The sequence below is a fragment of the Bos indicus x Bos taurus genome, chromosome 10 (assembly GCF_003369695.1).
Source record: "Bos indicus x Bos taurus breed Angus x Brahman F1 hybrid chromosome 10, Bos_hybrid_MaternalHap_v2.0, whole genome shotgun sequence".
NCBI lineage: Eukaryota > Metazoa > Chordata > Mammalia > Artiodactyla > Bovidae > Bos > Bos indicus x Bos taurus.
In genome coordinates, this window is record NC_040085.1 from 51,544,967 (window position 1) to 51,670,944 (window position 125,978).

At 36.9% G+C, this 125,978-nt stretch overlaps 1 protein-coding gene across 15 annotated transcripts; it reads left to right on the forward strand.

Annotated features, from left to right (window-relative positions):
* The first annotated feature begins 35,176 nt into the window (after positions 1-35,176).
* FAM214A (family with sequence similarity 214 member A) lies at positions 35,177-120,607 on the forward strand. 15 transcript variants are annotated; one of them, XM_027553971.1, is made up of 14 exons: positions 35,177-35,283; positions 36,607-36,723; positions 82,973-83,026; positions 93,536-93,720; positions 94,593-94,795; positions 95,061-95,186; positions 95,973-97,818; positions 100,625-100,744; positions 103,758-103,837; positions 104,907-105,015; positions 108,155-108,313; positions 113,737-113,805; positions 116,047-116,246; positions 120,017-120,607. In XM_027553971.1, the coding sequence occupies exons 2-14, from the start codon at positions 36,708-36,710 to the stop codon at positions 120,168-120,170; spliced, it is 3,321 nt and encodes a 1,106-aa protein (XP_027409772.1). In that variant the 5' UTR covers positions 35,177-35,283; positions 36,607-36,707; the 3' UTR covers positions 120,171-120,607. The 15 variants fall into 15 exon arrangements, 12 of the variants coding, with proteins under 12 accessions (XP_027409772.1, XP_027409777.1, XP_027409779.1 ...); XM_027553972.1 differs by lacking the exon at positions 35,177-35,283 and adding an exon at positions 35,399-35,487; XR_003513118.1 differs by lacking the exon at positions 35,177-35,283 and adding an exon at positions 35,569-36,294 and having other exon boundaries at positions 113,737-113,900.
* Positions 120,608-125,978: the final 5,371 nt, after the last annotated feature.

The following is a 125,978-nucleotide window of genomic DNA, read 5'->3' on the forward strand; positions in this document are numbered from 1 at the left end:
CACAGCAAAATAAATAAATGAACATTAAAAAAAAAAAAAAAGAATTTAACTCTTGATGACTTTTAGCTACAACTGAAGTCAAATCTACCACTGTGGCAGATTGTATTCTCCAAAGATGCCTGCAATAATCCCATCCCACATGCTTGTCTTGCCTTGAGACCTTGAGCCAGATCATCAAAATGTCATGCACTTCAGCCTTGCTCTCTGGGCACAAACAAGCCCTATGCTGACACATGTGTAGGTGTGCCTTGCCAATGGCCCTCATCAACTGCCAGACACGTGGGTGATGATGCCTCCATCTGATTCCAACCTCCAGTTACCTATCACCTGGGCCTTCTTCCCAACTGAGGACCCAGAATCACAAAGCAAAGACACACTGTCCCCTCTCTGCCCTGTCAGAATCCCTAACTCACAGAATCCACGAGCCTAAGAAAATCTGCATCTGCAAATGCAACCAACCACAGATCAAAGTATTTGGAAAAAAAATTCCAGAAAGTTCCAAAAGCAAACTTGAATTTGTCCCATGCTGATAACTATTTTGTTGTTGTTGCTGTTTAGTTGCTTAGTTGTGTCTGACTCTTTTTGCGACCTCATGGACTGTGGCTCGCCAGGCTCCTCTGTCCATGGGATTTCCCAGGCAAGAATACTGGAGCGGGCTGCCATTTCCTTTATCCAGGGGATCTTCCTGACCCAGGGATCGAACCCTTGTCTCCTGCATTGCAGGCAGATTCTTTACCACTGAGCCACTGGGGAAGCCTGGTAACCATTTACATAGTATTTACATTGTATTTGGTATAATAAGTAATATAGAGATGATTTGAAGTATACAGAGGATATGTGTAGCTTATATATAAATACTATGCCATTTCGCGGGGCATCCCTGGTGGCCTAGGCAGTAAAGAATCTGCCTGCAATGCAGGAGGCTGGGATTTGATCCTTGGGTCAGGAAAATCCCCTGGAGAAAGAAAATGGCAACCTGCTCCAGTATTCTTTCTTGGAAAATTCCATGGACAGATGAACCTGGTGTGCTACAGTTCAATGGGGTCCCGAAGAATAGGAAGTGACTGAGCAATTAACACACACATGCATGTTATTTTATAGAAAAAACTTGAGCATCAGTGAATATTGACATCCTGGGGGATTCTGGGACAAATCCCCCCTTGGATTACAAGGAATGACTGTATTTTTGGTCCCTAAATTTCAGGGTAGGATGTTTGACAATAACAGTAACTAAACAACTCCCAAAGGATAAAATTTGTTCCTGCTGAGGAAATTCAAAAGAATGTGCTAAAGAAATTTTACTTTATGAGTCTTTAGGATTTGAGATTTATAATCCTAGCATCTTGGACCCATGTGTATTGAAGATTTTTGGACTGGTACTCAAATCACCAACATTTTGGCATTTGAATTTCCCCAAATCATATTTTATTTGTTTAATAAAAAACTTCCAGGGATTTCAGAAAACTAAAACTCTCAGCATGTTCAATTCAGTCTTGAAGCAGGGCTCAGAAAATCAAATGTCTTCAGGGGCCTGACTGGTTTTAAAAAAAAAAAAAATGAGTCAAGTAGAGATTCAGGAGCCTGGGGGAAACCAGAGAGTTCCAACAAAATTATTGGTTGTGACTTCTAGAAGAAAGTGACCTGTTTCCAACTTCCCTTCTTAAGTTTTAAAGTTTACCTATTGCAATGCCTGCCATATGCCTGATCTCTTTTACAATCTCCAAAGAACACTCGCAGAGCCCTGAGCCATCCCCAGAATCTGAATTCTTTGGATGTTGAAACATGGATTCAAAGGTTATTCTCAAATCAAACTCACTGAGACTGATAAATGTGCTGGTGCCAAAGGGCAGTCTTGATCAGACACCTCAGCACAAAATTAGCCTGAGAACTAGAAATGGATCATTTGCTTCATGGGATTCCATCCAGTTTCCAGAAATAAAATCCTTTTATCAATTCATAAATGTGGTTTGGGTCCCTGAGAATTCTAGACTCTGTGACTGACAGCTCACCTACACTATCCACACTTCTGGCATATACATTTATAGTAATCTGTGAACAAACAATTTCTTATTTCTTTGTTGTTTTTGGATACAGTTTCAGCACTACTTATAATAGCCAAGACATGGAAACAATCCAAATGTCCATTAACAGATAAATGGATTAAGAAGATATGGTATATATATTATCACTATATAATATTATTCAGCCATCAAAAAGAATGAAATAGTGCCATTTACAGCAACATGGATGGACTTAGAGATTATCACACTAAGTCAGAAAGAAAAAGACAAATACCACATGATATCATTTATACATGAAATCTAAAATTTGATACATATCAACATATACAAAACAAAAACAGGTTCACAATCTAGAAAACGACTTGTGGTTGCCAAGGTGTAAGGGAGGGCAGGAATGGGAGTTTGGGATTAGCAGAGGCAAATTATTACATATAGGATGGATAAACAACAAGCTTCTACTGTTTTTAGTACAGGGAAATATATTCAATATCCAGTGAAACCATAATGGAAAAGAATATAAAAAAAACTACATATATATATATATATATCTGAGTCACTTTGCTGTATAGCAGAAATGAACACAACATTGTAAATCAACTATATTTCAATAAAACCTACAAAAAAGTTTTGATTGATTATTATTTTAATAGCTATCTTTCCTTCTAGACCTGAAGCCTCTTTGGGGGAGCCTTTGCCCATCTTATTTACCCTTATATCTCTTGCACTCATAGCAGCTGGCACACACAAAATACAGAATAATACTTAGTCAGTGAATGAACAGTGTACCATTCATTTAGCCAATGAACATACATTAAATACCTACTGTGTCAGGTATTGATCTTGGATGTAGGAATAATAGTATTATGGTGAACAATACAGGCCCAACTCTGCTTTCATGGAACTTCGCATCTAGTGAGGGGAGAGTATTGGAGAAAAATACAAGTAAACAAATAAACTCAATAATTTCAGGTAGTGCTAATAACTATGAAGAAAACCGAACAGTGTCCTGTGAATGAGGGGAAAGTCAAGGGAAACCCTTAGAAAGACTGTTTTTTCAATGAGCTGTCTAATGAATGGGGAGAGGGGGGCACAGGGAGCCAGATGTTTATGTACAGGAAAGAACAGTGGAATGAATGTTCCAGGAGCAGAAATAGCTGGTGTAAAGGTCCTGAGGCAGAACTCATTTGACTTATTTATGGGATATGGTTCACTGAGAACACAGTGTAGCTAGGGCATAGTGAAGAGTGTCACATGGTAGGGGATCAAGTTGAGATGTTGGCAGGGGCAGAGCAGGGAGGACCTTGTAGGCCATAATAGAGACTGATTCCAGGGTTGCAGAACAGCAAGCTGTTAATAAGAATTAAAAGAATCGGTTGGCCCAGACTTGTTCTTCATGGACCTAAAATAACATGCTTCCCTGGTGGCTCAGACAGCAAAGAATCCGCCTGCAATGCAGGAACCCTGGGTACGATCCCTGGGTCGGGAAGGTCCCTGGAGGAGGGCATGGCAACCCACTCCAGTATTCTTGCCTGGGAAATCCCATGGGCAGAGAAGCCTGGTGGGCTACAGTCCATGGGGTCGCAAAGAGTCAGACACGACTGAGCGACTGAAACAACAGCAACACATCCAACAGGAACAGAAACGTCCTAGTCACAGCTGCAATCTCTCAGGTTGCAATCTCTCGCATCAGACCTCTGAACTTTAGGACACCTGACCTCACTGCTGCCTTTCTTTGGATCAGCTGCCAGCAATACAACTAACTGACTAGAAATTTGGCGTTATGAGCTCTTGTGGAGGCATAATTGACATTATTATTACAACAGTAAAGTACATCCTGAGTTGCTTTAGATGTAGTTTGAACGAATAAGGCTGAAATATCAGGAACTAGGCAACAAAACCATTTCAGGTTAGCAGACTGTGATGGTCCAAGAGCCCCTCCTCTTTCAAGCCAGAATTCCCAGCCTCTCTAATGAACAGCTCTCCCTCCCTCTCCCACATGCCTGGCGCTCTGCCTATTTGCAGCTGAAGGGAAGAATTAGGCAGCTGCTCCTTCTTCCAGACTCCCAGATCCTCATCTTATCTTCTGTGGCAGCAAACACTCCAGCCTCTGTGAACAAAACCTAGTAAGTGTCCAGAGAATAGGGAGGAGCAGAAAGAGGGAATGGGTGTAAAAAGATAAGAGATGGGGGATTGTGGTGGGAGTGATGAGGATAAAGAGACCATGCAAAGTGAAGGGATTTGTAGTCAGATGAGGTTAGAGTTATTTGGAATATTCAAAGGAGATAAAGAGGAAATTAGGGTCAGGGTAAAAGGGATTTGTATACATTTCATGTTAAAATGTCCATGTGTTGGGACTTCCCTGGTGGTCCAGTGGTTAAGACTCCACCTTTCAATGCAGGGAACTTGGGTTCAATTCCTGATCAGGGAAATAAGATTCCACATGCCAGGTGGCAGAGCCAAATGAAAAAAAAGTTAACGTGAAAAATAATCTGTAACTTGTCATTTTATAACAAGTACCTTGGTCCTTTATGAGAGACAGCTAAATTTGAGCTTTGGGGCAAAGTACCTCAAATACATGAAACATTTTATGTGAACTTCTCATTCAATAGTAACCGGTCTACTACGCAAAGGCCCATGGTTTCACAATGATAGATGACCAGCAAGAGCCATGCAGGTTAATAAGTACTGGGAGAGGAGCTCCAGGCCAGTTACCAGGCTAAATGTGAAGTTTCAGGATAATCAATCATGAGGTTTAAGAGCTAAAAGGGAATTTAGACATCCTCTAATCTAGAGGGGGCAAAACTGACCCTCTTGCCTGGGCATGTTTTGTACGTGAAGGGGTTCAGGCAGGGCCCTCTATCTCAGCTAGCCCAGCCCCCACCGCTCCTTAATGTTCACTCATAGCAGTCAGCCTCAGGAATTGTGGTACCTGGTTGGGCCCTGGAGGATTTGAGGTTGTGACCACTGGTCAACTAAGAAGCCTCATTTTACCAGGGAGGAAGGGAGAAGTCTCCCATCATGTTAGTGAAACAATTTGCTATCTGTGAACAATGGATATTATGGGGGTGAATGACCTAAGGGTTAAGGTAGGAGGCTAGAGAAGAATTTGTTCAGACCAATTAGAATACAAAAAAAAATGATACAATTCTAATTGGGGCTATATTCTTTCTTTCCTAAAGCAGTTTAACAGAAACTCTCTTCAGTCCCAACAATTTTGTGAGGCCAATTTTACAAATATAACTATTCCCACTTTACAGACTTTAAAATAGAGGCAAAGAAAAGTGCCTTAACACCCATGTCTTGATCCAGAATATCCTCCAAACCCAAGATCTGTTATGAAGTCAGACTGATAAGCAAGCTTCATACATCTTAGAAGCAGGAAAGATAGTGTCCTGCAGCTTAATAGCAATGACTGTCGAGTGTTTTGGTTCCTGGGAAGCCCAGGATTAACTTTCCAGCAAATTATAAAGGTAGAGAAGATCTCTCTTCTCCTGTTTCTCCCCTTTATTTAAATCTCAGGAATTTATTTATTTCTTTTTCTCAGTGCCTCTCTTTTCCAAAACAAATCTATTTCTAATTTTCTTAGTCCTTCACAGTTGTGGATTGTACTGATTCATTCGCTGATTACACTGGAGCGTGAATGCATTTCCATATCTGTGTTACTCTGGCCAGTTATATGCATTTGAAGACTTTATTGCAAAGAGATTTGCTTTGTTTAAAGGATTAAGCCTCAGGTAAGAAGTTTATTTTGGGTGAGGAGTGGGAATCAGGAAGAGGCCTTTACCATCAAGTCATTCTGAAAACGTTCTTGGTTCACATTTGAAACTGAAAGTCCCCTACCTCTCTTCCCTCCATTTTCTATTGAGAAGAGGCAGGTTGGGGCATGTACATGAGAGGAGAAGGTTCTGGAAGGGGTAAGCTGTTCTGCTTGTAGAGCTGCTGAACAGAACTAAGAGGGATTAGCCTTCCCTTCATTTTCTTCATTTTTCATTTTCTCCTATTGACTACTGTCCTAAATTAACAATCACAAGAATTTCCACAGGATAACTACACTCCATTAAAAAAAATTTTTTTTTTCAAATGTAGTTGATTTACATGGAGAAGGCGATGGCACCCCACTCCAGTACTCTTGCCTGGAAAATCCCATGGATGGAGGAGCCTGGTGGGCTGCAGTCCATGGGGTCGCAAAGAGTCGGACACGACTGAGCAACTTCACTTTCACTTTTCACTTTCATGCATTGGAGAAGGAAATGGCAACCCACTCCAGTGTTCTTATCTGGAGAATCCCAGGGATGGGGGAGCCTGGTGGGCTGCCGTCTATGGGGTCGCACAGAGTCGGACACGACTGGAGCGACTTAGCAGCAGCAGCAGTTGATTTACAATGTTGTGTTAATTTCTGCTGGACAGCAAAGAGATTCAGCTATATATTCATTTTTTATATTCTTTTCCATTATGGTTTATCATAGGATATTAAATATAGTTCTCTGTTCTATAAAGTAGGACCTAGTTGCTTATCCATTTCATGTGTAATTACTTACATCTGCTAACCTCAACCTCCCATCCCCTCCTTCCCTCAACGCCTTTCCCCTTGGCAACCAGAAGTCTGCTCTCCATGTCCATGAGTCTGTTTCTGTTTCATAGTTATGTTCATTTGTGTCTTTTATAAGATTCTACATATAAGTGATTTAATATGGGACTTGTCTTTGTCTTTCTGACTCCTTTCTTGAAGATTCAGAAAACATCCCTAAGCCTCCTCTGGTTCCACCCTCTGTTGATAAGGTTTCTGTAACAAAGAGCTAGTGTACTGATAAAACTAGGATTTTCCTGGCTTTTCAAAGCAAAACTGCTCTTAGGTATAAATGTCAATCCCGATCTCATATACACACTACTATGTATAAAATAGGTGAAGAATAAGAACCTGCTGTTCAGCACAGGAAATTCTATTCAGTACTCTGTAATGACTAATTTGACTCTTGATCAGCTTCATGATAAAGCAAAATCAGGAAAACCAAGAGAAAAAGAATCAAAAAACTGACTCGTTAGAAAAGACCCTGATGCTGGGAAAGATTGAAGGCAGGAGGAGAAGGGGACAACAGAGGATGAGATAGTTGGATGGCATCACTGACTCAATGGACATGAGTTTGAGCAAGCTCTGAGAGTTGATGATGGGCAGGGAAGCCTGGCGTGCTGCAGTCCATAGGGTCGCAGAGAGTCGGACACGACTAAGGACTGAACTGAATGGCCTGTATGGGAACAGAATCTAAAGAAAAGTAAGTGCATGCGTGCTCAGTCGAGTCCGACTCTTTGCAACTCCTTGGACTGTAGCCCACCAGGCTCCTCTGTCTGTAGAATTTTCTAGGCAAGAATACTGGAATGGGTTGCCATTTCCTATTCCACTAAAAAGGAATGGATATATGTATATGTATAACTGATTCACTTTGCTGTACGGCAGAAATGAACACAACATTGTAAAGTAACTATACTCTAAAAAAAATTCATTTAAAAAACTTCTCGCAGGGGCTCACATATGAAAGACAAATGAATTTAACAATATCTAGCAGACTTTTATGAAACTTCTCTATTTACTGAAACATTGTAAGATACTGTATACTCTATACCCAAATTTACTGATTTTTCAACCTTATTGCCACATTTGTTTTATCATTCTTTCTTTTCCTCTCCCTCACAAAACCTCACCACTATTTTACAGTGTTTTTTTTACTCATTTGAGAGCAAGTAGCAAATCTCATGGGCCTTCAGCATATATTTCCTAAGAACAAAGATATTCTTTTACATAAGTACAATATCATTAATAAGTTCCAGAATTTTAATACTGATAAACTAATTGAATCTAATCTATAGTCTATATTCCAGCTTTGTCAATTATCCAAATAATATTTCCTTTATCATATATGATCATATCATGTCTATAGTCTCCCTTAATGTGGAGTAGTTCTTTGGTCTGTCTGTGTCTTTCAAGGCACTGGCCTTTTTGAAGACTGTAGGGCAATTATGTTTTATGTTCTTCAACTGGTTTACCTAGTGTTTCCTCACTAGAATTAGGTTCAAATTATGCATCCCCAGTGGATCATTCCTGGGTGATTTTGTTCTCCCCAGACTATCCTATCTGGAGACACATGATATCTGTCAGCATGTATTAGGTGCTGTTAATTTCAACCACCCAGTCATTGTTTATTTCCTCACTATGTATTTATTGCTTATACCCTTCAGCCAAACAACAATCTTCGGAGACAATGAGACCATGCAAATGCTCTGCTTCTCGTTAAATTCTCCCCTACTTTTAGCATCCTTTCTTTTTCATGATGGTTACAAAATGGTAATTTCCCAATTACACCACACTGACTCTACATTTATTAAATGACATTTGTTGTAAGACAAAGTTTTCCTTTCTATGCCAATGTTTGTTTGTTTACAGCTTTAGTAATGTAATTCACATGCCATATATAATTTGCCCTTTTGAAGTATACAGTTCAGCAGGTTTTCCTTTTTTAAAAAATTGTGGTAAAATATATATAAAATTTACCATCTTAACCACTTTAAAGTTGTAGTCCAGTGGTATTAAATATATTCACATTGTTATGCAACAGTCACCATCATCCATCCCCATAACTCTTTCATCTTGTAAAACTGAAACCCTACACCCACTAAACAATAACACCCTTCTCCCCTCCCCTGAGCCCTTGGCAACTACCACTAATTCTCTCTGTCTTTATGACTTTATGATTTCATCTACTATAAGTACTCTCAGTGGAATCATATGGTATTTATTTTTCTATGACTATCAGAATGTCCTCAAAGTTCATCCGTGTAGTCTCATATTGGAGACTTTCTTTCGCTTTTAAGGCTGAATAACATTTTAGTGTGTCTGTGTTTGTGTGTGTGTGAATATAATTTATACATACCAAATTTTCCATATGTATTCACCCATTGATGGACACTGGATTGCTTTCAAGTTTTAGCTATGACTAATACTGCTATGAACATGAGGATACAAATATATTTTCCAAACCCTGCTTTCAGTTCTCTTGAGTATACACCCAGAAGTGGAATTCCTGAATCATATGATAAGTCTATTTTTAATTGTTTGAGGAACTGCCATATTGTTTTTCACACTGACTATTCCATTTCACATTCCCACCAACAGTACACAAAGTTTCAATTTTTCCACATCCCCATGAACACCTGTTGTTTTCTCTTTCTTTGATAGCAGCCATCCTAATGGGTATGAGGTGGTATCGCATTGTAGTTTTGATTTGCATTTCCCTACTTATTTGTGATGTTGGGCATCTTTTCATGTGCTTATTGGCCATTTGCAAGTCTTCTTTGGAGAAATGTCCATTCAGGTCTTTGCCCACTTTTGACTTGGGTTGTTTGGATGTTTGTTTTTTTTCTTGCTGAGTTTTAGGGGGTTTCTGTATATTTGGGATATTAATCCCTTACCAGATATGTGATTTACAAATATTGTCTCCTACTCTGTAGGTTGCCTTTTTATTCTGTGTGTAGTGTGTTTGGATACATAACATTTTTTAAATTTTCATAACATCAATTTGTCGGTTTTTCTTTTGTAACCTGTGCTTCTGGTGTCAAAGTCTTCCACATTCTGAATCTGGTGAGTGGGTAAATTAGTGTATACCACACTGTGCCGTTCTATGTGTGTGAGGCTTTTTTCCAGTTTCACCCTCCTGTGCTCCCCGATACTGTTCTGCCCACCCTGGGTCATCACTATCTGGGGACAAGATCTGTTTTCTTACTGGATGATGAACACCATGAGAGAAGGGCCTGGGTGTCTCTTACCACTTCGTCCTCAGCATCAACCAGCATAATGTGACAAATTAGGTGAACCACATTCACTATGTAAAGAAGTCCTCGTATCAACTTAAAAGAAAATACAAAATGTTATGTTTATCAGATTTCTACTTTGAACCAGACTTATGCTAACTGCATTATATTATTAATCGTAACAACACCAAATAAAATTTAACCATGACAAGCCACAAAGTTACTTCCTTTCTCCAAATACTCCACCTGTTCAGTCATACTCCCTCCACCCATGCTCCCTCTCCAGTCATACTCCTTCCATCTCTCCTCCACTTCCAATTCTTCATCCATTACTTTCCTGTCCTTAAGACATAGAGGATTTAAAAGCACAATAAGTCAACTCAATCTAACAAACTTATATAGAATATTACCCAGCAATAGCAGAACACACACTCTTATGTGTACACAGATACGTTACAGAGTAGAATACAGGTGAGGCCACAACTCAAGTCTCTATGGATTTAAAATTAAGATATCATACAAAGTATCTTCTTTGACTACAAATGGGATGAAGTTAGGAATAAGTAACAAAAGGAAAGCTGTTTATCTATTCATATGATAACGGACATTGGGTTTTTCCAGTATGGAATTACCATGATTAAAATTGCCATGAACTTTTGTGTACAAAGCTTTGCATGGACATATATTTTTGTCTTCCTTGGGTGTTTACCCAAGGGGAAGAAAAATGGCTTGTTGTGAGTGAAACTGAGCATCTTTCAAATGCCATTTTCTATCTTTTGTGATTGTCCATTCATTTTGCTAATTTTTTGTAGTGTTTTTAGTCTTATTTATTCTTAAAGTTCTTTGTCTTTGGGGAACATTAGGCCTTTCTTTTATATATGCTACAAATATTCTTTCCCAGCTTGTAATTTGTAATTTAATTTTTCTTAGGGTGATTCTATGTAAAATTTTAAAATTTTTATGTAGTCAAGTATATTTGTCTTTAATTGCATCTGGATTTTGAATCACAATTAGAAGTCTACCCTCTATGCATGTTACAGAGAAATTCACCCATGTTTTCTTCCAGTATTACTCTGGTTTCCCTTTTTATATTCAGATTCCGGATCCATTTAAAGTCTATTCTGTCTGTGGTGTAAAGAAAGTGGTACTGAAATATCAAAAGCCCATTTTTTTTTCTTTTTGGCCCCAGTGATTTGAAAAATCACCTTTATCATACATTATATGTCCACAGGTTGTTGCTGTTGTAGTTTAGTCCCTCAGAATGTCTGACTCTTTCGCGGATGACTCCATAGACTGTAGCTCACCAGGTTCTCTGTCCATAAGATTTCTTAGGCAAGAATATTGGAATGCGTTGCCATTTCTTTTTCCAGGGGATCTTCCCCATACAGGGATCAAACCCTTGTCTCCTGCACTGACAGGCAGATTCTTTACTACTGAGCCACCAGGGAAACCCATTTCTGTACATACTTGGTATTATTCTGGATTTACCAGCACCATGTTGTTTAAAGAATAGAGGCTTTTTTGTATTATCTGGCCAGACACGTCCCTTCTCTTTCCCCCACCACAGCAGAGCTCCCTGTTCGGATTTTCTGGTTATTGTCATGTGCTTATTTTTCTACATGGACTTTAATATCAACCAGTCTAACTCTAGGGGGAAAAATGTTTATTAGTAATTTTACTGGGATCATGTTTAATTTATGAGTTAACAGAGGGAAAACATACTTTGATGATGATTAGATATTCTAACCATGAGCAAGAGATATCTTTCCTTTTGTTTTCTTAAGTTTTCATTTGTTAAATAGGATATGTTTTAGGTAAGTATATTTAAAAATTGAACCAGAGATTACTTCCATGAGACATATTAAAAAGCAAGAAGTGTATCTTGCCTTCTTTCCAATAAAGGAAAGAAGCAATTTAAAAACAGTAGTAACACACTACTTGAGTAGCTTTAATTGTGTTCGGGAATTGTTAAGCATCTTGGTCTGCAGCATTCAGATTTCCTGGATGTCTCTTCCTTGGGTCTGCTCTGGGTCAATATGAAGTGCAGTCGCTCCTCAATATAAATAATAAGCCTAATCACTTTAAGTCTTTTTTGTTTATTTAAGGAGACTTTGGGGAATTCCCTGGTGATCCAGTGGTTAGGACTCTGTGCTTTCGCTGGCAAAGGCAGTGAAAAGTTTAGTCCTGGGTTAGGGAACTGAGATCCTGCAAGGCACGTGTCATGGCAGATGGATAAATAGATAAACAGACAGATGAATGAATCTTAGATAAATAGATAAACAGACAGATGAATGAATCTTGGATCCCTTTAAGAATCTGAAAGCCATGGACTCCATGTCTCCCAAAATACATAAGCTCAAAATTTTTTCATGTAGGAGGAGAGGGCAGAGATTCCATGAAGCTGATTCTTACATGCTAGTTTTGAACCCCTGCACTATGGATTATTGAAGGCAAAAGGAGAATGCAGCAGAGGATATGACATGATTAGATAGCATCACTGTCTCGATGGACATGAATTTGAGCAAACTCCAGGAAATAGTGGAGGATAGAGGAGCCTGGCGGGCTACAGTCCATGGCTTCACAAAGAGTTGGACAGGACTTAGCAACTGAACAACAACAACACTATGGATTATATATTACAGGCTTACAAACCTAGTGCTGCAGAGGCAATATCTATCTAGGTTTGGACATTTTACTCACTGATATTAATTTGTATTACTCATATTTTCCAGTTTCTCTTGAGGGATCTATCGTTTAACATAATTTGGATGTGAATAGATTTTAGTTTGGCAAAGCTCCACCAAGAAGATCGCAGTGTTGTCCCTGTGAAATTAAAAGAAGGAGACTTCTTCCCCTACCGGTGGTTAATCTAATTCCATACTAAGAATCTACACTTTAGATTCTAAAGGATTTGTACATTGAGAATACAGTGCTTGATGCTACACCCATACATATTCTGAGTGTTAAGGAAAATGGGGCTATGTCCAGGGAGCCCCCCATGACTAGTTTTAATTTCTTTCAGGTTTGGAAACCTCACTCTAGTGCTGACAGTTCTAGCATTCCAAGGCCAGAAGGCAAATAACAGAATTGGTGCTGTGGCCAGCATCCTTCAGATTCTCACAGATACTAAACCCAAATGCTATAGTAAGGTCAAAAGTAAGATACCCCTAGAATCCTGGGTCATGATGATCCTCTGAAGGCTAACCTGGGGACATTCCCTCTTGATATCACAGGATGCTACTGGGGAGATGAAGCTGGAGAGGGAGATATACAGGGACAGATGGTAAAAGGTCTTGCTTACCATCTGTTGCTGCTGCTGCTGCTAAGTCTCTTCAGTTGTGTCCGACTCTGTGAGACCCCATACACGGCAGCCCACCAGGCTCCTCTGTACCTGGGATTCTCCAGGCAAGAATACTGGAGTGGGTTGCCATTTCCTTCTCCAATGCATGAAAGTGAAAAGTGAAAGTGAAGTCGCTCAGTCGTGTCTGACTCTTCGCGACCCCATGGACTGTAGCCTACCAGGCTCCTCCATCCATGGGATTTTCCAGGCAAGAGTACTGGAGTGGGTTGCCATTTCCTTCTCCATCAGACAGTTTCAATTTTATTCTGAGACAAAGGGAACCACTTAAGGGGAATGACATGATCAGACCTGCTTAGCGGGTAATCACTCTGGGGGTTAGAAAGTGAAACTGGGGCTGGAGAGGACATCTGAGGCAAGAAGACTAGTCAGTCTTAGAGGAACATCAGGGGCCGTAAAAGACAGTGGCAGGCCAGAGGTAGGACTGGAAGGATTTGAAGGTCACATTGGAGGGCCCATCCAGGATGGCTGAGTGCACTTAACAAGGATGTGGGAGTGTTGTGGGCCTTGGAGATTGTACTCTGAGTTCCATTTTCCCTAGCCAAATGATCTCCCTCAAAGACATTTACCCATCTCATGCCTCACTGCAAAAGGAATAAAATATTCTTCAATCCTAGGTGCTATCTGTGTGAAGCCACAGACAAGAAAGAAGAGAGAGGAAAAAGGAAGCAGAAATGACAGAGGTGCTAGTATGGTAATTGCTACTGCTGCTAAGTCGCTTCAGTTGTGTCTGACTCTGTGCAACCCCATAGATGGCAGCCCACCAGGCTCCCCTGTCCCTAGGATTCTCCAGACAAGAACACTGGAGTGGGTTGGCATTTCCTTCTCCAATGTATGAAAGTAAAAAGTCAAAGTGAAGTCACTCAGTCGTGTCTGACTCTTAGCGACCTCATGGACTGCAGCCCACCAGGCTCCTCCATCCATGGGATTTTCCAGGCAAGAGTACTGGAGTGGGGTGCCATTGCCTTCTCCACTAGTATGGTAAGGTGGTCATCATATTGCAGTATTTAAATGTGTCAAATCAACACATTCTACACCTTAAGCTTATCCAATGTTATGTGTTAATTATATCTCAATAAAAAGTTAAACTAAACAAAACAGCATATGTTTTAATAGCTTGGAGGCCAACATTGTCACTGTGTTGAGTGATTTGTGAGACATTGCTTAACCCCCATTCTCATTGATCCAAGGCTGGGGCATGTTGTGTTAACAGTGCATTTGTGTGGTGTGCTTTTGCTTTCAAAATACTTCTATTTTCATTCTCCTCTTTACTCATCCAAGAATAACTTTCTTATTTTTTCCACTGGGTCAACTGGCAGTTTGTTTTGGACTAAATTAAAACCATTTTCCAAATGGTTTTGCCATGGTTTGAGTTTCCTGAAACACTACCACTTCTGCAGATTTGACCAACTTTATTTCACCTAGTGAGTAATAACGTTCACACAGTAAGTGCATGAACTACACAATCTTAAGCATGTAGTTTCTTTTTAACATTTGTGCACATCTAAATAACCACCATTGAGGGAAAACGATATAACATTTCCTGTACCCTATGAGATTGTTTTGTGCACTTTTCATTCTTTTCCTTGAAGGGTTAATCACTATTCTGACTTCTAAACACATCTTTTAGTTTTGCCTTTTCTTAAACGGTATATGGTTTCCCAGGTGGCGCTAGTGGTAAAGAACCCACCTGCCAATGCAGGAGACATAAGAGACATGGGTTTGATCCCTGGGTTGGCAAGATCCCCTGGAGGAGGGCAAGGCAACCCATGCCAGTAGCCTCACTTGGGGAATCGCATAGACAGAGGAGCCTGGTGGGCTACAGTCCATAGGCTGTCCAAGAGTTGGATGTGACTGAGCATAAACACACAAACTGTATATAAATTGAATCACACGCTAGAACTTTTTTGTGTCTGGCATCTTTCATGCAATACTGCACCTGAGATTTCTCTACCTTGTGTTGGAGCCTTTTTAAAAAAATTGATTTGTAGTTATATAATATAAAATATTATATAATTCCATTATATAAATTACCATAATTTATTTATCTGTTTGTGTGATGAGTATTTGTGTTGTTTCATCTTTTAGATATTATGAATAAAGCTGCTATGAATATAGTGTACAGATTAGAGGGCATATGAATGCATATGCATTCATTTCTCTGGAGGATTAAAAAATGGAATTGTTGTATCCTAAAGCCAATGTATATTTAATAGAAACGAACAAATGATTTTCCAAAGAGATTGCATTACTTTGCAGCTCCCACTGACAAAATATGAGATTTAGTCTTTGAAAACACTTGATATTGTCAGTGTTCTAAATCTTAGCCTTTCTGGGAAGGGAATAGTGGTCTCTCATTGGGGTTTTGTTTGTTTGTTTGTTTGTTTTTTAATCAGAATATAGTTGATTGATCAGGCTTCCCTGATAGCTCAGTTGGTAAAGAATCTGACTGCAATGCAGGAGACCCTGATTCAATTCCTGGGTTGGGAATATCCACTGCAGAAGGGATTGGTTACCCACTTCAGTATTCTTGGGTTTCCCTTGTGGCTCAGCTGGTGAAGAATCCGCCCACAGTGCTGGAGACCTGGGTTCCATCCCTGGGTTGGGAAGATCCCCTGGAGAAGGGAAAGGCTACCCACTCCAGTATTCTGGCCTGGAGAATTCCATGGACTGTATAGTCCATGGGGTTGCAAAGAGTCGGACACGACTGAGTGACTTTCACTCACTCACTTATAGTTGATTAACAATGTTATGTTAGTTCCAGGTGTTGTGTTAGTTTCAGGTATACAGCAAACTGATTCAATTATATGTATGCAAGTATCTATTCTTTCCCATTTAGATTTGTGCTATACAGTAGCTCTTTGTGGCCTATTTTAAATTTAACAGTGCATACATGTCAATCACAAACTTCCAATCTATTCCTCCCCACCACACTTCTCCCCTGGTAATCTCATTGTGGTTTTAATTTGCATTTCTCTGATGAGTCATATAAATTCCTGTTAAGTTTTATTTTTGTTTATCACCCAGTTAGATATCCTCATTTTCCAAGTTCCTATTCAAGTCTTTTACCCAATATTTTTATTGAATTCATTGCCTTTTTTCTTATTGCTTTATAGAAATCTTTTTTCTTTAAAGGTGGTTCTGAATCCTTTGTCAGATGTGTGTATTGCAAATATCTTCTATTTTGTGACTTGCAAGCAAATTTATTTATAAGCAAATGGAATTATGATATAATTAGAGCTATAATTTTAATCTTTTTAATTTTTTCTGGCCTTGAATCACTTTGGAAGTCTGCCTGTGAATCCCTAAAAATAATAATTTAAAATGTATAAATTAAACTACATAACAATTTAAAGGAATCCAATAATCTTGAAATACAGAGCATTTCTTAATTATAATGTTTGCTCCATTATTGGTGCATAAAAAGATCTAGTGGTAGCTCTAATGATTATCATAATTTCAAAGTAGTCATGGCTATAAATGATATCTTGAAATGTTTCAACTTTAATGGGATATGAAAATATCTATAATTTCTGTTGACAATTGTAGGTTCTACCATTACTATAGTTTGTTGCCTACCTTCATAAGTGAAAGAAATACTGCTGCTGCTGCTAAGTTGCTTCAGTCAAGTCCGACTCTGTGCAACCCCATAGACGGCAGCCCACCAGGCTCCGCCGTCCCTGGGATTCTCCAGGCAAGAACACTGGAGTGGGTTGCCATTTCCTTCTCCAATGCATGAAAGTAAAAAGTGAAAGTGAAGTCGCTCAGTTGTGTCCAACTCTTAGCGACCCGACAGTTAAATGTTAGCAAAAATTAAAATGTTCTTTTCTCATCAAGGTCACAAACTCAGTGAATTCTGAGGCACACACTCATTGTACCTCCCATATGAAGATTTCCTGTAATCAGGATACCCATGCTGATAGAATAGACTAGAAGAAGGGATAAGCTGGAGGCAGGGAGGCCATTTCTATAGTCCAGACAAGTTTAAATGGAGGCCATGGTAGTGGGGTCAAGGGCAGTGTCTAATATGGGGAAAGAGAATTTAGGTGTGTGTGTCTTGGAAGTTGGCGGGGAGATGGCTGAGGAAGCAGGAGAAAAGCCTGACTAGAGGAGTTCACTGAGGTTCAGAGCTTGGTTAAGAGGGGAGTTGGCAGTCCAAGCCACACTAGCTCTTAGCTGGACTGCAGTAATAGCCTACTAACTGGCTGGTAGTGTTTGTCCTTTCCCCTTACAGTCTCACTTCAAAAGAACAAAGTAGACTTTTAAAACAGAAATAAGATTACAAAATGTCTCAGTTCAAAGCCCTGCAATGACCAGTGTCCTTACAATAGTCCTTAGGGCCTCACATGGGCTGAGTGTCCATCCTCTCTCTGGCTTTATCTCCTCTGTCTCTCCCCTCTCTCTCTCCTCCCTCACCCTCCCCTACTCACTGTTTCAGACACAATTGCTCTTCTCAAACAAACAAGGCAATGTTTCTGCCCTGGGCATTTGGACTCTTTTTCAGTCAGGGACAGTCTTCCTTTAAGCAGCCACATGCTAACTCCCTTAACTCCTTCAAATCTTTGCTCAAAACTCAAGTCCTTTCTTCCTTAACCTCCTTCAAATCACACCAGTGAGGTTTACCGTGATAACTGGATTTGAAATAGCATCTCTGTAACTAAGAAGGACCCTATGGGGCCTTTCTGGGACAGATCCCTCCCCCATATCTCTGCTTTAGCTCCTCTCTGAAGTTCCTAAATGATAGTATCTGACACATATTTCCCGAGTTTTTTCAGATGCTAAAAGCACTACCCCATGGAAGAAATTAATTACTTGTGATCATGAGAATGTATCCCCCAGACCTATTGGACTACATTGCACCTACTCAGGACTGATAATGTTGACCTCTGTGACAACTCCTTGTTATCTCACCATCAACCAATCAGAATTGTGCATGAGTTGATTACACTCCCTGGGACCAGCCTCTCTCACCTTGCGTGTAAAAATGCTTTGCTGAAATCCTTTGGAGAGTTGAGGGTTTTGAACATGAGCCACCAGTTCTCTTTGTCTGGCACCATTACAATAAATGCTGCACATTCCTTCAGCATATGTCAGTAGATAGGCTTTCCTGCATGTGGGCTAGTGGACCCAAGTTTGGTTCAGTAATATTTCCTCAAATCCCACTTACTCTGATTTATTTTTTTCCTGCCTTTCACATATGATATCCCTTCTTCAATTTCTTGTCTGTATTCTCTCACTAGAATGTAAGCTCCATGAGGACTGGAATCTTTGTTTTGGTACTGTGGTCTAAAATATCAAGAACAGTGGTTGGTACGCAGCAGGTGTTCAATAGATATTGTAAGAACGAATATAGTATTCACTGTGGAGATGGTGATGCAGCTCCGAAAAAGGAAAGCCAGGAAGGAAGAAGACGCTTTCAGGGAACAAGGAGAATATTATTGATTTAATACATTAAAGAAGGATCCATGGGTTGCCCTGGTGGATACCTAGTTGGTTTGGAATTTGAGGGAAAGGATTACTGGTACAGAATTTTAGATTTGAAAGTTGATTAGCATGTGGGAGATAATTGAAGCTTGGGCTTGTTCAAAGAGTACCTGTTGCCTAATAACAGAAGGAAACTGAGAACTTTGGAGGAAAAGCAACTTTTAAAAAGTAGTTAGGGCCTTCACTGGTGGCACAGTTAGGAATCCGCCTGCTGATGCAGGGGACATGGGCTCCATCCCTGGTCCAGGAAGATTCCACATGCTGCGGAACAACAAAGCCCATGTGCTCCAGAGCCCAGGAGCCACAACTATTGAGCTTGCTTGCCCAGAGCCTGTGCTCCCCAGCAACAGAAGCCACCATAACGAGAAGTCCTAGCACCACAATAATGAGAGGCCCTCACTCGCCACAACTAGAGAAAGCCCATGCAAATGCAACAAAGACCTAGTTTAGGCAAAGAAAAAAAGAACAGAGAATCTCTTCTTACCCCGACTGTATCCAAATTTCTACATAAATAAAATTTGTAAAAAAAATAAGAAAACTCATCAAAAAAGATGTGGCAGCAAAACAAAAACACTAGAAAGAGCTATCAGAAAACATAAAGTAACTATTAAATTTAAAAGTGGAAAAGTACAGTAATCTAGGGAAATAGGCAGGACCAAATATATTTCAAAATTAGATTTTAAACATGTAATGAAGTTTTCCAATTTTGTAAAACAGCAGGGTTTGTGTCAAAATGTTTTGTTCTCTTTTTGTTTGTATTTTCTGTTTTCTAGCTGACACAAAAGTGCCAGACCACATTTCTGTGAATTTTTGACACTCAGAGGAGAAATGGTAATTATCTGCTTTAATTCTAAGTGATCTTGTATTAAAAATGTACTCAGTTGGAGGTTTAAATGTAAAATGCAAAGAGATTGATGTGAAAAGTTGCAAAATTCTAGCTTGTATTTTTGAAGAAAATATATCAAAATGCAAAGGAGTCACATTATATATTGCATTTAATTTAGAGAACTCACAGGGTCTTTGAACAAAAGAAAGTAGAGCTAGGTACGAGAGAGAGAGAGAAGAGAAATGATTTAAAGAGAGAAGAGAAATGATTTAAATAGTGTCGGCACTTCTATCTGCCATCCCCCTTCTAATAGCTTTTTCTGTGTATGCATGAGAAGCAAGGTTTGAAGAGGCAATGCCATTGGTTGGTATTAGTTTTCACATGCTCTTAGTGTAAGCATTTCACTGTATTAAGTGCAATTTCAGTGTTTCATATAAACTTTTGTAATCAACTCGTCAAATTCCATTTAAAAACCTTGTAGAGATTTTGATTGAGGCTATATTTAATTTTTGATTAGAATTCTTTGTGTGTATGTATATATTTGTTTTTCATTTTCATGTATGCATGTATTTTCATTTTTATTTTACAGGTAATTTGTAACAATTATAGAAAAATCAGAAAATACATACTGTAAACATAAAGAAGATAAGAATCACCTATATTGATTGAGAAATCTTATCTTTAAACACTGATTCTTCCTATCAGGAATATGGTCTGCTTTTTCAGTTATTTAAATCTTTTATTTCATTTTGTTTCATTGTTATTGTTTTCCCATGTAAGTCTTTAACATTTTTATTAGGTTTATTTCTAAGTGATGCAATGGTTTTGTTGCTATAATGAATGGATCCCTTTCCTCTAACATTATCTAATAAGTTAGTGTTAGAAGCTATTAATTTTTCAAATGTTGATCACATATTGGTACTAAATTTCCTTGTTTGTTCTACTAGTTTAACCATAACCTCTGAAATAGTTTTGTTTCAACCTTTCCATTTACTTGTATTTATGTCTTTCTTCCCTGATTTAGTGTGTTGACGAAAGCCTCAAATACAATGATAAATAGTTATGGTGGAAGTAGGTATTCTTATCTCATTCTTTCAAGGGGATGCTTGATTTGAATGTCTATTAGGATGATGCTTGCTCTAAGGTTGTGATAAATTCTCTATAAGGAAGTTTTCCCCTCCCATTAGCTCTCTAAAGCATTTTAATAGAAATAGTATTCAATTTTATCAAGTTCCTTTTTCAATGTCAGGTGATCATTTGGTTTCTATGTCTTTAATCAGTATGGTGATTTGTATTAATAGAGTTCATAATGTTGAAATAGTTGTGTATTTCTAGAATAAACTCTCTTGGTCTTAATGTGATAGTCCTTTAATATACTGTCATGTTCTGTGCTAATATTTGGGATATTTGTTTCTATGTACATAAGTGGCATTAGTTTCCTGTGGGTTTTGGGGAGAAAGCAGTACTTTCCATTTTGGTTATCAGGATTATGTTGGTCTCAGAATGAAATAGGAAGCTTTTTATTCCTTTCTTTGCCCTGGACTATTTACACAACAAAAGAATTACCTGTTCTTCAATCGTTTGGTAGAATTCTCTCAAACTCTTCTGGGTCTGTTATCTTTTTTTTTAAGAAGTAGATCTTTGACTAACTTTTCTATTTCTTAGATTAAGGCAATGGCACCCCACTCCAGTACTCTTGCCTGGAGAATCCCATGGACGGAGGAGCCTGGTGGGCTGCCGTCTATGGGGTTGCACAGAGTCGAACACGACTGAAGCGGCTTAGCAGCAGCAGCAGCAGCAGACTAGTCAGTTTCTCTACCTACTCTTGATTCCATATTATAAGCTTATATTTTCTGTAAGATTATCTACTTCACATTGATTTTATAATTAATTATATAAAATTATATAAATAAAGTTTGTGCTAATTAAATTATCTTCTATAGATGTGGTTATGTCATCTCTAATTTCCAGCATTGTCTGTGTTCTCTGCTTCGAGAGCTACAGACCTTTAGATTGCAACCTATTGAATTGAAGACAACAAGAGATAATTTCCATAGTGTTACTATAGCAACCAGACTAAGTCTTACAGCAATTAGAAGTTCAAGGGCTTAGGGATTTGAGTATCTTGAAAGGGAAACATAAAAAAGTTTGAATGGTAAAATATAACTAAGAGCATTTCAATCCCTTGATGCTCCAAGTGAAATAGAGTCCAAGAAACTCTGAAGAGCTTAACGGTGATCCCCTCAACCCTCTACTCTCACTGGACCATCTTATCTGCACTGAGAAAGACATTCACTCTTAATTTTAGTCAGTCTAAGAAATACAGCATTAAAATTTTTTGCTTGACTATTGAGTTACCAGCAGGATGCATCAATGTCAATTCTTTGACATTTCAATTTCACCAAGTATCTGATTCCATCTTCTCCATTTTTCTTCAATCTAGTTTAATGAATCACCTATATCTTTATTTTCAGCCTTGTTATCTTGGGCAATCCATGCCATTAATTTTCAGTTTATCTTTTACTTAGGACGAAGAAAAATGTTCAGCCTTTCTACTTCAAGACTCACTTTCATTTATAGGTGACACATTACCACTGTTGCAAGATGCTGGCATATAAATGTCATCATTTTATTCCCTTTGATTTCTACGAGCCTCGTCTTACTACTATATTTCTGGCTTTACGCAGGGGCCAGGTTCTAATTAATAGCTTGTAGTTTTGTTAATCCTGATTTCTGTGGTTTGCTCTGTTTCTAATACAGTAAATCTTAGAAAGCTCTGAACTAAAAGTTACCCAGATACAAATGTAGGGTATCCTTAAACTATTAACATAAGTATTAATCCTATAACTTTATCAATATATTTGGAAAACTATAAATATTTAAAACAGAAGGAAAAAAAATGTAGACCACAAGCTTCTGAGACATATTAAGTTTAGGTTTGTCCATATAGTACACAGACAAACCTCTGTCCATGGAATTCTCCAGACAAGAGTACTGGAGTGAATTGCCATTCCCTTCTCCAGGGGATCTTCCCAACCCAGGGATAGAACCCGGGTCTCCTGCATTGCAGGCAGATTCTTTACCATATGAGCCACCAGAGTACATATTAAGACCCAAAGAGTCTACATATTCCAGTCTAGACCATAGCATCATACAGACAGGGGTCACGTCAATCTGTTTACTACCAAATTCCTAATGCTAGTACATGTCTGGCACATAGTAGTTAATCAGTACATACAGTTGACTGAATAATCAATTGATGTGTATAAGGACCCTAATTCAATAACGTATCTTAACATTGTCATACATGATTAAAAATGACAATGTAAAATTATGTTAGATGCTTTCAAGTTTCAGGTATCAGAGATCTTCAGATCTTACATTTGTTATAGGGGTTTATTGGAAGGATTCATGGAACCATAAAATGAAGACCAAAAAAAAAAAAAATCTCAATAGGTATACAGCTGATTGACCATCATTTTGGACTGGTGGTACCTCTAGCAATCATGCTTTTTCAGAATTGGGTATCTGTTGCCCCCTTTCCCATTGTTCATCATTCAGGAGGCCTCTGTGTTTGCTCAGCTGCTACTAACTCTGCATGTCTGAGTGCATCGCTACCCTCCTACCACCACCGTCATAATGAATATGATTAGCCAACCACTAACCAATATAATAGGTCTAGTTCTCCAGCACTGAGCCACTTTGCAGGTCACTTGCCAACCTGTATAGGGTTGCCTTCAGGTGAGGTAATGATCCTAGGTTCAGTCATCTGTGGTGAAGGAGTAGAGTCACATGGTAAAAGAGGGGCCACTAGTGAGGCAGGTACCCTGAGGCACCTTGCATGACCTAGTACCACCTGTCTATTTAAAGCAGTCACCAGGGCCTGTTCTGTATCAACATCTAACAGTCCAAACAGCCATACAGTTTTATTTTATATTCATGTTGCCACATCTTCACTGTGCGGATTTCATTTACTAGTCAAGCCATTAATACCCAGTCATGTATCCTAGAATCATGATGGTGTATTCTGATGAATAGAAATGAACCATGATTTATTGAGAGAAAAATGTCATGTACATAGCACGCTGAAGAGAAATTCAATATATGGGAACTTATGAATAAGAGCTAGGGAGGGTTTTTTTTGGGGGGGGGCGCTTTTCATACATGACACTCCTATAAATCAGAAAACCTTGTTCTCAGAAAAACAATTTCTGTGAAATCTCTGCATGCTGACTTTTGCTGGTATACTTCATGAAATTATGGATAATGGTCTTTCTGGGATACAGCACAAATGATGTTGAATTCCCAAAACATGTGCCCATAGTAAATCTATCAGCTATTCTCAGAATTATGTCACATTGACCTGGTATAAAGTAGTGATCTGAGTCAAAGCACTGGCACTATGAATTTCCCAACTATGGGCTATTTTCTGAATAAACACTGAGTTCAGTTAGGCCCAGGCTACCACTGTCCATTTGTAAAAAGAGTTTCAAAATCGTTGCTTCTTGTCAGGATGACGTGATTGCTAAATCAAAAGAATATTTCTCAGTCCTTACCTTATTTAACTTCACAACAGCCAGCATTTCTGAACATCTTCTTCTATCTCATGATAGCTTCATCTCCTTCTATAGAGTAGCTGCCATTTGTACAGTGATGGTTTCTGAGTACTATACATCCAGATGAGACCCCATCCCCAAGTGTCAGGGCAGAAATTTCCTCTGCCTTCAAACTGTCGGTCTAGACATTAAAGGTCTTTCAAACACTATGTCTTGACTAAATACATTATACTCCTGTTTCCCACCCTTACCCTAGCCCTCAGAGGCCAATCTGATTTTTCCATGTGTTTCCTATCTATAAGTATATGGTGGTCTACCAACTATTCTGAATCGGGGTAGGATTGAATGGCAGAGGTGGGGTTGTCGCCCTCTTTCTTTGCCTACAACCAATCACCACTCAAATTCTACCAGTTCTATCAAATAGAATAGACCTAATAGACCTAATCGTCTCTCCAGTCTGGTCTCATCTACTGCATTCCCATTGCCATTGCCTTAGTTCAGGTTTGCGTGTTCTTGGGGTAGGAGCACTATAATAGCTTTTTTTGTCACCACCTTGATCTCCATCTTCCACTTTGTTGCTGAAACCATCTTTCTGAAACAATCTTATTACTGATTTATTAAAATCCTTTATAGTTTTCTGTAATCCACAAGATAAAACCCAAATTCATTGCTATGGCTGTATTGGTTTGCTAATGCCTCAATAATCTTGTGTCACAAACCACTCCAAACCTTAATGGCTTATAACAACAATTCATATTCATGGATATAGGGGTTGGCTGTGGTAGTTCTGCTCATCAAAACTGGGATGATCTGTGGATCACATGAGGTGGCTAAAGTTCCTTCCACTTGACTCTTCCAGGGACCAGCAGGTTAGCCTTGGTATCTGTTTTTCGTGGTAAAGACAGAGGCACAAGAACGCAAACAGCTAAGGCTGCTTAAGGTCTAACTAAAAACTATCATGTTACCCTCATTCTAATTGTCAAAGTCATGTGACTGAATCAGGATCTAGGAAATATATTTTGACCTATTACTGGGAGAGACTGTAAGTTACAAGGGAAAAGCATGAATACAGAGACGGATGAAGAACTGAAGCCAATGGGGAAAAAAGACGGGGGCTGTCTAATGTACCTATCACTTGCACTTAACTTCCTTGAATCTGACCTTCTAATATGACATCTTGAACAAAATATTTTCTATCATGCTTCAGTGACATGCTTGAATGACGTGCTTGAATGACATGCTAGGAACAGCTTCTCCCATCTCCACCCTACCCCATGTTGTTTTTCTGATGACCCCTTCATTCTCTAAAACATAGCTAACGTGTTGTTTCTCGTTCCTGAGTAACCCCTTCTCCTAGAAAGAAGCCATTTCCTTCTCTGTGCCACCTGTTTTCTTTATGCATGAACTTTTTTTCTATCAAATAAATTGCAATTACTTATTTACATTGCCACCTCCTTTTTTAGATTAATAAATCTTCTTGAGGTTAAGTATTTGCTTTTCTGTCTCTGTGTCTCTAGGGCCCAACAATGTATTTGGCATGCAAAGTTCAATGAATGCCGAATTGAATTAAAATTACATTAGACAGAAATGACATTTTGGAAATAAGACCAATTACATTGAGTTTCAAGTACAGAATTTTGCCTGTGCAATTTGGAATAAGAAGGCAGCTAATGTTCTGTTCTCTCTGAAGCATGGCAGTATGAAATTATTACGATATACACAGCAGGCAAAGAAAGGAATTACTTCTAGAATTCTTTTTATGCTGCACTGAGATTTTGGGTTCTGATAGAAGTAGCAGAAATCTGATTTTAAAAAATACTTTACAGATTGTTCTACCATGCTCTGTTACATGTGAACAATTTAGTTTCAATTATGAGTTTTCCCATTTGTGAAAAGGAGTTGGAGATTTTCTGCATTGTTTTTGTATAGTCTTACAAACCTTTTTTCTTTCTTAAAGCCTAATAACATAATAACCTAAGATTGCTTCTTTAAAACTTTTGAAGAATTAGACTCTGCTCAAGATTTTTTTTTCTGAAATATCTGATCACATACATTTTGAAACAAGAGGTCATTGCTGTTGTTTATATCTCTGTTCAAGTCAAATGGTATGGATTTTTTTTTTAACAATGAAAAGCACTATCATAGAATTCTCATTAAGATACCATGAACTGGTTTATTCTGATGAAAAGATTTAAAGGAACAGTAAGTTGATTTATAATAGACTTATACTAGCTCATGGAGAGAGTTTAATTGTGCATTGGAGTCCACCCATCACTGCTTCTGAAAATAGCTCACACTATTTGGGGGCAAGGTAGTTTTGTGTGATCCTTTAACAGGCATAAAGGGGAAAGTAATTTCTATGAAAACTCTACTAAATTCAATGTGTGTGTTTGGAAGGGTCATTCACTACTGCGTCTACTGTATCTAAGGTGTGCTCTCACCATTTTGTGGTATGTTCAAGTTTCATTAGGATGCATATAACTTTTTAAGTTTTGGCTGCACCCTGCCAACTTGCAGGATCTTATTTCCCTGACCAGGGATTGAGCTCGTGCCCTCAGCAGTGAAAGTGCTGAGTCCTAACCACTGAATCTCCAGGGAATCCCCACAGGATGCATAGAACTTTTGATAGGATAGAGTAAGCAGTAAGCTCCCTGAGCCCTAAATTTGACCTGCTAGAAGGCATCACTTGGTTGGGGAGCATAGCTGATTTTTAAATGCCTTTTGTATTATTGCTACTAAGCCACTAAGTCCTAGAGCAGTGTTGTCTAATAGAAGTACTATGTGAGCTATAGATGTAACTTTATATTTTTCAGTAGCCATATTTTAAAAAAAGTTTTTAAAGAAACCAAATCTATCTAAAGTAGGGTTATTTCAACACAGAATCAACATTTTTAGAGTATTAATATGTTTTGCATTCTTTTTATCATACTAAATCCTTGAAATCTGGTGTATATTTTAGGCTTACAGCACATTTCAATTTGAATGCTATATTTTCATTAGAAATAATTGATCTAATGCCTTGGTCACACTTTCCCTGTCCTACTCTGGCTCTTTCTTTTTCACACCACTACCCTGCGTGGTCCTCACTGATCTAGCAAACTTCTGCCCCCATGCCCAAGTTCAGACTGACTTCTTACAGCATCCCTCATCTCCTTCATCTGTTTTCTCACAAAGTCTGTATTTTTATTACAATAATCATCACATCACATTGTACTACAGCTTTTTAAAAATCTGTTGCATCCCAGTTGGAAGTAATCTCATTAAGAGCAGATTGTCATATTTATCTTTGTACCCTTGGTTCCTAGCAGGTGCTGAGCCTGAAAAAAAAGTCGATTGATTCATTTATGTGAAACGTGCAAGACAGGCAAATCCATTCAGACAGGAAGCCGACTTGTGGGTACCAGGGACTTGGAGGAGGGAAGATAAAGAGTGAGTGCTAAACAGTGGGTGAAGTGAAGTCACTCAGTCGTGTCCGACTCTTTTCGACCCCATGGACTGTAGCCTACCGGGCTCCTCTGACCATGGGATTTTCCAGGCAAGAATACTGGAGTGGGTTGCCATTTCCTTCTCCAGAGGATCTTCCCAACCCAGGGCTCGAACCCGGGTCTCCTGCAGTGTAGGCAGATGCTTTACCGTCTGAGCCACAAGAAACAGTGGGTACCAGGGTTTTTTTAGGGTGTTGGAAATGTTCTGGAACTAGACAATGATGATAGTTACACAATGCTGTGAATGAATGTTCTAAACGCCACTCACTAAACTGTGCACTTTAAAATGGTGAATTTTATGTTATGTGAATTTTGCTAGAATAAAAAAATATATATTTGTTGGGAAAAAAGAGAAATAATAGATCAATGTTTACATTTTCTACAATTTTCAGTTGGAAAAAGTAGATTCACATACTGAAGTTGTTCCAAACAGACTTTTCTAATAATGGAATGAATAACTAGTCATTCAATTTAAATTAATTGGGAAATTCAGTTTCTCAGTTTCACTAGTCACGTTACAAGTGCTCAACAGCCACATGTGACCAGTGGCCACTGTGTTGGCCAGAGCAATTCTAGAGAAAAATGATGGTCTCAGATCTTCAGTAATTACCTGAGGATTTGTGCCCAGCTGCTGTCCATCAACACAAGAAATAAAAAGGAATCAGAGGTCACAGTTCATCTCTACTCATAAAAAGATAAAAAGTATATAGTATGTGGTTTTATATCATAAATAAAACATGAGTTCAGAGAAAAGACAAATGGGTGTGTGTGAGTGTGAGCATTAGAAAGCATTGTGAGGTAAGACTTTGGGCCCTGGATGTCCACAAGGGTTTAGACAGGAATTGTTATTGTTGTTTAGTCACTAGAAGTTGTGTCCAACTCTTTCGCGACCTCATGGACTATAGCCTTCCAAGCTCCTTTGTCCACGGGATTGCCCAGGCAAGAATATTGGAGTGGGTTGCCATTTCCTTCTCCAGGCAATGATTGAACCCACATCTCCTGTATTGCAGGTGGCTTCTTTACTGCTGAGCCACCTGTGATGCCCAGAAAGAATTTAGGAAGGGACATTATGTGGGGAAAATGGCAAAAGTTTGGTGGTGAAGATACAGGGTTTACATGGAAAACGAAACTATATGGGACCAGTACTAGGTGGTGCTTAAGAACTTAAGCCCCATAATCACGCTCCTTCACTGTGAATCCTGGCTCTGAGATTTCCTAATTAATTGAACATGATCATGTTATTTAACTTGCCTTTTCCTGTTTATTTGATCATAAAATAGGGCTACAGTTAGAACTGGACATGGAACAACAGACTGGTTCCAAATACGAAAAGGAGTACGTCAAGGCTGTATATTGTCACCCTGCTTATTTAACTTATATGCAGAGCACATCATGAGAAACGCTGGGCTGGAGGAAGCACAAGCTGGAATCAAGATTGCTGGGAGAAATATCAATAACCTCAGACATGCAGATGACACCACCCTTATGGCAGAAAATGAAGAACTAAAGAGCCTCTTGATGAAAGTGAAAGAGGAGAGTGAAAAAGTTGGCTTAAAGCTCAACATTCAGAAAACTAATGGCAAACAAATCATGGCATCTGGTCCCATCACTTCATGGCAAATAGATGAGGAAACAGTGGAAACAGTGTCAGACTTTATTTTTCTGGGCTCCAAAATCACTGTAGATGGTGATTGCAGCCATGAAATTAAAAGACACATGCTGCTTGGAAGGAAAGTTATGACCAACCTAGACAGCATATTCAAAAGCAGAGACATTACTTTGCCAACAAAGGTCCATCTAGTCAAGGCTATGGTTTTTCCAGTAGTCATGTATGGATGTGAGAGTTGGACTATAAGGAAAACTGAGTGCCAAAGAATTGATGCTTTTGAACTGTGGTGTTGGAGAAGACTCTGAAGTCCCTTGGACTGCAAGGAGATCCAAGCAGTCCATCCTAAAGGAGATCAGTCCTGAGTGTTCATTGGAAGGACTGATGTTGAGGCTGAAACTCCAATACTTTGGCCACCTGATGTGAAGAACTGACTCATTTGCAAAGACCTTGATGCTGGGAAAGATTGAGGGCAGGAGGAGAAGGGGACGACAGAGGATGAGATGGTTGGATGGCATCACTGACTTGATGGACATGGGTTTGGGTGGACTCCGGGAGTTGGTGATGGACAGGGAGGCCTGGCGTGCTGCAGTTCATGGGGTCACAAAGAGTCAGACACGATTGAGCGACTGAACTGACTGATACTGAATAATACTTCATAGGGACTTTGTGAGGACTAATGAACTAATACCTATAAAGCATTCAGTGTAGTGCCTACTGCTTAAGTGCTCAAAATACATTAGCTGCTGTTATTAACTAAGTGTGACTATTTGCTCTTTGGAATTTACATAAAACAAGCCAGAGCCATTCTCTTTAGAACTTATCTCTTACAGCATTGAGCTTACGTTTACATAAACCAATTTATATTCCAAATATGAAACCATTCTCAATGTTACTGAGTCTCAGTTTCCCCATTTGAAAATTTTGGAATAATTTAACCTACTTTGTAAAGTTGTAATGGAAATTAAATGAGCCCATTTAGGAAGCAGGCTTCTTCTACCTATTAACTACAGCCTTGGGAAACATACTCACCTCAGAGCCCCAGTTTTCTAATCTAAATGATAATATCACCCTCTCAGGATCAAATTTATAATATATGTGAAGTGCTGAGCACAATTACTGTCACAAAATGTGCAATTATTTTTAACTTTTGAAAAAATCTTAAGTCTTGATGGCTCAGAGACCTCTAGCAGCTCAGCAAACCTTCAGATTAAAGGTTTCCATGACTTCAAGTTTAGAGGCTTTCATATCTCTAAGAAGTACAGTCACTTCTGCAGGCAGGAACCAGAAAGAGTCATTTTTCACTTCCTTATACCTGTGGTTAAAGAAGGTGGACAAACAGGAGTCTCAAAAAAGGACAAATCAGCCAACTCATTTAAAAGAAGGTGGAGAACTGTTTACATGAACGGATACCTTAGCAATGACTCTGTGATCCTTCTCCCTTAGGAAGAAATGAACTGTAATAAATATGAGTGAACAATTGAAAACAATTTAGAAATGGAAAAAATAGCTTGCCTTTCCTCTTGTTGCTTCAAGAACTAAAAGTACACAGTTTGATGTTTTTTCACTTACCTTAGAAGATGTATCTATACATTTTAATTAATTATACTAGTCTTTATTTCTACAATATGGTGAAACAGATCTACCAATCACCATATTTAAAACAGTCTATTTTCATGTGATGATTCTCAATCACTTATTCATGATCATAAAGTTGTTCTTTTGTGACACTGAAGAGATTTTCTTCACATTTTCAACTTATTTACTCTAATTTTTACATAATTAAAGATCCCCATGATTCCGTGACCATTCGGAACCTGAAAGCCTTAGAAAGCTTGCAATATCAGCAGTGCAACTTACAGGCCAAGAAAAAATTATGGCAAGATTCTTTGCTGGGGGCTTCCCTGGTGGCTTAGCGGTAAAGAATCCACCTGTCAATGCAAGAGATGTGGGTTCAATCTCAGGGTTGGGAAGATCCCCTGGAGAAGGAAATGGCAACCCACTCCAGTATTCTTGCCTGGGGAAATCCCAGGGACAGAGGAGCCTGGCAGGCTACAGTCCATTGGGTCACAAAAGGGTCGGACATGACTTAGCAACTAAACAATAAACTCTTCGCTGGAGTTCTATATTAGTTTCTTGGGCCACAGTAAATAAATACAACAAGATTGAATGACTTAACACAGCAGAGATTTATTCTCTCAGAGTTCTGAAGATGAAAAGGACAAAAGCAAGATACCTTCAGGCACATGCTCCCTCTGAAGTCTCGGAGAAGAATCCTTCCTTGCTTCTTACTGGATTCTGGTGGCTCGTGGCGATCTTCTGCATTCTTTGGCTTGCAGCTACATCATTTCAATCTCTGTTGCCTGGCCACAGGGCCATCTTCCTTGAGTATCCTGTCTTCAAATAACTCTCACTTTATAAAGACACTTAAAATTGGATTTAGGGCACACCTCACTCCAGCATGACTTCATCTTAACTTGATTACATCTGCAAAGACCCTAATTCCAATTAAGGTCACATTCACAGGTATCAGGGATAGGACATCAGCATATTATTTTGGAAGACACAACTCAACCCACAACAAGATCCTACTATTATAAGACAACACCAAAAGTACAATGAAAACATATCCTTCATGTATAAAGTTTGTGCCACCCACTGATTTCCCAGCTCTCTAGCTTTATCCCTAGGGAGTAAAATGCCAACTGGTATTACAAGTACAGTTTGTGGGCATGTACAAGAAAACTTTATCGTGAATACAAAAGTTAACATGTATTGAGGTCCTGCTCTGGGCCAGGTCCTTTACTTGGTGTTAGAGATATAAGAAGAAAAAGGTAACCAGTCCCTGCATTTGTGGAGCTCATTCTGTTAGCCTGGACTGGTTCCATGACCTTGGTAACAGTAACAGCTTTGCACTAATAAAGTGAGTAAACCAGTTATCCTCATCACTTTAGTCAGTAAAAGACCTCCATTAAATACATAGTTTTGTTATACTGTGCCCATTTCAGCAAAACCTATCAAAGTTGAAGGGATTACCTCCTTGCTGAAGATAAGCTAGCTTTTTTGAAGTTAATTACTCAAGTCTTTGCGACCCCATGGACTGTAGCCATCCAGGCTCCTCCATTCATGGAATTTTCCAGGCAAGAATACTGGAGTGGGTTGCCATTTCTTTGTCCAAGGGATCTTCCCGACCCAGGGATCGAACCCCGGTCTTTACTGTCTGAGCCACCTCAGAGTCTTCCTGGAATGCAGGAGACCTGGGTTCAGTCCCTGGGTGGGGAAGATCCCTTGGAGAAAGAAATGGCAATCCACTCCAGTATTCTTGCCTGGAAAATCCCATGGATGGAGGAGCCTGGCCGCCTACAGTCCCTGGGGTCGCAAAGAGTTGGACACAACTGAGTGACTTCACTTTTTTTTTTTTGCAACACTAAGGGGGAAAAAATGGAGAGTAAATCAGATAGAAAAGGGGGAAGGTTCCTGCCAGCTGTTTTGACTTGCTTCACCCACCTTCACCCCTCACCAAGCAGGAAACAGAGATGTTTGTTTTGCTTGGGTGCTCCAAGGTGCAAACACACTTTATCACCAACACTTAAGAGTTGCCATGGTAGGTAGGTCATTATTTCCAACCATTCTGCAAATGTTTTAAACAATTATAGAATTATTTTGGAATTATAAAGAGATTATTTACTGCCTGAGTCCAAATACCTCACTTTTATAGGTTAAGGGAGGCTGTAGAATGTGACCTGACCTAGACCATGCAACTGCAGTAGTCAATACTGTTAAGCTCCATGAGAGTAATGACCCTGTTTTTGGTGACTTTAGTGTTCTCAGAGACTAGCATATGCCTAGCAGATAGTGAGTGTTCTATAAAGGAGAGTTGAATGAATGAAAAAATAATTTGAAAAATAAATTAATGAGTCAAAAATATATTTCTTTAAAAATACTTTTTCCAGTGCCATAATTAATTCCAAGTTTTCAACAAATTTAAGATTCTCAATCAAAAGTTTCAAGGTAAAAAGATTCAAGTCTAACAAATGCTCAGACATTATCATTTATCCATGTGCTGTAAAACTTAATCGTTTAAAAGATAATTATTTTGTTTTCCAGATTATCCAATACTCTCAGCCTCCACTCCTTTTTTTCCTAGCCTTTATACCTCTTGCAAATTTGGCAGAGGAAGAGGAGCTGAATCACAGATCTTGCTGCCTGTTCACCCAGTAAGCCTTTACAATAGCTGTTAGCTAGTCCCAGCTGTTGTGCTAAATTTAGGATTTTGGATTATCTTTAACTGTCCTTTCTGTCTCCCATTACCAAGGTTAACTGAGAATTGATGTTAGAACAAATAAAACTTCAGTTCACACAAGAAACTACATAATATGGTATTCAATAATATCTAAGTCAAATCCACTGGGAGTTAACATTTGTAGCTATTACATTGATTAACAAACTGTTGGCATTTGTCAGAAGTTTCATCTTCAAGATGCTAGAACATGCATATTACCCTCTTGAATGCTCTGTCCAGTTTTGACTAGTTACAATCTTAGAGTTAGGGTTTTTAAATGCAGTTGCATACATAATTCTACTGTACATATGAAAACATCCAGAAAATATTATTTTTTCATAATAAAAATATATGCATTTGATTGATTTGAGGCAAAAAAAATGTAATCCCAATTGTAATTTACAAAAACTTCTGAGGTAGAAGTAAACAATCCTCACTGTAAAACTTCGGAAACCTCAGAAGAATACAAAGACTAATGGAAATCACCTTTAGACCCATCCTAGTACTTTCTTGTTGTGATTCTTTTTTTTTTAATGATAATTTAGTTTACTTCTGAATATTTTAAATATAATGAAAACAAATACAACAGTTTCGTTTTCAAAACTCTCTTGAGTTATCAACTATTAAAAGATAGGGGTTTGTAAAAAAAAACACACACACACAGTGGTTTATTGAATACTTACAACGTTTACACCTTCAATATTAATTCCACTTAATTTTAGAGGACAGAAGTGCACAAAACAAAAAGCTGTTGGAAACATCTTCAAAGTGGGAACCACATCAGATGGAACTGTGGCGCTAGACACTTACCCCCAAAATACATGATGGTGGTGGTGGTGTAGTCGCTAAGTCGTGTCCGGCTCTTTTGCTACCCCATGGACTGTAGCCCGCCAGGCTCCTCTGTTCATGGGATTTCCCAGGCAAGAATACTGGAGTGGATTGCTATTTCCTTCTCATCCCATTGTGATTCTTGTATGCAAAATTGTTTCTTTTTTAAAAAAAGAGTTTTTATACTGAAACCAAGAGGACTGTAAATTTTGTACTTTGTCTCTATTTTAAGCTCACAACCCCATATGTACTTTGTCTATAAACTGAGTAACTAATAGCTTCAGTCCTTGCTAGGGTTGCTTTTTTTAATTACAGCAGATCCTTGTCATCTGTTTGTGTTGAAATGATGACACAACATCGCAACATGAAATGTCATCATGTCACATTGTTATAGCACAACAACAAAATTACAGCTCCCCAACAATAACACGGTGTCAAAAGTGTCCTCTTGCCATGAGTCAGTGTTTCAGAGATTATAAAAATTATTTTTAGCACAGCAAGTGCCTCGGGAGCTTGGGTTCTGAATCCTACTAAAATCCCTAGTGATGTGAAAAAAAAAAATTTAGGGTGAGGAGGGCTGTTCTTAAACTCCCCAGTCCCTGAAGCGTATGGAGGCCCACGCTCTTGTCCCGGCCACAATTAGATCCAGCTTCCACTGTGCACTGCAAGCCACTCGGGGATGGGTCACAACTCTGCGCCAGTATCCCGTGTGGAGGAGGTGGAGGAGGAGACTATAATTATCCTCCACGTCTCGGGCAGGCCCTCGGATGACATCTCCTCGGTTACTCTGTGCTCTAATAGCGCAGCTCTGGTTCCTGGTCCCAGACGCGCTTCAGCCAGCTCGAGGGGCAGACAGGAGGCGAGCGCAGCCGATGCGCCTGGCGCCTCGCGGGCCTTCGGGGCTCCGCCAGCCCCTCGCAACCCGCCGCACCTGCAAGGAAACCCAGGCCCCCAGGCTAGCGCCCCTGGGCGCGCCGGGCGTTGTCATAACAACCGGGAGCCAGCTGCTGAGGCCGCCGGGGAGGAAGTGACGAGCGGTGGGTTGGCTGTTGTTGGGACACGTGACCCGGGCAGTGTTTTGACAGGGCAAACAGCAGAGAAAGAACTGGGCGAGCGAGGGGGCCGGGGAGCTGGGGCGCCAGAGCTAGAGACAGCGGGCGGGCGAGGAGCTGGCAGAGGCGCGGGGCGAGCGGGCTGGCCAGGTCGACAGGCGGCCAAAGCCCGAGGGCCGCGGGGCTCGGGTGCGAGTCAGGCAGAACGAGGGGCTGAGCGTCGGGAGCGGAGCGAGGCGGCGGCCAAGGCGGGGGTGGATGGCCACAGGGGCGCCGGGGAGCCGCGTCGGGCTTGTCGTCTCGGGCCCCCATGGTCCTCTAGCGCAGCCTCGGGGGCCGCTGCGCGCCACACTCCGCTTTTGCCGGCCCTGCGCCTCTCGGAGCCTCACGTCTGAGGTGGGAGTGTGATGTGAGCCGCTGGGCGAACGGCGGAGAGAGAAGTGCCAGGAGGAGGAGGTATTGGGACGGGAGGCGAGAGAGAGAGTTAGTCAGCAGAGGTCGGCCGAGGGAGCCATGAAAACAACTCTCCGGCTGAGAGAGGGGCCGGCGCGGCGCTGCGGACGGCGGGACTGAAGGAAATCCGGGGCCGCGGCGGGACGGAAGGGGCCCTCACCGGCAGGCTGCACCGAGCAGGGGCGATCGCCCGGCTGTAAACACCTTCCCGGGACGACCCTCAGGCCCGGCCTCTCAGGGCCAGGGGTGTTGCAGGGGCGACCCGGGGCAGCACAGTACAGTTCTTTTGGGACTGGGGGCTGGGCGCGAGGAGATGTCTCGCGTTTCTTTCTGACCCTCTCATTGTGTAAACTTGGCCGCGGTTGAGGCAGGAAGACTAGCCAGAGGGTAATTACACAGGTGAGGCCTTGCGGGGCGGGCAGAGCGTCGGCGAGGCGTTTGGGGTCTTGAAGAGTTTCCTGCGCCCAAGTCATCAGGTCCGAGCATATCTATACCAGTCACTGCGGAGGTGCCACTATTCCCAGAGGCGTTTTTTACAAAGGGGTTAGTTAGCTTGAGTTGCTTGATTTCCCCCCCTCCCCTCCCCCGCCTGTACATTCAAGTTATAAATAGATCTTCCTTTTGGTTTGGAGACGTGTCAAAGAAGGACACTTTGGCCTGGAGAGCACAGGGGCGGGGAAGAAGGGTGCTTGGTCCGGAGTCGATGGGGGAGGCGGTGTAGAGTTTTGCTTTTTTCAGACCTGCGGATGGTGCTGTCACCGCTCTTAGTGCCAGAAGAGGCCTGTTAGCAGTAGTTTTCTTGCAAGATCGAGTGTTAGGGCAGGACCAGATTAATTTTATTTTGACCTCTTTTAGCCTTTTGAAAACGAAACAGTAGCTGCAAAATCAGCGGCGAGCCTGTTGAAGAGAACCCACACGTGTATTTCACAGCACCTTGGGTGGATATCGACGTGAAAATGAAGCCAGACCGAGGTACATAATTTAAGTAGGATTTCTTTTTTCTTGTGCCCCATTTTAGAAAGGTTAACCTAATTCTGCGGCAGGATCAACTGAATTACATATGATTATTTCTGTTACAGATTTCCAGCTGGTAAGGTAGAGAAGGGCACGGGGAAGAGTTCGGAACTAGATGGGAGAAGACATTCTTCAAAAGTGTCTTCAGAATGTTAGTTTCAAGAGATACTAAAAGTGAAATTTTCAATAATAGCATTTTTATCTGGAGTCACAAAATTTGATACCATTTGAGAGTTACACATTTTTAGGTAAAGTCAGTCTAACTTCAGTTTTAAAAAAGTTTACAAGTTTCCTCAGTTTGAGAATTTGAACTTGATAAACAGAAAATTTAAGATTGTTTGAGTTAACAGATATTATTTGTCATTGCTGATTTTTATGCTTTAAGCAAACTCTCAAAGTTTGAACAAATCCCTGGAGTACTTTGCAGTATATCAGTATATGGACAGGGCTACTGAAATCCCTATAATAAGTACTGTAAATGTGCCATTTTCTTTCTAAACCTGTATTTTCAGGACTTCTGGGAATAATGTATACACTGTGTTTTTCAAGCACTTCAAAGGAATTGAAAAACCCATTTATCAGTCTGCTTTAGATTCATAGCAAGGACCAACTTTAGAAGACTTTAATACAGTGGTAGTTAGGAGTTTCAGTAATATGGGAATTTGGTTCTAAGGAATATTATAAGAAGAGGATTAATGTAATTGGTAAGGAGTTGGACTAGATGACAGAGTCCCTTCCAAATGTGAGACTTTTGGATTGGAAATGTTAATTTATCCTTATGAATTAGATGCTCATTTAAAAAAAAAGATATAGGAAATTCCCTGGTGATCCAGTGGGTCGGATTATGTGCTTGCACTGTAGGAGGCACAGGTTTGATCCTTAATAGGGAACTAAGATCCCACAGGCAGCACAGTGTGGCAGTAAATAAGTAAATAAATAAGACAGGAAAAAAAAAAACACATAATAATTTTTAAAAATAAAATTATTTGAAAAGATACGTGTTAAACTGGTTATTTTTTCCACATATTATTTTCAAAGTGGATTAGAAAGTCAAATTCTCTTTTCTACGCAAATATGTCTTTGGTGATATTTTCTTAAAATGCACTAGAAAGAAGTGGAGAAAGCCATACTTAATTTAGAGGTTTAAATTAGTTTTTAAGTGTTTCAGTGTTTGGTTGATTCTTAAAATCAGCTTTGTATGTTTTAAGTATTAGCAACTATATTGCTACTAATCAGGTTGCTTATGTAGATTGCCAAGTTTAGACTTTTAGATTACATTAGTGACTTTGGAAAGCTGGCACCAAGGTCAGTAATTGCATCTCAGAATAAACAAATAAAATCAAAGTCATTGTTTCAAAGTTACTTTAAATACGTACACAAAATCTCTATTTTAGCCAAAACTAGTACTAAGCATGATAAAATGTTATCTATTAATGTAGATTACTAGAAAAAGTAAATACATTTATGCATCAAGATTCCTAAAGAAGTGACTTTTTTTCTCATTAAAATTGTGTCTTTCTTTAACATTATGATGCAAAAATGAGGGAATCGAAAGTTTGGTACTGAGACTATATTTTATGAGTCTTTAGGCCCATGGCTTTCTTTTGACCATGATCTAGAGTAAGTAATATCTTTGACTTTGCAAATAGTACAGAAATACTGAAATAAACTTTTCAGAAAACATACTTACTACGTGCATTGTGGTTTTGTATTTTTCTCTTCTATTTCAGTTTTTAAAAATTGCTTGCATAACCCATTGAATTGATTTCTTGATCTGTAGTTGGCAAGGGACAGTTATGGGAGAGCTAGACAACAGTAATACTTCACTTTTTCTACATTGGTGTCTAAGAAACTAGTCTGTATGAGTTTGTTTTCTGGATGACTGAAACTTCACTCTTTAAATGCCAAAATATTTTCTGTTGTACTCATAATATGTGGACAAAGATTTTTTTTTTTTGCCTCTAATTTAAACCCCTTCAGCCTGTTTACTTTAATATCTGATTTTTGAATTCCCATGCTGTCAATTGTCTTTGTTGTCAATATGCTTATTCTTGCATTTAATATCTGTGGTTAAAAAACTAGATAACCATACTTAGCACTGAGTTCTCTAAAAAATGAGAGTAAATAGGGGAATCTTCAGATATTCATTCAGAAACTGAGAATGTATATGAATTCTAGTGTCGAAAGTCTGAGATATTTGCTGAGTGGGATACAAATGTGCGTCGGTTTCTAAATAAGTACAAAAAGAGTCTCTTATCCTACACAGTTGCATGTGGTAGTCGGTTGGATAATCTAAAAAGTTAAAGTGAGGAATCAGAAAAAAATAATGCCTTAATTATTTTGCCTGTCTTTTGATGTAGGCTAGAAGGCCCTTCTTTAGAAATGGGAGTGGCAGAGAATGGAGCCTGTTTAATCAGTTAGATGTGATCTTTCTTATGTAAACCACACCAAAAATGTAAACCTAAAGATTTCTACTTTTGATTTCTTTAAAGTGGAATAAGACTTTGTAAACAAATCAAAGGGTGGAATATTTTACATTTAAAAAATGTAAAATTCTTTTTTAATGTTTAGTACAATTTTATAGATATCTATGTATACCAAGAATTATAAAGATATTTGTGTAGTCAACAGGAGTGTGCTTTGGGGGAAGAAGGAATATATATTCATCAAAATTATGTTCATCAAAATATTCTATTTCCAAAGCAGTCAACACGGTTTTCACAGAAATAACCTTTTGTTTGCACTCAAATAAGTTCATTACTATTGAGTGGCATAAGCAAGTTTGGGACTAAACTCCAAATATTAGCCATTAGTTAAGCACACAACTCAACTAGCAGAAGTAGAAGTGCACAGGAAACTGGAAGTACTTTACTAGCTGCTAGTATCTGTCAGTTTACTTTATGGAGGAAATGGAAAGCACTGGACAATATGGCTAGTTGATTAAGTGAAAATAAGAGAATTTCTACTGTACTTTCAGATAACTAAGATGTTACTGTACAATGGCAATGTTTTACAGTAGTCAATAGAATTTTATTACAGTCTGAGGTAAATCTTTTTTTCTCTTTTTTCTTTTTTTAAGATTTTTAAGCAGTTATATAACATTACTTGCACAATGCTGCCAGAGATGAGTCTTTGATGTTATCATTGGCACAGGTTTTGGAATCAGACTTTTTCTATTTGTATCCTTGTTCCATTACTTCCTAGCTCTGTAATCTTCATTTAATTACTTAATTTCTGAGAGTTCAGGTTCCTTTTGCTAGAAAGAAATATGACACTGGTTGGCACATAGTAGTTTTTAAATACATGATAATTATGTTAAGATATTACAGATGCTTATATGTTCAGTTATAAAATATGTTCAAAAAAGGTAAAGAACTAGTCAAATGTGCAATAGCCTAGTAGTACCTTGTTTTGTTTCACATTCATAGCCTGAAACCTGCTAAGGCTCTAGCAGATTTAATAGGCTTTTAATGTATAGGTATCTGAGAATATATAAAAGCTACAAAAGAATGCTTGATATATGTGGAATTTATTTCTCTGTCTTTTGTTACTACAAGTATAAATATGTTAATTTCTATGTGTAGAGGGTGGCATGGGCGGACCAAGCTTCCTAGGAATACCTGTTTAAATGGTGTTAAATTCTGACTAGAGCTGGGCAGTTGGAGAGGTTAAATGATGTTATTTCACCTTGTACTCAAGGATGTTAAGTTTGGATCCGATCCTAGTTAGATATTGAATGTTCAGTGTTTCAAGAGATGTCTAAAGTATGGTTTTTGCACAGATGTAATTAAAGCACTTTACATTTTTAACATTTAATATTTATGTTATAAATATGTGGTATTTATAATTTTGTATATTTTGAATGCATGGTATGTTTTTTCCTATAAAAATGTATTTCAAAATAATATAAGCTTATGTTTTGATTTCAAAGCCCCAAAGGTTTCAGAATTCCTAAATTCATGGTATTGTATAACAGTTTAAGTAGAATCAAAATCTTTTTAATTTAAAAGATAAATGTCAATTTTGCTGTGCTTTATGCTTTGTTGGTCTTTTCTGGTGGCTCAGTGATAAACAATCCATTTGCAAGGCAGGAGCTACCAGAGATGCGGGTTTGATCCCTGGGTGGGGAAGATCCCCTGGAGGAGGGAATGGCAACCCACTCCAGTATTCTTGCCTGGAGAATCCCCCTGGACAGGGGGAGCCTGGCAGGCTACAGTCCATAGGGTCACAAAGAGTTGGACATGACTGAAGCGACTTAGTATGCATGCACACTTGCTTTGGTTAGAGTTTCTTCATCAGATATTTCCAAGAAAGTTGTCTGAACTTATCAACTGTTATGAAAGGTTAAGGCCTATAATATCTAGGTAATCATTAAAACTTTAATAATTTAAACATACTGTGTTTCAATTCATGAGTCATTCATTTATGAGTATTAAGTGAAAACTATTAATGCAAAACCTGTTGCACAAATAAAATACCAAGCAATTGATTTTTTTTTTTTGAGGTTTAAACTGAGAGGAAAGCTTAATTTTTTTCCCCCTCTGCTGTAAATTGAATATTTGTGTGCCCATAAAATCCACAGATTGAAATCCTTAGCTCCAGGATGATGGTACTAAGAGGTAGGGGCCTTTGGTAGATGATTAGGTCATGAGGGTGAAGACTTCTTGAATGGTGTTAGTGCCCTCATAAAAGAGACCCAGGAAAGTACCCTCACCACTTCCACCATTTTAGGTTATAATGAAAAGACAAATACCTAGTGAGAAAGCTGATCCTCACCAGGTACCCATATCTGCTAGTGCCTTGATCTTGGATGTTCCAGCCTCCATAACTGTGAGAAATAAATTTCTGCTGTTTATAAGTTACCTAGTTATGGTATTTTGTTATTGCAGACTAAATGGACTGAGACACCCCCTTTTTGATTATATTACAAATTTAGGGTTTAGCGTTAGTATTGCAGTGGCTTATGAACTTACCTAGAGTATATGCAAATCATTTTAATCTCAAACATTTCTTCCTGGGCAACTGAAATGGGGAAAGAAATGGTAAGGACTAGAAAAAAATAGCATGGGAGGTAGATGAGTTTCTAACTTGCTAATAGTTCATTGTTAGCCAATGTAAATCAAGTAACAGAAATGACAGAGGATAAGAAGTGTTGACTACATTAAATAGAACAGCCTTTTGCTAAATTCCCTCAGTGGAGGTAGTGGTGGTACTATTACTAGTAACAGCTAACTCTTCTACATACTGTGTGCCAGGCACTGATCCAAGTAGTTTATATAACTCATTTAAACATCACAGTTGTTCAAGAAACTAGGTGCTGTTGTTCATCTTTATTTCATAAATGAAATAGTCACAGTAACTTATCCAAGGTTACACAGCTAAGAAGAGAACTAGCCCAGATTCAAAGTAAGCTTGGGTTGTTGTTCAGTCATTCAGTTGTGTCCGACTCTCCGACCCCATAAACAGCAGCATGCCAGGCTTCCCTGTCCTTCACTATATCCCTGAGTTTGCTCAAACTCAGGTCCATTGAATCTGTGATACCATCCAACATCTTATCCTCTGTCATCCTCTTTTCCTGCCTTCAATCTTTTCAAGCATCAGGGTCTTTTCCAGAGACAGCTCTTCGCATCAAGTCGCCAAAGTATTGGAGCTTCAGCTTCAGCATCAGTCCTTACAATGAATATTCAGGGTTGATTTCCTTTAGGATTGATTGGTTTGATCTCCTTGCAGTCCAGGGGACTCTCAAGAGTCTTCTCCAAGCACCACAGTCGAAAACATCAATTCTTCAGCACTCAGCCTCCTTTATGGTCCAACTCTCACATCTATACATGACTACCAGGAAAACCATAGCTTTGACTAGATGGACCTTTGTTGGCAAAGTCATGTCTCTGCTTTTTAATATGCTGTCTAGATTGGTCATAACTTTTCTTCCAAGGAGCAAGCATCTTTTAATTTCATGGCTGCAGTCACTGTCTCCAGTGATTTTGGAGCCCAAGAAAATAAAGTCTGTCTCTGTTTCCATCTTCTTCCCCATCTATTTGCCATGAAGTGATGGGAACAGATGCCATGATCTTCATTTTTTGAATGTTGAGTTTTAAACCAGCTTTTTCACTCTCCTCTTTCACCTTCATCAAGAGGCTCTTTAGTTCCTCTTTGGTTTCTGCCATTAGAGTACTGTCATCTGCCTATCTGAGGTTATTGGTATTGACAAAACATGGTCCACTGGAGAAGGAAATGGCAAACCACTTCAGCATTCTTGCCTTCAGAACCCCATGAACAGTATGAAAAGGCAGGCTTGGGTACATGCTGTAAACCCTCTGGTAGGAATATGTTGTATTAAAATGTTATAAGATATGGGGGCCAAATTTGTTTAAAAACAGGCCCAAGGGAAATAAAAAAGAGATTTGCTAATTATTACGATCTTAGAAAACTATATATCTTATTTGTGCCTTACCTTTTTCATCTTTGCAATGGAAGAAGTAATAGTACCTTGCCTTTAGAGTTATTTGAGTAAATAAGTTAGTGTATATAATGTGCTTAGAACTATGGCTGGGACATAGTAAATATTCATGTGTGAACTGCTTTTCCTATAATTGGACATATTCTAATTAAGTCAGTTATTTAGGGAAGGCTGGGGAGGACAAAAGAAAGGGGCTAATTCAGCTGTATGTGTTTTATATACTCACTGTGATCTCAAGTCCGAAAATGACTACTGTTGGCCTTTCATCCACTGATGGGTCTTGACACATCAGTATCTGTCAGATAAGTGCTGGATTGATACAACTTCTGAGACTCAATTCTAAAGGGATTAACATAGAGGTTCCTTATGTTTTTGCCTGTCATCCTGTAAGAAAGATATGATTCAGTGGATAGAACACTGTCATTTCTTTGAAGGATGAGAAGAAAAGATAATTGGAAGCAGAATTGAGAAGCTAATGTGTACACAGGGAGAGTAACTCAAAAGCTGATTTCCTTTTCAAAAAGTGAAGAAACCTGTGGGGCCTGAACTTTCTGCACTGTGAACAAGTATAGGAAAAAAATTAGTTGTTAAATAAGGAATACTTACATTCATTTATTCTTTTGTCCTTCTCAACTTTGCATCTAATTACAGTAGTATTTTCCACTCAATTAAGGCTGAGGGTTTTAAAAATGGAGGGAATGTTTAACTTAGAAATTCCAACTGAATACTGACTTTTTTTAAATGAGAAAGCACAATCGCAGTACCAGGAAACAGTATTTCTTTCTCAGTAGGTAAACCAAAGTCAATTTGTCAATAGTTAATTCTGTCTTTCCTCAAATGGTTGAAAAAATCTGACGTTGATTATGTTAGACTTCCTTATTAAATCGAAACAGAATCAACTGGCTAAAAATTGCCAGTAGCTACTCAAAATATTAGCCATTAATCCATGTGTAATGCCAAAAACAGACCCAGCAATAACCTGAATTGAGATTTCACATATATTCCTTTTCATATAAAAGAAACTCATTCAGTAAAATTATAATAAGGCTTTTTGAATGTCTTATGTTTGTTCAACTTGCCCAGCCCCACTGGCCACCTTTTAGGTGTTCAGTGACCATTCACAGCCTTGTGTCCATTATTTCTTCTGCCTGAAAAACCTCCCCAGTCATCACGTGGGGAGCTCCTTGTCATTCTTTTGATCTTGGTTTAAATATCATTTTTCAGAGAGATATTCTCTGACTACACTATCTAAAGTGCTCAATTAAAGTTAGCAGCTATTATTATTTATTAAATTAGGGTCCTTGTTCTGTGTCTCCACAGTCTCTTTCGTAGCATTTACCATATTATGTGATTTTTTTTCTTTGTTTATTGTCTGTCTCCACGACTAGATTTTAAGTTCCATGAGGACAGGAACCTTGTCTCTTGTTCACAACTGGATTTCCATCACCTAGCTGATGGACTTATACATGGTGGGTGTGTAGGAGGTGCTTAAAAAAAATGAATCACTAGTTTATCTCAATATTTGTGAAGCAAATAGGAGTAGAAGCAGATGACTAGAAATCATTGATTGTTTTACTGACACCAACTGAAATTCTCTCATTTTAGGGATTTTCTTACATTATTGACAGGCTATTATCACAACATTGTACCTAATTTTAAAAAATAGATTTAAAATATATTTGCAAATAACTTAAAAGAAGATGATATTTTAAAATTGATTAAATCTCACTAAGTTGAAATAAAATTCTGTAAAATAACTAAGGTGTAGGCAAAAGCTGTTTGGTATAGGTAGTTCTAAGTTTATATAAATGTATATATGTATATACATTTACTTAACAAATAATCCACACAGAAGCATTTGTTGGTAGCTCTCCGCTCTCCAACCACCATACTGAATTTGTTCCTGTTGCTATTTCTTTGAAAGAGAGAGAGATTAAATTGATTGGATAACTTCAGATTTATGAGTACAAGTAGGATAAAGACTTAGGATTTAGAGTGTAGATTTGGGGCCTGTTCTCTCATTTACAGGTTCTGTGACTTGGGATCAATTTCCAAACCTGTTTTCCCATATGTAAAATGTACTAGGCTCCAAGTGTTGCTTCTGAGCTTCAGGTAAGATAATAACGTGTCAAAGAACTTTATAAGGTGTGAAATGCTATATATATTGACTGGTTTGCTGTATAGACAGGATGATCTGTACTCATGAGCAAAGAGCTAGGTGCTCTCAGGTGTATCTTAGGGGAGGTCATTCTGTCTAAAAATACCCATTTATGCAGTACCTGGTTTTTTACAGTTTTTAAAGTTTCCCCTTGTTATCCTGACTGAAATTAAACCAACAGGAGAACCACTTAGATTAATAAGTGTATATTTAATTATATATTTTTGAAGAATATTGAAATGATGGCTATCTTTTGTTATAAAATTGGCTCAAATGTGTCCTTTTTAGCAGCATAGAGTTAAGACCCTAAGGCTTTAGGATCAAACTTAGATAGAAATTCTAAATCTAGCACTTCAGCCAAATGACCTTGAGCAAATTACATAACCTGTCAGAACTTCAGTTCTTTTTGTTCAAATACCATTAGCTTTAACGGTTGTGGGAAAGGTGAACTGAGAACCCAAGGTTCAGCAACTAGCATGTGCCTGACATGGGACAGGGATTGATTAGTGTTTCATTTCCAAGGATAAGCAACTTGAATCAGCTGCACTGAGGAAATGAATGTTTCAGGGCTTTGTTGTGAAAGCTAATCATAAAAGGCATAAGAGACCAACAGATCTTTATTGTTTGTCACTCTGAACCTTGCATTCTGGAATATACAACTAGAGGAAATCCAAACCAGTATGGAACTACACATCTGTAATGTGCATGCAAGGGGAGAGGGAAAGTAGGTAAGTGGAGCACACCAACTATTTCTGGGTGATCATACACCATTGTGAGCATTTAGAGCAGCATTAAGGCAGAGAGATTGGGGTGGGGGTGGACACTAGAAGGAGGTTGATGAAAGTTATTAGAATGGCCAGATGGTGCCCCAAATTGCTTTTTTCTTTATTTTAGAACATTAGCTAGGATTGATTCAGTGTTTGGAGCATGGCCCTTTTGTTTCTGTGAGTCAGAATCTAGACTTGTTCCTGATGCTGCAAGAAATGGCCTAATATTATAGGTTAAGAAGCTTTTGGTAGGCTAGCCTGGGAATCTAGTCATAACTTATTATTTGTAATTATTTATTATGTACTATTACTTGTAAATAATATTTATTCAAAGTATGACCATTATTTGGACTTTAAAACTTATTCTCTTTGAGAGTACAACTCGTTTATAATTAGGAATTGACATTTTAAATTAATATGAAGTTTCCATTTTTTGTTTTCCTACTTATTAAGCTTATATATTCTGAATAGAATTAAAATTTTATAATAATAGCTGAAATCAGGCTATTTATAAAACTTTATCCTGACATTAGAGAATTCTTGTACATTTTAAAAACCAAATTAGCCATTTTCTTTTGTGAAGAAATATCATGGTTTTGTGAAAGGAAGTGATCCAGTGGGTCACTTCTACTTAAATTCATAATATTAAGAGAATGTGTAACTTCAGCACTCAATATTGGCAATTTTGATCTGTTTTTTTGAGGGGCTGCGCTAGCTTCTGGAATCTTATCTCTGGACCAAGGATCAAACCTTGGCCCTTGGCAGTGAAAATGTAAAGTTCTAACCACTAGACTGTCAAGAATTGCCAAGATTTTGACCTTAAACATAGCTTGAGGTTAAAGCTCTATATCATATTTGGTATATGTCACAAAATTTTGACATGCAAAAATTTTTTTGATGTACAGATTTTTTGATATATGAAAGAATTAGCCATAGGATTTCTTTGAACTTCCATACATTGCATGCTGTATTCACACCCACAAAAAAAGTTAGAATCCTAATTTTCATAGGTTATGAACATCTTAGCACTTTTGTTTTACCTCTCTTGACTGCTAGGTCAGTAGATAGGTAGGTAGACAGACAGACATAGGGCTTTTTTATTTTTTTGTTTTTATAAATTCAGAGTAAGTGGTGGACATCATGACACTTCAACCCTGTGTACTTCAGTATGAAACTGGCTAGTAGCAGCATGTGACAGCTGATTGTATACATTTCTTCTCTACTCAGTCGAGTTGGTTGCTTGCTATCAGCAAAGGTACCAGTATTTACACCATGGAAATTGGCACTGCTACAGACCAGGACTTTTTTTTTCCCTTTGCAGAACCAGTTGTTAAACATTTATCATCATACTACTGTGTGTATCTCCTAAAAATAAGCATTCTTGGGAGGGGATAATTATGTATATATATATAATGTATAATTATGGCTGATTCCAGTTGTATGTCAGAAACCAACACAACATTGTAAAGCAGTTTTCCTCCAATTAAAACATAAAAAAAAAATTCTCCTATGTACCTGTAATACAGTTACCATATCCAGGAAATCTATTAGCACAATGCTAATATCTAATTTACTGTTTATGTTCATATTTCTCTAGTAGTCCCAGTATTGTCTATAGTAATACTGCCTTTTAAGGAAGGAAGTTGCTTTCTGTTACAAAAAAGGAGTTAGACCCTGGTGTTGGACATTTAGAAAGCTTTTGGAGAATACCATAAGAATATATAAATGTACAAGTAAGTAAAAGTACTGGCTTTTGGGGAAAAAAAATAGGTCATGTAAATAGGACAGTTAATTAGGATTTTAGGGTATTTCCTTATTTTGTTTAACTTTTTTGGAAAAAAAATTACTTGGACTAAGTGGATTTAAGAGGAAAATGAGTATTGGTAAAATTCCAGGACTTCCCAGTTGAAAAAGAATTATATTTTAAATTATTTTTGCATTGGAAAGAATTCCACTTTTAATCCTGAAGCCTCATGCTACCTCTCTGACTTCATTTCTTGGTACTCTAAGGTTCCCTGTACCCTAGGCACATCGATTTTACTGTTATTCAGTCACTACAAACACATTGACATCATGGGGACTTGGCATTTGCTGTTTCCTTTTGGACTGTAAGTCTCAAGATTGTCTTTTACATCATTTGACTTTCTACGCAGTTGTCACTTCTTCAAAGTGAGGAAGTTGTCACTTCCTAGACCATCTTATCAAAAGAGTACAGGTCTTTTCTTGTCTCTTGACTCTGAATTACTCTTCATTGTACTTGTCACTACTTGACTTGATGTTTTATGTTTGTTTATTTGCTTTTTTTGTTTTTCTCTCAATAGGAATATAAACTTCACGAAGGCAGGGACTTAGTGGTGTTTAACCACTGCTGTGTTTGTCAGTGCATGGATTGATGTCTGGCATTTTGTAGCTAGTCAGTAAATATTTATCACTGAATGAATATCTGCATGCATTTTAATATGTTTGTGGTGTAGCATAAAACTTATTACTGGAAAAATTTTTGTATTATTTTTCTATGATTTGTTTGTTTCATAACTGTAAGAATTAATTCTACAGTGTCCAATTTTGTTTCTAAATTTATTCCCACTTCTCAAAGTTATTGGGTGGATCAAATGAGATAACTATAAACAAGCATAGTATAAGATGCTTGTATACAGTAAATAGTTAAAGTAATGTCTACTATCAGAGTTCATAGAGGGTGATTAATTTCGGGGCAAAGCCTGTCTTTTGGAAGAGATAGCAGCTGTATTGAGCCTTAAAACACAGTATGATTTGGATAGATGGAAATTTACAGAGACTAAAAAGGGGAAGACTGAAAGACACAAGGAGCAATAAAAATGATCCAGGGATAGCAGGTCGACTGATGTGAATTGGAGGGGTTACTTAGGAATGGGTGAGATTAGGGTTTTGAATGTCAAGGACTTTCAGCTTCATTCATTTGATAGCAGGGCACCATTTATTAGCTTTCTATGATTAAAAAGAACTTCTTGGGAGAATAATTTCAGTACATTTCTATTATTTCATTGTAAACCAGTACAGATACTGAATATCTGACAGTCTTAAAAAATCAGTTTTTTAGCTCTCAAAATTATATTATAACCTGGTATGATAAAAATTACCTAACACTCATCTCAACTGTTGACTGATTGTTTTCTCCTTTGTATGTTTTCCCTTCACCACCATTCTTTGTAATATATGAGGGATTAATAATTACTGCCTTTTATGAAAATTCTTGGGAATATTAATATGGTATACAATACTGGTTGTACCATGGCTCTTGTTTTATGATACACTTTGTTCAGAGTAGTAAACTGCATGGTTCATTTTAAAATAGCTGTGTGTTAGAACAAATAAGCGGAGAAAGCAATGGCACCCCACTCCAGTACTCTTGTCTGGAAAATCCCATGGACGGAGGAGCCTGGTGGGCTGCAGTCCATGAGGTTACTAAGAGTCGGACACGACTGAGTGACTTCAATTTCACTTTTCACTTTCACGCATTGGAGAAGGAAATGGCAACCCACTCCAGTGTTCTTGCCTGGAGAATCCCAGGGATGGGGGAGCCTGGTGGGCTGCCATCAATGGGGTCACACAGAGTCGGACACGACTGAAGTGACTTAGCAGCAGCAGAACAAATAAGAGGAAACAAGATGAAGTTTGAGATTACTTCTCTCATGGTAGAAGCTTAATGAATTCTGGAGGATTAGAAGCCCTTATACTTTCCAACCTCATGTGAGCTATAAGAGTGAGGAGGTCCCCTCAATACTGATAAGCTTTTCTATCTTTGTTAAGGAGAGAATGAACATATATCTTCTCCCCTATCCAACCCAATAAACATTTCACACCAAAGCTTTAAGAAAAAAATTTTGGCCATACAAGGGGTTTGTTCAACGGTGTATTGTGGCAGAAAGAACACAGCAGGAAATCTTAGATTCTGTCATTCATAACTCCTTTCTTAAAAATTGTTTCTCTGGGCATGTGTGTTCTTAAGTTAGTATACTCACTCTTTAGAAGTTGGAATAAGGAACATATCTATGCCTTTGAGGAATCTGCACTCAAATCTTGGTAATTATTTTGTTGATTGACTGCTGGTCCTGGAGACATATTTCTGTAGTCCAGCATATAACAACCCTCCTGTGCTTTTTCTTGTAGTTTATGTTGCAGAGTTCAGGTATCTGCTAGGGGACTCTGAATGACTAACAATGGAGGGAAAAAAAGTCATCAGGTTACATCATGGTGCAAATTAAATTCCATTCTAAAGAGCTCAGGACATGAAAATGGTTTTATGATTCTGAGATTACTCTCAAAGTTAAGCTGTTGCCAGAAATCAGAATTGAAAAGGTCCTTAGTGTGAGTCTCTTTCATTTTTTTTACAGCTGATAAAGCATAAGGCCCAAAGGAAAAAAAGTAACCTATCTAACTATAAAAGTAAAACAAATTACCTACTAACCAGTTGAGAATTTTTCTATACTATATTATTACCTCTGACAAGAGCACAATTGCCCCTAGATTCTGGCCCCATGATCATGATCATCATGATCATTCAGCCTTCCTCAAGGAACGTGGAAGAAACAAAGGCTAGGTGATTATATTTTAACATTCTTCTCCAAGTAGTGTGTACATACTTTTAAAAGAAAGTCAAATGGTAATAAATAGACTCAATGTGAAATAAATATTTAATCCTTGAAACTGGGATGCTAAAAAGAGAAAGGAATATAAAGAAATTAGAGATAATGTCTAAATTTTAAAAGTTAAGAAATAATGTGAAGCTTATTACTAAGAATTATAGAGGAAGAAGTCCATTTTTAGTTTTGTCATGTGAAAAATAAGGCTAGTAATAGTACCTAAATAAAGGACTGGCATAGTGGTTAAATGAGGTAATACATGTAAAGTGCTTGGAATAGTGTTTGACTCTGAAGAAATATTCAATAAATGTGATGTATTATTGTTAGTATATTAACATTTCTTGAACAAGTAAGAAAAGTACATGTTGTAAGTGCTCTGAAGGAAATACACAAAGGTTAAGAAGGTGACAACTTAGGGCAGGGAGAAGACCCCCTTGCTTGGGATGATTAGCTAAGGCCTCTCTGAGAAAGTGAGGCGAAGATAAGAAGGAGCCTGCTGTGTAATGAGTGAGGAGAACATTGCAGGCCAAAGAAGTGGTATGTTCAAAGGTCCTGAATTTAGAAAGAGCCTGGCATGCGCTAAGAAACAAAAGAAGACCAGGGCATGTACCACTGTTTGGGCATCCTTTACTTGCTCATTTTAGACTGTCTCCTTCACTAGAGTACTTATTCTCCAAGGGCAGGACAGCATCTGACTTCTTCCCTCACGCCTGTTATGGTCCTTGGCACAGGGCTGGCATTTGTTAGATAGTTGAGAAAACATTTCATCACTGTCAGTGCTTTGTGGGTGAAGACTTGATCTTTCCTTCAAACAAGATAGCTAGGATGTAGTGAGTTGCTTATGGTTACTTTTTTAAAGGATATTTGGAAAACCTGATGCACAGCTGTAAAGTATTCACATACCATAAAATATCGTAAATTTTATATTTTGACTCAGTGAGTTTCATGGAATAAAAAAATTACATTAAAAATTTAATTTGAATTAACTGTTTTATATATCTATTTTAACCATGAAGTTCACATTTTCTTGGGGGATGGGATGGGTTAAATGCTACCTGGGATGGTCCTGGTTTACGCCTGATGTCCCTGTGTTCAATCCTATTTCACAGTTTGTCTCTCCTTTTTTTATTGTTTTGTACAAAGAATTTTATGTTCACACTAGTGTTGTGCTGTCCTGCTGGTGCACTTAAATCTTGTTTTCTGTTAACTTCTGTTTTATTCTGTATTTAGCTAGCTTGCTGTGTTATGTAGGGTATTGTATTTAATATTTTATAATTTATGTGGACTCTTGTACTAAATCAAGGTATTGACTGGAATGCTTGCTTTGACTTAGTCAAAACACCTGGACTTTGTTTCAGAAAGTCTTGATTTCTAAAATGTTTCTACCAAACTGCACATGTTTTAGCAAAAAAAATTTTAGTCAAAGTCATCAGAATTCTTATGAACAGTGTCTTCTGTGGTAAATGTTAAATTAGTGATTGTACAGTGTATAGGTAAAATGACTTATTTTTAGAATTTACTGTTAAATATGGTAAAACTCTGGACAATTGGATTCCTTTCCCTCTCTTCTCCTGAATCATGTTCATTGGGCACCTGATACATGCCTGGCACTTACATGGTAGAAATAAAATGATGAGCAAGAACTAACATGAACTTTGCCCTCTGGAACCTATAGTTAAATGTAGTCTTTCCTCACTTTTTTTCCTGGAGGTTACCCTTTGCTGTTTTGGAAGAGGTGCAAAGGGCCAGTAGGGGAACTGGCCCAGAGGAAAAAAGTAGCAGATGGCCTGCACAGACTTGTAGATCTTTGACATTCCACTACTCTTTTCTATTTGTTGTTGTCTCAAATATTTTTGGTTTGAACATAGGGTTATGTGTGTATGTGTTGGTTGTTCTGTTTTTGTTTTTGAGAATAAGGAATGGAAATTTTTTCTCAGTAAGTGCAGGTTTCACTTGAGGTGCTTATTAGTTCATGATACTTTGTTGATTTTCCCCTCTAGGTGATGCAACTAAAACCTTTCTGGTCTAAAAGGTTAGAAGCTATTGAGGTAGTCAAAAAATAAGTACTTTGCACAAGGTTGCTAGGTAAAATAATTGTGTAAACTGAGATTGTATCTAAAATGGAAAGCTTTGAAAGGCTGACTACAACATTTGTGTGAATAAAAAGAAAATGCTCCCTCTACACAAAAGGGTAGATGCAGTAGTTACAGAATTCATGCATTCTGGTGGTAAATCTCTAGCAATTACTTCTTTCTCAGACTCGGTAAAACATATCAGCCTTTAATATGTGCTTCCAAAGTCCATATTGGTTGAACGTGATAAGGTAGAACCAAACACCTATTGGAGAGAATTAAGGTGGGGGGAGGGTCACTGAGAGGTAGTATCACATGGAGCAGTAGGTTAAAATTTTTTTTGACTGCTCACAATTACAAACAGTTGAAGTTGCTGCCCTGTAACAGCATTCCCTCCTCCCAAACAAAATTTGGTACTCAGTCTTGCTCATGAAGTGGTAACTGATCTTTTCTTTTTCCCATTTTATTTAAAAAGAAAATGATAGTCCCAGACCTTTAGATTAATTTCACAGCACATATAATCCTACAGATTATTTTAGCATTTAGAAGAACTTGAAAAACCTTGGTTAAAGTTCTGATTTTTCTTATGGTTACTGGGGGGAACATTAGAGGGATGGGATAGTTAGGAAGTTTGGGATGGACATATACACAATTCTATATTTAAAATGGATAGCCAGCAAAGTTGTACTGTGTAGCACGGGCAACTCTGCTCAATGTTATGTGGCAGCCTTGGATGAGAGGGGAGTTTGGGGAAGAATGGATACATGTATATGTATGGCTGAGTCCCTTTGCTATCTACCTGAAACTATCTCAACATCGTTGATTGTATTTCAAAGTAAAATAAAAAGTTAAAAAAATAAATAAAGTTCTGGTTTTGTCACCTGATCTGTTTAAGCTTAATTAAATTACCTAGCTTCTCTGAACTTCAGTTAGTTCAGTTCAGTCACTCAGTTGTGTCCGACTCTTTGCAACCCCATGGACTGCAGCACACCAGGCCTCCCTGTCCTTCACCGACTCCCAGAGTTTACTCAAACTCATGTCCAGTGAATCGGTGATGCCATCCAACCATCTCATCCTCTATCATCCCTTTCTCCTCCCACCTTCAATCTTTCCCAGCATCAGGGTCTTTTCATATGAGTCAGTTCTTCACATCAGGTGGCCAAAATATTGGAGTTTCAGCTTCAGCATCAGTCCTTCCAATGAATATTCAGGACTGATTTCCTTTAGGATGGACTGGTTGGATCTCCTTGCAGTCCAAGGGACTCTCAAGAGTCTTCTCCAACACCACAGTTCAAAAGCATCAATTCTTTGGCACTCAGCTTTCTTTATAGTCCAACTCTCACGTCCATACATGACTACTGGAAAAACCATAGCTTTGACTAGATGGACCTTTGTTGGCAAAGTAATGTCTCTGCTTTTGAATATGCTGTCTAGGTTGGTCTTAACTTTTCTTCCAAGAAGTAAGCGTCTTTTAATTTCATGGCTGCAGTCACCATCTGCAGTGATTTTGGAGCCCAAAAATATAAAGTCAGCCACTGTTTCCACTGTTTCCCCATCTATTTGCCATGAAGTGGTGGGACCGGATGCCATGATCTTAGTTTTCTGAATGTTGAGCTTTAAGCCAACTTTTTCACTCTCCTCTTTCACTTTCATCAAGAGGCTCTTTAGTTCTTCTTCACTTTCTGCCATAAGGGTGGTGTCATCTGCATATCTGAGGTTATTGATATTTCTCCTGGCAATCTTGATTCCAGCTTGTGCTTCATCCAGCCCAGTGTTTCTCATGATGTACTCTGCATATAAGTTAAATAAGCAGGGTGGTTGAGTTTCAGTTTCCTCATTGGTTAAAATTGAGATAATGTATTCATTTTAGAAGTTTGTTGTAATGATATAACCTGAGGAAAGTAGTTGTACCAGTCCCTTAAACACATAATCAATGGCTATTTTTATTCTCTCTAGTTTGTTAGCTTAGGAAAGTGAAAGTGATAATAATGGTGAATCCTATTCAGAGGAAAATTAATTCAGTTTTAGATATATTAGAGTTTGCATTCAAACAGATAGCCAAAAGAGTTCAGTCACATCATTTGGAAACAAGAGTGTATGAAATAGTCTGAAATTAACAAATTTTAAAAAAATGCAAGTAAACAGTATTAAAGCTTTGAGGACTTAACAAGTGAGTCTTAAAGCTGCATGAGGTTTTCTTGTGTCGCTGAGAGTCGGACACGACTGAGCGACTTCACTTTCACTTTTCACTTTCATGCACTGGAGAGGGAAATGGCAACCCACTCCAGTGTTCTTGTCTGCAGAATCCCAGGGACGGGGGAGCCTGGTGGGCTGCCAGACGTCTATGGGGTCGCACAGAGTCGGACACGACTGAAGCGACTTAGCAGCAGCAAACTGTTTTACTTTACTAGATTTTGTTAATATTCTTCAAAAATTTTAAATGCAGGACCTGTCATTTGTATGACTATTGGCATAACTCAAATTTATGGCTAGTGATAGCTAGCTGTAGCGGGGTGGTGATGATGGTTGGGGGAGACAAACAGGACTTGGAATTAGACCTCTGTTAGATGATTCTGTTTCTTCATTCTTATTTCACAGTGTTGTGATTGTCAAAGGGTCGAGTAAATGTAAGATACATTATCTCCATGGAAATACTTTTACTAAAATATCATTTTATCAGGATAAAAAATTCTTGTTTCTGGACTTTTAAGACTGAATCAAACATACCCTTCTTTATAATAGTGAAAGATTGACAACATCCCAGACCATGTCTTTAAAGAAATATGGGTCTAAGTAAAGGGGAATCCATGTGTATCCTGGCATGTATTTTATTTAAGAATGATGATAGTATTTTTATTAAGACCCAAGTAGTATAGGATATTAAAAATTAACTCTTATTCCTGGTCTTGATACTTATTAAATGTATCTAGTGTGTAGATAAGATATTATTAGAGTGTTTGTCCAGTAGCTTAGATTATAAATAACCCCTGTTCTTGCTCATTTTAAACAATGTAGTATGAATGATGCCAAAAAACAGGCTAGAACATTTTCTTCTCTCCAAGATCTTAGATTTTGTAAACAAGGCTCTGCTCCTAAAACTAATCTAGGTCATCATAACCCCAAATCTTTTGAAAGATGACAATCTCAATTAAGCCTATTAGGTTCTTTTTATTTATTTATTTTTTCTCTAATTTTATTTTATTTTTAAACTTTACATAATTGTATTAGTTTTGCCAAATATCAAAATGAATCCGCCACAGGTATACATGTGTTCCCCATCCCGAACCCTCCTCCCTCCTCCCTCCCCATACCATCCCTCTGGGCCGTCCCAGTGCACCAGCCCCAAGCATCCAGCATCATGCATCGAACCTGGACTGGCAACTCGTTTCCTACATGATATTTTACATGTTTCATTGCCATTCTCCCAAATCTTCCCACCCTCTCCCTCTCCCACAGAGTCCATAAGACTGTTCTATACATCAGTGTCTCTTTTGCTGTCTCGTACACAGGGTTATTGTTACCATCTTTCTAAATTCCATATATATGCGTTAGTATACTGTATTTATGTTTTTCCTTCTGGCTTACTTCACTCTGTATAATAGGCTCCAGTTTCATCCACCTCATTAGAACTGATTCAAATGTATTCTTTTTAATGGCTGAGTAATACTCCATTGTGTATATGTACCACAGCTTTCTTATCCATTCATCTGCTGATGGACATCTAGGTTGCTTCCATGTCTTGGCTATTATAAACAGTGCTGCGATGAACATTGGGGTACACGTGTCTCTTTCCCTTCTGGTTTCCTCAGTGTGTATGCCCAGCAGTGGGATTGCTGGATCATAAGGCAGTTCTGTTTCCAGTTTTTTAAGGAATCTCCACACTGTTCTCCATAGTGGCTGTACTAGTTTGCATTCCCACCAACAGTGTAAGAGGGTTCCCTTTTCTCCACACCCTCTCCAGCATTTATTATTTGTAGACTTTTGGATCGCAGCCATTCTGACTGGTGTGAAATGGTACCTCATAGTGGTTTTGATTTGCATTTCTCTGATAATGAGTGATGTTGAGCATCTTTTCATGTGTTTGTTAGCCATCTGTATGTCTTTTTTGGAGAAATGTCTATTTAGTTCTTTGGCCCATTTTTTGATTGGGTCGTTTATTTTTCTGGAGTTGAGCTGTAGGAGTTGCTTGTATATTTTTGAGATTAGCAAGGTGAAAAGACAGCCTTCAGAATGGGAGAAAATAATAGCAAATGAAGCAACCGACAAACAACTAATCTCAAAAATATACAAGCAACTCCTACAGCTCAACTTTAAGTTCTTTTTAATACTGCAAATTTATGAAGTGTTTTAGGTCTTAAAAACACAATATGTTTGGATTGTATAGTCACTTGGCTTATTTGTACCATGCGATAATGAATACAAATCACTGGATAATCATTTCAGCAATAATGATCACTGGAAATCTCCATGTGAGTGGAAATTAATGTAGCCTTTTATGGCTTAATTTATCCAATACTGACCTAACAGCATAATTTTTGAATAAATATGGATTTAATGAGAAAAGTCATAAATTTTCTTAATTCCTTAAATTGTAAAATTTAGTTTTATTTAGTCTTTCTTGCAAAGTTAGTGAGTTAGTGAACTGTGAAATGTGTTGTTAAAGTGACATTATTTAACAAACTAAAAATGTCAGTGTCATAAAAATCTTTCTGTGATAGTCAAGATTTAAATTTTATCCCTATTGATATTAATATGGGATACTACTAATGTATTATCCTTTTATTTGTTGGTGTGTGTGTATGTATGAATGTACATTTGCTGTTTAGCAACATATTTATAGAACTGATGTTTGCAAAAGAAAAGAGGAAACTTAAATTGCTTGAGAGCCTGGCGTGCTGCAGTCCATGGGGTTGCAAAGAGTCAGACACGACTCAGTGACTGAACTGAACTGAACTGAGAGCCAAGTATTGGGCTAGATGGCTCATAACTCTAGAGAAATTATTACTGCCACTTTACAGATGAAGAAATAGACTCAGATAGCTTAAATCATTTGACAGTACAGCTTCTTAAGAGGAAAGAACTTGAACCCTAGACACGCTAGCTCTTCTCCATTATGTCTTGCTGCTTTAAGGGATCTTTTCAGTAATTAGGTTGTATTTTGTGCAAACATGTTTACACTGTTAACCCCTAGAAGACTGACTACCAGTGATGACAATATCCTATTTGTGCTGTTTTTCAAAATTATTGTATCTTGTCCCATTTGATCCTTACAACATACCAACATTGCAGTCAAAAGAAGAAGAAAAAAAAAATATTTCTGATTTAGAAATGAATAATTTCAGAGAAGTATTTAAGGTGGAGTTTAGTCTAGAACCCAGATCCGTAGTTCCTGGTTCAATGTTCTTTTCTACCTCCTTTACTTTCTCTGAATCAGGTATGTGATCTGTGATTATGAAGTAGTGAAGTTCACAGATTGAACCTTTTATTGTGTCCTTAATGTAACTATAGCCTGGCTCCCTGTTTAGCAGTCAAATCCTGTTTTTCTGTCTTGTAAGTAACATCAATGACAGTTCTGAGGTGTAATGGGGCTGTAGTGGTGGTTATTGAATGAGTAATAAATAGAAAAATGTTAGCTTGAGATTTTTGTATTTCAAGTTTATTCTTATATGATGCCATATTTGTCTTATGGAAATATAATTATGAAAGGAATTGTTAAAAGCACACAGATTTAGGAATACCTGTTTCCTGGCTTTGCCCACTTAGTTTTGCCTACTTGAGCAGGTTATAAAGCAGTTTTCTCATCTGTGAGAATAGTAACTATCAGAGGAGATGGGCATGTAAAGAAATTAGCACTATGCCTGGTCTATGGGCCTACATATATAGTGATGGTGGTGGTGGTTTAGTCGCCAAGTTGTGTCCGACTCTTGTGATATATATAGTAGCTATGTAATTACCTTTGAAGGGTTCTTTTTTCTTCTAGCAATTTATCTTTTTTGTTTAAAAACTATCCAAGCTAGCATGGTTATCTCTTAAAGAGAGATATCTTAAAAGATATCTTAAAAGATAAGGTATCTTAAAAAGCTTCCTCGATGGCTCAGTGGGTAAAGAATCTGCCTGCAATACAGGAGACACATGAGACGCAGGTTCAATTCCTAGGTCAGGAATATCCCCTGGAGGAGGAAATGGTAACCCACTCTAGTATTCTTGCCTGAAAAATCCCATAGACAGAGGAGACTGGCGGGTTACAGTCCTTGGGGTCACAAAGAGTAGGACAGGACTGAGTGACTAAGCACGGCATCTTAAAAGTAGATAGTTCGATTGTTTCTGCTAACAGAGGACTCGGATTATGTGAAACAGTTAATATTTCAAATTTTTCCATTCTGTATTTGGAATATGTAGCTTAAAAAAACTCATGGGAGATCTGCTTCCTACTTATTTCCTTAGATTAGTATAATATAGATAATTTACACTTCTTGAACTGGCCCATTTGGAGAACACAATTATGACCATACTGGGCAAAAAGGGTTTCTTTTCCTGGTTGAGGGTTGAGAATTGAGAACCTGAGACTAGTACTTAGTATAGCATTTTATTGATATATTATTCAGATTTTTAACTTGTTGACTGTTGAGATTATTTATAGCATTGTGTACCACAATGAACCAGGGGAAAAAGCAACCATTCTTCAGAATTATATAAAGTGCCATTTTGAAATTTATTTATCATTTTGAAAACTGGTAGCAGAGGAAGCATTTTGCTAAATAAATCTCTTGGTTGCATTTTACTTTTTAAGGTGGCATGTCTCTTCCAGTTCATTTTATTCACTTGTAATTACATGCTTCTGATTAAATTTAGTATTTTTAATAAGTTCTCTTTGAATATGTTAATAGTTTTAGATTATAGAAACTGGCTATTATTAGCCTTTAATTAAAAATTTTAAGAATTTTAACTGAAAGGAAGTATTCTAAAACAGTTTAGAGATCATATATTCTTTTTTTCAAAGATATAGGAAGAAGTTAATTTTGAATTATGCAATTATTTATCCAAAATTTTTTTTAAATCTATTTTCTTTGGTTCTAGTTGTATGACTTGAATAAATGTTTGGAATTGATATTCTTATTTAAACTTGCTCTATTTAACTTTGCATGGTTATGAAATCAAATAAAGTAGTATATGGAATATAAATCAGTCATGGTGCTAGGTAAGCAATAATGTAGATAGTTGTAGTATCTCCCTTCAAAGCACTTACAGTGTGGTGGAGGAGAATGTCCAACCAGTCATTTTGCAAATAATTATTTAACATTTTGTGAGCTAAGGACTAAGAAAAAAGTATAGAGAGACGGAGACCAGGTTCAGAAAGCTGCCCTGGGGAAGAGAAATTTAAGGGAGACTTATCAGTGGAAGGGATTGTGGGAGACCACTCCAAGCAAATGAGGAATAGAATTTGCAAAGGCTCTTAAGTTTTGAAGAACCTTAAGAGCCCTTAGTAACCAAAAAAAGCAGTCTGACTAGCAAAGAGCACCTTTTAGCCTTCACAGTAGTCCTGTGAATTAATTCCATTTTATAGACAAGAAAACTGAAGTTCAGAGTAGTTTACTAATTTGTATAGGATCTTACTGTTTTTAAATGGCAGATTCATATTTTGAACCCAAGTTGGTCAGCCTGACTCCAACATCCTTGTTCTCTCTACTCTGCCATTCTTTCTCTGAGTCGCTTATCTCAGAGGTTATTGTGCTCCCAAACACATCTCTCTCGTTATTTCTCAGAAGGCTTAGCAGCTCTCCTTCTGGCTAATTGTTAAGCCAACGATCGGGTTCTTTCCTTATACTACTAAGGTAATAAGGTTTAACTCTTACAGGTTATATCTCTTACTTGTATTCTGTAGAACTCCAGGGATCCTGAAAGCTTTTTCAAGGGTAGGAATTTTGTAGATTCTGGGACTAATATGAAACTGCAGTGTTGTTTGTAGCCTCTTATTTAAAAATAGCCTCATGGTGCTCATGGGGTGCTTTAATAGTGCCAACATTTCCATCAGCCTCTCTGCCCTATCCGCAAGACACTCCACATAAACAAAGATCTGAGTAATAAATAGTATGCTTCTGCTGTTGCCTCTGCCTACTCTCTCCTGTATAGAAATCCTAATGCCACCACTAATAATGCATTTTATTGGAAGAATGCAGATTTAAAGGATTCCATTGCTTTAAAAGTTTGAAAAACACTATCCTAGTTTGTGTGAAGTTCATGGGAAATATTTCCTAAATGAGAAATTTTTCTGATTCTTCATATCTGTTTATCTGCTACTACCTGCATTGACTCCCCCAAACATTTTTCCTAGAGGGAAAAAAATTCCTGAAAAATAAATTTAATTCAGACTCAGTGTCATTGTTTTATGTTGTCATTGTTTGTATGAGAAGAGATATTTTAATGCAGATACCTAGTTAAATCTTTTATTGTCAGAGTTTACTGAGCAATTTTTTCTAAGCAACCTGTTAACCTCAGTTTGTCTTGCCCTCTTAAAAGACACTGCATAAATTTGAGGGAGGACTATTTTTAGGTCTTGTCTTGTTTTAACTAACTAATCTTGGTTTTCTTGGAATTTGTGAAGTTTGTTGTAAAGTAATTCATAGTTCTGGGTAGACAGAGGTTAATGCTTTATCCTGATTGTCCTAAATTTTTGTATTCTTTGTTTACAGAGGGTTTCACATGGTAGAACCTGATTTACTTGAAATGTGAAGTAATAAATTGATTCCCTCCACCACCCCTTTGTCCTCTGTTTTATGTGAAACACCGACTGAAGTGAATGTTTGCCCTATGAATTTCTCTCCATTTTAAAAGTACCCAGAGACGCACATTTTAGGGACTCATGCTAGAATACTTTGTCATTATCGTCACACCAATCTTTCCTTTCACGTTGCCTAAACACAGCTGAGTTGGTAAGAAGAGCAAAGACAACAAGATAGCGCTGCCAAGTAGAAGGGAAGCTGTAGTGGACCCAACGAGCAGGGGCGGCAGAGCACACCCTCCATCCAATCAGCTGTGAGTGCTGTTGCTATGTGCGCTCTTACTCTGCTGCCTTTGTGAAAAACCTTACACAGAGCGAAGCGAAATCAGCACCCACGGCTGAACATTTGTTTTAACCACTGCAGACATCTGGATCCCTCAGTTACTGACTGTATAGCTATTGACAGCCAGAAGGCAACTTCTTTTGTACAAGGATTCCAGTATGGTTTTCAGTGGAAACAAAGGGCTTCACAGAGAAGGTGTGTAATGAAGTGTTTTCAACGGCTTTATTTTTAAACTTCCAATTTTCAGTAGCTGTTTACAGTTGCAGTGTTTGCTTTGCGTGGATTTTTAATAAACAGGTCTAGGAAAATGATCTCATGTTGAAAACCATTGAACTTAGAGAATTTTCTTTACCTTCAAATAGCCTGTTTTCTTTGAACAGCATGGCTTAAAAGATTATTAAAATGCTCATCTGAACAATGAGGGAGAAAAGAAACCAAAATACAATGTGCTTACTTTAATGGGGGAAAATATGACAAAAACGAGAAAATTGGGAAGAGAAAGAGGTTTAGACAGAAGTATTAACTGTACTTGGGTGCGGGAGGTTTTTGTTTTTGTTTTTTTTAAATAGAAGCTCTTAAGGAGAATGTATTTTATAGAAGTTACGTATTTTTAACTGAAATTCATTGTTTCTGAATTTGAAGAGATTATCAGAATTTAGCTTAGTGAGAATTTTGACATAGTTTTGATGTTCAATCTTTCTATAAAGGATTTCTGAAGATGCAACCTCAAATTGTATAAGCTCTTAATTGTTTGATCTGTTGGCTAGTTCTTCTCAGTTCAGATAAAGTATAGTAGTATAATCAAAATGCAGACAGTGGTGTGTTCTACTAAATAAATGTCCATATAGAAAATTGAAAATATAAAGGATTTTGCAGACAAACTAGAAATGTATAAGATACTATTTTTAAAATTAAAGTAAGCCTCAATTAAATGTAATAATTCCTTATCTGACTTAGTTAATACTGCAGATATAGTAAAGTCTTATTAAATTAAACCTCACCAATTCAGTATTTGTAATAATTAAACAAAATATGGGTTACAGTTTACTTTTATGAGATCTGGAAAAACCAGTTTATCCAACTAATTACAGGCAAGTTTTAAAATATCTTAAACAGAAATCTTCACGCAGTTTCAAATACTGTGAAATTATATCTTACATAGTTGATTTAGCTAATGATTCTTTTAAATTAATTAAAGCAGAACAGAATATTAATTAACATATTACCCATTTATAAACAGTTTTCTTTTGTTTATCTACTTTCACCTGTAAGTGGCTCCTTTTTAATTCACTAGGCAATTTATGTCTGAGTAAAATTAGTATAATATAAATTCCAAGCTAATATGCGAGCTTTATATTTTATCTCTACAAATGATATATTTTGGAATATGATTGGTTTTGACATTATTCTCTTCAAGAAGTGCTTGTAATTAGGGAGGGTCAGCATTATTTGATAAGCCAAGAGGGCTCTTTTTTCCTTGAAAAGAACTCAAAATATATTTCATGCTTTTGTGCACATTACTGACCATTTTTACGGGTACATGTATATTTAGAAAGGTATTTTATGTGAACCTACATATTGCTAAACTTAAAAAAAATCTGGCATTTCTTAGTTTTTTTCAGTTTGTTATATGTAGCCAAAACTTGATAGGCATTATAAAAATTATGGCAAAATAAAAAAAGCTATTATATACTTTGTACTTGCTAGCCTTCATGATATAAAGCACTCATTTGCAGAAGAGAAGCTGGGAGGGGGGGCAGGTGGGCAGGGATGGGAGGCAGAGGGTTGTTAAATGGGCCCAAACTCATCAAATATAGCTCTAATCCCATGGAACTCAGTCTAGTTATTTCCCTTTTTTGAGCTATCACTCTCATCAATTACTCATTTTATTTTTTAATTATACAACCACAGAAACCAAAGTGTTCCTCGTATTGGTTCCCCATCTGCTTGGTTTATTTCTTAAGAGTTAACAGACTTTCCAAGAGAAGGATGATTTCATTCATATGCTGCAAAAAAAAAAAGAACATGATGTTGGCAAGAAATTTAGATCTGCTTCTGTGTCACACAAAAGCCTTGCCATTGTGTTGTAGGAGGAATAGTCTTGGCAGAATCCTAGATTTTATTTCTGGGCTCATCACCTAAAGATGGTTCTTATACATCTTATACATGTGAGAGTTCCTGTTCAGTAACAGAATCTCAGGGTAATAACTGATTTTTTAAAATCTGGTCAAGGTGACATTGCTAGCATACTTCAGCTCTTTGAATTTATCTGTTATTTGACGATAGAATTTTAATTGTCTTATTCTGTGTCAGATCTTTCTGACTTTATTTGTTTGTACTTGTAAATAGAAAAATACTTCAGTTCTCAAAAGTAGTGATTTCTTTTTTGTCTTAGCCACTTGATAGGATAGCAAATAGAAATTCTCATATTTATCAGATGCAGTGTTTTCTGTAACAGATTTTATTTCAAATAAAATATTTTTAACTTTTAAATCACCAGGCAATAATATAGAATATGTAAATAGTATTTCATTTATAATTCTTCAAAAAATTTCTCTTATTTAGAATTTCAGGTTAAGAAGGGGTAACAACCCAAGTATTTCTTTTTCTTTTGGTCTTTTGTGAAATCTTTTTTTAAAAAATAATTCCTACAGCAAGTATTATCCCCAAGTGTGTGATTCCTACATGTATGCTCTAAGTATTGTAGCACTATATGCAGTATTTCTTTGACTCTTCCTTGCAGAAATTCCATTCACTTACTCCTGTTCTGAACCCAGAAAAGATTTGATTATTATAGTCAGCTAGGCGAGTCAGTTTTGTCTTAATAACTCTTGATCAGACATTTTCATATAGCAGCAGTGCTATTATGTAAACTGTATTGCTTTTGCAAGAGTATAATCTTTTAAAAAAAATCTTCAGATGCCATTGTATCTAATATCAGAGACCCAAGTTTTAAAAACACAGTTGTTTGGAGTATTACTTGAATCTGATTATATAATTCTTTGTGATGAGGCTGAGTTATTAAGCTATTACTTGATAAACTGGAAATATTGCCTTGTTTTCTTCGCTGGTCTCAGTTTTACTCATTCAAAGACTTCTGAACATCAAAGGATTTGAATTATAAGGTTTATGATAAGCACAGGAACATTAAAATTATAAATTACAGGAGGTAGTCAAGATAGAGTAGAAAAAAGAATTGGGTCCTAAGAGTCATATATAGCTGTACCTCGCATTTTGCTGTAAGCTTCTTGTTATCCAGAGTATGAAAAGAAAACTCTGCCAGTTATTTGCAATCCCTGTTATTTATGTAACATTTTATTGCTAAATATTAGCCATTCTCTTTTCTTTAAAAATTATTCTACATTTTTAAATTCTGATGAGAATTTTAAGTATACTATAAATATAATTTTTTATATTTTTCTTCTAAGTTTCACATATTCAGATATACTTTTATGCAGAATCTCAATCTTCTAAGATACTTTATGACCCAGAAAGTCTTCAAAACTTGGGGATTTGGGCAGAAGAAAGGGCAGAGCTGGACTTCCTGGTAGTCCAGTGGTTAAGACTCCGAGCTTCCAGTGCCCCACTTAAGGCCGAGTGAGTTCAATCCCTGATTGCGGAACTAAGATCCCACATGCCTTGCTTGGCATGGCCAGAAAAACAAACAAAAAAGAAGAAGATAGGGCAAGGCTGATAGGGAAGTATGTGACTAAACCTCTGAAGAAAGATAATGGTCAATAATGGCAAGGAAACAATGAGTAAATGGGAAAATAAATGAAGTCAAGGAGGCAGAAAAAAATTTATTTGATACAGTGTTATTTTTGAGGGGTGTGTGTGTGTATGTATGCATAAAAGTTCCCACCAGTGCTGGGCTGACTGACTAGAGCTGGTAAATTCACCAGGGATTTGTTTACTGGGAAGTAACTTGTTTCTGACTTTTCTTTTAAATTCCTCAACTAGGTTGTGATAAGGATGACCTTGTACTTACCACTCATTAATGACAAGGGACAAGTCAGCTGTCTGGAAACCAGAAGTTAAATTTTATCACATACATGATGAATGTAACTGTTTTGAAATATAAGAACTTACAGAATAAAAATCTGGTGATATAGGGGCTAAAATGTAAAAACTCAAAATTCCAAGCCAAAATGTTCAGAAAATGGTCTTTTGTCATTTTAATAAGTACACAAAATTTCAGGTTCTTTTTCAACTGATCACATTATTTTCATTGCTTTGGGTAGTGATAATTTTATGTTATTTTGGGAGAGAGGTTCAATCTGGTTCCCGTCCTGGTTTTCATATTTTAATCAAGTGCTAAGATTTTGTGATTCTTACATAAACATATTTAGTCTTTCAATTCAGCTGAAGATAAAGTTTAGCTTATTGAAAATTAGAGAACCAGCAAATGTAAAGAAAAGACAATCTTTTACTGGTTTACTCCATTTTTTTCACTGTCAGTGCATTCAATGGTACTACCTAAGTGGCTTCTGCATTGGATCCAGAAATTATTTTACATCTAACAAAAAGGGTAGGAGAACCTTTTTAGAAATACATTTCCTGGTTTTACCTGACTGCATTGCATTGGTGTGTTTGTTTACCTTAAATCATTTTTTCTGAAAATATCCACATAGAAAAAGAATAAAAAGATTGCTCTATGTCCTTGTTTTATATTTTGGGTACTGACCCTTTTGAAAATCTGATGAAAAATATCAACCCTCTTGCTAGAAAAAATGCATCTATGTATATACATAGATAATTCTGTGGAAAATAGCCAAAGGTTCATAAATTCTCTTAAGAAATCTTATTAGACATAATTTGGTTTTAGTCAGAGAATAAAAGCATTAATTTTAGAGAATTGAGGTTTAAAACAGATTGGATAAGAACTTCAGGATATGAATGGAAGCAAAGTATTAAGTAGTGAGTGTGCAGTGCTGTTTTGTCACTTTTTGAGGAGAGGGGAAATGTTCTAACATATACGCCATACATTCGTACTCTTGCAGATGGATTTGTTCTGGGGAGGACCCCACATTCCTGTGCTGACTTCTCTATTCTGGATGAGCTTCTGATAGAGAATCTAGTCAAAAGGACCAGGCCGAGAATGTGTAATATCTAGATCTGAGGACCTACATATCATCTCTGAGTTGTAGGTTGAGATTACAGGAAATCTCAAAGACACCTCCTTTGGCCTTAGACTTTCACCAGAATGCTCTTCCAGAAATTGCTCTGTGCGAGAGATGACAGACCCACTGCAGTGGATGGTACCTAGTTCCATCTTTGTTCTAGAGAACTGAGCAGAACTGATCTTAGTGTATGTGCTCAAGTTTTCAACTCTTAATTAAAAACAATTCTACATCCACTTTTTATTTCTGCTGGAGTTTTAGGATTCACACATACCAACAATCAGTGGAAAATACAAATGTTGAGGGTGCTTAGAAGAAGGAGTCATGCATGTGGTAGAGGGAAGGAGATTGAAAGGACATAGTGTATTTTTGGGGACCAGCCTATGTTATAACCATATTCCCATGAGGTAAAAATGTAAGAAAGACTAAATTAGGTTAAGCTTGAGGATAATTTTGGAAAGCTATGTGCCAGTTATCTGAGTTTAGTAAAGCTGGAACAAAACAAAACAGCACTAGAATAGTAGATGGTTGCTTTTTTAGCACAGGGTCATCTTTTGAGTGTAGAGCTAAATCTAGAACTTGTGGTTTTGGGAGAAAGGACTTTGTTTCCTTTTGTGGCAGTGTTTTCTCAGCTTTTCCTCCCCTGCTTCTTTCTGCATGTGGTGTGGAGCGATAACACCCGTATGATCAGAAATATTCCCACAAAAGACAGTCGAAAGGACAATATTTTCTACTTTAGTATTTTCAGGCCCCGAAACAGTAGCGAATTAGGCTTAATGATTTACACAGAGAACAGAGAAATTAGAAAATAAGATCAGTGCAACTAAGAAAGAAATGAATAAAATCTATATAGCTCTGTTTGTGTCCATGTATCTGTGGTGTATGGCAAAAAGCACAATCCTGGTAACCTGAACTTAAGGAGGCAAAACAAATGGACACTAGTAAATTTTGTCAATGACGCTGACAGGTTCTAATTGTTTCGTTTTAAATATTAAGACTTCTGGGAGCTTTCTCTGATATCTAAGATTGAGTTCCCACCTAACCATTCCCATAGCACTGAAATATACTCCTGTTATTTATCAAGCATCACCCTGAATTAGCTTTACCTGAATGTACTCCACAGGACTGTCCTCTGCTTGAAGGCAGAACAGCAGCTGATTCTGCCGTTGCTTTCAGGAGACGAGCTGGGTTTCACTTGAATTTTTTGACACATAGAGACTTCATTTTCCACTCTTACCTTTGAGCCAATATTTAAATTGCTTAAAATTTAGTTTTCTTTCTAGAGCTTAAGTTGCCCTCAACTCATCACATAAGCAGTCAATAGGTTGGTATGAAGAATTCTGTTATTCCTTAAAAGACTGTTGAGACCTAGAAATTCCAATAACAGATATGGAAATTAGAACTCAGAAAGTGCTCTCTCTCCTTTTTATTTTTTTAAATTAAATGTTTTTGCCCTGGCCTAGAGATTTGGTGTCTACCTAATGCAATTAAAAAAAAATTTTAAACAGATATTTCCTTGTCCCATTTAAGAAAATCATATAGATAAGGGCATTTAAAAAACTCACAAAAAACTATTTCAGTGCAAAATATCAAATTCAAGATAATTATCTGGACAGGGAAACAACAAGCCTTTATCACTTTAACTGGAAGTAAGCTGAAATAGGGAGAAAACAAAATGTGATGGAATATTAACCATTCATTATTTTAGTAGTGTTTGCGAGCTTGTTCATGCCAAGTACTATGCTGGGCAACTGTAAGAGAGATGATCCTTCTTCTCATGGACCTTAGTGGGTTAGAGAAGAGAGGTAAATAGTGATTTATTTGTGTGTGTGTGTGTGTGTGCGAGCTAAAATTTAGGAAGGAAAAGCATAAGATACAACAGGCTTGTCTCCTAAAAACAATAAAGCATCATGGGAGGGTATAATAGGACCAGATGAGCTTGGATATGACCTAATTAAGAATTGTGTATTAAGCTGAACTAGAGCTCATCACGTTATTTTTTACCCTATTCTCTTAATTTTTAGAACTTTGATCACGTGGTAAAGTTAAATTTTTAACTTCGTAAATGTGTAGGTCATTAGAAAATGTAATTTTAAAAACTCATACACAAGAGTAACAAATTTAATTTTGAATTAATTTAATAGAGAAATTTTTAATATTTAAATTATTTATAATTTTGGGGTGCCCTGGGTCTTCTTTGCTGCACATGGGCTTTTGCTAGTAGTGGCGAGTGGGGGCTACTCTCTAGTTGTGGTGCACAGGCTTCTCATTCTGGTAGCTTCTCTCGTTGGGGAGCATGGGGTCTAGCTGCATGGACTCAGTAGTTGCAGCTCCCGGGCTTTAGAGCACAGGCTCAGTAGTTGTGGCACATGGGCTTAGTTGCCCTGCAGCATGTGGGATCTTCCTGGATCAGGGATCAGGGATCAAACCGGTCCCCTGCATTGCAAGGCAGATTCTTAACCACTGAACCACCAGGGAAGCCCTAGAAAATTCTTTATGAAGAAAAACATTTAAATCTTCCAAAGAATGTGAATGGTGAGATTTGACCCTTTAAAATGCAGTTTTTAAAAAGTTGGTTGAAGTGATTTTTGAGTCGCTAACTCTGATTTGGGGGAATCATTGAAAAATTACTGAGGTATCAAGAATGGAAAAGCAGTGAGTGTTAGAGAGTTGGACTGCTCTCCTTAAATAATACACAAAGGATGAATCACCTTTCCACAAAGTTTTTCCATGGTGTGACTTTAAGAATACTGGCATAGTTGGAGAGAAAGATTAAAAAGATTGAGATGGGGCTATGAGATTTGTGAGGAGGGGAGTGCTGGAAACAAGGAATTCTAGTTATTCAATGGAATAAAGAAGGGGTAAGATATCTCAAGGTGGCCCTGTGAGAGAATCAGATCAGGTGGGCCAGAACATTGGATGCACACAGGACAGTAATGACTAAAGAGGTTTAAAAAAGTGAGATAGCATCCCTCTTCACCTCATCTCTCATTGGTCCCCTTTATGAATCCAATGCTCTGACCAAACTGAGAATGCTGAGAGATGAGATATGGGAGGTTGTTAGTAGAAGCAGTCAGACTTTACCAATGAGGACTTGTTGGAGACAGGAGAAAGGGAGGAGGCATAGATCATTCTAAGATTTCAAGTCACAAAAAGCAAAAACAGCTGTAGTTGGAAACAAGTTTTGTACTTTGACCAGAACCCCCATGATTATTTTTAGTTTGTGGTAGGCTATACGTACCAGGATCAGTCTGTGCTTGTGGCCAAAGTGGTACTTACAGTAAATGGGATGGTAGTATTTTATAATTTCAAAAATCAACACATGTAGAATTAAATATTATTTAAATTGGAAGGGGCATCTTGTTTCTCATTCCTTCATTTTACAAGTAAGTTTGTTGAGGGTCACAGAGTTTAATTGACCTTTCCTGAAGTCTTGTAACTAGTTCATGAGAAAGCTGGAATTGGAATCCAGATCTTCTGGCTTCTAGTATAGCATTTTTCATACTTTTTGCAAGTTACTGAAATTTTGTTTTCATTTGTTTTCTGTTTTATCGAGAGATCTATCAATTTCAAGATCTATTATAAGTGTAAAGGTTGGTGTCAGATCTGTTATTTAGCTATCAAAAAATTTAGGTGAAAGATCTAAGTTAAATATGGATTTAAAGCCAGTTGGCAAGTTTATCTTCTAAACATAGGATTTTAGAATAATCTAACAATAAATAATAGTTATGCTCAATTGACGATAGTTGTGAATCTGTTCACTGAACTAAAACCAGTTTAATCTGGTTCTAGAAGTATCCTATACTTGGGTGATTCAAGTTGATGGTAATGACCACAGTTATCCAATAAAACTTTAATTAAAAGCATTATATTAGCATTAAATCCCACTGCTTGATCATTATCTTTATCAAAGGATACTGCCTTGGCAGAGTTACACATTTGAGGGGGAACTACAGCGATAGGAAACTAAAGAAAAAAATAGAAAAACTGTTGTTTTTCATCTTACCGACCTAATATAGCAAGGTGATATCTTTATAATAGCCATTTACAACTAAACTATAACTTCTATTCAAAATAATTGATCTCTCCACACTTGTGCAGAGGTCAGTGAATGAATCCACTTGAACAAACAAATGGTTACAAGGCTGACATTGTCTGCTTGCTTCAACTTGTTGAATCACTGAAGGAATCGGTGGGTATTCTTTCTTGGTGCTATTACATTATCTCATTTTATTTTTGGCAAGCTATCATTCTCATTGACTTCTGATCCATTGCAGTCTCCCCACCCCCACCACCTTTTTTAATGGATTGGCAGTTTTCCACTTTTGTGGAACGTTGTGGTCTCTATTTCCCCATCATTGCTCCTTCAAATGATAGATAAGCTTCTCAGGCTGACTGAAGTGGGAGCAGTGGAGAAGGAGAGGGGAGGGACCTCTGGAGAATGATAGTTGGGTTCTTGGTTATTACTCACACAGGGCCTGAAGTCAAATCATTTTCAGGATAGTGGTGGTGGTTCCTGAAGTTTGGTCCTCAGACCTGTGCTAGTGTAATGTAAGTTTTTTTTCATTTGTCCATGACAAAGATGGCAGCCATTCTCAAGAGAGACTCCTTTTCTGTGATCATGACTGTCAGTTTTTTGTTATTAAGTGTCTTTTCTTTTATGAAATCATGTTTTTTCTTTGTAATTTTGTTTTAATTTTAGAAGTGAAATGCAGTGTTTAAAAATCTCCAGGAGTTTTAGAAAGCTTATTTTAGCAAACTTTGGAGAGATTATTTTAATTTTTTATATTTTATTGTTTCAGATAATCTTTAATTAAGTTTATACATTATTGAAAAAAGTAAATATAAAATTGTGTGTATTGCTGTTTAACTTAATGAATTTTTTATGCCTTTTTATAAACAATATAATTATTTTAATGGCCATAGGATATTCCATCATGTTGACATAACATCACTCAAACCTTTTTCCATAGTAATTTTTGAAAATACTTTTAACTTTACTATTATAGTAGATAAAACATGGCTTTTCACTGTGATTTTAATTGGTATTTCTTTGATTAAATATCCTCTCTAGAGAGATTAAACATTCTGGTCTGTGTTTACTTATGTGAATTCTTCTTTTCAAATTTGAAAATAGCAAGTTTAATTAAAATAGCATATGGAATAATTTAATATATGTAGGAACACTTTGTCAACCATATAGTATAGAAATATGTTCCCTTCTACTTTTTCTTTAAGAAATACTTTGATTTTATACATTTTAATCTGCCAGTATTTTCCTTTATATATATTTTTCTCTTTTCAAGCTAAGAAATGTCTCATTTCACTAAATAAATACATATTGAATATTTTCCCCATTAAAACTTACATGTGGAAAAAAAAAAAAAACTTAGATGTGATTCTTTTTACCTGTGAGGTCTGTATTTTCATGTATGATCTAAAGTGCTGTTTCTCAAAGTGTGTCACCTGCATCAGAGGCATAAAGCTTTCTTATTAAACATGCAGACTCCTGAGTCAGAATCTCTGGGAGTAGGACCTAGGAATATACATTTTCTGCAAACTCCTAAGATAATACTTGTTTTAGAGTCCTGTTTCTGCTGTAAGAAATTTCTGCAACTTCATGGCTTAAAACAATGCATTTAACCAATTTCTAAATCTGTAAGATGACTCAGAGACCTCATCTGGGCCAACTCTATTTCAGTTGTTAAAAACAAGTGAAAAAGAGTTGCTGAAACAAAAAAACAAGAAAATTGGTAGTAAGGCCTATATTTGATCAGTAGCATATTGGCTAGGGACCTAAATATTGAAATGGGACTAAGATATATCAAGTCTAAAAATTTTCTATGTATTTTTGGAAGATTATATAACCTTTTCTAGATTTTTTTTTTTTTGATATTTCTTTAGTCTTTCACCTGAGAGAATTTGTGAAAATAATTGAGGTAAACTATAAGAAAGTACTCCTGACTCAGAAAAATTATAATGTAAATAAAATGTGATATATTGACTTTCATGCAATTATTAATAAGATGATGAATTCTAAAAATAGAAGGCCCACGATATTAAAATCTGTATAAATTTTACATTGAGGTGGACTTTTAGATGCAGATGAGGAAAATTACTTTAGTAATTGAGTTTGGCTTGGTTTTATCATGTTGTACCTTATATCCTCAGTATTTATTTGTCTTCTAACTGGAAGTTTGTACCTTTTGACTGCTTTCATCCATTTTCCCCTTCACCCACCCCTTGCCTCTGATAACCACAATGATCTCTTTTTCTGTGAGTAAGTTAGTTTTTCTGTTTTTGAAGTACAGTTGACATCCAACATTATGTTAGTTCCTGTTGCACAGTGATTTGGTATTTCTATACCTTTCAAAATAATCACCATAATAAGTCTAGTTATGATATGTCACCCTTTCAAAGATATTGCATAGTTACCAGCTGTCTTGCTTACACTGTTCATTTTATACCCATGACCTCTTTCTTTTCTTCCCCCATCCGCTTCCACTTAGGCAACCACCTGTTTGTTCTCCTTATCTATGATTCTGTTTTGTTGTGTTTGTTTATTCGTTCATTTGTTTTTTAGATTCCATATGTGAGTGAAATTATACAGTATTTGTCTTTCTCTGTCTCATTTATTTCACTTAACGTGATACCCTTCTAGGTCCATCCATGTTGTTGCAGTGACAGAATTTCATTCTTTTTTGTGGGTGAGTAATATTGCATTGTATAAATAAGTCATATCTTGTTTATCCATTCATGTTTTGCTGGGCATTTGGATCGCTTCCATGTTTTGGCTATTGTAATAATGGTGCAGTGAACATAGGGATGCATGTATTTTTTCCAATTGGTGTTTTTGTTTTCTTTCAATAAATACCCAGGAGTTGAATTGGTGGATGATATTTTTAATCTTTTGAGGAATTTCCATACTGTTTTCCATAGTGGCTGTACCAATTTACTTTCCTACCAGCAGTGCATGAGGGTCCCCTTTTCTCCGCATCCTTGCCAACACTTGTTTTATTTGTTGTCTTTTTGACAGTAGCCATTCTGATAGGTGTGCCAAATAAGACTTTTTGCCAACTTCAAGATAATATCTGAGAGAGAAAAAGAGATATTCAAGAGTTCATAAAAAGTTGAAAGCCTCTTCCTTATATAATGGAGCTGAGATTTTAATCCATTTATTTAGTTTTTCCTCCAGGACTCCCCACAACTAGTTAAAGAAGTTTTTTTGGACCAGCTGACATAATTTTTTAATTTCAATGTAGAAAAATGAACTCCATATTTATTTTCATATTTCTTAGACTTCATGCAACTGTAAAACCAAAATAATTTTGAAAAAGCTAAATTCAGGCCATCATCAAAAAGTCTACAAAAATAAATGCTGGAGAGAATATGGAGAAAAGGGAACTCTCCTACACTGCAGGTGAGAAAGTAAATTAGTATAACCACTATGGAGAACAGTATGGAGGTTCCTTAAAAAATTAAGACAGAGCTACTGTATGATCTAGCAATCCCACTCCTGGGCATATATCTGGAGAAAACCATAATCTGAAAAGATACATGTACCCTGATGTTAATTGCAGCACTTTTTATGATAGCCAAGACATGGAAGCAACCTAAATGTCCATCAACAGAGGAATGGATAAAGAAAGAAGATGTGGTACATACACAATGGAATACCACTTAGTCATAAAAAATGAAGTGATGCCATTTTCAGCAACATAGAGATTATCATACCAAGTGAAGGAAGTCAAACAGGAGAAAGACAAATATATGATATCACTCATATATGGAATCCAGTTTTAAAAAGATACAAATGAATGTACTTACAAAACAGAAGCAGACTTAACAGATAGCAAAAACAACTTATGGTTACTAGAGGGGAAGCATAGGGGAAAGGGATAAATCAGGAGCTGGGGATGAACACATGCACACTGCTGTATATAAGATAGATAACCAACAAGAGCCTACTGTATAGCACAGGGAACTCTACCCAATATTCTGTGATAACCTAAAGAGAAAAGAATCTAAAGAATGAGTATATGTATATGTATAACTGAATCACTTTGCTGTACACTTAAAACTAACACAACATTGTAAATCAACTATACTCCAATAAAATTAAAATATTTTTAAAAAAATAATAAATGTGGATAAAATTACAGAACCACTAAACTTTGTCATTGTGATGTATTAAAAAGCTATTGGTCAAAATGTGACTATCATGCTTGGTGTTATGGGCCAAGTCCTTTTGAGTTGAACATGCCTACGATACTATGGCTTGATATTTGCTTGTCCCATTTGACTCACTGTCAACTTTTGTTGGTACCCCAGGTCACTGTTTTGTGGACTATATTAAGTCCACCTCTCTTCTTACCAGCCAAGAGCTATTCAAGTCATGCTGTTTAAACACCAGCAAAACTGTCAATGTAAGTCATAATTGTACATATGAATATAACATTGAAATAAGAAAGCAGTCCTTGATTATCATTGTCCACAATGTTCCAGACTAGGTTTATGCTTTTTTTTTTTTTTTTGAGATTTTCATTGAAAATAAATCATGTGTTAAATTTGGAGAGAGAGTTGTCAGATCCTCAGAATGTCCACAGACTCCAGTCTGAGAACCAGTTCTACCCAGTTACATGTTATACATTGATACATGCAAATTCACAGCTACAACTGAAAAACATAATTCCAGTGTAAAGCAGGTCCCTTGCTTTTCTAATGTCACCTCTGCTTTCCCTATATCCTACCTTGCCTAATATCCTCATTTTCTCCCTTTACTTAGCCTCAAGTTTTCAACTAGAGCAGTGATTTTCAGTCCCTGTTGCACATTAGAATTACATAGGGAGCTTTTATGCGAATATAATATCTAGTCTTGGATGTGTTCAAGTTTTGTTTCTGTTTTTATTTTGTTTGTTTGTTTTGTCTTATACTTTGTTTTTAAAGTTTTCCAGTTTGTTCAATGTGTGCCTGGGATTCAAAACCACAAGATTCTAAAACTATTGAAAATTTCTATCAAGATATTTTGGCTTATTAAGGAGCAGTAAGGCTGTGTATTATATAATACTGCTTACTGTATGCCAGGCACTGTGTTGTTCAACACATATCATTACCTCATAAAATCAGTGATGTTATGAAATTGGTATTAGCTCCATTTTTCAGAAAGGTTAAGTTTAGAGAGACAAATTAGGTTCCCTTGGGCTGCATTATTAGCAGCAGAATGGGGATTCAGATTGTCTGTTAATCATTATCTTAACCACAACACTATAAATATTCAGTCTTATTTCACCCTTTTATTACAATATAGATTTACTTTAACCAATCCCTGTTAAATGCACACTTTGATGAAGGCATTTTTACTTTGAGTAGTTTACATATTTTGACTAAAAATGTGTAAGCATAAAGTATGAATGCAGTTCATATGAACACCTGCAGCTATAGTTCTCTTTTTTCCCTATTCCATTAAGAAGTTTGTTGGATAAATGATTTCATTTTCTAAGATTGGATTTCTTTTCAAAAGAGGCTGAAAAGCATTCACTTAGTTAGCTCACTTTGTTTTCAAGTCTATTAAGAAATATTGCATTTGAATCACATTCTGATTAAACTTATAATTTTAGGGTTACCATATTTGGTTGATCTTAACACATTTTCTATATTTGACATCTTTGAAGTCCGAAATAAATTTGTTTCTTTCACTTTGATGGCCCACTGTAGTTAAATTGGTGGATTTTTCTGTTCATGAATGATGAAATAGTTGTATGTCTTAAAATTAATGACATCTTGGATTTGATGAATTAACAACAGTGGTTATATATGAATGACTATTCCATATATACTCTGCCTATTTTGGGAGGTAAAACAGTGTGATATATTCTCGGTATTGCGAAGATTAAATAAGATAAAATAATCATCATGGTATCTGGCACATAGTAAGAGCTTAGGAAATGTCAGCTGTTGTTATGACATTGTAAATATTAGTGTTATAACTGCATCATGGCTCCACAGTTACAGACCAGAGAAAGGTGACCGGCAGCCTTCAGTTTATAAGTGAAAGAAATTAACTGTTCTTTCAGTTATTTCCTGTAGACAGGTTCTTTTATAAACAAATCTGACTGGCACTAGATTGATATTTCCAAGACTGCTGTATATATAGAATGCTGAAAACCAGCATTATACAATATACTGTGCTGTACTGCTCATTATGGACTCTTATTCTGGCATATTCCCAAAATACAGAATTGAATATAGATATTCACTAGTCTAGTCCAGGGGAATTTTGTCCAAGAAATGCAGCACCAGAGATTACAGGTATGAGAAACAAGATTGTTGTCAGTAGACTTTGAGTATGTCAGTTTTTATAAGAGCTGTGCTTCCCTCAGTCACACAACAGTTTTTTTTTACCTGTAATACAAGTTAAATAGCAAATAATTGTTGCAGGAGTAATATTTCTCTCTTCTTTCAGTAACTCACACTTACTTTTCAGGCCCTGAACACTTTTAAGTATATCCATACCCATCAGACAGTAAAGTGCTTAATATAAAACATGTTGTTGTTTAGTCACTCAGTAGTGTCCGACTCTTTGCGACCCCATGGACTGTAGCACACCAGGCTTCCCTGTCCTTCACCATCTCCCGGAGCTTCCTCAAACACATGTCCCGTGAGTCGGTGATGCCACTCAATCATCTTGTCCTCTGTCGTCCCCTTCTCCTCCTGCCTTCAGTCTTTCCCAGCATCAGGGTCTTTTCTAATGTGTCAGCTCTTCGCATCAGATGGCCAGAGTATTGGAGCTTCAGCTTCAGCATCAGTCCTTCTATATAAAACATAAATTATATTAAGTTTGTACAGAATGTCCTTTTTTTTTGGTCCTGGGAGGTAAAAACTCACCTGAGCTTCGATCATTTTCTTTCTTGCTTGTGACGTTGCTTTCAATTATTTTTTTTCTATAATTTATGTTTCCTAAAGGAAACTTCTTAAGTATAATTTTGGGATAAGTGAATAGATTATTTTCATTATTGATTTTTATTTTTTAAATCTGCAGAAAGCAAAAAGAGAATATTTTCCTGGAATTGTATAAAAGGGAAATGTTTTTTTAATTAAAAACTTTCTTTAGAAAGGACTTTTAGATTCTCAGCAAAACTATGAGCACAAAGTGCCATATCTACACTGTTACCCACACATGCACAACTTCTTCAACTATGGATACCCCATGACATGGTGGTTCATTTGTTAGTCAGTGAATCTACATTGATACATCATCATCAAAAGTCTATACGTTATTTTAGGGTTCACTCTTGCTGAATATATATATTTGCTGAATTTTATAGTTTTATTATATTTTTTCTTTACTCCTCTCTCTTGAGCTCGCCTTCTGCACCCTACTCTCCTTTATCTGATACTCTGCCCTGTGACTCTATCCACTTAACCTCCCTTTCCCTTAGTTCTTTTGTCCTTTACTCAGGGAGACTGCTGGGTTGTGTCTGCTTCTCCTCTCTCTTGGAAACTCTCTCCTTTCTTCAGCCTGGAAACTTTCTCCAGGCATTAAAGCTGAGCAGTTGTAGGACTCACCTGTTTATTTTTCTCTCAGAGATCACTGTCTTGCACTGTCTGTTGTCCAATGTCTGGAAACAGTTGTTTGTATTTTGTCGTGGTTTAGGCGTGTAGGTAAATCAAGTCCCTGTTACTCCATTTCGACTGGAAATAGCCTAATGACTACCAAAACCAAACCAGTCATGTTACCCATCCTACCAGCCTTGTGGAAGAATTCATAAAATGGGTGAATATAGAAATCAGTCATTTCTCTCCAGTATGTTCCTTGGTGGGAAGATAAGGTGAAGTCTTGCTCTCCTCCTATGTACAGAGACCCAACCCAAGTAAAGGGGAAAAGTACCTTTCTCCCCTAACACTTACCATTATCAGTATTTACATAAAGAAATTGAGTGACATGTCTCAACTTGCCCAGGACTGTCCTAATTACATCCTGCTGTCTTCTTTGTGAAAACAGTAAAATCAGATTCTGCAGTGCATGTTTTACTTTTGCAGTTGTGAGAGTTATTAAAGGTTAATTTGTTTTCAGATCTTTACATGAATTTTTTTACTTTGGCCATCAGTTATGTTGTATATAACCTCATTTCAATGAGGTTTGCTTTTGAAGGTTAAATAATTACTGAAATTTAATTCGATAATTCCTACCCTAACAAGGGGCTTCCCTTGTGGCTCAGCTGGTAAAGAATCTGCCAACAAGGCAGGAGACCTGGGTTCCATCCCTGGGTTGGGAAGATCCCCTGGAGAAGGGAAAAGCTACCCACTCTGGTATTCTGGCTTGGAGAATTCCATATATAATCCATGGGGTTGCAAAGAGTTGGACACGACTGAGCGACTTTCACTTTCACTTCACCATAGCAAGGTATGCCAAAGAATCTTTTTCTTTCTCAGAAATTTCTGAGAGAATTATTATTTTAACTTGCCTGCAGTTACTCAGTATTTGAATTTACCTCTGTTTGATATAACGTCAGTATTTACCTCCCAGTTAGGCCATGTTTTAGAACCATCATAGTTCTATAGAAGAATATAAAATTTTAATATTTTAGGTTTAAGATGAATTATAATTTTGGCATCTTATGTGTCCCTTAGAAAAATTATCTTTTGAGATCATTTGTCTAAAGCCAACAGGAAAATCATTATAAGCAATATGATTGTCAAACAAATCATCCCTACTCTTACTGTCAAATAATAAATAGTTCTACTCTTATTCAGTTTATTTTTCCTTTTATATTTCCCCCTTCTTATTTTCCTATTTGTTCTTTCCTCTTTGTCTATTCTCTATTCCTGTCCCTTTTCCTCCCCTTTTTTTCCTCTTTATTTTGATCACAATTCTTAGTTACTTATCCTTCTGTTCTTTTCTGATTATTTTCTATAAGAATTCCCTTATCTCCACAGGAATTACTGTGGCTGAATTTGTAAGGAGCCAGAAGGGGAATGTGGATGGCACTCATATATAGAGGTTTTGTGTAGTTGAGAATTCAGATTGTAAAAGAAATGATGTTTGTTGCAACAGACAATTATAGTCCTCTGGGAAGAGAGTCGCCTTGCAGAATTGTGTGAAGTACAAGCTTTACCTTCCTTGGCTTCTGATGAACTCTTTTTACTCTTCTGTGCCTAGAAAATATCTATTTGTTAACAACTGGGTAAAAATTCAATAATAAGTAGTTGCATAATTAGATTGAGATTTCTTTTTTTTTTTTAATGAACTCAGCAATTGCTTTACTAGTATAAAGAGTAGTTTCTTTTGTGTTATACCTTTAGAGCACTTTTAGTTAGAAATTATTTTGATGAAAGATGTGTAAATACTAATCATAAATGCTTTATTTCTTTGTTATGCAAACTTTTAATCTATAATATAATCATCTGAGCAGTTTAAATGACATATGCTTTTTTTAAGTTTTACTGTAGCCTATGATAGTGTTTTGGAAACTACACAGCATTGTATTTTTTTATTACTGTAGTTCATTTAATAGTTATGGTAAACAAATTCAGATTTGTAGGTAGTTGCTATTTTATATAATGTGATATTTGCAAAGGTGGGAAAAGAGATAGTACTTATTATTTGACTGTAAATAACTTAGGGAACAGAGGAACTTAGCATGGGCTGAGTTCTGAGTAAATAGTCTTGTCATACCTCACATCAAAGGAGCACCTTGTATACTTCCAGAATTCTCTTATGTTCTTTAGTTTTAGAACTAGAACTATTTGACTTTTAACTTTTAGATCCTTGTATCAAGAAGTTCATAGTGCTTTAGAAAATACTATTAACCTTAAAATATCTTAAGAATGATGGAATGAATATCTTATATTGATTTTGTTCACAATAATTAAAATTTTGTGTGTATGTTATACACACACGTATATATGAAAATTGCACAACACCAGTTGTGAGCCTGATAGAATGTCTACAAACATGAACAGCTTTAGAAAAATTTAAGAAACATTTTAGAGCATTGAAAATAATTGAAAGTCCAAATTGTCACTTAACAAATCACTAAGTCTGCTTTTCTTTAGTGCGTTTCCATTGGTTAGTTCTACTGATTGTTAACAATTGAGAATTAGTGATTAGAGAATTAACCAAGGCTTTTTCCTTTGGTTTCTGTGAGGTTCTGTGTGAGATATGTGTAAGATCAGACCCTCAAAATTACCTGCTGTCAGCATTTTAGAGAATACACTATCAAATGGCAGAAATGGCTGTCAAGTTGGAATTTAGGAAATAAATTCTCTTGAGATACTGATGATTGGGTCCCAGGAACATACTTGAAATAATCATTTTGGTTGGGTATGTGAGTGTGTTTTAACAACTCTTTGCTGAAATGTCTGTGTCAATAAGTTAAATTCTGTCTTTTAAAAAGCATAGTCAAATAAAAGTTAAAAGAGCTTCTTGTGCATTGCCTGATGTTTTGACACCTTCAGTCTGCCGTTTGTTACAGAGCTAATAATCTGAGCTCATTTGTCCTATAAAACCTGAATTCTTCAGTTTAATCTACTTTAATCAAACTTGGGCATACTTCAGTGTGTAGTCTTTGATCTACACCTGAGATCTTATTAGTTAAATATGCTTAATCGTTTTTCATTATGCTTATATATTCATTGAGCATCTTCTATATACCAGGCACTGTCCTGAAAGTGAAATTCGCTCAGTCGTGTCTGACCCTTTGTGATCCCATGGACTATACAGTCCATGGAATTCTCTAGGCCAGAATACTGGAATGGGTAGCTTTTCCCTTACTCCAGGGATCTTCTGAACCCAGGGATCGAACCGAGGTCTCGCACATTGCAGGTGGATTCTTTACCAGCTGAGCCACAAGGGAAGCCCAAGAATACTGGAGTGGGTAGCCTACCCCTTCTCCAGGGGATCTTCCTGACCCAGGAATCAAACCAGGGTCTCCTGCATTGCAGATGGATTCTTTACCAACTGAGCTATCAGGGAAGCCCACTGTTCTAGACACTGGTAATAGAATGATGGCTGTGTTAGACCTGGTTCCTGCATGCCTGGATTTTATGATCTAATTAGAGACAAACAGCCATTAGAGCAGTAGGAACACCTGAAGCTTATGAGAGAATTTCCCTTTGCGTCTACTTCCCATCTGAGTTGAAATTTCACTGCAATCAGGCACTAGAAAAAAATTGGCAGATTTTCAACTTCTCCATTGGAAAATACACAGTTTGTAACAGTGTACTCCTTAGTTAAGGCTTTTAACCCCTGCTTATCTTCTGGTTTTGGTTTTCCAACTCATTTATAACTCTTCTTTTGCAGCTTTCCAAATACCAGGTTTAGTTTGGGTAGCCATTGCATATAGGAATCCTTATAGATATAATAGATATTGAGGACACAATCCTCATGTCTCAGTGCATGAGCAAAGAAACAAAGAAAATTCTGTTAGGATTGCAGCAGAGTAACCATGTAAACAGGGAAGTTCAGTGAGGATTCAAAGGGAAACAGATTGGGAATTAGACATCAAGATGTTTTACAATAAGGACTAGAATCAATGTTCAGAGGCTGGATAACCAGTACAGAATGAGCAGTAAGAATGACCTTGATACTAACAAATACATGAGGCTGACTCTCTGTTCATTATTCTTTCCTGAGCTAGAATTGGATTTGGACTAACTGGGGAGTAGAGTTTAGGTAGGCATACTAGATAAAACTTGGAAATAAGTCCTCAAATTTTTAATGTTTTATATGCATAGGAGATCTTAGTTTAAGGCGTTAGTTTACCATTATATTGCTCTATGTGTCTGAACTGTCACTTCTATGAAGTCTAATTTCTTCATCTGTAGATTAATTAAAATTCACAATGTTCCTTTGAGTTTTTAAACTGAATTATATACAAAAGCCAAGACTCTCCCCTCTCCACTCCTGCCCTACTTTTTAACTTATCCCCTGTTGTCTTGCCCACAGAAGCTGCTCATTTTTCTTTGATGATAAAGGGACCAAGCTTGGTTGTAATTAACTGTAAGTGGTTTTGAATGCACAAAACAGAACATTGAAACATTGAAAATTCTTTTAATACCAGGAATCCTTGAAGATATGTCTGTCTGAGGGGCTTTCTAGAATCTGTGCCCTGAGTAGGTAGGGTAACTTCTACTCTAAAAATGAGTCATATTTTGTGTGAAGTGAAAAATAAGAATGCACTTTCATAATTGAGAATTATTAGAAACTATTGGTAGTATAAAGTGAGCTCTTAGAGATGGTTCTCAACTGATAATGTTTGTGACCTTGGCAAATGATTTTACAAATTTAGTTTTATCATCTGTAAAGTGAGAGAAAGACCCACGTCATTGCATTTATTTTTATCTTAAGTTTAAGAAGCCATATGGTGCACTCTGTGTACCAGGCAATATTCAGAATATTTTACAAATAGCAATGCAGGTCTTTTAACTACCCTCTGAAGGTCAATAGTGTTATTATTGCCATCTAATAGATTTTTTAAAAGCTAAGACAAAGAGAGGTACAAGAGGTATAACCTGTGCAAAACCAACCAGCAAGTAGCAGAACTGTTTGCCTGATCTAAGAGTTCATGTTCTTAACTATTACTTTGTGCTACACATACACATGACTTTGTTTTTCTGATAGAACCTCAGAATGTTAATTGCCTTAATCATAATCTTGAATTTTGGTGGTTGCTGTATAATGTATATGTACAGCAGAAATATTTGGTTGAATTTAAGCAAACTATACACAAGTCTAGAAAGTTGTTTTTAAAAGTCAGTCTGTGATAAGTTTGTTTACAGATCACTTGCCTTTTTCAGAATAGAATGCTGAGGATCAGTTTAAGCTTTGTTCTTGGCTAACAAAAACAAAGCATATTTTTGTATTTGAAGGTACTCTTCTTCTAGTGAAAATATTTATGTCACTAGTATTAATAAAATAATACTGTACATATAAAGTTGCTTTCATTTATAGCCACAGCCTCTCTTTTTTGCACTTGTCATTAAAGTTAACTTTCTCCTTTATTTTCTTCTTAAAGATTTCTCATAGTGTATAAATCAAATTGCACTAGGAATGAAAAAACCTAGATCCTGGTGTGCAGCGGTATACATACAAGTTTGATAAAAAGGAAGTTAATGTCTTTTTACCTTTGTTCATTTGAAAGTAAGGTAGATTAGCTACATAATTTCTAAGATCTTTTACAATTCTAACTTAAAACAGAAACACTCAACACATACCTATGAGATTGGAGCATGTAAATGAGAAACCAAGAATATTTCAGAGTACTTAGAACCTCATTCATTAGGAAATTAACATCAACAGAATATTAAGTATATTTTTATAAGGAAATAGATGGGTTACTATAACTCTGGAAGTACTTGCAGTTTGGGAGAAGGTTGGCTCAAGTTAGCAGTACAGACTGTATATGGAACAGAGTGAAATATACACAGGTGGAGGTGAAATTTATGACCTTAGGATTGTGTGCCAGTACCCTGAAGTAACCATTCATGGCGTAATGGCTTACATAAGTTCTGGGGAAGAGTACCAAGTAAGTGAAAGATCAGTGTGGAAATGAGTTAGGAAAGGACTCTTGTAGGAAAAATGGTCAGGAAAGTTCTTCAGAAAACTTGAGGCATATTTAATAGGTAAAAGAGAAAAGGTGGTAGTACAAGGTGAGAAATGAGTAGAGCTTGGTATAGACAGTAGTTTGGATAGAACAGGGTTACACGTAGGTAGCAGTAAAAGAAGAGATTAAGAACCAGAGCTGGAGCCTTAAGCGGACTCACCTCAGTTTATAACTTCTGGAGGCAGTGTTCTTATCAGAATCTGGCAGTGCACAACCAGAGTAGCTGGCTCTGTATGGTGGCCCAGGCCCTAGTGTCAGGCTTAAGCATTTATACTGGGTTTAATAGACAGTTAAGGAGCCAGTAAAACAAACAAAAAACAAACAGAAAAATGTTGAGCTGAGAGGAATGTGGTGGAATGGCTTTTCAGGAAGATTAATCTGCATCAGTGTGCAAGACAAATAAGGGCCTGGAGTCCTAGACCATAACTAAGAGATTGGTGTAAATAATAAGAATCTAACTTGGTAACTGTTTTGAGGTTGGTTAAAAAGGAAGGTTTAATTTCAAGAGACATTTGAAGAACAAATTAGTAAAATTCAGTTACTGGATTTTAGGCCCTGAAGAGGGAGAATCTCCTGCCCCTGTATCCAAGACTTAGAAGGGAACTTCTTTTATTCTCTTTTGGCATTTGGAGACAATTTTGTATGAGAAAGGATTCTACATGTGTAGTACTTATATTGTGATACATGAGTCGTCACTGTGTTAAGTGAGGACTAAGAAAGTAGGCTTTTGTGTTTATCATCTGTACCCTTCAGAATAATTGACAATATATGCCACATCTATCTAATCTTCCATCATCACCATCTCTTGAGATCACTGTTGTCCAAGTCACCAATGACTTCCTTAATGTCAAATCCAGTGGTCATTTCTTTGTTTATGTTTTATTAGACCTCACTACTGTTTGAGACAGTTGACCACACCCTCCATGAAACATTTTTTTTTTCCTGGAACTTCCATTATACCATACTTGACATATACCAGCTCCTTTTGCTTGTTCATCATCTTCCACCAGATCTCTACTTGTTCGAGTGTCTCAGGCCTTTGTCATGAATTCTCACTATGTGCTTCTGGGTGACTCTTCACTCTAAATGCTGTCTAAGTGCCAGTGTTTCCCAAAACTATCTCTAACCCTGGGAAAAAACCAACCTCCTAACTAGTATACCTACTCTGATTCTTTTTCCCTTATTTTGTTATTAACATATCTGTCAGGGCGATCATTTTAAAATGTAAATCAGATCATGTCATTTCTCTAGTTAAAACCATCCAACAACTTCCCACTATGTTTAGGATAAAATCTAATTTCCTTTCCCTAGCTTCAAAATCCTGTATGATGTAGTCGCTGACCACCATTCTTTTTTTTTTAATTGGAGGATAATTACTTTACATTATTGTGATGGTTTTTGCCATACATCGACATGAATCAGCCACTGGTGTACATGTGTCCCCCATCCTGAACCTCCCTCCCACCTCTCTCCCCACCCCATCCCTCTGGGTTGTCCTAGAGCACTGGCTTTGAGTGCCCTACTTCATGCATCAAACTTGCTCTGCCCTGATCACCATTCTGAACTATAATTCTTACCACTTTTCCTCTCTGCTACTGCCATTCCATCCTTACTCACCTTCTTTTAGTTCCTGGGACATTATTGCTTCATTCCTACCTTAGACCCTTTGCTCAGAGTGCTCTTTCTCCCAGTTTTTTAATGGTTTTTTCCTTGTTCTGACCTTGGCTTAAATGTTATCTGCTGAGAAAAGCCATCCCTCAACAGTCAGTATAAAGCATTCACATAATTCCTCTCAGTTTTTGCAATTATAGTATAGCAGTTAACACCATCTTCATACCTACATACTGGCTATATCAACTGAGCCCAATTCTCTAAGCATAACCTCTTCTCCTAAATCTTAACACCCTTTCTCAGATTCATCCATATGTTTTTCATATTATCAATATAAGGTACTAGTTCTTACCTAATTATTTTTAAAAGATTGCTTTTAAAGAGAAAAAAAGAAAGAAAACAAAGCAGAAAAGTATTTGAAACTTCTAAGTTCTAATTTCAACACCAGAACTAGTATGCCATTATCTATGTCTGTTGTTACAAATTCCTCTACTAAGTAACCACACTATTAATGTGATCTACTTAGCAGGGGTTTTACAAAACAATAACTAATTAATTAATGTATATGACACTATGTAATTCTTTTATTTGCATATTATTTTCAGCTAATAGGTTTTATCTTTTGTCTAATGCCAATCAGAGACTAGAAATTTATTTAAAATTTAGTTTGTGTGTTTGCTTTATAGGAATCTACACATGTGTGCATATGTAATCCCACAAAGACATGATCATAACATTCTTTCTTTTGAGAGTTGTGTTTTCACTTATGTTGTGGATAATCTTTTTTTGTCAAAAGTAGGTCTATATCATTATTTTAGGTAAAACTTTACCACAGTGCCTTTTTAACCAGGGCCGTTTTTTGGACATTTAGATTGATTACATTTTTTGACTGATATAAACACTTTAATAAATACCCTTCGACATTCAATTCTGTTACTTGTTCTGTTATTTCTTTGGAATAAATTCATGGGAGAATCTTTATTCATATTACCAGATTGTTCACTATACGTTTGAAAGGACGTGATTTTTAGAGAAACTTTCTTTTTAGCAGTCCCCCAGGTGTTCTCATGCTTCATATTATTCCATATAGGAGGGGTGTGAAATCTACTACCTTGGCAGACTTTAGAAGTAAACTTAACAGCATAGACAGCAGCCCAGTGATAGGAAGGACATTCTTCTTCCATTTCCTTTGGACAGAGCCTTGAAGTATTCTAGATTTCTCTTAAATCAAGGATTCAGATACCACCATTAAGTGTTTATGATAAGTTCTGGTTCAGAGGGACTCCAGTTAGATCCTCCCAAGAAGGAAATGGTGGTTCTGGCCTGTCCCCTGGGCTTTTTATGAAGTACTTAAGAGTAGAGATTCATAGACACTCAAGGTTGAAAGAACCAATGGATGTCTAATTCAGCTACCACTTGACAGCTAAATCCCTTCAGCTACACCTGGGCAATTATTTATCCGTCTGTTGGTGAGCATCCTTAGTGATGAAGAGTTTATTTCCCAGGTTAGCCTGTTTCACCTGTGGATCATTCTGATTGTTTAAGATTTTCCCAATGGGAAAATTATTTTCTTTGTTGGAGAGAACAGATGAAGAACTTTAAGATGGCTGAACTCCAGAACTAGAAGAGAGCGCCACTAAAAGGGAGCCAGTCTGGTCACAGCTTCTAATCAGGCTGTGGTGTAAGCAGTATCCTCACTGAGGTCTTCGGGGGAGAGGGATTCGAGAACTATGTTTTAATTGATTGACTTCTATTCTCTAATGATCTGTCATTGATAGCCTGTGAAAATTTATAACAACCTTTCTGTTCAAAGTTATGTTTTAAATCAATTTATCTCTTTAAAAAAAAAAAAGGCTAGTCGGTAAGCCTTTGCAGCCCATGTTTGTCTACGTTTGAAACGTTTTGTTTTTATAAAAGTAAATTGTTTACAGAGACCCCCAAAATTATACCTTATTCTGGGATAATCTACGTCCTTAAGGTAGCAATTCATATCTAATGAATTTTCTTTAATATGTCATAAAATTTCCCAGTTCATTAGTCATATTCTTTACTACAGTAAACTCTATTGTATGGCAGAGGTTTTAGAAATTGAAATTATTAAAATTTTAATAATGCAACTTTTCTAATGACTATTGTTTAGTATTATCATTTGTTAAAATTCAGATACCCATAAGTTTTTACTGACAAGTTCCTAAAGGCTGTCATCATGTTGTCACATGCATTTAGCTAGTATTTTATGTGTTTCATGATACCATTGTTAGTCCATATTATTCCTTGCAGTATTTTTTGTAATAGTTACATAGATAACTAATAGGTAACTACTGTCATCTCTAATCTTTGTTTGGCATTTTTCATATAGATATTTTATACCCTGGCTAAATTCAGTAAGCCTTCCAAAGGGTTGCAGATTCCAGTCATGGTTTGGAGTATTTTTAGTTTGCTATTTGAGGAGGTAATGACCAAAACAACCAATTTCAGTCAAATATTAAATTATTCAAAAATGCTTTTTTCTAGCAGTTTGGTTTTTATAACTTTAAACTTAATAATTCTAGTATGTGAGTAAGTCATATCCTACTAGGCTTGTTTTTTGTTGTTGTTGTTTGTCTTATAGTAGGTCCTTACTGATTATCTATTTTAAATACAGCAGTGTATGCATGTTAATCCAAAACTCCCAATCTGTGCCTCTCCCCCCCACCTTCCTCCTTGGAAACCATAAATCATTCTCTAAGTCTATGAGTCTGTTTCTGTTTTGTAAATAAGTTCATTTGTATTATTTTTTTGGATTTCATATATAAGTGATGTCATATGATATTTGCCTTTCTCTATCTGACTTACTTCAGTTCAGTTCAGTTCAGTCACTCAGTCGTGTCCGACTCTTTGCGACCCCATGAATCGCAGCACTCCAGGCCTCCCTGTCCATCACCAACTCCTGGAGTTCATTCAGACTCATGTCCATCGAGTCGGTGATGCCATCCAGCTATCTCATCCTCTGTCGTCCCCTTCTCCTCCTGCCCCCAATCCCTCCCAGCAGCAGAGTCTTTTCCAATGAGTCAGCTCTTTGCATGAGGTGGCCAAAGTACTGGAGTTTCAGCTTTAGCGTCATTCCTTCCAAAGAACACCCAGGGCTGATCTCCTTTAGAATGGACTGGTTGGATCTCCTTGCAGCCCAAGGGACTCTCAAGAGTCTTCTCCAACACCACAGTTCAAAAGCATCAATTCTTCAGCACTCAGCTTTCTTCACAGTACAACTCTCACATCCATACATGACCACTGGAAAAACCATAGCCTTGACTAGACGGACCTTTGTTGGCAAAGTAATGTCTCTGCTTTTGAATATGCTATCTAGGTTGGTCATAACTTTTCTTCCAAGGAGTAAGCGTCGGCTGCAGTCACCATCTGCAGTGATTTTGGAGCCCAAAAAAATAAAGTCTGACAGTTACTTAACTTAGTATCAAAATCTCTAGGTCCATTCATTTTGCCACAAGTGGCATTATTTAATTTTTTTTTAGACTGAGTAATATTCCATTGTGTATATGCACCACATCTTCTTTATCCATTTGGAAGATGAATTATAATTTAAAAAATAGTATCACATATATATGAGACATTACTTAGGCTGTGGACCATCCTTAGTACTCACATGGAGTAGTTGACATCTTGGAATCACTCAGCATTTCATAGCTTAGGAGCAACTGTTCTGACATAATTTTTAGCTCTCCAAGATTACCCCACAGTTTGAGAGAGGGAAAAGGATGAGCCCAGAGAAATTTTCCAGGAGCTAAAATCATGCCATGTTGCCAGCCCATGGCAAAGCTGAGCTAATCTTGAAAACCCACAGAACCATCAGAGAAAAAAGGATGAATGGATTTCTTTTTATGTCTTTTGATTCCCTCTGCAGGACATCATGATTTAACTCACTGCATCTCAGGAGACCACAGGAGACCCTTGGCTTATGACCTAATTGGTTCCTAGAGGAAAAATAAAAGTTCAGACCTCTCTTTTATCCCCAGTTGGCACAATATTATAAATTATGGTCCTTTTCCTGGAAACAAACCCTGTACCACAAATATTCCAAAATATATTATTAAAATATATGTTGAATGTATATTATTTATATTTATATTTTTACAAATATCTATTAGTATATAAAAGCAAAATTTGTAGCTACAATAAAAGAAAGCATGTTTGGGGTAGTTAGGGACTCAGATTCTGGAACCAGACTTATGTAGGTTCAAATATCAACTTTGCAGCTTCCTAGCAGGGTGATCTTGGGCAGTTATTTAATCTCTCTATGCTTCGGTTATCTATAAAAATGGTGGTAATAGTTCCCACCTTCTAGAGGTGCTCTGAGGATTAAAAAAGTTAATGTATAGAAAGTAGTGAGAATTGACAATACCTGACAATATCATCAAGTATTGACTGCAATTTTATATGTTGTAAATGCTCATTTTAGGGAAACTTTTCGGAATGGCCTTAAACTACAAGCTCAATCAAGTTGGCTCTCAAGGTTCCTTCTTTTTCTGATAAGCATTCCTGAGGCTAGATATAGATGCTTATCATCATACCCCCCTCAAGGCCATTCACAATCAGGCTCCAGTCCTACCTTTTCTATACTTTTTTTGTACAAATGCTCCCCTCAAGTTGTACTTACTCTTTCCTGGTTCAGCCCAACATCTGCCTCTTTTGCAAAATTTTACCAGTATTATCTGAACTTCTTTGGAATTTATTGTGTGCTTCAACGTTCCACTGTTTTAAAAATCATCTCTGAGTCAAACCGTTTGAGACTAGTAGCTATATGCAATACAACTTTGCGTTCCCTCGTCATCTACTTCGGGATGTGCTTAGTCACTTGTGTGCTAAGTTGCTTTAGTCATGTCAAATTCTTTGTGAACCTAAGAACTGTTGTCCACCAGGCTCCCCTGTCCATGGGATTCTACAGGCAAGAATACTGGAGTGTGTTGCCATGTCATTCTCCAGTGGATCTTCCTGACCCAGGGATCAAACCCAAGTCTCTTATATCTTCTGTATCAGCAGGCGGGTTCTTTACCACTAGCGTCACATCTTCCTGACCCAGGGATCAAACCTCCGTCTCCTGTGTCTCCTGTATTACAGGCGTGTATGTCTCCTATATGTACTGCTTAATTGGCAGAGATGAGAGAAAGCAGCATTTTTAAGACTGTACTATAAGTTGAATTTTGTGTGTGCATGTACACATGCATGCATGTCCAACCTGCATAGCAGGTTAACAGTTTTGAAAACTAACTGTACTTTTAAAATTGGAGGACTTGTAAGAAATTTAAAATTAATATAACTAAGTGAAACTTTTGCAGATTAGATTGTTGAAACTTCATAGGAACCAAAAAACATCACATTTCATATATTGCAATCAGGCCTGCATCTCCTGTTAGATAATTATGAAATGTCTTCCTCTGAAACTACTACTACTGTGTAACAAAGAAAAAGAAGAACCCTGTGGCTATGAATGTCCACATCACCGAATTAGGGCTATAAGAACTAGGAACTAGTTAAGGAATGGGAAAAGGAGAGAAAGGGAAAAACATACTTTTGGATCTGCCTCTTTTTCTAATATTTAATAATAGTAATAAAATATCTTAACTAAAAATATATTATGTAATAAGACATTTTAACCTTTTGGCTGTTGGCAAAGTTTTCTTCATGAAAGCTATTATATTTGACATCTAAAAATATTATTATCTTAAAGGATTTTTTGTTGTTGTTCAGTCGCTCAGTTGTGTCCAACTCTGCGACCTCATAGACTGCAGCACATGAGGCTTCCCTGTCTTGCACCATCTCTGGAGCTTGTTCAAACTCATGTCCATTGAGTTGGTGATGCTGTCAAACCTACTCATCCTCTGTCATCCCCTTCTCCTCCTGCCTTTGATTTTTCCCAGCATCAAGGTCTTTTCTGATGAGACGTTCTTCGTATCAGGTAGCCAAAGTATTGGAGTTTCAGCTTCAGCATCAGTCCTTCCAATAAATATTCAGGACTGATTTCCTTTAGAATTGACTGGTTGGATCTCCTTGCAGTCCAAGGGACTCTCAAGAGTCTTCTCCAACACCACAGTTCAAAAGCATCAATTATTCAATGCTCAGCCTTCTTTATGATCCAAGTCTCACATCCATACATGACTACTGGAAAAACCACAGCTTTGACTAGACAGACCTTTGTTGGCAAAGTAATGTCTCTGCTTTTGAATATGCTGTCTAGGTTGGTCATAACTTTCCTTCCAAGGATCAAGCATCTTTTAATTCCATGGCTGCAGTCCCCATCTGCAGAGGTTTTGGAGCCCAAGAAAATAAAGTCTCTCACTGTTTCCACTGTTTCCCCATCTATTAGCCATGAAATGATGAGACCAGATGCCATGATCTTCGTTTTTCGAATGTTGAGTTTTAAGCCAGCTTTTTCACTCTCCTCTTTAATCTTCATCAAGAGGCTTTTTAGTTCCTCTTCACTTTCTGCCATAAGGATGGTGTCATCTGCATATCTGAGGTTATTGATATTTCTCCCGGCAATCTTGATTCCAGCTTGTGCTTCTTCCAGCCCAGTGTTTCTCATGATGTACTCTGCATAGAAGTTAAATAAGCAGGGTGACAATATACAGCCTCGACGTACTCCTTTTCCTATTTGGAACCAGTCTGTTGTTCCACGTCCAGTTCTAACTGTTGCTTCTTGACCTGCATACACATTTCTCAAGAGGCAGGTGAGGTGGTCTGGTATTCCCATCTTTTTAAGAATTTTCCACAGTTTGTTGTGATCCACACAGTCAAAGGCTTTGGCATAGTCAATAAAGCAGAAATAAATGTTTTTCTGGAACTCTCTTGCTTTTTCTGTGATCCAGCGGATGTTGGCAATTTGATCTCTGGTTCCTCTGTCTTTTCTAAAACCAGCTTGAACATCTGGAAGTTCACAGTTGATGTATTGTAGAAGCCTGGCTTGGAGAATTTTGAGCATTACTTTACTAGTGTGTGAGATGAGTGCAATTGTGCAGTAGTTTGAGCATTCTTTGGCATTGCCTTTTGTTGGGATTGGGATGAAAACTGACCTTTTCCAGTCCTCTGGCCACTGCTGAGTTTTCCAAATTTCCTGGCATATTGAGTGCAGCGCTTTCACAACATCATCTTTTAGGACTTGAAATAGCTTCACTCTTTGTTAGTGGATATAATTGAATTTGGGCTGTGGTATTAGTTTTTGTAGACATTAAAAAATGAATTCTTATCAAGGATACCTTAAAGCAAGGACCCATCTTTCTTTCTTTTCTTTCTTTTAATACTAGATACTCTGGATGAATATTTTGAGTATGATGCAGAGGAGTTCTTGGTCTCTCTGGCCTTGCTAATAACAGAAGGACGAACACCTGAATGTTCTGTTAAAGGTCGGACAGAAAGTTTCCATTGTCCTCCAGCACAGTCCTGTTACCCAATAACTACAAAACATGAATGTAGTGACAAGCTGGCCCAGGTGAGAATTGTGTGTTGAATGCATTTTATCTGCCTTTTATATAAATTAAATTCTGTCATCACCTTTATTACAATTATAACATTCACATTTAAGTAAAAAATTGGTTACAACATAAAGAAAAAGTATAGTACATAGCTTTTCCATCATCAGGTAAGTGCGCAGCCAATTTCATACCTTTGTCCACACACATCAGATTTAAGATGATCCTTGTTAACTATGAATTAGATTTCATTAGTTTTAGTCTCAGCCCTAGTTCATCAACTTTGTGTTCTTGTTTATTTATTAGATTTATGTTCATTATTATTTTCCCCATGTTAATGGGAGGATGCCTTTTGCTGTCATTAATGTTTCTGTATAATACTGTTAAAAATATTTATTTTGGTATGTAGCATATAATTTGCTGTAAAGATAGTTCTGCCAGTTAGTTTTTTAAGTGTAGTCCAAAATTTTAAACTTCTAAAATCTTGTCTATTTTGAGTGTTTAATGAAAATGAACTTTTAATATTTTGCTCTTAGACTGAATCTTTCATCTATAATTAATGATATCATTGACAGATGAGACAAGGCTGGGCCATCTTGAGGCCTGTCAGACATTGTGCATGGCAGTTATTTTTCCACAAAATAGAGCAAAGATATCCTACCACAAGAAAATTTGCATCGTAATTTTAGCTACTAATCCCCACACTCTGGAGTTAATAGTGCTGATGCATTGTTTAATGAGGAAACCTAAATAGACAGACAAGGCTGAGGAAAGCCCTTGAATAGGCGACTCATTTTCATACAGATGTCTCCTTTACAGTTATACTTTTTGAATTGAAATATAAAATTGGATGGGCTATTGAGCCATTTTACTTATCTCCATCTTCTCCAAGTGTCGCCAAGCCAGACGAACTAGGTCTGAGGTCGCATTGTTGTGGAAGAATAACCTTCCAATCATGGTGGAAGTGATGCTACTACCAGACTGCTGCTACAGTGATGATGGGCCCACCACTGAAGGGATTGATCTAAATGATCCTGCTATTAAACAAGATGCGTTATTATTAGAAAGATGGATATTGGAGCCAGTTCCTCGACAGTAAGTTGACCTGAGTTTGAAGTTGTCCCTGGTAAATTCGATTTTCCATTACTTTCTATAAATTACTTTAATAATATGTCTTTGAGTCCCTCTATGTAGTAAAATTTACCTATTTTGTACTTCTGTGACTTCAAGTGACACTTGTAAATGTACTCCCACACTCTTGAAAGCACATATCCTGAGTGATATATTTACCAGTTTCTTTCTAAAATTCAGTCATTTTGTACTTGCCCACATTTAGATGATGCTTTTTTACTTTCCTCAGGAGTGGTGATCGATTTATTGAAGAGAAAACTCTCCTGTTGGCTGTCCGCTCATTTGTGTTTTTTTCTCAATTAAGTGCTTGGCTGAGTGTTTCTCATGGTGCTACTCCACGAAATATTCTTTACAGGTATGTCTAGGGCAGAAAAAGAACCATGCATATTCAGCTAAAGTGGTTAACTACTGAATGGTATTTGACCTTTTAAGCAGTTTATTTCCTTCATTTCTAAATGTAAGTGGATAAAATTTACTCAAGTTTTTCTCAAAGCAAGTTAGAGAAGTTTAGATATGATATGACTCAATATGAGTTTTGCTTCTTGGGTTAAATTTGGTGTAGAGTAGTTTTCCGAGAACTTTTAAGCTTACTTTGTAGAACCAACAATGAATTGATACCACCATTATAAATAAAGTGGAAAAACTTTCTGGGCTGCTGAATTTTCACAGTGGTAAACCTACTTAATCTTTAGATCTTGAAAACTGTAAACACACAAGCTGCTGAACAGCTGTCTTAACTGTCTCTTTAGGCAGGTAGCCATGAGATAGAGAGTATGTCTAAATCACCTCACAGAAAACATATAATTATAACAGAATTAACTGAATTCATTTATTTAGTAGCAAATGGAAAGTTCCTTTTTTCTGTTTTGACAACTAATTTTGAATTACACTATTTTTTAACTTTAGTGCTTTACTACTATAGTGTTCTTAAAAAGAAGATTGTCTGTATTGCAGGCATAGTCTATTTATTTCTGTTGGTTTTGTTAGAGTGACATGCATGGTAAAGTAGATTAAAATAAAATCTCAATAGTAATTAGTGCAAACAAAGGTAAGTATATGACTGTTTAAAGTTTTAAAAATAATATATAATAATGATATGTTTTATAATCCATTGATTCCATTTTTTTCTGTGTGATTCTAGAATCAGTGCTGCTGATGTAGACCTACAGTGGAATTTTTCACAGACTCCAATTGAACATGTGTTTCCTGTTCCCAATGTTTCTCACAATGTGGCCTTGAAAGTCAGCGTTCAGTCCTTGCCCAGACAATCTAATTATCCAGTTTTGACCTGTAGTATTCACACTAATATTGGCCTTTATGAGAAAAGAATTCAAGAACACGAACTTAAAACCCATCAGCACCGAAATTCTACAGAAGCAGATCACTGTAGTACAGACAGTTCACAGCGTGTTTGCAGCAAACAAACTTGGACCATGGCACCTGAAAGCATAATATTACATGCAAAAAATGGCACAACTCCAGAATATAGTGCAGCTGTCAAAAATGTCAAGCTATATCCAGGCATTGGCAGTAAATCTGACTATGGAACATCTCAAGGCAATATTTTAGGCTTCAGTAATATAGGAGAGAAAAAGTCACATGAAACATCAGTGAGAACTTTAAAATCATTTTCAGTGGTTGATTCCAGTGACTCTAGTCACCAGAGTTCCTGGCAGTCAGTTGGTGAGACTAATCCTTTAATAGGCTCTTTAATTCAGGAGCGGCAAGAAGTTATTGCAAGAATAGCTCAGCATTTGATTCATTGTGATCCAAGTACTTCCCATGTTTCTGAACATCCACTTAATATGCAAGAATCTAGTTCACTTAATTCAAAACTTTTCCGTGTTTCACAAGAAAATGAAAGTGTAAGAAGATGTAAAGAAACATTCTCTGTCTCTTTTGGCAGTCCAGAGCTCACCTCTTCAGAAGACACCAGTGAAGGGAAGATTCGAGTAAAACCAGAAACTCCTCGAAATGGCACTTACATCTCTAATGGTCTTCATTCTCGTCAGTCTGTTGGTGAGACTAATCCGTTGATAAGCTCTTTACTCCAGGAACGGCAAGATATCATTGCAAGGATTGCTCAACACTTGGAGCATATTGATCCAATGGCATCTCACATGCCCCGGCAATCATTCAATATGCAGGACTCCAGTTCAGTTCCTTCTAAAGTATTTAGGAGTTCCTATGAAGACAAAAATTTATTGAAGAAAAACAAGGATGACACTTCTGTTTCCATTTCTAATACAAAATTTTCCTTGTTAGATGACATCAGTGAAGGGAAAAATTCAATATCTAATAAATATTTTAGTTCTTTTAATTGCAACAGTAAAGTCAAGCCTTCTTTGCAACCTCAAATAAGAAGAAATCTGTATAAGGACAATCCTAGTGAAATCCAAGGTACGTTTCGGCAGACACAGAACAAAGCTACTGGTTTAACGACCCCTTCAAATATATCTCACTGCAAAGAAAATAACTTCGATTTGACAATCAGGTTAGAAAACACATGTTCTGAGTGTCAATTTAAGAAGCAAGAAATTAACAATGAAATTGATAAAGAGTATTCAAATTGTAACAGTATTGACAAACAGGTTTGCACAAATAAGTATAAGGACAAAATAATAAATGAAAATTATAATCCAGAATCTTTTATCAATCACCAGTGTGATAATTCAAAAAAAAATGACTCGAAAGTAAAAGTTACTGTGTTGGAAATGTCTGGATATCTGAGTAAACATGAAAATGAATGCTCAAATAAAGACCCAAAAAGGCCTAAGCCATGTGAACAAAACACTCAACTTAATAGTATAGAAAATTATCTCATTAAAGATAGTGAAGGTTTCAAATGCAAAAAGCTAGACCAATTAAGAAACGAACAGGATAAGAAAGAAGATCCGATTGATGAAAACTCTCAAAACTGTTCTCAGAGAAAGAATATAAAAGACTGTTTGTCCACATGTGAACGACTGAAAAATAAAGAGGTGTTGGTAAGTAATATATAACATTTCAAATATAATCCTCAAATATTTGTTATGGTTTGAATTTTGTTTACAGAAGATCTTGTTATAAAGGCCCAAGGTGCCCGTTGTCTATAGAGCAGACTATCTGGCTACAGAACTAGTATTAACATGCTTATACATAAACCACCCCCTTAAGAGCAAATGCTAGGTAAATTCTTCCTCTTGTCCTTTTTTGTTTATTTCAATACTGGAAACAGTTGCTGGAGAGTAAAAAGGAGTCAGAAATGAAACTTGTATTATTAGTTAAATGTGTTATTTGTTAGCAACTCTGGCCCATTATTAGCAGAGTGCCCATTGTGTTACGCCTCTGCTCAACTAAGGAATATCTAGTGAAATCACTGATCGGTGGTCAAAATAACCTGCATTCCAGTCCTGACAAATTTGGTCCTTGAGTGAAGCTGAATAAATCACTCACTTCTCAAACTTCCAGTCTCCTCAATTTTAAAGTAAGAATGATGAATCTCTTTTGCTTATAGTTGTGGTAATAATTGTAGATTTTTAAACATTTTTTAAACTTTTACTTTACTGCATAAATCAGACATACTTAAGTTAGTTCCATTTTATTTGTCCACCAAACCACTTTTTAACTTTAGAAAATTATTATTAGACTTAAATTTCCTTTGTTTCTCTAAAAAGCATTACAAATTTATATCTCAGTTATATGGAAAACTACTTAACTGCCTTGATCCAAATCTGAATGACCTTGGTTCATCTTCTTTATCAGGCAGATTAGTCTTGTTGGACATTAGAGTCTTAAAATTATGCCATGTTTCCAATTGCTGTTTTTCAACAGAAGATTTCCTCTCCTCTAACACATGGGTTTAATCAAATTTCAGTTTCCAATTTACTAAAATGTTAATTGTCACAAAAACCTACCCTGACCTTAAGAATACTAGCTTTTCATGATCCTTTCTGGTACGTTATAGGGAGGCTTACTTTGACCATGGTATTTTTCAAGCCACTACGATTAGTTTTTTTCATGTTCTTACTTTAAATATCCAAAAAGGCAATGGCATCCCCTTCCAGTACTCTTGCCTGGCGAATCCCATGGACAGAGGAGCCTGGTAGGCTGCATCCATGGGGTCACTAGGAGTCAGACACGACTGAGTGACTTCACTTTTACTTTTCACTTTCATGCATTGGAGAAGGAAATGGCAACCCACTCCAGTATTCTTGCCTGGAGGATCCCAGGGACGGGGGAACCTGGTGGGTTGCCATCTATGGGGTCGCACAGAGTCAGACATGACTGAAGCAACTTAGCAGTACTTTAAATATAATTATATAGCCTTTGCTATGGAGAAGGCAATGGCACCCCACTCCAATACTCTTGCCTGGAAAATCTCATGGACAGAGGAGCCTGGTAGGCTGTAGTCCATGGGGTTGCTAAGAGTCAGACATGACTGAGCGACTTCACTTTCACTTTTCACTTTCATGCATTGGAGAAGGAAATGGCAACCCAAAAGCATACCAGCCTTTGCTATGTGCCTAGGCACTCTTACGAATGTTTTATACATGTTGGCTTACTAAATCCTTTCACTACGATGTGAGATTAGGTGCTGTTACTAATTCAAGTTTGCAAATGCAGACTCTAGGCCTGGAGAGGTTATATAACATGCCCAAAGTAATAAAGCTAGGAAATGATAAAGCCAGGACCCATTAGTTCTTTCTGGTTTATATTCATGTGTTTTCATGAATTTTTGATTTCTGAGTATGCTGCTGCTGCTGCTAAGTCGCTTCAGTTGTGTCCAACTCTGTGTGACCCCATAGACGGCAGCCCACCAGGCTCCCCCATCCCTGGGATTCTCCAGGCAAGAACACTGGAGTGGGTTGCCATTTCCTTCTCCAATGCATGAAAGTGAAAAGTGAAAAGGAAGTTGCTCAGTCGTGTCCGACTCTGAGCGACCCCATGGACCGAAGCCTACAAGGCTCCTCCATCCATGGGATTTTCCAGGCAAGAGTACTGAAGTGGCGTGCCATTGCCTTCTCCCATTTCTGAGTATAAACTTGCATAAATTCTTAAGAACTAGTCTATTTCTTATATCACTTCAAAAACATGGTACTGTGACTGTGTTAAGTATATTTTAAAATTCACATTTATATTCTTGTATCATGCACTAACTACCAAATTATGTTTTCTGAGGAGGGCTCTTGCTATTGACATAGTTTTGTATTCTAGAATATTGTACTAATTTTTTTTTTAACTGTGAGAAGTTGTTTTTTTCACAAATAAAAGAATTTAATATTAGCTTACTAATGTTAGACTAAGTATAAAATACATTGACCTGGCATGCTGCAGTCCATGGGGTCACAAAGAGTCAGACACAACTGGGCAACTGAACAACAAGGCATACATTAGACATACTTTCTTTATTTGAGTTCATTCAGCATCTTAGAAAAAACTCTTAAACTCTGTTTTCTAATGAAAGTGTATATAATTGTGTGTGTATGTGGTCTTCCCTCCTGCCACTGCAGGAGATGCAGGTTCGGTCCCTGGGTTGGGAGGATACCCCAGAGAAGGAAATAGCAACCCACTCCAGTATTCTTGCCTTGAAAATCCCATGGTCAGAGGAGCCTGGCAGGCTATAGTTCGTGGGGCCGCAAAAGAGTCAGACACGGCTTAGCGACTTAACAACAAATAATGAATATGTGTGTATAGATAGGTTTATAGGTCATTAACTTTACCACCGAGGATGTAATAACTCAGTACATAATAAGAATAAGTCTAAAAACAAAAAACTTAAATGTTACTATTAAAATCTAATTGTTTTCCTAGCAGAGAACTATACCACTTAGACACTCAAGTGTCTGGCAGAAACATAATTTTCATTCCTTGGATGGAACCTCAACCAGAGCCTTTCATCCTCGAACTGGATTGCCTCTTCTTTCCAGTCCTGTAAGTGTTTTTCTCCTATTTTTTTTCTCTTATTATGTAAAATGTTTGCAAATAATTTTATCAAAATTTTAATTGAAAAAATTTTAATTTAAATACTTCAAAATAAATTTTTAGTGGGAAATCATTTTACCTTTTGATATCCTTAATAGCTAAATGTTAATATGGAAAAAGGAAAAGTGGATAAAATGAATTTATTATGTTATGATTATAAAATTTCTCTGAAATTCTTAATATCCAGCATATTAATTCTTACTAAATGTAAGGAAAATAAGTGTCAATGTATTCTTTATAGATAGATTTGTGTTATAGTACTGAGCCTGGTTGACACCACCAGCTGAATCATCTGGGATTCAGATTTGTGGCTGTCTTTGACTTAGGACCTGTACAATTCATCATCTTATTTTGAGATATAGAGGTTTCCCCTTTCTACATTTACAAATAAATTTATAGATCTGAGTGTGATGGTTAAGAGCCTTGTTTTGAAGTCACACCAACTATTCTCTAGCTGTGTGACATTAGTTGAGAAATATTATTTCTCTGAGCCTCAGTTTCCTCATCTGTAAAAAGGGAGTGATAATGTCTGCTTTAGTGTTGGGAGGATGATTAGTGTCATTCCTGACATATGGTAAGCGTTTGACAGTCACTAGTGCTGCCATTTCAGTTAAACTAGAGTTAAGCTGTTATTTTGCTACTAATGTAAAATAATTCTTGAATAAGAGATCTAGATTTAAATTGTAACTAGGACCTTAGGTATTTGTTTTACAGAAGTTGAATTCCAAACAATATAAAATAATCCCAAATATTTGGCCTACCTATGAGGTGCTTTCAAAATACCCAAGTTGTCAGGAAAAATACTTGCATCATCCTGGTGTAAAGACCACTACGAATTCTGTTCAATATGGTGGACTGAGTTGATACAAGATCCTTCCTCTTTCCTAAAAACAGAAATACTGGATAAAATATAACACAACTTCTAAATACATAATATAGTGTATGAGCAGGAAAGATACATTTCCAAATACTAACTAGGGGTGAATTAATTATGGCTTTCCAGAATATCTAAATCTAATATAGTGCTAAGGTTTAATGTTCCTGCTGGGTCAGGAGTCAGGTCTATACTGATCATAGCTGAGACCTAAAACCAAACTCCATAAAGCCAGAAACAGAAGAGGACTGCCATTCTAGAAATGGGAGAGAGGAGGAGAAAAAAATCACCTATTTAATTAAAAGGTACAACAGGAAGGTATAGATTAGATGGGAGAAGAAGCCCCCAAAAGAATTTGGACCTAAGCCTAAATCACCCCGAGGTAGGGGGCTCAAAATGTGTGCTATATATGAGAAAACATGAGATTATCCCACATCTATAACCCATGGCACCAAGGATTTATTTTCAACAATAGCTCCTGCTAAAGATGATCTCAGGGGAATTAAAATTACAAAGCACCTTAAAAGAATCAATAGGAGAAAGAAGTAAGGGAATTTATATTTAGGAATCTTGTTATTAGAGCAGCATGAAAGAGAATTAAAAATAATTCTTTGTAAAATTTTCCAGGATATAAAAGAAGATAAAGACAGGGAACTGAGATAAGAGCACATGTGGAATTGGGAAAATAGAAATGAAAAATATAATTGAAGTGTACACATATGTGCACATACCCATATACATGAATTAAATGGTGGACTGAAATCATCTGAATAGAGATTTAATAAATAGATAGACACATGTTAAGAAAGCACCTGGAATAAAGTGCAGAAGGAAAGACAGATGGTACAGTATAAAAGTGGCCTGGAGGATAAAATGAAATGTTCAATATAAGCCTAGTAGAAATTCCAAAAGGAAGACTAGATGGAATAAAGAAAATGCAGTATTAGAAGAAATGAAAGTAGAAAATGTTCCTGAATTGAAGACATGAGAATTTGGATTGAATATTTCACATTAAGTTCTGACTCCAAAATATAGCATGGTATACTTGTACAACTCTCAAAAATATTGAGATTGTTTAGACTTTCAGTATGATCTGTTTCTTAATCACAAATTAGACCAATCACTCAGATACTTTAATACATATTTAACTTTAATTTTAGAGACAAATTCATCTAACCTGCATGTTGTATGTGATTTTACCTTTTAATTTACACTAGGGTCTTTGACTTTTAGAGTATTTTGAGCTAGTTGGTGGTTTGTCTTAAATGTAATTTGGTATACAATAGTGATTGAAAATCCGAAATAGTATTTTTCAAAACTATTCTCTGTGAAGCCCCAGCCAGGGTTCTTAGAAATGTGCACTGGAGTAGGGATAGGTAAAGGAGCAGTGGAGTTGCTAGGACCCCAGGCTCCCATCACCATTTAATTCTTTTCCCCCCTTTTATTGTAAAGTTATAAATCATTTATTGCTACCACATTCAATACAGAAGTATGTAAAGTAAAAAGTAAAAATATTTTTCTATATTAAGGTTACATGTAAAATTTGGTTTTTGAGAAAACTGGTTCTGATTCTTTCTTTCTTTGACTACACTGGGGTCTTAGCTGTGGCATGTGGAATCTAGTTCCCTGACCAGGGATCAAACCCAGAGCCCTGTATTGGGAGCCCAGAATCTTAAGACACTGGACTGACTACCAGGGAAGTCCCTGGTCTGGTCCTTAAAAAGTCAAAAGCTAGGGAATTCCCTGGTGGTCCAGTGGTTTGGACTTGGCACTTGCGCTGCAGTGGCCCTAGTTAATCTCTGGTCAGGGAACTAAGATCCTGCAAGCTTCGAGGTGTGGCCAAAAAAAAAAAAAAAACCAGTAAAAGTGCTTTTATTAATCATTTGTTTATTTTTTAACTAGTTAATAAAATGAAGACATAGGGACAATATGTAATAAAAAGGGTGATTTTAAGTACACTATTAAGAGAGAAGTATTATTTTTAAGACATGCTTAACTTTCATATGAAATTTGTTTGATCAATTCAAGAAAAAAATACAGTCTTTTGAAATTCTTTTGAAACCTAACAAGTGATTATTTTAACCTTAGGTTCCTCAAAGAAAGGCACAATCAGGTTGCTTTGATTTGGATTCTTCATTCCTGCATCTGAAAAGCTTATCATCTAGAAGGTATTTATCTTAAAATTCATTTGTATATATGAAATAGTATTACACAAAATTCTAGCCTTTCATAGTAAATGATGTTGATTCTGAAAATCAAAATTTTAACAGGAATCTTATTTTTCAGTTTATCATTTTCAAGATGATTTCACACATTCAGTTATTAAAGATGAGAGAGATCAAGACAATGCATAGCTAACTATATAATGGCATCATAATAAGCAAACACTTGACATTGGTTTTAACATTTAAGTGGGTTTGTCTGCTTCTGGTCATTCACCTCCTCCTTTGTCTTATACACCTTTGCAAAACAGCCTTGGCAGTTTGTTCCATTTTGACAAATAATACTCGCATTATATTCCTTAGTCACATAATTTTGCTTTGTATTCTAGTTCTTAACTTAAAATGAAGATTGATATAGAAGACTGCATTCAGTTCAGTTCAGTTCAGTCACTCAGTCGTGTCCGACTCCTTGCAACCCCTTGAACCGCAGCACGCCAGGCCTCCCTGTCCATCACCAGTTCCCGGAGTGTACCCAAACTCATGTCCATTGAGTCGGTGATGCCATCCAACCATCTCATCCTCTGTCATCCCCTTCTCCTGCTACCTTCAATCTTTTCCAATATCAGGGTCTTTTCAAATGAGTCAGCTCTTCGCATCAAGTGGCCAAAGTATTGGAGTTTCAGCTTCAACATCAGTCCTCCGAATGAACACCCAGGACTGATTTCCTTTAGGATGGACTGGTTGGATCTCCTTGCAGTCTAAGAAGACTGCATTACACTACTATATGTTTCCAGTAGATGCTTCTATGTGATATGTTATAAATTCCACCTTGAAATCTAGGATGCTTTATATATATTCTTTATCGAATACAATAACAAAGATTATAAAATCAGGAATTTAAGATATTTCATATCTTAACATTTGATTACATTAAATTTTTATTATGAGAGTTTAAGTAAAATTGATCAGATCTTCCTAAGTTAGTTTTGTACAAAAGTAAGTTAGAAAACATTGTTGTTAATGTGCCTATTTGCTCATTTGTTCTTTTTTAATTTTTTGTTCTGTTTTTAAATAGTCCTCAACCATGTTTAAACATTGAAGATGATCCAGATATTCATGAAAAACCACTTCTGAGTTCTAGTGCTCCACCTGTAACAAGTCTTAGTCTCTTAGGAAATTTTGAGGTAATGTTTTTTAAAACTATTTTAAGAGTTGATGTTTCTTAACCTAGATCCATGGTGCTATATCATTTGTTTTTGAAAAGGAAATAAATAGATTATATTTTTCTAAAGCCTTGAAATCACCTTCTTTCCTTCCTTTCCTATTTTTCCTTTTTTTTTTTTTTTCCTTTTCCCTTTCCTTTTCATGACAAGTGAAGTAGGGAGATTGTTGGCAGTGATAGCTTACAGTTGGGTAGCTGGTGGGAAGAGATGGAGCACATAGGTGAAATCAGGTTGGATGGAGGTATCCATTACTCTACCTGGAAAATAGACTTGACCACATCTTATCTGGTAAAACTGTCTCTGGGATCCAGAAGGGATTGATGATGGGCTGATAGAAGCTGATTCATCATCAAAGGAGGTTGATTTTCAAAATCAAATGATTCTTTTTACTATATTTGCAACTTCTCTGTAAATCTAAATTTATTCTAAAATAAGATTATTTTTAAAAAGTCAAATGGTCTCTCATACATGTGCTGCTTTATTTAATGACTGTTGTACTTGAGATCAAGTATATCAAGGGTTTAGTTGTCTTCAATTAGAAAAGTCTTAAACATTGTACTTGTAAATGACATTAAAAGTTTTTTATTGAAATATAATTGATTTACAATGTTGTATTAGATTATGCTATATAGCAAAGTGAATCAGTTGTAAATATACATATATCTACTCTTTTTTAGATCCATTTCCCATATGGGTCATTACAGAGTATTGAGTAGAGTTCCCTGTGCAGTACAGTAGGTCCTTATTAGTTATGTTTTATATATAGTAGTATGTATATATTAATTCCAATCTACCAATTTATCCTGCCCCACTTAACCCCCTGTAACCATAAGTTTATTTTCTACATCTTTAACTCTTTCTGTTTTGTAGATAAGTTCATTCGTACCCTCTTTTTAGATTCCACATCTAAGTGATATTATATTTTTATTTATCTTTACCTGACTTACTTCACTTAGTATGATAATCTCTAGGTCCCTCCATTTCGCTGCAAATGGCATTATTTCATTCTTCTTGTGACTCAGTATTACTCCATTGTATGTATGTACCACATATTCTTTATCCAATCCTCTGTCGATGGACATTTAGGTTGCTTCCATGTCCTGCTATTGTAAATAGTGCAACAGTGAATATTAGGGTGCATGTATCATTTTGAATTATGGTTTTCTCCAGGTAAACCAGTGGGATTGCTGGGTCATATGGTAGCTCTATTTTTATTTTTTTAAGGAACCTCCATACTGTTCTTCATAGCAACTATACCAATTTACACTCCCACCAACAGTGATTTTAAAGAATTCCTTGGCAGTCCAGTAGTTAGGACTCTCTGCTTCCACTTCAGGGAGTAGGGTTTCAATCCCTAGTCAGGGAACTAAGATACCGCATGCTGTGAGGTACAGCCAAAGAATAAATGAATGATTTTGTATGTATTTATAGGTATGTGTGTATGTGTGTGTGTATATATGTATATAGGCTTCCCTGGTGGCTCAGTAGTAAAGAATCCACCTGCCACTGCAGGAGCCGTGGGTTCAATCCTTGGGTCAGGAAGGAAATGGCAGCCCACTCAAGGATTCTTGCCTGGGAAATTCCATGGACAGAGGAGCCTGGAGGGCTACAGTCCATAGGGTCTCAAAAGAGTTGGACATGACTTAGCAACTAAACAACAACAGTGGGTGTATATATATATATGTGTGTGTGTGTGTGTATATACATATGTATGTTTGTATGTATATATATGCATGTAGGACAGAGGAGCCTGGCAGGCTACAGTCCATGGGGTCGCAAAAGAGTTGGACACGACTTAGCAACTAAACAACAACGATGGGTGTGTGTGTGTGTGTGTGTACATATGTATGTTGTATGTATATATATGCATGTATAAAAACATATCCTGAAGAAGGACATGGCAACTCACTCCAGTATTCTTGCTTGAAGAATCCTATGGACAGAGCAGCCTGGCAGGCTACAATCCATAGGGATGCACAGAGTCAGATACTACTGAAGCAATTTGGCATGCATGCATGCATAAACACATATATAACCACCCATCACCTTGTTCAATTTGCTTATTAATTTTGTTCATGGGGGCAGATTTTTGTATGTAGATTTCCAAATCATCTAGAAATAGGAAAGGTTTTATTTTTTACTTTGTAATTTGTATGCCTTTTATTTCCTTTTCTTGTAGTTTTGCACTGAATAGAGCCTAGCATGCATGCTAGTATATTCATTTAAAAATCTAAAATCAGAGACTACTTTAGATCATTGACATGGTCTTTTTGACCATGGAACTTGAGAATTGCTGATGTCACTTTCAAATTTAGACTCTTGAGGGCTTGGAGTGTTTCTTTTCAAAGAATTATTGAATCAAAGAAATGCTACTCACATTTCATGATGTATGCATATATGTGTTGATACACACATATATATATATATATGTAAAAGAGAGCTTGTGGAAAGATTTACTTTTTTCTCATACCTGGGCAGATAAATATTAAATAACAGTGGTTTCCTCATTGAATAAACTTGGGAGAGATGAATAAGGAGCTTCTCTACTGCTTTTATTTATATACTCTTAAATATTTTCCCCAACGTGTATTTGCTGTTTTTTAAATTAAACTGAAAAATAAAACATATGTCACATACAACAGTTTTTAAGAAGCACTTGTTTCTCAAAGCTGAGTACTTGACTTTCTGTTTTGATGCAACTTCTGTAATATAACCTGTTAACAAGCTTTCAAGTGCTTCTCTGTGGCTAACACTAGGAGTATACTCTGTGAGGAATAAGAAAATTTGTAATATTATACTTGCTCTGGTAGAGCATATTTTTCTTCACAGAGATAAGAATAACTTATTACACAATTATGTCTAAACAGTGGTTAAGTTTAAAGATAGTTCTATGTAGATTGGAATAGTAAGGAGGCCAAACTTTATATGATTGATGTGAGAGGAAATTGATTTCTGGTCAGATGAACTTTTGAAATGAGGGCATGGCAATGGCAGTGACCACTCTCCTAGTGCCAGAAAGGGTAGTAACATATTGCTTTAAATAGAAAGAATGTGTTAACTTTTAATTATTTCTGAAAATTTATTTTATCTTATCTTCCAGGAATCTGTCTTGAACTATCGTTTAGATCCTCTTGGCATTGTCGATGGCTTTACTGCAGAGGTAGGGGCAAGTGGTGTCTTCTGCCCCACCCATTTGACTCTTCCAGTTGAAGTGTCATTCTACAGTGTTTCCGAGGATAATGCTCCCTCTCCTTACATGGCAAGTATTTTTCAATTGTCTTCTGCTGAAATCAACCATCTTAATGACAAATGCCTTTAAGTTTAAAGAGATTTAGTACTGCTTTGGTGCAATGCTTGAAAATATAAACCATTTCCTAAGAGGGGATTGAGGGCCAAATAGAGACAAATATGCCAAAACAGCACCTTACAGCTTCTTTCTGAGCAAGCTCCAATGACAGATATCTTCTCTTGTATTTGAGATGATGCTGAAAATTTACTTGTTTTTATATAATTTGAAAAAATGATAAAATTCTGATTAATGACACTGTAATTCCATATCTTGCTGAGTTCACACAAATTCTTAAGTTCTTACTGTGCACTCTAGTCCTATCAGTGTTGCCTTCACTATGATCCTCATCTCAGTAGAGTTTAAATAAAGATTTAGTGACCTACGTTTTCTGTGAAACCGTTTCACTCCCTTTCTCCTGTTTGGTTTATCTTTGGACCATTTTTTTTTCCAATCCCAATCCTAGGATTCCTAAAACAGACGAGAATACTATATTACATAGTTTATTTCTTTAGCTCTGTATGTGGTCTTGTGTAGTTTCTTGAAATTGATGGATAAATTGGCCCAGACCCGGGGAATGCCAAGGGTGAGACTTTACACCAGAAGCTGCCTGGTTTCCTGAGGCTCCGACTTGAGAGCTTCTAGCAGCACAGCCCTGCTGTTCAGAGTTAGGGAAGAATGAGTAATCTGTGCAGAGTACGTAAACTGATTTACGACAATTAGCCACAAATGCAAGCTATTCTGAATCTACCATCAGGACTGCAAACGAGTTTGCCTGCTTGCTAAATACGGCCAATAATATCAAGTAGAAATGAATTTGGACTTCTCTGGTGGGTCAGCAGTAAAGAATCTGCCTGCAGAATAGGAGACCTGGGTTCGATCCCTGGGTCGGGAAGATCCCCTGGAGGAGGGTGTGGCAACCCACTCCAATATTCTTGCCTGGAGAATCCCATGGACAGAAGAGCCTGGTGGCTACGGTCCATGGAGTTGCAAAGAGTTGGACACGACTGAGTGACTGAATAACAGAACAGATTTTTTAGCTCAATGGGCATGAATTTGAGCAAACTCCTAAAGATAGTGAAGGACAGGGAAGCCTGATGTGCTGCAGTCCATGAGGTCTCAAAGACTGAGTGACTGAACAACAAGTTTCTTTAGAATACTAGCTATTTCTGACTCTGTACCAATGTTTTAGTGGAGAGTAAAACACCTCTGGGGAATAAGAGCAGCGTCTTGAACCTTAAGATCCTATAATTTTATCTTTATCATTTTTTTATTCCAGCAGATTTGAGGATAAAATAATCCCTCAACTGCAAAAATGATACCAGGTCCTGCTGTGTGATTACTGTCAACCCCTTTCCAAAAGACAAGTCAGTGGCTACTAATACAAGTGTTTAAGAAGTTTATACTGATGGTATAAAATATGGAGTCAGATCAGGGTTTTTATGTTAGGCCTTACTTTGGGAAATACAAATTTCAATAGACATAGAAATATATATTTCTGGTCTTCCTATTTGAGTTTCCTAGCTTATCACCTGATCCAATTTCTTTCTTTCCTTCTTTCTTTCTAATATCCTTCTCCCCCCATCTTCTAGATTCTCAAGGACGTTAGCAACAGTGCCTTTTGTTATGAATAAAACCTATGAAAAGGGAATTCTATTATGTAATTGAGAGTCAGGAGTCTGATATGTGTTTCATACTTTAATCAAAAAGCACAACGATATGTAATCATTTATTCAAGGTTTTCTTTTTTTGATAATAATTACATTTGTGAGTAATAATCGTGAAGATGCATAACAATGGTTGTTACAAAAAACAGGCTCAGTTCTTCACAAACCTGCCCAGTTATCATATACACCAAATGATATTCACTTAACATAGAAAGATATATCCACTTTTCAGTATAATTTTGAAAAAATAACTTAATTTTAGATAATGGAAAATATCATTGAAATATCATTAAGATAAGCTCAATATCAAAAAAATGTGCATACTGAATGCTTACAGTATTAGAATACATCTATAAAGATGCCCATTTTGCTTTACTAGAACATCAAGGAGTCTCATTAGTTTCACATATTCTGTTGGCACATACTAATATAGAAATGGAAAGATAAGGTCTAAGGTCATTAGTGTACAGAGTTCCAGATGACCATTAGGGGAATTAGAAACAAGATAAAAGAGTGAATTGACTGAAAATTAGCTCAAAAAATATCTTGGCGTGAAATTCATGAGCAAGAGGTAATTTGAACTGTTCTTTAAAGAAGGCAAAACAAAATTTATCCTTGACCTTGGTTGACATCTAAAAAATGAAGGATTAAGAGGTAAAGGATTTTATCATTCTTTCTCCAGAAAGTACATCCAGGTGATCACAGATTTTGAATAAATACTGAAAAGAGTTAAAATCAGGTTAAGTTAGTATATCCTTTAAGAGTCTTTTACTTTTCTCTGATAATTGTCTTTAATAAATTTTCCATTATGTAATTTTTTACTCATTAAAAATGAGTTGCCTTTGCAAATGACCCAGTCCAAATTTTATACAACAGATCTTTCCTACTGTATATTAATAAAATTAATCTTGTTTTTTAGGGAATCTTATTTATATTTTGGTAGTTGTCTGTTTTCAAAGGACTGATCATGTTTTGCTAAGGTAGTATATATCATAGACCAGTGGAACTGAGACATCAAATCCCTCTTTGTTACTCTAATAATGACCTTGGGATTTCTCATAACAAATTATACAGTTGACTCACAAAAGTGAAATTTTAGCACAGAAAATTCTGTCTTTGTGGTGTGGAGATAGTATCGGGCTTTTCATTTAATAATTCCTTTAAGATTAGCTCAAAGCCAGATAAATATCTCTCTCCAGTCCAGTGTTAATGGTAAGAATATTCTCCAAGTGTTAGGTAATGTGACATTTCACTGTTTAGAAACTATTGATGGTGATACCAGTTAGAAAGGTCTAAAGCAGGTTTGCTCATGGCAGCGTCCTGGTATGACTTGCATTATGATCATATTAACAACACTGTAGGGGCTTCTCTGGTGGCTCAGTGGTTAAAAAAAAATTCAGCTGACAATGCAGGAGACACAGGTTCAATCCCTGGTCCAGGAAGATCCCACATGCCGTGGAACAACTGAGCCTCTGTGCCACAACTATTGAGCCTGTGCTCTAGAGCCCAGGAACCTCAACTACTGAGCCCATACACCACAACTGCTGAAGCCTATGCACCCTAGAGCCTGTGCTCTGCAACTAGAGAAGCCACCACAGTGAGAAGGCCGCGCGCAACAAAGAATAGTCCCCACTCACTGTAACTGGAGAAAAGCCTGTGCAGCAACGAAGACCCAGCACAGCCAAAAATAAATTAATTAATTGATTTTTAAAAAGCAACACTATGTATTTTATATATTTTTTCTATTTGTAATTAGCCATATTAAGATATCTTCTTTCAGTTTTACTTAGTTTTGCATATTTTCTATTACACAATCACTTGAGAAAGAGTTTTTGTGTAAGATTTTGACCAAATTGAGTTCATCTTAATCCTTCTATTCCATTCTAAAATGCCAGAAGGAAATGTGTTTTTCTTCCTTATGTTATATACAGTAATTTTCTAGGTATAAATATTAATATGCCAACCGATTAAAATAATGAAATTGTTAAAATAATAAATTTAATAATACTACTAATGAAATTCCAAATACTTTCCTAATCTCTTTTTAAAATTCCTAACTTGCCATCGTCAATACTAGTCTTACATTGCTTAGAAATTTTGTGAAGTGTTGCCTTAAAATTTGAGGTTTTAGAAAAATCTATATTCTTCCCTTATAAATTGATTTATTATTATTATGTTCTAAAAACTATTAGAATTATATTAAAGGAAATGAGTGCAGGCTTGGTAGTAGATTTTCCCTCACCAGTGTTCTTATATATATTTAACAGAGGATGGCAAGGAAAAACAGTAGTGTATTGGCTGGAGTAATATAATTAGAAAGGTAGCTATTACTTAGATATATTTTGCTTTTCTTTCTGGAACTAGGAAAAAGAGGAGCACTATATATACTATAGCATTTTTTCATGTAGAGAAAATTGTAAGAGAAAAATTATTAAAGCTTCATTACTGTTTTGGTTAGGGACGCAGTTTGTTAACATGCTGTTTTCATGCTTTAAATTACCATTGATATATCAGATTGATTAAGAACCACATGTCTTTTCAGTGCCCTTGAACTGAACATGAACATTTCCCATTATTAACATATTAATTTAATATTCTGATTGTCAAGTGCTGTTCACTTGAAGGTTAGGTACTCACATATTAGAGTCTGGCCTTCCTTTTTACCTTTGTCCCTTCCCTTTTATCCCCCACCCCTACCCCTGGTCAGTCTTTCAAACCCAACAGAGATATTACCTGATGGGACAGTCCTGTTTTATATTTACTTTTATATAAGGTTGGCATGTTTTGGCAAGTACAATGTAAAATGATGGGATATGAATCGTAGAACATGCAATTATTCTACTTGAATACTCAAAAGAAAACTATTCACCCAGTTAAATGAATCAGCATTTTTTTCTTGAAGCTACCTAAGAATTAAGTACCACAATCACCATCTGTAGTCATTTGGTCATCCTGGTTATCTAGAAACTTTCACACATTCAATTGTAGTTTCTGTGTTGTAATTTATACTGTTTGCCATTGTTTGGACTTCTACAGTAGTTACAGCATCTTTCTCAGAAAATTATTTTGTGTAATATGACAGTACCTCTCAAACTTTAACGTACATATGATATCATCTGGGGAATGTTGTTAAAATGTAGATCTGATTTAATAGGCGTGTGGGGAGAAATAAGAAACTCTGTGTTTCTAACAAGTTCACAGGTGATGCTGATGATGGTGGTCCACCTCAAGTCAGAAAGTCATTTATGTATATAACAATTTAATTTCCTGACTGAATAATTGACTTCATTTTTTGGGCCAGACATAAACAGGATCATCCCTCATTTTTGACTTTTCATATGTCCAAAGATCAGTAAATTGTTTTGCTTCTTCATTTCCTCCTCCCACATGATACAAGAGAATAATCTCCCTTTATCCTCTTTTTAGTTAAGGAACTTCTTACTTCTATTTCTTATATCTTAATAGAAATTTCAAGCAGCATGGTCATTGATGTTATGTATTGTTTATTGCAACATCTCCAGAAAAAATAGTAAATTGTTTCCTTATGGGTGAAATCCTTACTATTTTGTATTCCTTGAATGTATCTCTATTAATTCAATGTGAATTTTTTTCCCATACAAATACAGTTGTGAAAAGTTATTAATTACATAATTTATTATTTTAATTTTAGTCTTTTCTGTGTATATATATGCATCAGTTTGTACTCAATTTGTCTTCTTTTATTTTAAGGGTGTGATTACTTTAGAGTCCCTTGGTAAAAGGGGTTATCGAGTACCTCCTTCAGGAACAATACAAGTGGTATGTGTTTTATAGCCTACAATTGCAATAATCATTCTCTCACATACATATAGAACTTAGCCCTTTCTCCTGCTACTGCTGCTGCAACAACTTTGGTAAGTAACAGTGGGGCTGCAGCTTTGTTTGGAGTTTCCCTGCTCTGCCTCAGGAATGACCATTTGGGGACCTCCATAAAAGGAAAGAATTAATAAGCTAATCAAGGTGAATGCTTTAGAAAAATAGCATATGACAGTTAACTTAAATAGAGCTATTTTCAGTATAAATAAAATTTAGATTACCAGTATCTTCTATTTAATATAATAAGACAGGTTGAGATTGACCCATGTATTAGTATTGCTTTAGCAGGGAACTTGGGAAGAAAAATTATCCCTACTATAATAATTTCTAAAATTGATTTAATGAGATGGTTACACAAAGCAGAAATGAAGTCCTGCAGACGTCAGGGTAAAGAATGCATCTTTCCTTTTGGCCTAGATGTTGATCTAGTTTTGCCTTTGGAGAACTCTTCTAGCCCAGTGCAGTAATCCTTCATCATCTTTGATCCACAGCTCTTAGAAGAGTAATTTTATATCAAGGCCTATTTGTGATTCAGTCCATCTCCAAGTCAGACCCAGGATAATCCTGTGAGTCTAAAGTCTATTACAGTATTGACTCTTGTAACTCTTCAAAAGAGTCTAGCTGTATTTGTCAACTGTAACTCAAAAAAGCTGAAATTAAAAAATAAAAAAAAGGAGTCTAGCTGAGTTCCTCACACTAAGGATCTCGTCTAATTCAGCAAGCCTTTCTATGACTTTTGACTGCAGTGTAATCAGTTCTTTGTCAGACCACTTTTATGCATCCCCATTGTTCTAGTATGGCAGAGTCTGTACATTTGTTTATTTTGTGTCACACAGAAATGAAACATAGTACTAAGCAATTTATATGCATGTTTATATTGGAGTATGTATACATATATATAACTTAGGAAAAATCATCGCATTTTAAAGTAAGATTTTTATGTGAATGGATTTCTTGAACTAAAAGAGTGATCATCTTCTGATCTCTTGCCTCTGGCTATGTAGCTGTTGTGAAAGTGTGGGTCACTGGAAAACTAGCTATCAGTTGTCATAATAATGAGGCATAAACCCAGAGGCAGCACATTTACCCCTTGTTTGAAGACTGCCAACTCTGCTGGCTATTTTAAATCTGAAACTTGGGTATGTCTTTCATTCCTTATGTAAGTTTAATTATGTATAAACATGGCTTGAACTTCTGGCTTACTAGTTGTTGTAGTTGTTAAATATATTAGCCTTAGTTTTAAGACTCACTAGATTTCAAAAATTGGATCATAATATTGATATATTTCTCATTTTGATTCAGTGAGTGATGTCCAGTGCCACGGATGAGCTTCTGAAAGCATGGGCACCAAGTTACCTATTGATGTGTTGGTAATTTGGTTAAAGTCAAATCAGCAGCTTGGAATTTTGTTTAAAAATTAGTACTTAAAAAAAATAATATTCCTTCATGGCCAAATAGCAATTGAATTTAATTTTGGTCTATTATGATATTGATGGTGGTAAAAAAAAAGTCTAGTGTCACTGAAGTTTCTGAAATGAATCTAACTGTAAGAATATAAAGTATTACTTAGTGTACTTTGTAACTAATAATAATGAACTTTATTTCCTAAACTTGGAAAAATTTCCAAACAAAAACTTCTTTTTTGAGAACATATTTTAAATTTTATAATAACCATATGTAACTAAAACATCAAAGTCTAGTTTTACCAAACTTTTTATTTTAAAAAAATTCTATTTATTCACTTAAAATGTGAGGAAAGCTGAAATGTTATTTTGAACATTTTGCAGTTAATGCATTTTAATAAAGTAATATTTGAAATATTTGAACTGGAATGTTTTAATTCAGTGAAGCTGTATTTTATTTAATGGAACTATTTCTTAATATATGAACAAGAGTAAGAGTTGTGTATTGTCTATTATTAATAAGAGATTTGTGACTAAAAGATTTTGATTTGTTACAGAATCTCTTATCTCTGTAAATAAAAAAAATAAATTGAACTATTAAAAATACTGAATATCATTTCATAAACTTCTGAAATTTTATTAGCTTTATTCCTTCAAACTGAATTATATCCACTGGGATTAATTTATTATTACAAAGCCTATTTTACTGTTGGCATAATCATTGTAAGTCAAACCAACAAATCATTGTTTTTAAAAAATAATTTTTATATTGTTTCTTCAGACCTTATTTAATCCTAATAAGACTGTGGTGAAGATGTTTGTTGTGATATATGACTTGCGAGATATGCCAGCCAATCATCAGACATTCCTACGACAAAGAACTTTTTCTGTACCTGTTAAACAAGAAATGAAAAGAAGTGTTAATAAAGAGAACATCCGACATACAGAAGAACGGTTATTACGCTACCTCATACATCTGAGGTAATGTTCTAAATGAATATGAAAATACATTACTTCAGAAGAAAACTCTAAAATTTTTACTTTATTTTAAAGAACTGTCTCTCTAACTAGACAAGTGCCCCTTGGAATTTGCTTAACTTGGACACTTTTTATGATATGCCAGGATGCAGAAAGCACATGGCATATTTTTCTACAGTCATTATTACTTGTTGACTTAGGGGAGTTTTTATTGGTAGCTGTGTAATGTAAAATATTTTATAGCGAAAAAATGCTAATATATCTGGAAGGGCAGTGAAACAGTTTTCTGAAGCAATGCTGCCCAATAAAAGTGTAATATGACCCATATAAATAGTTCTATATTTTCTAGTAGCCACATTAATAAAAGTAATAGGTAGTGGAGGATTAATATGTTTTATTTAACTGAACACATTTAAGTGTTATAATTTGAATATGTAATATAATTTGAATATGTAATATACATAAAAATTATCAGTGAGATATTTATGTTCATTTGCTGTCCTCAATTTGAACTAGCCACATTTCAAGTGCTCAGTAGGTGCTTGTGGCTTCTGAGTTGGACAGGGAAATTCTTAACCTTCATTTATTCATTCATTCATTCAGAAAATATTGATGTGTCAGGCATGCTTCTAGACTGTAGGGAAGCAGCAGTGACAAAAATCTCTGTTCTCATACAGCTTATATTCTGGTTATTCTTTCAGAAAGATGTTTTCCTCAAACTTTTACTACCCAGCTCATAGCTCTAGGTTGTGAGAAACCATTTGTTTGCTCTTGAAGTTCATACTTCCAGGGGTAAGCCTTGTAGCCCTGATATCCTAGTGCAGTTCTTAGGTTCCATGAGCAAGTCTGTTGCTTAGTAGAAAGCTCAATAGTCTTTTGTCCATAACTCTACTCCTAATAGTAAGCCCTCAATCAGTGAGGAGACTGATTACATCAGTGACAATAATTCATCTTAACTTCTTACTCCAAGAAGCCCCATTCATCAGGAGAAGGTACCAGCCATTTCTTTATAATCTGTTGCAACAACCTTACCCATATGTAACCAATGATTAGATACCGTAAATGCTGTAAAGAAACTACTTTAGAAAGTATGGTGTAATTCCCAAAGTTCACCATGTTCTTTTTCAGATTGAAAAGGTGAAAAACTTCAGAAAGAATGAGAGTGAGACAGCCTGAGGTCTGCTTTAATGTATACAACTGACCACCAGATTTTTCAGCTAATTTGGGAATGTCACCCACAGTCCCAGATATTTCTACTATACAAAAGGAAAATCACAAAAATTAGCAATAAAGGGTATGTCTGACATACCCATAATCTGCCAGATAGATTTATGTGATTAAAGCCTCCAACCCCTGTAGGCTTTATGTGATTAAAGCTCCAATCCCTGCTGCTGCTGCTAAGTTGCTTCAGTCGTGTCCGACTCTGTGCGACCCCATAGACGGCAGCCCACCAGGCTCCCCTGTCCCTGGGATTCTCCAGCAAGAACACTAGAGTGGGTTGCCATTCCCTTCTCCAATGCATGAAAGTGAAAAGTGAAAGTCAAGTCGCTCAGTCATGTCCGACTCTTCGCAACCCCATGGACTGCAGCCCACCAGGCTCCTCTGCCCATGGGACCCTCCAGGCAAGAGTACTGGAGTGGGGTACCATTGCCTTCTGCTACTTCTACCCATTTCCCTTGTTCCTTACAGAGCCGGTCTAATTGTAGAACAGTATTATACTTAAGAGACCCTCCAACTAGCCACCGTTCGCCATCCTCCAGTGGATACTGTGGCCATGCAGTATCACATAGGAAGACCAGGTGTGTCTTCTTTAAGCCCTGGGGATCAAATCTACCCCAGTTTTTTAGGATACAGTTCAAAGGAGTGAGGCTGGAATTGTTAGCTCCCATCTGTAAGAGAGAAAAAAAGCGACCAGCGCCATCTTTCTACCGGAGGCGTCCCTCCCTGCTCTAGATGGGGGTGTAGACAGACTTTACACCACCAAAAGCTTTTCCTTCCTGGTTGGACTTAGTCTGTCCCTTACTGACGCAGGCGCTATACTTGTCCCTCCTGGTTCTACCACCGAGATGGGGTGGGGATGTACCAGGGGTAGACTTGATAGCATCCCTACTTGATGTCCAGCTCTTCACCCTTAACCTTGCTTGCCTCTGAAGCCACCCGGGGTGCAATCAGAGTAACCTTCCGGAATGCCTCCCAAGCTAAGACCACTGGGGAAAACATTTGTCACCTGAGTGCCTGTGCACGACCCTGAGTATTTCCTGACCACAATAAGACCGGCATGAACATAAAACTGAGATGTTCTTTCCAAGCATCACCACACCAGTATAAGAGCCTCCTCTGATCCACTAAGAGCCAGCGTTACCAAAGGAAAAAACCCATTGCAGTCCCAATCTGAGTAACCTTTAACCTCAGAGATGTTCTTGGAGCTAGAGCTCCATCTAGCTTCCTAACTTTGGATTCCTAGTGAGGCCAGGTGCTTTCTTGGCTACCAGTCCAAGTTTGGGACCTAAGCCACAGTACACAGTAACAGTATGGATCAATAGTCCCTTGAAAGTCTATGATCCGATAGATTAGGTTAGTACTTCTAATTCCCAAGGAGTTATGAAATGGTCAAAGAGACCAAAAAGTTTGACCGAGAAAGGAGAATTCGGTCTATATGCTTTGCCCATTTCTGGTCGGTTCCCGAAGGAGACATTGGGTGCCTCTTGGCATTGGCAGGTCGGTATAAACCCCCAACAGGTTTCTGCCATAAGCCGTATGAGATCACTGTGGAACCACAGAGCAGGGCTCCTTACTTACTTCACGCAGGGCATGTCATTCATTCACACAAGCACACGGTAGAGTTAGTAAAGCACAGCAGAAAACGTGTTCGCTAAAAGAACAAAGAACTAGAGCTCCAAGCATCTTTACCTTGTCCTGAAGGATCCCGGACGAGCCCCCAAGATGAAAGGTTGTTGTTGAATCACGCAAAGACACCGGGATTCTTGGCCCCCGGAGGAGAAGAATTTAATCTGGGGCCAGAGACGAGGCTTGATCACTCAGAGCTTTTGTGTAATAAAGTTTTATTAAAGTATAAAGGAGATAGAGAAAGCTTCTGACATAGGTATCAGAAGGGGGCAGTAGTATGCTATAGATGTTAGCAGAAGACAGAAACAGTTCCATATACAGCTTTGATTACCACTTTCATTTCAGTGCTAACTTTCTCCTCTTGATTTCTATTGATAATTAGGCTTTGCTAGCCACTACGGATGGTAGCAGTCCTTTCTCATCCTGTGATTGTCCTCAAAGCTTGATATAGTTTTCTGTGGTAACTTTCCAAGTGTGGAATCAAAATTGTAGGAGGGCAGGTTATGTGCAATGAGTCATTCTTTGTATGAACTAGAGGATGCCCAAATGTAGTATGACTGGCTGACATGAACTGAAACTTAATGCTATAGGTGAGGAAAGGTGCATGTGCTTTGGTGTCAGGAATATAAAGTAGGATTGTATGTGAAACCCAGATTTACAGAAAGCACCTCTGTCATTGTAAGAGGGAAAAGAGAGTATGAAATGTGTACGGAATAGTGAAGGGGAAGCATTTAACATAGCAGCACTTGCTTTGGCAATATAATATGTCAAATATTTTGTTAAAGAGGGACTGTTAATACTGTAACAAGACTGATTTTTCCTGCTTTCAAAACTTAAAACTTTCAAACTCAAAACTTACTCAGATCTGTTTGTTTTAAACACTTATTTCCTGAAATGAAGCATCTTTTTGTTGTTTCTTTGTTTAGGTTCCAGAGTTCTAAATCTGGAAAGATCTACCTCCATAGAGATGTACGGCTCCTGTTCTCTAGAAAGTCAATGGAAGTTGATAGCGGTGCTGCATACGAACTCAAATCTTACACTGAATCTCCAACAAACCCTCAGTTTTCACCAAGATGTTGATAAAGAGTGACAGCTTAAAGTATTTGCCCAGTACCCAAGTTTGAAAGTAAAAATTAGCATAGAAAGGAGTGTACCAAATTGACAAGCAGGAGAGTGGATCTTCTCCTGTTTTCCTGGACCAGTTTTTAATCAAAGGATTCCTGGAATGAGCTCTACATATTCCAAGTAGACTGGAAACACTCATGTCCTAATCCTTTTTGTACTGTTGAAACCACTTCATTGGACGTGTTGCAATAGCAAATCCCCTCCCCCCCACAATTAGATTAGTGTTTACACTTTTTATTTCTCAGTTATTTAATATTTAATGTTTTCCTTAATACTCAAGTGATGTTTGTCTCTAGTGTTCTAATGTAGCACAAATCCTATGTAAAATCATACTGTGTATTTTTGACATTACTGTTGAAATCTGAAATATATGCACAAGTCTTTTAATTTTGCGTGATGTGTTTTAAGTACTATTCATTTAAGTTATTGAAAATGAGAATGAAATGTTGAGCTTCTTTAAGATTAACGCACTATGCAAGCATGTGTACTTTTTATATCTCCCAGGTTTAGTTTTTACAACACCTCGTCCCGATTGCTGTCTCACACAGTAGTCCTGTAACATGCTGTCTTGGCAGTGCAATGCGGACTAAGCTGCTTCACATTCCCTTTGCAACTTCAGATCATCATGCCCATTCATATTCCTTCTAAAATCTCTTATCCCCAAAACAGTTCTATTTTTTCCTTAATCACTACTACAGAGGATTTACCTTAAATCGCTGTCCCATTCTAGATAATTTTTGCAAATTGTTAAAAGAATATGTACTTTGAAGACAAATTAGTATTTATATTGTAAATATATGCAAGAAACAAAGAAATGTGTATTTGGCTTTTATTTTTGGATGAGACATTTATGTGATTGAATTTCTGGTACCCATCATACAGTTTCTATTCTAGCTTTACAGCTGATAAGAGGAGAGGGAAGATGTCTTGAGCCTCATTCCCGTTTATCAGTTTCTCATTCAGGGTCACATGGAAGGCATTTGGCAACTGGGAAAACCACTGAGTAAGAGAACTTGACTGAATGCATCAAAGTCTTCCATCCATCCCCCTCAGAAAGAGGAGTAGTTTTAGATCTTTCTACAGGGACAAATGGGTAACAGCAGATCGGCTAACAATGGATGAATATTGGGAATGCCCAAAGCCATGAATGTGGGTTAGAAAATACCTACCGTTCAAGTAGACCAGATTTGGAATACCTGGGAGTCTAGAACTAAGTGAGCAGTCTGGAATTTGGGAGATGGGAAGGTCTTTATTTTTGGTACTCGGCTAATGGATAGACCATGCAAAAGAATCTGAACTGGATGTGAATGTGTATCGGATGGCTTTGGGGGTAGTCAGCAAGAAGCCCTTTATAAATTTCCTTTTGAAATACCAGCTTAAAGAGAAAAGGCTATTTATATTCCATAAAACTAAAAAATAAAGTTTTCAGTGGCACAAGTTTGTAAAGATTTGTTCTTAATCTTTAGCCATGTGGTAACAACATGGGATTAGGACCCAAAAGGTTTGGATTCTAGTCCCAGTTCTAATGGTATCTGACAGAACTGACTTCAGAAATCCTCTAAACTTTCTGGGTCTGTGTGATTGAGAAAATGAGGTGAGAGTATCATTAATGTGCCTTTTCTTAAATTCCATCAACTAATTATTAGAATAAGTATTTAAATACATGTAGCTAGAGTTTAAAAAAAAAATAGTTGGAGTATAGTTGATTACAGCATTGTGTTACAGCATTGTGTTAGCTTCAGGTGTATAGCCCAGTGATTCAGTTATACATATACATCTATATCCATTCTTTTTAAGATTCTTTTCCCATATAAGCATTATATTTAGTAGAGTTCCCTGTGCTATATAGTAGGTCCTTATCAGTTATCTATTTTGTATATACTAGTATGTATATATGTCAATCCCAATAGACTTTTTATACACTTGACAAAAGTCAGTATTGATCATTTTATATAACACTTGGAAAATACAAAAACATTTAAAACATAAAAGTGCTTTTTTTTTAATTAAAAAAATGTGATTGCTGCTTTAACCTCTCTAGTAATCCAAAAATTAGTGATATATATGTTTGCAGGTGTCTTTTATGTAGATACCACAATGCAGTCTTTGTAGAATTTTTTCTAGTGCTTGGTTTTCCACTTTTCTGGACATTTTAAAGTAGATTTCAAGAAAATGACTGCAGCAGCTGGATGCATCTTGTGCTCTTCCTGCCAAGTTTGTGCACAGTAAAGACGTGTTGACCTTTCACCCATCCACTTCTTAGGGCCTCTTTTGTCTGTGTTCTTTTCCCCAGTGAGGTACAGTCACCCAGCCCTGTCTGCTCTCACTTGCCCTGGCACTATCTCTATCATAATGGTTTTTTTCCTACCCTTCTTTTGTCATAGGCCAAGACTTTGTACTCCCCCTCTTTGTACTCACAGATTATGTCACTGCATTGAGAGTGTTTGACATATGCAGGTAAGACAACCAACACTGCTACCTATGAGAGTTCTCACTTACTGCAGGCTCACTTGGCAGTTTTGCAGACTGGAAAAATGAGGGATAACTTCTTTTTAAAAGAAACTTAAGGACACAAGTAACCTCTGGGAAATCTTTGGAGATTTTCTCAGGAGAAAATGAAAAATATTAATAAATGAGGACAATGGGGACTGGCTGGAAGGCACCCAACAGAAGCTTCCCTCCTACTGTCACTTGACTCCACCAGGTCTCTCTCATTCCCAGAGTGTTAATGAAGTAATTTCTCCAAAAACTCCATCCTTGGGATCCCCACTCTTCTCTAATCAGTTTGTGAGTGAAGCAGTGATTCGACTTTAATTTATGCAATGCATGTTTAAGAACTTTTTACACTGCATAGTTATATAAAGTAAATGTGAAAGTTCCTCCTGTCGTCTGCCCTTCTAGCTATCTCTTTACAGAGATGGTAGCTGTTCAAATTTTGATATGTGAAACCTCCATTGGTCTACTGGACCTGGGACACAATATCAGTCTAGATGGGAAGTGGGCTTTTCATGATAGGAACTCACTCTCAATCCCTAAGACTGTCTCTGTGTGGGTTGGAATCAACTAACTCCATCATGGATTATCTGTGAGAGATGTATGTCTTAAACGTGAATACTGTGGGAAGAGGCAGGGAGTATATGAATGCCTACTGTGTGCCAGGTTCTGTAAGTGATTTCTCTGTTATTCAGTATTAAAGCCATGATTCAGAGAGTATGGATATAGTCTACAGTGAAAGAAAAAACAGACTTGAAGTACTTGCCCAAGGTCACATGGTCAGTAAGTTGAAGAGCCAGGATTCAAATCTCAGTTAAAGTTTCTGACTTTTCCATTCAACTACACTAGTATTTTGCCCCTTTTTTCTTTTCTTTCTTTTTTTTTAAAACTGGTAACTGTGGCCTGGCATTAAAATATACTTTTCATCAATATTCTTGGCAAAGAAAGTTAATTTGCTCTGAAATAAGATATATAATAAGGCAATGCCTAAAGTTTTAAAAATTTCTTCCAGACCCCACTGTTCCTCATTCTTTTTAATTCATTCAAAAATTTCCTATTCCAGCCTTTCTAGTTCATATAAAGTTCTCTTGTCTCACTGAATCCCTAGAGAGATGGTATCCCCCACTTTCTAAGTCCCACTTCTAACAGTCAAGTTGTTGAAACTTTTCTTTTTACAGTTACCTGACCTAGTCAGATATGTTCCCTGAATTTTGTTCACAGACATAACCATTTATACTCAGGATTTCTGGCACTCTGTATCTCATTTGGTTTCCCTGAACTGATCTTCCAGTCTTTCTCTTTCATTAAAAATATATTCTGTTCATATCATATAATATCATTTATATGTGGAATCTAAAAAATGATACAAATGAACTTATTTACAAAATAGAAACAGACTTACAGACATAGAAAAGTTATCATTACCAAAAAGGAAGGGGAATAGGGATAAATTAACAAGTTTGGGATTAACAGATACATACTACTATATGTAAAACAGATAAACAATTAGGACATACTATATACTACAGTGAACTATATTCAATATCTTGTAGTAACCTACAGTGGAAAAGAATCTGAAAAGAAACATATATATGTATATGCATGAATGAATATATATATATATATATATATATATATATATATATATATCACTTTGCTGTACACCTGAAACTACCACAACATTGAAAATCAACTATCAGATCAGATCAGATCAGTTGCTCAGTCGTGTCCGACTCTTTGCGACCCCATGAATCGCAGCACGCCAGGCCTCCCTGTCCATCACCAACTCCCGGAGTTCACCCAGACTCATGTCCATCGAGTCAGTGATGCCATCCAGCCATTTCATCCTCTGTCGTCCCCTTCTCCTCTTGCCCCCAATCCCTCCCAGCATCAGTCTTTTCCAATGAGTCAACTCTTCGCATGAGGTGGCCAAAGTACTGGAGTTTCAGCTTTAGCATCATTCCTTCCAAAGAAATCCCAGGGCTGATCTCCTTCAGAATGGACTGGTTGGATCTCCTTGCAGTCCAAGGGACTCTCAAGAGTCTTCTCCAACACCACAGTTCAAAAGCATCAATTCTTCGGTGCTCAGCCTTCTTCACAGTCCAACTCTTACATCCATACATGACCACAGGAAAAACCATAGCCTTGACTAGACGGACCTTTGTTGGCAAAGTAATGTCTCTGCTTTTGAATATGCTGTCTAGGTTGGTCATAACTTTCCTTCCAAGGAGTAAGCGTCTTTTAATTTCATGGCTGCAGTCACCATCTGTAGTGAACTATACTTCAATTTAAAAATGTATTCTGTTCTTGATATTTGATACAACACCAGCAGTGATGCAGGTAGACAGACTTCACTCAGCTTCGTGAGGAGTGGATTGGATTTAACGTCTTACCTCCTTTACTCACTCCTACAAACTCGAACTAGGGCACCTAAAATGCAAAAAGACCCTTGATCTTTAAAAAATTTTTATAAACCAAGTTCCAAGACTGAAAAATCTTTTGTGCATGTATGCATCAGAATCACAAGGGGGAGCTTTGTGATTTGGTTAAACATCAATTCTTTGACTTCACCCCAGATTTAATGAGAATCTCTGTTACTAAGGTTTCTCAATAATTCTAATCCTTGTAGCCAATTAAATTAAATTGAAATTTCACTTCCTTAGTTGTGCTAGTAACAGTTCAAAGGCTCATTATTCATGTATGGCTAGTGGCTACTCTGTTGACTAGCTCGTATACACAATGCTTCCATCATTACATAAAGTTTTCTTGGGCAGCACTGATCTAAAATATATATGACTGTTGAAGCCATGAGGGTAGAAATGATTTCTCAGAATGTGTAAAATTAGAAGAGAAGGGTATCCAAGGACAGAATTGTTAAAATCCCCACATTAAGAGGCAGATAAAGACTCAACAAAGGAGGGACTTTCCTGATGGTCCAGTGGCTAAGACTCCGTGCTCTCAATGCAGGGGGCCCAGGTTTAATACCTGGTCAGGGAACCAGATCCCACATGCTGCAACTAAGACCCAGTACAGCCAAAAATAAATAAATAAAAATAAATATTTTTTAAAAATTCAACAAAGGAGGTTAAGAAGGAATGACCAGACAAGTAAGAGAGAGAAAGTAGTTTCTTAGAGGTCAAGGGAAGAAAAGTTCTGAGAAATAGGGAATTGGTGATCACTGTGTAGTTTTAAACATTAAGGTACATGGTTGATGATGCAAAAGGAACATTATTTTGGGAAGTATGGCCTCCCAGACAGTCCCCACAATGG

What these genes read in the sequence shown, in the direction of transcription:
- FAM214A (XM_027553971.1), top strand. An exon ending in GTAGTGACAAGCTGGCCCAG is followed by an intron (nt 93,721 to 94,592) that starts GTGAGAATTGTG and finishes ATCTTCTCCAAG; the next exon opens with TGTCGCCAAGCCAGACGAAC. An exon ending in ATGCTCCCTCTCCTTACATG is followed by an intron (nt 108,314 to 113,736) that starts GCAAGTATTTTT and finishes TTTTATTTTAAG; the next exon opens with GGTGTGATTACTTTAGAGTC.